Source organism: Aquila chrysaetos, chromosome 7 (genome assembly GCF_900496995.4).
Source record: "Aquila chrysaetos chrysaetos chromosome 7, bAquChr1.4, whole genome shotgun sequence".
In the NCBI taxonomy this organism is placed as follows: Eukaryota; Metazoa; Chordata; class Aves; order Accipitriformes; family Accipitridae; genus Aquila; species Aquila chrysaetos.
This window is the reverse complement of record NC_044010.1, coordinates 38,659,089-38,800,047: the sequence shown is the minus strand read 5'-3', so window position 1 is coordinate 38,800,047 and position 140,959 is coordinate 38,659,089. Positions and strand designations below refer to the sequence as shown.

The window sequence follows — 140,959 nt, the reverse complement described above, 5'->3', positions numbered from 1 at the left end:
ATAAAAGAGCTCTTCTTACTGAAATGTTATCCCAGGTAGTATTTACTGCTCTATGACTTCCTTTCTAGAGGATTTTTGTGTTACCTTGGGGAGGAAAATGCTGAAAGGTATCATAAGTCAAGGTGCCAAAGTGTGCAGTGTAAAATTAGCTGAGAAGAGAGGACGAAGCAGCCCAAGAAATGGTCAAGTTTAGCCAAGGGACAACCGCTGCAAAATCAGGAACCCAAAGCACTTAATGAATGGGGGTTTTGCATGCATCAGAAACCTTCTGCCAGGCTGGCTGATTTATGTGACTGAGAAGGCACAGATGAACCCTCCCTCCTGAGCTTGCTCATAACATTATGGGGTAGGCTAAGAGGGTTACTCAACGTTATTACTGCTGTTGCTGTTGTTTATTTATTAATGCATCTGTATCAGAGACGGTGGCTGATCCTGGGAGTCTCGCTGTGCTACGTGCACAGGATGCAGAGCAAGAAAGAGCAGCCCCTGCCCAAGAGCACTCCGGGTGCTCCCTTTCCCCAGAACCGGAGCAAGCTCCCAAAGCTGCCCCCAGGGACACAGATCCCCCTTTGCACTGCCATGTTAGCCACTTATTATTTCCCAGCATAAATATGTTTTATAGAGAAATAAAGTCTGCAATTCTGAAAAGGGAGTGCTTTCACACACCCGCTTCTCATCTATAAAGGCCCATGATTTGGCATCTCAGGTTAGAGTATGAAATTATGACACCAGAATTGACTTTAGGAGTTTCTGATGCTTCCTTGGATGATTGCTTCTATAACTTATAGAGACAGGGGAGCGTTTGTATTCTACTGAACACATAAATTAATATCCATACATGAAAACGATGTGGAGAGAGCAGGACTGGGCCAGGGATGAGTTTTCTATAGTGTGTAACACCAAAGGAGGGCTTGTCAGCAGTGGTTTCTGTTGTATTTAGAATGTTGTGGTGAGAGTCTGCAAGTGTAATGAAGTAAAATAAAAACATTTTATACTTGACTTTTTAAAGCAGCTGAGAAATTTATGGTCTTCTCCATCATCACGCCATTTTGCAGGGGGGGAAGCACTACTAAAAATAAATATACATTTTGATTCTTGCTGGTAGATACAAACCAGATTTTCATATTTTCACATGTGCTCTGTATACTTTACACCATGAGCAGGGCAGGTTATTTTGCAGACTAAAGAACAGGTGTCAAGGTATCAGACTCTGGCCTTATAATGCATAAGAGATAAGGTTCTACTGTTCATGCTTGCTAAAAGATTTATTTTAGTCTGTCATGACAGAGACAAAATTATTTGGTTTTGCTTCTTCCCTACATTTCTAACAGCAGCAATATTATATCTGTTGAAAAGAAATTAGAGCAAAATAGGCAACAGAATACCCCATCCCCTGGACCCCAAAGCTTGTTAAATCCATGTCAGCAAAGCTTTAAAAGCAGAGGGGATGAAAACCCTAGCCCCACTGATGTCAATGGGAAGCTCTCAGTGAGGCACAGGAAACAGGGGAGCTAGATTTCACCACGTCCCCTGATACTGTCTTACATTAGAAACAGCAACTAGGATGTTTCTGTTTCACTTGCCTCTCACTCAAATCTTTTTAAAATTTAAAATAAAATGCTATAGATGCAACATCAAAGAGTTGGAGACACAAAGGAAACCTTGGGCTGCTCCTGGCCCTACACACTGGCGAAACTGTAATGCTGCGTGAGCAGAGACAGCAGGTAAGACGCTCCCATCGGCGCGGCACGCTGCCTGTCGGATGCCACTGCCATCAGGAGCAAGAGAAGAGCTGCGTGACACGCACCAGTGGCTGGACCAGATGGAGGCTTTGGACACCACTGCAATATTCGAGTTCTCCCCAGATCTGATGGCAAAGTCATATGCCAGTTTGTTAGTCTGGAGAGCTCAAAGCGATCCTGAGAGAAACCCTTATTCCACATAAATCCACTGGAGCTGATGGATGGCAGGAGCCTCAACTATAAAAATCTCAGCCAGAAACATGATAAATAGTTGCATCCTGTTAAAAATAGGCAGCAGAGCAGCAGTCACATACATTGGCTGAGTAGGAAAGCCAGTCAATGACTGAACTGCCAAGGCATTTTGGCGTTCAGCTTCAAAACAGGATTTCAGTCTATTCTTGAAAGTGAACAACCTCTGTAGTAACCTGCTTTTCAGTTCACATTGAATTTCCTCTGGATACCTTAGGAGCTGGCAGAAGCAAGCCCAGAGGAATGTTTTGGTTGACTCTGGTTTTTATATATAGCAGGTACTGAAGCCAGCTTCTCCTGGCCAAAACCAAGTCTTTCCCTGGGGGCATCATTTAAATTTGTTTGCTTTACCACCAAATCCTTATTTTGTATAAAGTACTCAAGGGAAAAAGTTGCCTCCCTACCTCCTCCACCAGTGTTTCTGCGTTTACTGTAACAGTAGCATATTTGCATGGCGCCTGCTGCATTGGAGGCTCAGACTCCCATAGTGCAGGTAATAAACAAATATTACTGTGAGCTTTCTGGAGCAATTCTCTCCCTCATAAGAACTTGTATAAAACAACAGTCACTAGATTACAGACAGAACAGCAAACCTTTTAAAAAGATTCTCTCAACACTTAAAACTGCAATCTAGGTACATCGGTCGCATGTGGTTTGCTCTATATGCAGAGGAACTAATGAAACCTTGCAAATTTGGGTCATACACCCCAAAACTTCCTCCCTATGACACTTAAAACTTTATCTTACTATGGAATTTCCACTATAGCACCCCAAATCCTTCCCAAGACCATAGTCTCCCGCCTGTTATAGCTTCAGATCTCTTCCATGTTCCTTCAACACTCAAACTAGGTCATCTTTTCATCTCCACAGTACCTTCCTCCTGTCCTGTGTGACTCCTACTATGCCCACATATGCCCTCACACCATTTTTCCAGCCTTTCAGCTTGGCAAGAGACAGCACATGCTGTGACTCAACCAGAAATATGTAGATTTGGACCAGGGAGCTGTCAGATGCCAAACAGCATGGGTAACATCTTCTCTCCAGCTTTTCTTTGGTGGGAGTACTAATTGGTGTCTTTCTGCTCTAAGTACTGCCATTGCCACTGCCCTCTGCCAAATTTGATTCCATGCTGACCAGTGGAGCTCAAAAGCTCATAGCTGGGCACTAACAGATAAACAGTGTGTTTGTGTAACTTTTGTGTCCCTAGGAAATGAGGCTGAAAACAGGAATATGAACTATGTCCTGTTAGCATGTTTACAGTATCTTTCTTGCTAATATTTCTGTTGAACTTGCCCCTGAGACTCTGAGCAACTCAATGCTAAGCACTGTATAAACAGATAGTAAGGTACGGTCTCTACTCCAATTAAAGAAGACAAGTAAAGTATGAAAAGCTATACTGTTCAGCTATCAAAAATAATGGCTCTTGTAAATATGCAGTGAGGAATAAATTGCACACAAGCGTGGCACACAAACACAGTCACAGCTTCAGGCTGAGGTTATCCATATCTGATTAGCTGAAACCAAAGATAGATCCAAAATTGTCTTATCTGAACCCAACTTTGAAAACATACATGGCTTGAAAAAGGCATTCACAGCAGCTCAAATGCTAAATACAAAGCCCCATCCACGAGACAGGAGGAAATGCTAACGAAAGGGGTAAGACTTAAACCACATCCCTTGTACGGCATCAACCTCTCAACTTCAGACTGGCGACAGAAGCTTATCCTCTCTAGAGACTCACCACTCTGCTCCACTGCCTCATCATTAACCATCCATCATGTTTTTTCTGAATAGCCATGGGTTCAGGATACTCATTGGCAGGGAGGACACTTGTCTCAAAACTCCACTTGGCCCAGACTTGAACCTCTATAGGTGCAGCCTCCCCTCATGCTGCTGTTTCACTTCACGTTTCCTTGGAGCAGAGACTGGCATCTTTCTCAGCTATAGCTCAGGGAGATGCCCTAGCCACAAGATCACAGAGGCTCTAATATTTCATCAGTCTATATTGTCGTGATGGGCTCTGATTGGGATAGTCAATAGCTTGATGGTCAGGCCACTTTGCTGGGAGAAGCGCTTAGATCTGCCCAAATTAGGCAGGGTGAGGCTCTGAAAACAGGTTTTCCATCTGTTAAGAAATTGCTCTAACCAATGGATGATGGGTGGAACTTGCCCACAAGCTCAGGAAGTAGCTAAGTGGGGAACATGGGCCTCTCAGCATACCTAACTAGATGCCTGAATGCCTTAGCTGATTTGGGCCTTATTTTAAAACTTTGCTATACACGTGAACCAAATCAGACCAGAGTTTCCTCCCTCAAGGCTCTGCAGATAAGCAGGACACTCAACCATCATGTTTCTTTCTCTTTGCTGCATCAAGAAGGGGTTATGCAACTTTAAATTTTGCTTATCAGGGCGTACAAAACAGACTGAGCCCTTCCCACAGAGTGTCCCTTGGCCATCCCAGGAAGCTCTAGCATGTGTGCTTGGCTCAGCGTCAAGCCCCTAAAAGAGCTCGTGTTGGTTACCAACATCAGCAGAACATGACTTGAGAACTAGGATTCCTGGTTTGCAAAATACTGCCATGATGCCATCCAGCAAGTAGCTAGAAGTTAACTACACACATTGCAATGAAAATGGACGTGTAAATGTTCTCCTCACTGGTTAATATGGTTTGGGTTTTGGTTTTGGTTTTGGTTTTTTTTGAAATGGAAGAGGTTTGGGGTGGGTGTAGAAGACTTGGCAGTGAAGTATCAGGAAAGCAAATCAAATAGAGAAGCGGTAAGGACTTAGTTTTTACATCTCGTCTTGAATCCCGGCTTTCCTACAACTAAATTTATGGGGAGGGATGTGGGAAGGGAAATCTGCACTTATTTATTTCTGGAAGTTAAGATGAAGTCATTATGGCTTGCACGGTATGTTTGCTATTATGAAGCTGCAAACAGAGCTACAGAAAGGGCGTTTAGTGGGAAATATTGTCAGCTGGCAGTCTCGGGCACTTGAGTACCCTCCATAACATGCATAACGGAATCAATTTAAACCTAGTGAAAGGGACATTGTCTGATAAAGTAATTCCTCTTTGAACACAAGATGGCAGCCTTAAATAAATGCAACCCCGCACAGCTTTTAATCTTACACATCATTAAATTCCTAATTTACACATTATGTTTTCATGGGCCAACCCATAACTCATTAGTGTTGAACTCATGAGTTGTAAAGACCAACACACTAGACAAATGCTGGTTTCTTTATCCGCTTTTCTTTGGGTGGCAGTTCTCTTTTAATTTACCACAGAGCCAAACTTCAAACTCAACATTAAGAAAGCTTTCTGATCTTGTGCGCTTTGTGCACCCTCTACCCCAAAGAAAAACCTCTCTGATTACTGCACTGTACCCACAGATTTCACTGACAGAGGGTGGAGTGAGGAATGGGGAAAACCAAGGTTTTTCTCCTTGTTCAAGATACTGGGGTTCCTTGGAAGATATATCTTTCTGCGGGAGGATTTCAAACAGGCCTTGAAGTCAAAAACAAAACAGACTACAAAAAGCGTAGGGTTTGGAGCTGGTCTTCCCACTTTTCCACAAAACTTAACACACCACATAATGTTTTGATCTCCTGTCTTTCCATTCTCTTGCCAGGGTGTTGCCTGAAAGAAGGCAAATCACAAATGCCATCTGAAGAGGAAGGGCTCCATAGTGCTCCAGTACCATGACACTAGAAATAACTGTACCAGGATGGGTGGCGATGGCAAGAGAAAGGTTACAATCACTTTCTCTGCCTTGGAAACTATGTGTCAAAAAATGTCAAGCGTAGAAGAAGTCTTTGCAAGAGACCTGGTACCACTGCTTTAATATTGCATGTAAGAACATAAATGGCTATTGGAGCAGGTCAGGCCAAGTGCCCTTTCAAGCCAGCCCCTAGTCTCCATTGCACCATGCAGGCAGTGGCAGTGGGGAAGTATGAGTCACCATGTGGGGCCATGGAAAGCAGAGCAGCAAGGTAAGGCTTGAGGCTAAGTTTGTTCTTCCTGGGCTGGGCTGCAGTTTATCATGGCCACAGGGTCACTGGTCTGCAAGAGCAGCTACTTTGAGCAAGCCAAGGTCCAGCAGCCCAGGGCCCTGTGTGCCCTGCTGGAACAGGGCTGAGGTTCACAGATGGCCGGGAATGGTGCTCATGACAAGGAGAAGTTCAGGATCATCCCTTTCCACCACAGTTAAGCAAGCTGCTGGGGAAAGTCAGTACTCCTCAGGGGAATATTCTGCTGTGCTACTGCCCAAGAAAAGCCACAAACCTAAGAGCAAGTAACATTGTTAAGGAGAGAGGAGGAATATTCCCACCTCATCGTAAACAGTTGCAGGAGCTCCTCCCCATCCTCCACTAAGCTAAATGGAGGCCACCCACAACACCAGCAGAAGAAATCTAAGTGAAAGTCCCCATCTATTCCCTTGCTAGTCCTGCCTCTATCAGCTTGCAGTGCTTGCACCACTGGGCACCTTACAGACCCTTCAACCCTTTTAGAGAATGACAGTGCTGACACAAGTCATCTGCTCAGCATGCCCCTGTAGCTTAGTTCTTATTCTTATAGGATGGACATCTTCACCCTCACCCAGTCCCTTTTTCTATTTGTTTTATTACATAAGCATTCATTTTTCTCCAGTTTTCTTTATCCCTCCTTTCTCTTTTCTTTTGGTGGATGAGCACATACAATTCTGTTCATGATGAGTTAACGTCCACCTAAAGGGGGAAAGTCAGCAAAGAAAGACATAACAACCAGGCAAAGTATCTTTCTACTGACACACCACTTTCCCAGTGGAACCTCCCAATGAGTTTGTAGATGGTGAGGGACAGTCAGTGTGTAGCAGTGGGGGACGTTCTTGTGTGGCAGATAAAGGGACTGTGTCTCTTTACAGAGAGTAAACTACCTGGGGAAGAAGACAGGCTTGTGATGTACAACTGAACATCAGCATCAGTAGGTTTTGCTTTAATCTCTGGCACAGATTTTCAGTATGACTTAAAATCATACTGGGCTTCTCTATGCCTTAGTTTACCCCTAGGGGAAAAGGGTCGGAGCATTTATACTTTTACTCGGAGCATTTATGTGATGATTCCACTTCACACTCCTGCAAACACATTGAGACTTGGAGACCCAAGTTGCATTCTGTCCTTCCTCCACGTCTTCCCCATTAGTGATCACTCTAGAGGTCTAATGCAACCCCCAGCAACAACTGTGCAACCTCATAAGGACATAATTTTAAAACAATGGATTGCACAAGCATACCGGGAAGGGATGGATTCCTTTCGTGGTTAAAGCACAGCAGGAGGCCTTCGAAGATTTAGGTTCCATTCTCAGCTCTGCCCAATAGTTTGAACAAATCATTCAATCTTTCCAAGCTTCCTGTTCCCCTTTGTGAAAGGGGAACAGCATTTAATGGCGATGGCTATGAGGATTAATGCACGCGACATGAAGGAGGTGAGGGCTGTATTCCTAGATGCATAACAGCGAGTACTCTCCTTGGCTTGCCAAGTCTCCTATACTCCTGCCAGAGATGGGACACAGCCTCCAGAGGTGGCAATTACAGCACCGCCAAGTATTGCAGCGATGTGTGGCACAGGGCACGGCCACCCCTCCTTGGCAGGGTGCCTCTCCATACAGGGTTGAGCCTCACAACCGCTCCCGGGTAGGGCAGTGCCCCTGCAGGCAGCCCAACCCTGCCCACGCAGCTCCGGGCGGCTGCAGAGCCAGGGCGGCCGGCAGCCTCAGTGCCCGCTGCCGTGCTGCCGCCTCTGCTGCCGTAAGCACGGTGGTGGGCCTCAGTGCAGCCTGGACCGGCCAGCACCCTGCCTGCACTGCTCCAGTGCCTGGCCTGCCTGCAACCTGCCTCTGCTGCCCACAACCTGCCTGCCTTGCCCGTGCCACCCTGCTGCCTGTGCTGCCCCGCTGCCTGCCCTGCCCAAGCTGCCCACACCCTGCTCACACTGCCTTGCTCCCCATGCCCTGCCTGTGGCACTGCTTACCCTGGCAGTGCTGCTCCTCTGCCTCCCCAGAGACTCACCCAGAGCCCCCCACAGCCTTCTGTTCCCCCACACCCCCAAGTTCTGCACAGCCCCTCTCCAGCCAGCCCCCACCAACTCCTCCAGAGTCAGCACTTCCCAAGCGCCTGCCCCTGCTGCTGATATCCACGCACACACAGTCAGGGTTATACACCTTTCCATGCACCGCATCACGGCTCACTCCCATGGGCACAACCCTCCTGGCCATACGTCCCGGTGGCCCCCACCTCCGCACACCTTTTCCCTCACCCACAGCCCCTCTGCAGCCTCCCGTGTCCCCTCTTTCCTTCGCACGCAGCCTCTCTCCCACTCAGGGCTCAGGCAATCCTTTACACGTGGGCCAGCCTCTGCAAGCCTCACGAGAATATAAACGAGACATACCCTTCAGCTACACACTGCCAAAGACAGCACCTCACACAGTGCAAAGGGTTCCCTCTCTTTTGGCCTCCTTTGCATACCAGACTTACTCCACACCCTACATATACCCCTTCGCTCCTGAATATAGCCACACACAGCTGAAGCGTGCACACACCTATAGATCCAGAAGCACAAATGATAGAGGTACATGTAATCCATCTCTTACAGGCAGGAGACTGAATGGAAAGACAGCAAGGCTGTGTGATCAGACCATTAGTGGAGGGAAGCCTAAAATCCCAGTCACGAGCCAGCGTGCTACTTTTTAGGAAATGTTGTTACGACTCTTGCAACTGCATTCACCTCAGTCACACGCCAGCTCCATTACACACTGTGTCACAAGGTCTTCATCTGTACTCACCACTTGCCCATACCCCACTGACATTTACCATCCAGGCTGTTCTCAAACACTGCTATAATGGACAAACCCTATGGCAGAAACAAATGCTCTGCATCAAATATGTCTCTCCACCGGTTTGCTCCATATGTGCAAACACAAAAGTCCTGGCTCCAGGGCTGTGCTGCATATATCCCAAGCACTCCCTACCTAGCTCTATGCCCGTATACTTTACAGACAGTACCTACTTCTATAAGTATCCCAAATAAAGCCCCTACATTTCCACAGGAGTGACTTCCCAAACTCTCTGTGCAGCTCAGGCACCATGAGTACGTCCACGCATCCCATATGGATTTTCATCCTATCCAAGCCAATAGTGCTCTACTGGCAGGGCAAGTTACATTGTGGTTGCCAAATCAAGAAACAGATCCCTTAGATCTTCATTAGAGGTAGATGCAGTCTGCCCAGAACGGGGACTCAGATTGCTTAGGGCTTTATCCAGCTTGTTCATTTGTCCACCTGTATTTAACAAATTAGCAAAAAAAATTGTAATATTTATTTCTATTTTTGCAGCGAAACACACATCACGATCCCATTGTGTCTGATGCTGTATGAAAATAGATCAAGAGCTGACCTTTGCACCAAACAAAAGCAAGAAGACACAACAACCAGTAAGTACTAGAGATGATGGCATTATGCAGAGCCGTTCTGTTCTCTCCTCCTGCCTTACCACTTGAATTTACTTTCAAAATCTCTTATCATTCTTAACACTGCAGTGAGCTGCTTTATGCCTTCCTGCACTTTGGACACTAGAAAAAAACGGGGTTTTTCTCTCTGTCACACTGGTGGTGTAATCAGCTCTGCCTTGGTTTTCCCTGGCTTCCATCTCCAGTTTCTGGCCATGGGTAGTGCCTTTGGTGAGATTTCACCCCACTTTATGCCCTTTCAGTTGTCACAAGGTCAGGTCACTTCCTTACAAGTGACCTGCTGTGGTCAAGGTTGTTTTCCTTGACCTGGTTTATTGCCTTTTAAATGTTTTAGTGTTTTGACTGTTTCTCAGGTTGAGCACAGGATGTTTGTTGCACTGGTAAGAGGTTAGCACTGTGAAGCCTAGGGAGTGATATATGGATGGTTCATGCTTTCTTTTGGATTTAATTTTTCATCCTCTAGTGCTCTGTGGTGAAAGGAGTGTTTGCTGCTAGCCTAGGGAGACATCTGACATTTAGACTTTATCTTCTGTAAAGGCTTGGGCCAAAATTCTCTTCTCTGACTTTGGGAGTGGCAGAAAAGGACGCACAGTTGAAGTGAAGGAGGGGACAAGGAGGGGTTTGCTCCCTTCTGATCCCAGGCTGCAGTAAGGAACTGCACAGCCCTCTGACGAAAATCAGTTGTTCCAATATAAAGAAGGCTTTCATTCCCCAGGCACCTTCCAGTTTGCCCTGCAGAAACTCCTCCATCCCATAGTATTCCTGGGCCTTGTGGTGGAAGAGAAGAAAAGAAGAGCAACTTGGGCGATAGCATCCTCCTATAATGTCCTAACCAGGGGAGTGCCCAACATCTGGTTTTGGAGCTTTCACAGCCCCTGTAGACCCAAGCAGAATACAAGGGCTGAAGAAAAGGGAAAGAATCTTTCCCTTGAATGCTTTGTGCTCAAAGCACTGAAATGCACAGGGTTTCCTTTTTTCTTCTCCCTCTCTCTCCCTCTCTTTTTTTTTTTTTTTTTGGCTGAGACCTAATTTTGCATTGTCCTAACCTGATTTGGCTGCCCCTGCCTCTGGCTGTAGCTCATGTCCTGAGCCAGTAATGTTGATTTAACAGAGACAGATCTGACAGGAGCAGAAAGAACAGGGAAAGGAGACCTTTCTAGAGATAACCCTCCAGTGTAAAATAGATAGGTGTGTGAATCTTCTCATCTCCAGGGGCACTGGGGAACAACGATGTCTCCCTCCAGAGCACTCACTTTCCAAGAACTAAGCACACTGGCTTTCGGAAATTCTCTCCTTAGCTGCTTACAGCTGGTTTTCTAGGTGGGACTAACACCAAGAGATGCTATGGGTATAGCTGGTCTTCCCATAGCTCTTCATTCCTGACTTTCTCTACCCCGACCAGCCACAGTAGCAGAGGACGGTTCTGAAGGGGAGGGCAGAATGGTTGATCATGGGTCAAAGATGCCAGGAGAGGTTTCTTCTGCGAATGAGAGGCTGAAGGTTTGTGTTCCCCACTCCTAAGACACAACCATCCTGTGAGGTTAGTTTGAACTGCCTGTGCCCACACCTGCACCTTCCCAATCATTCAGATAATCTGAGCTGCAATGACTGATGGTCCATTAATAGCTAAAAAGCCCCCTTGGCACAGTTGCTAAAAGAGGTATGAACTTTCTGTAAATGGCACTGTTTTATAGTTGTTGGAATAAATGCTACTTAGCTGGTTTCCCAATTTTAGATAAGGATTTTTTGTCTTCCTTGATGTGCTCAGTGTGAGAAAGGATCAGTATGGTTGCGTTTTGCGGTTGCCGCTGCTGGCCTCCCTGTGGATAAGTAGTAACTGCTTGCAGAACTGTAGGTGAAGATCTTCTGCATAAATCTTTTATTTCATCAAGTATCATCAAGGCTGTAAAAGTTAGACCTGCAGCTTTTACTCCAATGCAAGAAGGACAGAGTTATGCTCTGTCCAATTCTTTTTTATCAGAAATCTCACTGGCGGGTTGTGTCTATCAGGTGGATTGTTCATAGTATGGAAATGCTGGCAAGCACTCCTTGTCATGCTTTGAAAGGAGGCCTGAACGTCCTTGGTCTGATAGAATTTAGAGTGTGTTTAATTTCCATGCCGCTGAAATAAAATAGTATTTGTTTTAGAGATTTTGTGAAATACTGTTGTTGTTTTCTAGGCTGACCTTTAGAGGCTCTGTATTGCCGTGGCAGTATGTTGCTATGGGGATCACCTCACATGGGTGAGAGCACGAACCAGTACATAAAGATATACTGGGTGCTTTATGCTGCACCTATTCAGTGGTGCTGTACAATTGGAAAGTGCTCCCAGAAATCTGGTAGGCTGACTCATAAACGCATAGGGAGATCTTGTTTCAACTTACATCCCTTTTTTTCTATATTTTCCTGTATTGTTTGGTGAGGGTAACTTTTTCATAAGTTAGTTACTTATTTTCAGTGGTGCCATACATTTTGCTTTCTTCTAGCAAATACGACTTGCCGCAAATTCAGGATCAGTCCTGGAGGAGTCAGTTTAAGTCAAGGATTTAAGCTATACATATCTATGATGTAATTAAGTACTTTCTTCTTTTTTTGTTGTTTTTTATATTTTTACATCACCTGTAAGGTAGAAGTATGCCAGTGGTTAATTCCTCCTGGAGAAATCCAATACAAATTCAGAAATACTTTCCTGTTGGACAGATGGCTGAAAGGAAATGATCAATCTACTAACCTTGGATTTAGGAGATATGGATTCGAGTCCCTGCTTGCTGCAGATTTTCCGTGTGACACTGATGCATAAATATCCTAGAATATGGCCACTAGCCTCTGTGCTTGAGTTCATAGACTGTAAAATAGCATCACCCTGTCTCTCAGGGCAAGGTGAGAAGAATGAAGGCACGTGGCCTCAGCTGGGTAATCCCAGCTTCTTTATGAGGGAGGCTGCAGGCCCATGGAAGCAGGGTAAGCAGAAGATGACTGGGACAGTACCTGAAGTGTACGTGGGAGGGAAGGTGATGGCAAAATATTTTGTTACAGTTCTGGGGTGGTGTAAACATATATTACAAACTGAGGTTGTTGGATGCTGTGGGGATGGGTACCGTACAAGCACCTGGCAAAAGCAAGGCTATTTTCAAGAAGCTAGACCATAATTTGCAACTGCTTATGCTGACACAGATTTTTCTATAGTTTCATGTCTTGAGGACACTTCTGTTCTGTATGGGCATAATTAGTGCCAATGACCATCTCCCAAGGGAGTGTCTGAACTGGAATGCAGCCATTCTGAAGACACAGTATCATGTGAAGGTTACCTGAAAAAAACAGGCACGTCTTCCTAAACCGCCCTACCTGTTCTCTTTCTCCATCCCCATATCCCATATGCAACCTCCTTTATACAGACCCAAGTAGTTATTAGTTCCTCAACTGTTCTGAAGGACAGACCTGATATTTGCCAAAAAGCTCTCTCCTTCTTTGGCACCCCACATGCAACACGAGACACACTATGAGGCTGGCTATAGGTACCCCATACACTCTTCCAACACCACCATACAACTCAAATGCATATGTCCCATAAAAGGGGTCTTTGCATGTGGAGCGTACTTGTTAAACGTGTGTGATGACCCCTCTAGTGACTAATCTACAGGGGAAAACAGTTCATGTTTGTTGCTACACATGCTATCTTCAGACCATCCTAAAAAGCAGAGATGAAGGCACAAAAACCCAGTGTTCCACATAGTCCCTCGCACATCTTCCACAAAAGTACTCTCCCCCCCAAAACAGGGCTTCTCTCTGCCTTTTTGATGAAAAATCCGTCATCAAAAGTATTTCTTTGTTTTAAGTGAATCCAGAAACCAAGTCTCTGAGCTGCTGTCTTTTGCAATTTCCTGAGCCGACCCCACTTCTCTACACAATTCATCATTGCTTTCTTTGTGCTCTGCCTGCTCTACCCCCAAGAAACATTCAAAGACATTGAGTACAGGCCTTAAAAGTACACATACCTGCACATGGATGTCTCTACACAACCTGAGGCTGTATAGGCTGAATTCTCTAGGATTTGGAGCTTGGGGGAGGAATGCATCCAGCAGACAGGTCATGGGCCCGGGCTGGGAGAGGTATTGCAAGGGTTGAATGTAAAGGTAGATATGTTGGAGAGAAAAATCACAAACATTCCCCAGCAACTGGGATCATGGTCCATCTCCAAGAAGGGCTTCACATCTGGGAAGAAACTGCCTGCGGGTAATTGGGTTAGCTAGATTTGCCTCTCTAATTAATAAGTGATTTGACTTGGAGATTGGAAATAATAGTTGAAATGATGGCATAAGCACAGGGGCATTGAGGCTGCTGCTGCTGTACTATTAAGAAAGGACTTTCCTGCAGAGTCTAATGACACTATATGGCAGTTTGAGGAATGTGAAGTTGTTTGCCCAGGAGACCAACAATGTGATAATATTGGCATATAACCTTCTAGTATTTGAGTAATTAGTTGCTTAGCTACTTTGGATAGGTCATTATTTTGCAAACTGGAAACATTTGCAAGTGGTGATATTTTCCTCGGTATGGTGAAAGAGCTAAACCTATTCTGGCAGTGTTCAACTCCTAGAAATATATATGCATAAATTGTTTCTAATGAGACCATCTGCCTTTTATAGCCCCTTTGGAACTAAATAGTACCCAAAGACCACTCTGTCTTTTAGATATCTGTGGTCAGAAAGGCTGCTCCTGGCAATAACAGTACATGGTTTTTTGCAGATAGAGAAGCTTTTTGATTCCTACATTTCAAGACGTGTGTTTGTGTGTGTATACGTATGTGCGCGCACATTATACTGCTTATATTTGTTAAAATTATTAGAAATCACCGGCCCAAATCTCTTAAGAGATAGCATCTGGTAACTCATCTGCCAAATTAGTATTTTCAAAGATAACAGTAAGTCCAATCTCTCACTTACAGGGCTGAGGGGAGCTCTGCAAATCTTCACCATGTCACTATCTTCCTGTATTTGCAAATGAATAGCATTATTTTAAAGGAATACCCTCAATTTAAAATCACAGCTGAGTTTCTCAGGCTCAGCCTCTCACGCTGAAGTGCTCACATTTTGACTCTGGTATAAAAATTGCGCGACGTGCAGGTCGCCGCGTACTCACAGCTCCTGCTGAGCTCGGCCTGTCGCCCTGCAGGTGGGGGATGCACAGGGGCTCGGCACCTCTCAGTCTCCAAGCAGCTGTCGTCCTGGTGCCCGCATCAGGCCGAGGGAACAAGTTTCTTCTTTTACTTGTGTTTATAACCATACACCAATTACTACAAAAATAATACGGTTACCTGTAATTCAGCGCTTGCCTCCTCCTTGCCTTCTCTTGGCTGGCAGTTAGAGCCGACCAAAAGAGTATAGAGGAGTCAGGTGCTTTCTTCACTGCTAGTTTTCAGTCGAATCTCCTTTCAAGCCCTTCTGCGGCAACACAGACCTTTAAAAAGCCTCCACTGAATGTTTGTTTGTTGTTTTACTCTGCAACCACGTGGATGTATTGGCATTAGTCTGAGGCTTCGTAAAGTCATACTCCGTGCGGTTTCTCTTTAAATACTCCCTGCGGTTTCTGTCTGAGGAGATGGCCTTAGGTATGCGCTGGCTCTGTCTTGGAGGGATGATCCGTGCAGGGGAGAGCAAACCCGTCCCACAGCGTTACAGGCAGCACCGAGGAGCGCTAACGTCAGTGCGACGGGGCCGCACGCAGCACGGTCACCTGGGTACGCAAAACCACGCGTTTTTGTCCTGGTGACTTGAACGTGTACAGCGCCGGCGCCGCTCGCCCCGGAGAAGTGTCTCCCTCCTCCCGCACAGCCCCGTGCCCGCAGCCTGCCGCCCGTGCCGCCATCCCTCGCCCTGCTCCCAACATGGCGGCCAGGCCCCGCCACACGCGCAGTCACCTGGCGGCACCACCACCCAATCGCGGCGCCTGCGCCGCCCCACCAGCCAATCGCAACGCCGCGCGTGCCTCGGGGGGGGCCAATCAGGAGGAGGGTGGGGCGGGCGGGGGAGGCAGAGGGTGGCGGGCGGGTCGTCATGGCATCTGCCCCAGGATGGCAGGGCCCGTGCCCGGCGTCGTGTCTCCTGGCAGCTCGCGAGGGCAGATGGAGGCCTGGCCTCTGGCCCCGAGCTGACCACGGCTGGGCACGCTGGGTATACCGGGCACGCTGGGTATAGAGCAAGCAGTGTTCGCTCAGGGAAGCGGCTGGTGAAGGAGGAGGCGTTGCTGGGCCTGCGCGAGGGAGGAGGCCGGGGGCACGGGCTGTTGAACGGGGAGGTCCCCCGGGGACTGACTGTCTTGAGGCAGCTCTGCAAACCTCTCCTGCCTGAGGAGGCCCTTCCCCTCGGCGTGGGGCTCCAGCCCCTCCAGAGCCCTCAGACAAGCCCACAGCCAGACCCGCCTGGCTTGGAGGGGCCGGGGAGCGGCAGCAGCAGGCGAAGCCAGGCAGCTAACCCGCACCCCACCCCGGGGAGAGCAGCGGCGAGGGCAAAAGGAGCCAAAAAACAGTGTAGGAACAGCCTTGAGCCTGTTTCAGGATTAGCTCAACTAAAAGCCGTCGGTGCCCCCAGGACGGCACACCGGAGGGGTTTTTCAGGGCGTACCTGGTAGGTGACCAGCCCTGAGGCAGTCAGATGTTTCCGTAATACTCTGTCTCTTGAATTAAATATTATCTGCCAGGTCATGTTAATTAACATTCCATCTGTCATAACACAGCAGGGTAGTGAGCTGAGGGGGGGGAGGATAAACACTTTCCTATTCACTACCTGCTGTTAATTAGTGGAGGAATTAAATAATAAAAAATAAAAAAAGACTGCACTCTTTTTAGGGGTTGGTGAATCAGTGCTTTGTGGTAACTCAGCTGCTTTGGGTGAATCTAGGGTCTCAACCATACCCAAGATTAATCCAGAACTTCAGTCAGTGAACCTAGTGCATATTCTCGTCTTAATTACAGCCTGACAGTAGCCATGCTACATACAGCTCAGGACAAATGCACATTCAGGAGGCTTAGGGTTGGAGTTTTTCAGTCATCATCTCTGCACCCCAGGAAAAAAACCCTCTCCCTTTGAAATCTCACTTGCCCTATTTCCTCTCAGAGGAAAGTTTTTCTGGGAAGTCTGATAAAACTCTTTTGGTGTTTTTAGAGCTGTAGTGCTTTGAAATGTATCTGAACTTTCCCTTAGAGAACTTTTTCTCTTTTTTTTGCCCATTCTCCTTTCTTGACTCAAACACACTCCACAATTGCTTGGCCTTGTTGTGTACCTGTCTGAGGTAGGTTAACTAGCATAGTAAGAGTATCAAGGAGTTAGTGGCTTGTCCTATTTTTTTTTTAATGCCGTGAAATCCCATTGTCTCCTCTCACGTCAAGTGTGCAGTAGTCACCACAGAATTTGTTATTTTAAATTACTTTACAGCTAAGTATTTGTATGCACCATTGCAAGGGATAATATAACACATGGGAGTTCTTACAAGGTAGATGATAGCTCTGCACTGACTGTGTCCACCACCACAGCCATGGAGTTGTGAGAGAGTGTTAGTGTGATCCTGCCTCATGCAGGTGCAGTCACATCAAGCTAACCAGTCACAGTTAGCTTGATGGCTGCTGAAGCTGCTTGTTTTGCTCTTTGGCAGGGCTCTTTTTGTAGTTTTATCTAGCCAGCTTTACTGCTACATCTGCATTCACAGTAGAAGTGCTTTGCCAGTACAGAACAGCAGTATTCCCTTACCTACAAAGCACCCTGATGCAGATACCGTGTGACTTAGCACTAAGAGGACAGCTCTGACAAAGAGCTTGGTCCCTGTTAGTCTTTGTTCCTGAGATAATGGGATTTTCAAGATATGGGGAGTGGGGAGACAGTTTACTTGTTTTTTGAATATAATGGCTGGACTTGGTTTTGGTATTGTTTCCAGTGAAACACGCTTTAAAGTGGAACTTTGTTTCTTTCTTCAGGAGCTTGTTTGTTTGCAAATACGGAGTCTCTATCAGCAGGCCAGGTCTTCTGCAAATATGTGTCTTAGTGTGGTTAAAGGCCATCCGTACACAAAAGTTACCGTCATCTGGCTTGTAAACCACAGCCCCCAGGATCAGAAGGGGACTTCCCTTGCAGCTTTTTTCAGAGCTCCAAGACTCCTTCCTCTGGACTGGGTCACAGCTCTGAGCTGTTGTAACGTCATTACGCGTCTTTGTGCATTTCAGTAAAAATGACCAAAAGTTCACATCTTGGTCAAGAAAAGAAAGCAGCCATTACAGTATATCAACATGAGCAGATTGCTTCTGTTGCATTGAGAGTGGTGTGACCAGCATCGATGTTATGTACATGAATGAAATGTTATACACGTGAAAGGACGTTCAACCACAGGCAGGAAAAATAAAAGTTCAAAAGAAATGCAAGACATAGGCAGAGCAGGGTCCACAGAAGTGGACGATCAGAGATGGACAGCAGGTGAGGAGCAGGGATGAATCTGTGGGAAGTCCAATAATGTGCCGGGTTCTGTCCCTTTCATTGTAATTGTAATTTGCTCGTGTGACAGATCCCCTGGAGGAGGGGAAGTGACAAGAAAAATGGCTACATTCATTTTCACGGGTTTGGGCACTGAAAGGCGGAATCCAAATTTACAGAATAGTTGCTGTCTTGTGGTATTTCACAGCGTAGGGCCGTCAGTAGGAATTTTTACTCCTTACCATCTTCAACATGAGGTGGGCTCACCAGAAAATACCAGAGCGTTACTAATACCAGAGGTGGACAAAGTGGTTACATTTTAGAAAACATGTCTTATTTGTGCCGCCGTGTACCTTGTCTGTCATCAGTCTGAGAGTTTGAGAGAGAGAGATGTACACAAATGGTCTTGACTGGCGGGTTGGTTCTGGACATACGTTTCTGGCCGTGCTTGTGACACAGGCACACCGCTCCACGCTGCGTGTTGTTGCCTGGTCAGTCTCACACTGGGCAACTGAACACTGACAGGTGAATTTTGGTCATTGGACAGGGCAAGATCCTAAACCACTGGTCTGTCTTCAGCGCCTCTCTTAGCAAGACCTACATTTCAAGAAGCAAGAGAAGCAAAATGTTTTTACACGGAGTGCACGTACAGAGTTCAGCTTTGCTTGTCAAGCGATTGTGGCTATCTTAAACAATGCAATCACAGTCCCACTAGCAGCATTAATGGGAAAACGCTCCTGCAATCAGCTTTCTGAAGGTTACACTGGTAATCTTCCATCTTCTACCCAGCTATAGGTAAGCTGTGAGAGGGTGGGGGTCTATGTGTGCTGTGTGTATTTGCACCTGGGGACAGGGCTTTCCTTTAGCTTTTTCTTCCTCAAGTACTCCCTTTTGGACATGAAGAATGTAATCAGAATCTTTTCCAGAGAAAAATTTTATTTATTTCTGGCGTCATAATGAAGTCATAATGAGGGAAAGTGTCTTCACCCCCACCTGCCAGTGCAGACAACACTCACAGATTGCTAGAAATAGCAATCCCTCCAATAAGCCCTGGTGTTAAAATGTTACATAAAGCGCAATGATTGGCAGGATCCTCTCTTTGTGTTCCCCTTCTGCCTTTTCTTCCTGGTCTTCAGCTTCAGCTCTATCTCCATAGCGCTGCTCCAGCCCTTTGTGATTTTATTTTATCCTCTTTGCACAAAGACTGTTTTCTTTTAGGACTTGTCCCTGTTCCCTGAACTATTTTTACCAGTTCCACCTCAGTCTCTTCCCCCTCTGACTCACTGCTGGGAATCCTCTCTTGGATCATTCCTCCTTCCCTTGTCCCCACAGCGTCACTCCTCCTCTGCTAGAGGTCAGAGCACACTTCTCGATTCCTGGCTGTAGAAAAAGGGACATCTTGGAAATCCAATGCCTGGGGGCGGATCAGTAGTTGCTCCTTCCAAAAGCAGAGCAAACAGGCTTCCCTGGCTTTCGCAGGGCTTAGCCAAAGTTCCCATCACTCATGAGGTTTCTACACTGCGAGGGGAAGTGTCCTTAGTGTTTCTGCTTGGTCCCTCTGCACTGTCCTTCAGATGCTAGGCATCTGCCAAAAGGGACTGGGCACAGAGTGGAAGCTGGCATTCTGTTGACCCCTGCATGGTCAGAGATGGATTCTCCCTGGAGTCGACCATGTTGAGAGGCAAAACTCTGTTTCTTGCCCCTGCCTCCTGGCATTGCTCATGCAGAAAGTTGTTCTCCTTGTCCTGTTAATAAATTTTTTAAAGGCAATAAATCTCCACTTCTTTTAATAATTCATTTTCATCTGACCAGATTCCAGGTGGGTGTTTAGGCTCACACTTTCTCCTGGGACTTGGTGGATGACAAGGAGCCTGTAAACTGCACCAGTTAAAAATACCCGTGCTTGCACACCTGCCCTCAGCATCCCTTGCTGCCCGGGAATTGCTCCTTTGGCTGGCTGGCTCCGGCTGCCTGTCAGCAGAGGCGCTCGGTGAAGCTATGTCTTTAAGAGCTGCATCCTTTCCCAATGCCATGCCTTTGGGGTTGTGCTCTCCCTCCCCCAGACCTTAGATTCCCTCTCTGCAGGATGTCAGCTGTCCTCCTTGTCTCCTCCCTTCAGTGGGATGGCTTCCTCCGCTCTTACTGTGATAAGAGTTTTTCTTCTCCAACATACCCTGGGCTACTGCCGCTCTCTGCATTTTTCTGCTTTGATACCTGCATTTATGTTCTGATTTCTCTCTCTCTCCTGGGGCCATACTGCTTTTCTTTTCTCACCCAAAGCACCTCTGCCATAAAGACAGGTATAACTAATAGCACTGGGCTTCATCAATGAAGCAGAGTTCAATTTACCCTTTGCAGAGATCGTACGGAATTGGGCACAGGCAAGACACATTGGGCTAAGATTTATATGGGACCGTTTGTCTAAATGGGTTCCCTACTTCCTTATTTCCATGGAGCGAGGAAGCCGCCGACATCTGCTCTGTGCCTGATACCGCCTCCGATTCCACTGGTAGAAAATTCTCCCAAGAGACAGGAGCTGGTAATTTCCCAGGCTGGCAGGGTTTTTTGTATCAAGGGCTCCATTTCCACCATGGAGATAGATAGGTGCAGGGTGTGGGTTTGCTCTGCAGCTCCTGGCCGTGTGCAGCCTACATGAGCGGTGGAAATCCCTTGCTCCGGGCAGCTTATACACCACTTGCTCTCCGAAGGAAAGGGGAGACACACAGCCTGAAGTCACCCCTCTTAGAGGCTGCCTGCCCTGGGCATGAGGGCAGAGGAACTCTTGCTTTGCTCAGGCACAGTGCATTTCAGCGTGCCCCGTCCTCTCCAGAGAGAAACCCCACTGTTGTTTCCATTGCTGCTGTTGCGCAGGTCTGATGTGAGTTCTGATGCTTGTCCTGCCCGAGCTGCGGCAGCCCCGTCTGCTGCGGGACGGTGTACAGATACTGGAGAACAAGCAGCAGGTCCAGGGCAGGCTGCCTGCCACTGGGCACTCCCTGGGTTTTGGGGCTGAAGGAAGACTCCAGTGAGCCACAGACCCACAGAGACTCTTCTACACCCAGGCTTAAACCAGAGAGAAATTTGGTTTTATGCCTAAAAGTTACATGTTTTATGGCTTTTGAAATGTGTGCTAAAGCTCTTATGTGTCACATGTGGCCCCCTGCACAGCTGTGCAAGCGTCCCGGGATTTTACTGTGCAGATCCTCCTGCCTTCAGATGGAAGGGGATGTTGAAACTAATGAAAAATAGGCTGACTTTATACTAGCCCTGTAACAAAATAAATTGAGGGGAATGTGTTAACTTTTGTTTTATTTAACTTTGCCAACTTTCAAGTCAGCTCTCAAGCACCCAGAAGGTTTTAGAAAATGTTTAATCTAGCTCAGACAATTTCCTGAACTCCCTAACTGGACCACCCCATTTTCTGAAACGCTGCCAAAAGGCCTTAGTTACTCGCGGGCTCCGGCGTGCTGCTCTTTCACAACTTCTCGCTGTCCTCTCACCCCCACCCTCAAGCCGTTGTGCGCGCCTTAATATAGTCCGGAAAAGAGGAACCTCCTAGACCTCGCTGTCAGTGCCTGATGAAGCAAGCCCTGCCGATAGCCACCGACGTGCCTGGCAAACGACCGCCCCAGCGCGCTTCGAGGCGTGAGCATGAGCATGCAGCCTGCCTGCACTAGCCTGCCTGCTCCAGGTGTGCCTTGCCCACCCTCCCGGCTCCCCCTGCCCGTGGCGTGAGCCTCTGAGCTCGGCGCCTGTCCCTAGAGAGCCCGGGAACACTCCCTGTTGTGGATGTACTGGAGAGTGGTGTAGTCTTTCTTCAACCCGGCTCGTATGACCGGTTTGCTGTCCTGATGCCCCTGATGCCCTGTTGAGCAGCCACTGCCTGCGTTTAGCAAAAAGCGGCAGGGGCTGTATCTCAGGGTCAGGGGACAGCGAGTGTCACCTCTCTTCTCTCACCTCCCTCCCCACTGCGTGCTGTCTGTGCAGCTGTCCCAGGGCAGGGAGCAAGGAGGGGCACGCATGGCACACAAGGATGCCGTGCTGATGCCAGAGCCCTCAAAGATGCAGCTTTCAGACCTTAAAAATTATTTATTTTTCCAGCAGAGCTGGAGCATAGCACAGTTTTAACAGAGCTGCAGCTTGCTGGGGTTTTTGTCACTCTCCCGCTGGGCGATGCTTGCTGTTCGGGGGCTTATCACCATGTGATAAAAGTTTCCTCCTGAAACTTCGTTTCCTGCTCTTCTCCTGTGCTTCTCTCTGTTGTCCACCCACGGTGCTGGCTCCTAATAAGGGCAGCGAGCTCCCTAGAGCTCTCCACCACCTACTCATCACCCTGCTGTCCTTCCTCCCCTGCCCGCTTGCCCTGTCCCCTCTTGGTCACAGAGGAGGCGGGAGGAGAGGAAAAACCAGCTGGGCTTTTCCAGGGATTTCTGGAGGGATTTGGTGTCTTTCTCTCCCTGGACCTGGACCTGACTGGCCCATTTTTAGGATTTTTACTGGAAGAGATGTCATTCAGCCACAAACCCAAATGAAATAAGTTGGGGGGGAAGAGGATAAAGACAGCAGTAAGAAAAGTGATTAATTAAAGTGCTAGTGTCACGCATCTGTCTGCAGCGTCCTGCTGGCTAAAACTGGCAGAGCTCATCAGAAGCCATCCGAAGCCCGTGGGGTCAGAGCTAGCCCTGCAGCACAGCCCTGCCGTGGGATGCTCGGTCCCAGCATGTGGAGGAAAGGGGGTGGCGTTCCCGTCTCCCCAGGCAGGGCTGGGGGGAGCGATGAAACCTCCAGGGTGCAGGGCTTTCCTCTCCTCTCCCCCAGAAAGCAGCTTTGCTGCAGGGGAGATACTGCCGGTAGGGAACAGCAGTTTTCTCAAGGCAAACTTTTGCCAGGGGCAAGGGCTTTCCTGGGGGGAGAGCCATCCAGGATTGGCAGGGCTGGGTTTCATGTCCTCAAGACAGCTGGCTTTCCTTGGGTCTTGTAGGTGTCATGCTGCTCTTAGGAGGTTAAACCTCCTGCTTCCACTTGCTGGAAGTCTCTGCCTTGAGCATGATGGCACGCAGGGTCTTCCACAGCTTCAGAGTCAAGGAATTATTGCTCAGATATAATTTCCCTATCCTTCACAGAATTATTGCAGGAGGGAGAGGATTAACAGGTATGCAAATCACAGTGGGTGGGGGAGGGAGGGAGGGCTATGCTAAAAAATTAATAAATGCCACGGTGGTATTGCTGTTCAAGCTCTCCGGTGCCTTTTTAGGAAAACTAATGTGTTTGCAGGGTGACTGCAGGCCTGATGGGAAGAGGGAGCCAACCTTCCCCCTCCTGGCTCCTGCGCTGGGTCAGGTAACAGGATCTCCTGCACAGCTGGGGCTAGGGACAAGCAGCCAGAACCCCCCCTGCACACGCACACACTGTGCAGAACTGCGGCGTCTCCCCGCATCGGATGCGTGGGGCTGCTGCACGCTGAAGAGAGGAGAAGGCAGGAGCGCAGCAAATGCTCCCTGTTAAGCCGGCGTCCGAGGGAGCGAGCGAAGGTACTCCCCAGCATGTCCATCGCTGCTGGGACTGACTGTGATCCCTGATACGCTGGGCTGCGCTGAGACCTCATGTCATGCTGCAGCCACGCTGCACGCCTGCTCCTGCCGGCTGGCTGTCATCTGTCAGCGGCCAGCGCCAGGCAGCAACGCCGGGTGAGCGGGCAGCTGAGTCCCTCCTTCACCCTGGGGACCTCCCCAGTGGCCCCGTCCCAGCTCCCAGCCCCCTGCCCAGGTCTGATTTAAACGTGAAGCAGCACATGTGCACCCCCACCTCCCCTAGCCCAAGAGAGTACGCACTGTTAAGGGGGGGCCGGTAATGGCAAGCTAGAGCGATTTGAATAAGTCCCTTAGTGCCTGATCTCACCTTCTAAATAAATCTGCTTTAAATTACATCGATTTTTGATTCACGTATTTTTATTTGATCAGTCAGCAGTGCTCCAAAACCTTCAGGCACTTAAGTTGTTTCTAATCTCCCCATCCTGTCGATGGAGGCACCACTTGCAAAAGGCTTGGTTTTAACCCCTGAATCCACCAGCCACTCAGCCAGGACCCGCCAGAAGCCTGTCCCCTGTCCTCTTACTGAGGCCATCCCTTTCCCTGGCTCTTGTATATCATGGTGGCCCAGTATAATCACCGTGTAGATTACCCAGCATCTCCGGGGCCCCCAGCTGTCATGCCGGGACACTTAACGTGAATCCAGGTTGAGGATATTTTGGACACTGGCTGTGACAGTACACATCTCTGCGAGTTTACATTTTAACATTTGTACCAGGAAATCAGCTCTCTCAGTGTCACAGGGTTAGACAAATACCTGATAAAGAAATAAACCTGTCAAATAAATTTACTTTACAAAAAGACCGAGCCCTGCAGAAGTCTCCGTTGTGTATTTTAAAAAATGCCTTACGCCTTCACAAACAGACTGCCTGGGATACGGCATTCCTCCGCGCTTGGGAGCCGCTGGCAGCAGAAGAGGGGTGCACGTACGTACGGGAACGTCCTTGGGGCTGTTCTGCTGCGATTTGGCACCAGCTGCCGAGCAGACTTGCTCTCCTCCTCCTTCTTCTCCGGGGCTGGCTCACCTTGCTCTGCCTCCAAAGCAATGCCGAGGGCCCCGCTGAGCACCGAGAGTTACCACAGGTGAAGTTAAGGCAAACACTGAGCGGGAAAGACTGTAACATTGTCAGAAACTTAGCTGGATGTTTGAAGCCCTGGCAGGTCAAGCATGGGCTGAGCACAAGGCTGCGTTTTCGAGATGATCTGTAGCTGTAGAAATAAACCTGGGAAGGGGCTTTCTGGATTTCTCCAGCCTGCGCTGCCCCTGCCACGGCTCCTGCTGTGCTCACAAAACAGCCCAAGCCCGAGTGCTTGGGCAGCAGTGGGTTGCTTTCCTCCTGACAGCACTTGTTTACTATTAAATAACCTTGAAGATAGAGACGCTGCTTTGTGTCCACAGAGCCATGAGCTGGTCTGAGCCACTGGTTTCTCCAGAATAACACACCCTCCCTTCTCTAATGTTTCCCAACAGCAAGAGCTGTTGCTTGCTACCCGGGGCATTGACTCCCAGACTAACAAGGCACCTTTTTGCTGCAGCGTATTTGCATCTCTTTGTTGACTTTGCTAATCAAGTTCACTCCTGAGCCTTTGAAAACAGTAGTAGTCAAAGGCACACTGGCTCTTCGGGCATGGCAGCCATTTCAGGAGAGGTAACCCCCTGAGGACCAGGCACTTTTGGTCACTAGACTGTTAACGGCTGCTTCAGGAGCTGGTGGATGTGCTGAGCATCCAGGCTCCGGAGCCACAAGCTCACCCATCTTTCTGAGCCAAGGTAATGCCACACTGCCACCAAAAGGGCAACGCTTCGTTGCCCATCCCTGACCCCTTGCCCTGCTCCCCCGGCCAGGCAGCACAGCCTCCTCCCTTTGCAGGGGGCTGGGGTGCTCTCCCACCCTGTATCCCCCCACCCCGAGGGTCTTCTGGGTCAGGCTTCTGCTGGTTTAGTGAGTGCAACCAGCCCATGGGAGGAGCAGGGGACGTTCCCAGAGGGGACCACGCCATCCAGCAGCAGGGATCCCTGAGATGGACCCCGCTCCATCACGTAGCTGTCGCAATCGCTGCCCTGCTGAGCTGGCCCTGCAGCAAGAGGTCCCAAATCCCCGGGTGCTGGCAGCAGCCGGTGGGTAGCACAGGTAGGGAGGGTCCCTGGGCTGGGGAAGCCGAGTTGGCCAGGGCAGCCAGGCAGCTACAAAGTCACCGTCGTGACATGGAGCTGGGGGCAGAAGGGTGAAAACCACTCTGCACCCAGCTCCCAGCCTGTGCTTAACTCTGCCCATGGGCTGGCCCAATTCAGAAAGGAGATTATTTTTTTTTTTTTTTTGTAGGCTGGCGTAGCACAAAGATACTTAAAAATGCTATTTCCCCTAAGATGCCACGGGGGGGGAGGTAAGATATCCAGCTTCAAACTATTTGTTTCAGTTCCCTCGGTGCTTTATGCCACCAGTTTCAGCATCTCGGCAAGGGAGCCCAAGCCTGGCCCCACCGAGCGGTCAGGCACCAAACGCCCATTAGATTCCTGTGGTGGTGGAAGAACTTCTCCTAAATGATCACCCACAGACCACTGACCTAACACGTGGCAGTCGCAGCCCAGGTCTCCCCGCTCCCAGCACTGGGCTCTGTGATTAACAGCGGCGGTTTGAGAGCAGCCAGGCCAGGCTGTTAGAGAAGAGTCCCTTCGGCACATGTTGGCTCCAGTGCTAAATTTGCATACTGTATTTGCCAAGGGTTATTAGTGTTGATCAGCTGTTAAATAATCTGCCCTTTTCATTTCAGGAGACCTGTCAGGACTTGCCTTCTCATAGGCTTTACTTAAACAGGAGTTTTATGCCATATCAGAAAAGGATTTTCTTTACAGAGCCTTTTCCTTGAAATTTCGACAGCTACAAATACTAAACACTGTCTCTGACATCATGAGCGTCTGGCACGTGTTGCCTAACCTTCTACATCCTCAGCACGTGGAAATGACTGCAGCCACGGAGCAATGGAAATCAGGCTACAGCCCCGCTGGCACCCCTCATTGTGCCAGGCAAGGACCCGAGAGAGGAGACGAAGGTAAGGACAGATCCCACATCAGAAAACGAAATTATTCCCTGTTGGAGAAGGGCACTGGGAGGTTGCTGTATACAGGTTTTAAAACCAGCCTCACCCTGCTCTGCACCCGGAGGGATATAGTCTTTGGGGTGACTTACGGCTGTGTTGCACCATCCTCAGTTTTACCTGTGACTCTTCAGGGCCATACACTCTTTGCAATTAGACAGCAACAGAAGCTCCTGAGCCTGGGGAGGCTGGGAGCACGGGCCAGCGGTTCAAAGGAGGTGGCTTGTGACTCATAAGGAAACAGCAGGATGGGGTAAGAACCGCATTTGGCCTCATGGTTAGGCAACACCGTCAAAGGCCTCTGGAAAGTCAAGCCAGGAAAAAAATAACTTGAGGACTGAGGGGAACTTTGCAATAACCAGCCGGTTCCCACACGTGTAATTATGCCCAGTACCCCACAAATTGTTAAAAGAGCCAGAAAGGAATGAAAAATATGGATGCAGCAGGGAGCCAAAGAGGGTTTTGATATGCATGCCAGCTAAGCTTGAATAGCCTGATAGAAAAAAGTTATTCTACTTTGTGGGCAAAGGACCTCACCGTTACCAGCAAGTGAACTAAAATACCTGCCTGCAGGACAGCCCCGTGCTCTGCATCTCCCGTTCCTCCTACCTGCAGCTTTTGAGTGGCTGTTGAACCCCAAGGGCTTTTCCCCCCAGTTTCTTCGGCACAGGGATCCACCTTCCCCACCGTGCCGGGTGGGAGCGCGCTGCCCACCTCCTGCCTGCCATGCCGGAGGCCATCCTCCTCCTCCTCCTCCTCCTCCTCCTCCTCCTCGGGGCTGAGCCGTAGCTGGTATCAAGGTGGTACCCGCGGGGATCACCCGCCAGCGGAGATAAGGGGGAGCAGTGGGGGGCCCTGCGGAGCCGCGACGGCCACGTTTCCCTCAGCCATGCCGGAGAGGTGCGAGTAAGACAGGAGAGCAGCAGCTGGTACCGCACCGGGCACCGTCTTCGCTTTCTCTCCCACCACTCCTCTGGAGGCAGGGGAGAGAAAGAAAACCAAACAATTTGACTGTAACGAACCATAAAACACGGAATCAGCTGTCTGCGCCTTGCTCACCTCGCCGGTACAGCAACTCAGTTGTGCCTTGCTGGTACTGCCTGCGTTACGGTCATCAGGCGACAAAGCCAGCAGTTAGAATTGATTAATTGATTTGTACATTAAATAGGTATTCCTGCTCAATTATTGGCAGGTTTGCTAATGGATTACTATTTAAACGATTCTGATATTTTAAATTACATGTTATTTTATAGATGCACATTTACTTAAAAAAAGAGCACCCCTCGCATCTATTAACATATTAAAGAGAAAATAAAACATCCAGGCTGATATAATGCACAATGTGGCATTACTCTGGGTGCTTCCTAAGGTAGGGAAATCTTATTTGTTTAATAATAAGTTGGTCATGAATATGCAAATCTGCATCAGTGCAGTACCTCACTGCTGTCACTATTAATGAGTTGCAAATTAATGTGACAACAAAAGGAAAATCTATTTAGTGGCAGATTTGTGGTTCATACCTGGCTCAAGAGAGCAACCATCTACAGTCACATCGGTCTGCTGGAGCAAAATGTGCACATGGTGTGGACATGGTTTGCTTCGGGGCTGGCAAGCCAGAAACAAGCAATGTGCTGCCTTCACCCCCAAGGGTAGAAGGCAGCGTTGCTCCTAATGATCCATCACGCTTAACTTGCAGGAAAACACAATCTCTTCACTCTGCAATCACAGTGAACCCATACAAAGCACACTAACAGGTAAAATGCAGAACTAGCAAGAGCGTCGTAGGTGGGAAGACGGTGTGGACATCTAGACATGGTAGTCAAAGAGAACTTCATCTTCTTCAGATCTGTTTGGGCATTTTTTTTTTCCCCTGACAATGCTACAAGCTCACAAAGCGAAACTTGTTGGATTCCAGTCGCTTTCTTCTCCTCCCCCTCCTTCTAGCAGAAATGCGATGGTGAATAAGCACATTGAGAAAAGACCTAATACATGTCTTCACGACTGTGGCATTCAACTCTTCTGTCTTGTGTAGTGGTGCCAAGCCCTCTCCTACCAACACTGGACCCATACTGAAATGAAAATATGATGTTCTGCAAACAATTTTTTTTTCAGTTAGCTTGCATCTGTACAAGTTTAAAGTAGCAATGTGTGCCTTTTTCCTGTATGAACTGAAGAAATGATGCTGACTATTTACCAGCAGCTCCACAAAGCATGGGAATGGCAGCTGCCTGCATTTACCACTCCCTGACACCTTGTTCATATTAATGCACAAATGATGGGTCTCATCTATAGTTTTGTTATTTAGCACAGAAATTGAGGGAGGAGTCAGCTTCTAACTAACTCTTTGATTCATGGAGTGAGCTTGGCCCCTGGGAGCAGTTTTTAAGACAATTTCCATTCTGCTCCTGTGATCCTGCAAACTAGAAGCCGGGTCGGCCTTCCAGTGGGCATCTGGGCTCTCCCTTTAGCAGATTGCTCCCCAAAGAGCACAAACAAGGACCAAACGCCTCTGGTTCTTGCTTGCCACTCACTGTATCGGTGTCTTTGGCGCAAGTCTCCAGCTAGGCCACCAGAGCAAAAGGGGGAGACAACAACAAAGCAGAGGAAATGAGAAGAACATCTGGAGGGAGAAATCACCCAAATGGGAAACTCTCAGGGCTGACCCCACTGTGCAGAACACAGTCCTCTTGGATAAGGCAAGAAGGCAAAGGAGTTGTTCAGTATTTTGCAGACATTAGCAGCATCACTTATCTCAGGGCAAACCTCCCAGCACTCCCAGCAGCCAGCCTGGAGCCTGGGATTTCCCGGGATTTCCCAGCCAAGCACCAAGTAAAAGTTTGACAAAGGAAACTCCCTTCAGTGAGGCTCATCTGCCTGCTCTAGCTAGAGAAGGGGTTTTTCCCTATTGCACCAGTGGTTCTCCAACACCTCCACGGGGCAGCACAACCTCCCAGCCAGGCAAAGCCAAGTGATAAGCAGGGGAAATGCAAGGAAACACCTTGGCTTGGGCCCCAACAGCATCAGCGCTGCACTTTCACCTTGCAAAAGGCAGGACACGGGACCAGCAGGGTTTTACCATCCCCAAAGGCTGCGTTTCTGTTTCCTTATTTTTTATTAACCTGGAGCAATGCCAGCAGTGTGAAGCGAGTCTCTTTTGGCCCACGGAGGACGCACAGGAAAGTGCTTTAAAGGAGAGCAGCGCGAGTCCAGAAGCTGAAATGCTGAACATCACGCCTGCCCTTCCGTGCTGGTTGGAGCTAGCTCAGTCCCCGGCTCTGCACCGTGCAGGATCCAGCCAGTCCCGATGCTGGCAAGGCAGCCAGCGTTTCGACTCCCCTGCCTACACTCGCTGTCACCGAGTTTGCTCCCTGCCGGCACGCTGCCATCTCTCCTCTCCCCAAGGTAACTATCCCCAGGGCTTGCCTACTGCAAAACTACGCGTGCAGCCAGCCTCTCCCGTGACAGTCTCTGCCAAACTGCCCAGAATAGGGTCAGCCAAGCCAGCCTCGCGCACCCAGCAGCACGGGATGCTGCCCTCCTCCTTCGCTGAACCCTCCGTGCTCTCTCAAGCGCCCTCGCACAGCAAAGTCCCTTTAAAAGAGCACATCCTAGAAGATAAAATGGTTGCGTTATGTCAAGAGACAGCACTGCTACCAGGTGTTCCCCGCCACGGCCCTATTTTTAGAGCGCAGACGGGCCCCAGGACAGGCACGCGCTTGCATTACCACAGCATGAGGCTGTTGCTGTATTTGAGCCCAGATGCAAGCGCCAGCATGGAGAAGGCCCAACTGTACTCGGTGGAGATAGTGGAAAGCTGACTAAGCGGAGATGTTTGGGGAGCACGTGCTCAAGACCATTTGAGGAGGAGCTGGCCAAAAGAGGAATCCGCGTCAATCTTCTGTTTGCCTGCAGGGCACCCCTGGAAGTGGTACGAAGCTGATTTATGCTCAGCTCAAACCATCCAAGCATTACGCAGCTGATCAGATAAAGGTGTCTGTAACAACTGCTTTTAACGTTCTCCCTTGCCTTAGTTTTTCTGGCCCACCTCTGCTTTCCGGGAAAATCGGGGGGTAAAAGCAGCCAGCACTGGAGAGATGTCTCCGTTTAGGTTCCTTGCAAAGCTGGAGGCTGGCTTAAAAGGAAACCCAGGGTGTGCATTTAAGCCATACAGGAGAGACCATCATCGTCCTTATCCAAAGTCTGGAGAAAGATGGTGGTGGTTGTACTAGGACTAAAAATTTCCTGTCCTGTGCAGAAACGGGACTTCAGCTGCCAGCAGCGGATGGCTGTCGGGCTCCTCTCTCACCTCGTGGCTCAGCTACAAAACCACCTTACCCCCAGAAGCAGTCCCACTGTAAGCCACACAATACAAACATCTGGCGAAAGACTAGATGGCAACACACCACGAGAGGCATCAGCTCTGCGTCTTTCCCTCTGGGACACCTTCAGGAACGAGGCATCATTCTCCCTTACCTTCAGGGCGAGGGTAATTCACTTCACACCCTTTCTTAAGAGCAAAGATTTAACCTGCGGCACACTGTCCATTGATCAAAGCCTCTGAGCCTCACTGCTCCAGACAGAGAAACTTTTTCCCAGATGCTTTTCTCAGACGGACCAGGTGCTCTGCTCGAGACCCTTTTGGTGGGTGCCCTGGCCCTCCTCAGAAGAGCAGCGCGATTTAAACCTGTCAGCTGAAGCATTTGGCTATCGCAGGACATCCTACTGTAAAGAACAGCCCCAAAGCAAAACTCAAGAGTTTGGGTTCACAGCAAGAACTTCTTTCCCGAAGGGGAAGAGCAGACCCAGACCCTTAAGAGAGGGCCTGCCCAAGCCCAGGGAGCCTAGCCTCTTAGATGCAAGTTCCCAAGCTATGTAAAAGTGACATTCTGGTCACTGTCCCTTTAGATCCCCCCCAAAGTGTGCTCATAGCTTTAATGCTCCACATTAAAACTAAAGCATTTACCATGGTACTATTTTCCTCCCCTCTGCAGACACCACTGAAAAGAGAATTCAGTCAATTCAACTTAAAACGACGACAAAGGAGGGAAAATAATTGAACCTATTCACAATTCTTTAACTAAAAGGCGATGCAGAAAGTATTGTGAATACCGCTTTGAAACCTCTGTCCTACAAAAGGCGCCCGCCCGATGTTTTCTTGTAACTTTGAATTTAGAAAGCCAATGCAGATTCTACCTCAGACTTCATCAGCTGCTCGCCGGCACCTGTGCCAGCTCTGCTCTGCTTCAGGAACCGCACGCGGAGCCTCCTTTCATAAACGTTAATGAGTCGGAGCTCATTTCGCAACCAGGCACGGAATTAATGGGAGTCACTTTAGGCCCTTCATTTCTCAACAGTTTTATTGCCTTTAAGAAAATTTTTGTAAAATATAAATACAAAGGCAGGAGATTTACTTACAAAGTTAAAACACAGATCTCAAACATAAACACACAATTCAGAAAATTTAGTTTATGTACAGTTTCAAGCAACTTCAACATATGTTAGTTTTTCAATATTTTACAAGGTACAGAAAAAATAGTTCAAAGTCTTCTTTAAATAAAGAGCATAAAATGTTTAAACATATATAAACAATCCGGTTTGATGTGTGAAAACTAAATTTCACAGCTTTTAAATTAGGATATAAAAGTTCTTACAATTAGTTGATGCGTATGGATATGGTTTAATTTATATTACAAACTATTGAATTATATTCAATAGTGCTTACCTGGCCAAAGCAGGTAATTCTGTAAACAAAAAAACAAAAATAATATCACCAAGTGCCTTACCGAATTCTATCTCCCAAACAAGCCACACGACTTTGATCACATCACCTAGAAAAAGTATGTTCTGTGTAATCAGTGCTTTGTATGAAACAAAGTCAATGTGTGGGTGTGTTCTTTAAAAAAAAAATGTGTTCCGAGTAATAACAAACTTATCCCAAAGCCTGTGTGCATTTAAAGAAACATTATATAACAATTTTGTAAAAACTGATTGAAGTTAAAAAAAAATTCTTCCAAAATCCATCCAACTGGAATTCAGATCTCTTATATAAAGGAAAGATATTTTCATATTTAATAGTGTCCTTTCTTTACAGAAACAATTGCATTTGAACACATATACATAAAGAAGTAACTGTATAGAGCACTGTACATTAAATGGCCTGATGGTTCACCAGAGGATGTCGAAGGGAGGATCCTCGTGCGGATGCAACCAGTGAAACGAGGAGCCGAGCAAAGTCTTGAGTTCACTTGTAAACTCTACCAAGTCCAACAGCTCTTTGCTCTCCGGGTTAAAAGCTTCAAGGTCCGTAGCGCAAGAGAACAACTGGCTGAGGGAAGTCTGTTTGTAAAACTCTGCCTCCGTGATGGTGACAACTTCCAGATTGGGGAAGTTGCAGCGGAAGATGCGAGATGACATTTTTAGCCTCTTCACCACGTCTGAGAGCAAAAGCCAGTTTCGTGGTCTGTGGAAGCGAAGAAGAAAGAGGCTCCAATAACCGACATTAAGTCACGGGCTTCTTGCCTCTCCGCTGTATCGCCGTGTGACAAACCCTCCCCGACCGTACCCGCACAAACAACCCCCCTGAAATCAAGCCCATACCCAGGGGGTCAAATATAGCAGATGTGCAGGCGCGTACGTATTTACTCATAGTACCGCTGCCCGCAGCTTTGGGGAAGGAGGGGGACCAGGCATGGAGGGGCACTGGAGCCTACAAACCCGGGGCTCGCGAGCGCACTACGGGTCAGCGGCCATCCCGACGGCTGCTCACACGGTTAAAGGTTTGCCTGGCTGAGCACAACTCCCATTCAGCAAGTTAGGAAATGGCCTAGAGTTATAATCAGAAATTTCAGCACCTCTGACTTCCAGAGATGCCAATACTAAATACAAGTCAACAGAGGGGTTTTTCTCAGATTAAGAATACAATTTTTTAATTCAATCTCTGTACTTGTCCACTTCAGAGAACTTAAGTTATATCCATCGCCCAAATAATAAAAAACATGCTAAAACCCACACTCCCGCATAATTAATATTTAAAACTATTTTTCCCATGGCTGTCATCAAAACTGGTGCAAATGACGAACGGTAGCTCTTTATGAAGCTAATTTATATCTTGAATATAAGAGATGATAAAATTTTCAAGGTCTTTGTTTATTATTAAGTATCATAGTACCTTCTGCAAGGTGTTTATTTGTTTGATACGATTCAGGGCTTTAAACCAGTTTTGCTGCAAAGTCTAGAACAGTAGTAACGGTGTCATTTCATCATTCACAAGAGCCCGCCCACTCAGCAAAACAGAAAAGCCCATTAAATAAAATCAAGAACGCCTTACAAACATGATATCCAAATTTAAGTGCTAGAAGCACTTGTGTTTTGGGATGTTATACCAAGATGCCTGGGATGAGGGAAGGAATCTGTGTTCAAATGTCACTCATTCAGCTCACGAGTACGGCACTCAAAACACAGCCCCGACAAGTCAGCCTTTCCCCCTCTCACCTCCTATTAGCTTATTTCTAAAAAGCCTGGCAGTTAACGGTATTGCTCTTTCATTTACGTTAGATAAATGCAAATGTGTTTCCCCACAGACACAAACTGCTGCCATCCCAAGCAGATCGTCTCAGCTATTTTTACCCCAAGCCCTGTATTTGTTCTTACCCCTGAGAGAGACACACTTGAATGTTGTAACACGGCAAGGGAGGCTCATCCGAAAATTCAAATTCAAGCACATCGCTAAAGCCATCTTCATCTTCATCACCTGGGCCAGGAGGATTTGCCAAGATGTCAAATCCAGATTCATCTTTTGGATCTAAATAAAATTGAATAAAGGTGCCAAGTCAGCATTGAAGAGACTGTTGCAGGTCTTGCTTTTTCTTCCAATAACGTGATCTGTAAATAAAATCAGTTTGCTTCCTTCCTAGCTTCCTCTACCACAAAAACAAAACAGCCCCCACCCCCACGTGCCGCATGTTTTGAAAGTCTCCACATACAAAGAAATAAAGGGTAACATTTGCTCACCGCACACAGAGCTGCCATAGAAATCCCAGTACAAACCAGGGTCATCAACACTTCGACCTTGCAGGTCAGTTAAATACTCTGGAGAGGAAAAACAACAACAAAAACATACTGATGAGAATAAAAAGCTGGCAAGTTTAGCAGACCATGTGTCATACAGTCTCACTATGCATCCTCCATACCTTCCATCAAAAAAACTCCACACCGTATTCCTGATGCACATGCTACAAACAACAGCATATACACACCATTCTCGCAAGTATTCCTGGAATTCGCTTTTCTCCTGCATCCTTTCTCCCATCAACTCAAGTAATGACCCACCGCATCAAATAATCACCCAAGGTCTAACAGGGACAGACCCCACCTTAAGCTTCAGAAACTGAGAGCGGCATTTTATTTTTGTGAAAGATAGGGATGTACCACACTTTTTAGCCTGCACAGTTATTCTGGACACCAACTGGAGGGTGAAACAGTGGCCCCAAAGAAACTGATAGAAAAGGTTTTTCCACACAGGTACGTTCAGAAGATGGAATTCTTTTCTACAGACATCATTTGGGAGATCTGCTAGTTGAGTTGATGAAAAGATACTGGGATTCAAGATGTTAAGAAGTCCAAGATACTGGACTTTACTGGAATCCCGATACACCTATGCACTTTCTACACTGCACCATTTAAACAGGTAAGTGGATGAGTACATAAACTCATTGACTATGAACACTGCAAACATTTTCAGAGGTTAAGTTATTAGGGAATGCAAGTGTCTTTACCCAAAACTAACAGGAAAAAATCTAAAACCATGTTAGAACATGGATGTGTTTAAAGACAAGAGCCTTTAATACAGTTTTAGAGCATTTCAGATATAAAATGAGGCAGAACTTGCAAAAAGACAAGTACTAGAAGGACAAAAAGCAAGACCATGGGAAAACATGATTATGTTTAACGGCTATTCGCTTTGGCAAGTTTCTTATTTTCATTTCAAGCAGAAAACTGAAGGCACCGCAACAGCCCACTGACCTCCCACCTACCTATCAAATCCGATAGTGGCATAATCTTTATGACTTATTAAGAGTTTCAATTAGAAGGAGCCCCCATGCATGGCTATGCTTCCCACCTGCAGCCGCTGGGTTTTTGCAGGCAGAGAGGGAGCTACTGCAGCCTACCCTAAGGCTCCTTGGCGTGGAGCCATCCCTGCCGGTCAGCAGGGACTTTGGGGGGCCAGGGAACGTCCCCCCCATTCGCCACGACCGGCAAAGCCCCACACAACGTGGCCACAGACCTGTGAGGAAGGTCTCCATGAGCTCGCTGTGGGTCATTTTCACAATGGTCCTCCCAGAGTAGGTCGCAAGCGTTGGATCAGCACCGTAAGACAGTAACAGGCGGACAATTTCCAAGTGATCGTTTTCAACCGCATCGTGGATTGGTCTAGGGAGAAATAAAAAAGATCACGGTGTTAAGTTTTGACTCAATCGTATTAAACAAATGTGTTTGAAAAGAAACTTCTGACTTCAGATCAAAGTTATTTATAGCAAGTAACACTATTAATACAGCTGCCAATCATCTCATTGTCAGTTTTACTTGCACATCATCCCCTCCCCTCTTGTCTTTTCACAGTCAGACTGCTCAGGGCAGATATTTCTGTTACGTCTATTCATTGCTGTACATATTTCGAGGGCCAGTAAAATAATTACACCGCCGTAACAGAAAGCAGGAGTTTGCATGTAGCCTCACAAACATCATTTTGCTGCAAGTCACTCTACCATTCCAAATCTCTGCCAATTTAACAGCGTGTTGTGGAGTAAGGGCTCATTCAGCCTGCCTCTGGGCAAGCACGGAAATCAGTTACCCAAAGCTCCTAAATTACGTACACAGAAATAAGTTATGAAAATTTGCTGGGAATTAAACTTCTGCACCGTATCCTCTTTAAATAGTGCTTGCGAATATATTTGCAGCACAATTCAACCCTTCTACTCGGAGAATAGAACGACGTGTTATTTTAAGTTTAGTCCACCCAGAAGTTAACGCATTTTACGCGGCATGAGCAATCTATACAACCTCAGACATAGATTTTGTGAGCCTACAGAAGGATTATTCATTAATACACATGCCTGCAATTCCAGGTCTAGAATTCCTTATCGCTAATTATAAATTGCATTAACTTTTGCCTTTAAAATTGATTATACGTAACGGGGAGTTGTCTGGAAGTAGAACATATTACCCCTCAGACTAATGAAGATGTGTTAAAATCGCATCTTTTCCTTAGACGGCGATGAGCAGATGAACTGCCAGTGATCACGGCAGTTCAACTCAACTCTACACACCTCCTCCTTTAGGCTGTCAACACCGCTGCCCCCCAACAACACTTCCAAGCTCTCCAACAGATGTATTAAAAGGCAAGAGAAGTAAGGAAGGACTTTAACTAGGATCACGTACTGCCTTCCCGGAAAGCTTTCAGAATGACGTTCCAAGGAGAAGTCACCTGGAAGCACAGACGAGCAATCAACTCCGTCTACCGATCTCCCCAGCGACGCTCGGCTAACAACCACGGCCGAAACTCCGTCTGCAAGGAGGCCACGTCCCACCACTCCTTCTGGCGCACGCGGCAACGTCCCCTCTATGTCACCACCGCTTTGGGACGGGCTGGCGCCCACGTGAGCTCAGGGCAGAGGACAGGCAGATCAAACCAGTCAGAAGAGGAAGGCACACCACCGTTTCCCCATCTATCACATAGCGCTGCTGGCAAGAGCAGGACTCTGACCCATCTCAAAAAGAAGTATGTTCCAGGTGTGTTTACTCCAAGTACTTTCCAGCAGGCTGTGATTCAGGGCGATTAACATCCGCCACACGTGAAGCCCTCTCGCTTGCCCCCATCTTGCTGGAAAGCTGTACGCAGTTTTGGTTTTGGCATACGCGTGCTCTACTGACACGAGGAGGTGCACTTGGGAGCGTTTGCGGCTCGTTCCCTACGGAGAGAGGGCTTACCCGGCGCTGCCCGCCTCCCGCACACCCCAAGCCACCAACACAGCAAACAAGCAGGTGATCCTCGAGCTGCTGAGCACAGTCCTCAGCCCAGCTCGTGCCACCCCTCAGACCCCCGGCACCAGAGAGAGCAAGACGCGCACACCTCCAAAGCCTGACGCGCCGCTCTATGGGAAAGCCACTTTCAACTTTTAAGACCAGAGAGCTCCACGAGGATCACTTGCAAAGGGTCAGGATATCCCTTCTCAATTTCTCAGGGAAGTCTCTAACATAACACTGAAACCATCCGATGCCCTTGAGACGGACGGTGCTGCAGAAGCCAGCATTCCCAGGGTCCCCCGCGAGCCTCAGCCTCCCACCTCCACCTACCAGCGCAGTTCTGCACAGCACCACGTGCCTACGCAGCACCCAGCGCATCCAGGATCTGGCCAGTGCTAAACATCCCAGGCGATACAACACAGGAGGTAACAAATAATAGGGGTGCTGACACGGAGGCTGAAGAAGTATCGGGTGTTTCTGGCTGTCAGCAAGCATCTGAGGCCTGAGCTGTCGGGTCACGACACTCTGAGCATCTACAGCGGGAAAGGTCAGCCTTGCTGCAAACCCTCCCGTCCCCCATCGGGCATGAAGCATCCTTGGCTGAAAGTCTGGCAACAGGCACCGGGAACAGATGAGAGTTACGGCTGCCACCAAATGCTGGGGACGCTTTTTCTCCCCCACTGCCTCATTTTACCGGAGTCTTTAATTTGAACTGTTTTCCATTTTCTTTTAAAATTAGGATTTTCTGATTTTGGAGGGGGGTGGAGAGTGTTGTGGGTTTATTGGTTTGTGGGTTTTCTTGTTTGTTTTTTTTTTTAAACCGACTTACCTAAGTGGCTTTTGAAGCAGTAATGAATTCAAGATGATCCCTTAACTTATTAAAAACAGCATCTAAATCACCACCCAGTGTTTCAATCAATTTAACAACACACAGACGAGTTTATTAAAGGGCGCCTGGGTATTCCCCAGGAAGGAAAAATAGCAGCGCATGGGCTGTAACCCCGGGATGGGACCCCTCTCCTTTTCTACGGGTCACCCACCCCGGCGTAGTGGTGCAGAGAGGGGCAGAGGCAGCGGAGCAGGCAGGGGAGCAGGCAGGGGAGCAGGCAGCGGGGCAGGCAGACCCATCTCTGATGCCTGCCAGAGCACACAGAGGCCGCCCAGAGCACGAGAGGGGATTTTATAGAGGCAAGGGGAAGGAAAGGCGCAGTAAAGCCGCGCGGAAGAACAATAAATAGAAGGAAGGAAAGAAAACACTGGTGGGGAGGGGGAAAAAAGGAGATTCCCCATAGATAAGGCAGGGGGAAAAAGGCAGTAACGGAGCGCTGACAGACTTTTACTGGCTAGCACAGCTTCTTGGCAAGCTCACGAGCAGGACCATGCAAAGGCACAGCTACTCGTTTGCTTCTCCCACCAGGGCCGGCAGAAGAGGGAGTATTTTTCAGTCTTGGCAGAGTTTAGCCATCCTCTTTGTAGGATGTAAAAGTGACTACTGGAGTCGGCAACTTTTTCATATGTGAAAATAAGATTCTTGGGAGTCCTCTCCTGGGCTGCTTTGCCCATATAATCTTTTCCGCCCTGAGCATCATGGAAATAAACACTCTCTATCCCTAATGGTACAGTTAATGGTAGTACAGCTTGTTTCTAAAACAAACTCTTCGAAATGCCCCAGAAGGATCTGGGGACATTTGAGAGCTGCAATATCCTACAGAAGACACATATCTCAACCCTCTCTTGTGTACTGTTGAATTCTTCCTACTATTTTTACTGCTACTAGAGTTAGGAAAACATTTCACTGGGGGTTTATCATTCCACCACCAAAATTATAAACTATTTAGACCAGTCAGGGTTTGCTCTCAGCCTTTCAGGCACCATCAGAACTTTCCTCGCTGCAATAAGAGGTCTCATAACTCACCAAGCAATACCGTATCTTGGCATTTTATTTATACTTCCATCTACTCTATTATGCAATGCTGCCCCACGGAAGAGGCAAAGCACAAGTTGCAGGAGGGCAGCTACGCTGGCTGCCTCTTCTTTAACGCAATTAGCTGCTGGAGGGTATCGCTCTGCCAAGACCAGCTGAAAGGACACAGGAAGAGAGCCATCTTGGCATGGTCCTCCCAGGGAAAAAATAAAAAAGGCTGAGCTCATCAGCTGCCAGCGAGAAGCATAAAGCAAAACTGGCTGTGGAGAGCGAATCTAGCGAGCGAACTCTGAAGCAACGCAGAGGTCTCGCTAACAGGCGGGAGATGCCTGTATTTTTGGCATGCGGCTTTGTTTTTAAAGCGATGCCGGTTCAGCTAGGTCGTGCTGCGGAGGTAAGAGAAGAAAAAGGAGATAAGGCCAAATACACCGGCAACTATCCTTGCTCATGTCAGGCACTGGTCGTGGAATGCCCCTTGTTCAGCTACTGCACTTACTGGGGTCCTGTCAGGGAAGGAAAGCGCTCACCTCTTAAGCACGGTCTATTATTATTTATAGGTAAGACGATTAAGAGCCCTTAGTGACTGTGGCACCTCTGAGACAGGTCTTAAAAGATCTCGCCCCGTTCTACAATAATCTTTGATTAGCCACTAATTCAGCAGCGGAGTGCTTGTGTATTCAGGGTCTGCAGGGGCTGCATTTGGAGAGCCACGATCAGCATAGAGTTTAAGGGGAAAAACATAGAAGACCACCATAGTTAGCCCGGCCAGATGTGCTGTAAATAGGGCAGACAGAGGGACATGGTGTGCCGCAGGCAGCAGTAGGCCACTACAGTCCGGCGGCACTTCGTTTGTTTTTGGCTTCACCGAGATTTCTGATAGCATCGGGAACCAGAGGCTGAAAGCCTACCTTTATCTACTGAACTCACGACAGACTGGCTGCGTAGGTACATAAAAGGCAACACCAAAGCAAGAGGCTCAGGTTTTTGCTTCGCTTTGAAAATTAAACACACGCATGCAAAACCACCACACTGATCGGAGCACCTGCAGCACTTCGGACAGGACTGAGAGGACAGATGCACGGACTTTGCAGAACTTTCCTACATCCTTCAGGTTCATACGGACGTTTTGTTCAGACTGAAGCCGTATCGACTTTTCAGAATATCCTCCAAAAAGCTGACCACCGAGGCAGCAGGCAGCGAGTAACGCAGACCGAAGCTTCAGGCAGCTGGGATCCAAGCGACACGCCAGGCTGCCACACGAACAAACGCAGCGTTCGCGGTTACATCACAGCTCATGCGGTTACATCACTCCTCTATGCAGATTTACGTTAACTGGCTGAACAGAACTAAACACATCCACTGTTACTGCCTGGAGACTTGAGAGCTTCCTGCATGACCAAAAATATCTTTGGCTAGTGGGCTTGTGAGGTGGCGGAGGGGGCAATAAGGCATATTCAGTGTAGTTAAAAAAGCAGAGGAGAGGACAAGTCTCTGATGGTGGGTTTGGAGTTTTTTGGGTTTAATATTTTATTATCTTTCCAAGCAACACAGTTGAGGAAGACTGACGCTTCTTTCCTCGTAAAAGTTAAAGGAGAAAAACTCACTGAGGCTTCAAGAGAGAAATGGGATTTGTCCTATGAATACCTGGCCCTACTAAAAGGCGGTGGATAACACTGATCAGAAGTTCCCTGCAGAAGCTTCTGCTCTCTGCCCTGCCCAACTCAGGGCAGGTAGACCACGTTTCATCTGTATATTAGATGTGGTTTGGATTCACACTGTCTGTTGGACAGCTTTTCAAACAAAACGTAAGTCTGTCATCAGGAAAGAAAGGGAACCGCAAGCTGAGTTCTGACATTACCATCTATGATCAGATTATTATTATGTTCATTTCTAAAATGTTCATTCCCCAAAACAACTTTTCAGGGTACACAAGCCAAGTTTTTTTCTTGAAAATCAGCTCCATTTGTGAACCAAAATCAAAGGTGGACTCTGAAGTGGCGGGTGATTAAGACTGGTCAGAAACTTGCTGGGGTTAATTTTCTATATAGGTTATTCCAGCAAGTGAGACAAAAATAATTTAGGATTCTTTTTATGGCAACTCCCCACTGTTGCATAGGTCATGTACTAAAGCTGGAGACAGCAGAAAATGCGGGGCTGTTTGTCAGCCTAGAGAGCTGAGACTTCTTACAAAGAAGTGGAAGACGGAGAAGGAATACGACAATCCAGCCAGCATTTCAATCTTTCTCCAGAAACATTTCCTTTGGGCCGTGATGGGCCAATAACGACTCACCATCATTAACTTCTAATGGACCATCCTAACCAGACCTCTTGGGACTTTTGTTTTCCTGACTCCTCCCTTCCCAAGTTAATAAATAAAGGGCTTAAAAACAAAAGAAGCAGACTCTTAGTTATGCTAATTTTACCTCCCTGGCTATTTGGAAGGTGATAGTGAATTCGATAAACCATTTAAGATAAGAAGCTGCAGGAGCTTCAAAGAATACAAAGCAACCTGTCGCCAAAATGCATAGACTGGATAGTGCTCTGCATATGCTGAGAAGTTACCCCAAGGTCAGCCCTGCAGAGGTGGTCAAAGAGGTACTTTAGGAGATGCACAAGAAGCTTAAAAAAGGTGCAGAGCAGCATTTCTATCTCCATAAAGCAAAAAAGAAAAGCTCACTATCTATTCTGCGAGCACAGGAACTAAGCATCCCTACTATTCTGTGAAGGAAACTAAAAAAGGCTAATTCGGGATAAAAAAAATAAATCCAAAATATCAAATGAGCAGATAGTTTCAACAGTTCAGCAAAACAACATTTTGATATAGCATATATAGGACTCGCACACCCCATCACCGCAAAAGCCTGAAGTGCTCTTAAAAGTAACCCTGCAAACAAGGCAAAGCCCACTCTTGGCACAACTCAAAGGACCCGGAGCGCATATGAACAAGGCTGCAGCTCAAGTATCACTCCTTCCTGCCCTGCAGCTGGCAATTTCACAAACTCTTTAAAAAAAAACAAAAAAAAAAACCCACAAAGCACAACTTATTAAAATTCCCAGAAGGAAAAGGAAAAAAAAAATTACACTGAACTCGAGTCACACCAAAAGCGTGCCCCCACCGATTTATTAACCGGAGAGCGGAGGAGGTCACCGAGTCCTGCACGTTCCTGCCTAAGGACCAGCAAAATAAGGAGGACGCCGTGCAGCAGGACCTCGGCAGCAGCGTTGCCGGCTTTGGGGGTTTCATGCAGGATGAGGAGGGGGAACAAGGGGAGGGTAAAGGAGAGGCATAAAGACGGAGGGAAGGGGTGCTTCCTCCCACCATCGTGGCCAAAGAAACCACCGCCCGGTCGGCGGCGGCGACCGGCCGATGCCGCTAACCTGGTTCCATCCTGCGCGCTGCAGTTGACGTCAGCCCCGTACTCGAGGAGATGCCGCACGATGCTCAGCCAGCCTCTGGCACAGGCCTCGTGCAGGGCACAGTAACCCGCGTTGTCACGATGATTCACATCACACACTTTGTTTTCCAGACAATACAGAACCACTTCCTGGAAATAGGAGGAAAAACAGATACATCGAGTTATTTCTTGCTGCGGAGATACACAGATTTCTCTTCCCGAAGGAAAACTTGGGGGGGGGGGGGGGGGGGGGGGGAAGGGCTAAACGCAAAATCCCTACGATATGTCTAAGTTACCCTCTTTGAGATGGGTCACTCAAAAGGAAAAGAAAAGGGAGAGCCGTTGCAACTTGGGTTTATTCAGGAGAGACAGCAGAGACCACGACTTCCCACGAGCAGACTAGCTTGGGCAAAGCGGCACCGAGAGCTCTGCGCCCCGCGGCGACCTTCCCGCAGCCCCCAAAATCAGGAATCGTCGCAGAGGGGGAATGTGCAAGTTTCGCAGACAAAAGTCACAGCTTTCCACTTCTCAAAACTTCCATGCATAAAGCTAGCAGGAAGGTTTTTACTCTTACATCTGCATTTTTTAGCAGAAAAATCTGCAAGCACAACAGCAGCACAGCCGACGTCAGTTTGATTTTAAAAAGAAAAAGCGCATGACCCGAAACAAAACACATTTAAGACACACAAAGGACGGTTTGCTATCGGCAAACAAAAAAAAAAAAGCCCAGCTCTATCAAGATCGGGGAAATCCCATTTTCACCCACCCTGGTTTTCTGCACGCAGAACTAAAGCCAGGCGCCAGGTTCCAATAACGAGCCCAGCGCCGTGGGAAGCCATGTGAATTTAACACAATTCATCTTGCAGTCAAATATACCACGGTCGAGAGCCTAGGCCAGACTCGGCTCTACGCTGTTGTGAGGCCCTGAAACAATGACTGCTCCATCACTCAACCAAAAATTTAGGATGGTGCGAGTCTTCCTCGATTTGTGTCAGATGCGAAAGAAAAAAACCCACACATTTCTAAGTGATGCTGTATGTATAAAATAGCCCCCACATTCCCAGATTAGGGGCAAGCCATTAATTTTGCATTTGCTCCTCTCGAAGGCTGAGTGACGTCCTTCGCAAAGCCCAATAACGGCGTGGAGGGGGCACGTGTTTGCTTTGCCAAAGCAAGAAAATAAAACAACCGCCAGGTGCGATGCATTTATTCTTCCCGTTTCAAAATCTACCGGAAAGCCTGCAATAATCTGTGTTCTGGGTATACCTGACCCGAGAGCTGGTATCCAGGATACAGCATGAAGCTGCTCTTTTAGCAGGCCCTCACTAACCAGGCTAAAGCGGGGAGCTAATGAGCTGCCCGTCCCAGGCACCAGAGCATCCCCATCATCTGCCGCCGGGACGGAGCGGTCCACCACCTACACCTGATGCAACCACCGGTTTAACCTGGGATCCCCACAGTCCCACCTCTCACCGAACAGGGGCTCTTAATGTTCCTGCTAATCAGCCCAAAGGCCAGAAACCGGTCCAGAACGGATGCTCTTTTTACCCTGCACTCGCTCAAGCCCGTAAGAAAGGGCTGTGCAAAATTATACCCTGGAGGTATGAATTTTCCTTCAAAACCAGACCACCCCGCCAGGCAAATTAGCAGATGGATATAGGTAGGAGAAGCAGCTGCTGTATTCGGCTCCACTTTTAGCATGCAGTTACCATTTAAAATAGATTCTGCAACTCAAAATAAAAGACCTTTCATCTATTTTTGTAAAAAGGAAAGGCTCGTCCTAGGGCGGAATACCTACTACTGGACGAAAAGGCTAATTTTGTCGGGCAATTCTGTGTTAAGAGGCTATAAGAAGAATGTCATTAACCACAAAATGTAACCATAAAGACCATAAAACTCTACATTGTTAATTAATTAAATGCCTCATTAACTTTTTTTAACATGATTTATTCAATTTACAAAAAAATTAGCCATCACTGCCGAACACAGGAACATGTGGTGCCACAAACACACTTTTGGTTTCATAAGCATCTCTCGCAAACGTTAGAGAAAGGCTGTGAAAGTGCCACGGGGCAATTTAATGTCTGTTCAGGCGCTCTATTTAAACCAGCAATCTGAAAATCACTCGCAGTTAATCCAAAGAGTCAAGCTAGCATGTCACCGGCAAGATCCGTGCCGCTGCCGCTCCTGCTGCCTGCAGTTTCGTTAGCCAAATTGCAAACAGCAACGTTAAAAGGTGCATGCAAACATGCACGCTCCATCCTCGCCTTCAAAAAGGTGCCCTTCGCTCTAGTCTCTCCCACCTTCTGCTCCTCTGCAGCAGCTCCTGCCCCTTTTCCAAGGGAAGGGGTCAGCATCCCCCCGTGCATCCCCCCATGCCCTGGGCACGCATGCTGCCACCAAGAAGCATTATTCCCCTCCACCCAACCTCGAAACAGGGCCCTTGGGCGAGGTGTTATCAGCTGTAACGCTTCCCCGCAGCACCGTGCCAAACCCCAGAAGCGATGCTCGTCCCCGGTGGGGTGCGGGAACCCTGGGGGAGCTGTGCCAGGGACCCTCGTGTGAGGCATCCCCAGGGCAAACCCCCTCCCCTCGGCTGGATGAGCCCTGTCTGCATGAGTGTTTAAACCCCCTGGAAACAAAAACCATCTTTCCCCCAGCCCTATCACACGCCACACATTCCTCTAATTTCAGTGCCTTCCCAGGCAGGATTTAATCCCAAATTCACCAGAGAACTTTCCAAGTCCAGACACACAGCAAAAAGCAACAAGCAGCACAAAGACAACCCGTGTTTCCTCTCCCATCAAATTCATTACGCAAGCCTTTTGTAATTTTTTTCCCAAAAAGACTTTACGCTCCCTATAATTCCCCCTTCACAAAAAGTAAATTACAGTTTTAAGACTACTATTATCTCAAGTCATTTGTTTCAAATGGGGAAAACAGCATGGATTCGAGAGCATCCATACACTGGGATGGGTTGCTAACATCCTGATGAAGCGAGGCCGGGTGCAGAAGCCTAGCAAAGAAAAGGCAAAGCTTCCCACCAGCTTCGGCAGGGTTTTGCTTAGGATTTCGCTATGGATTTCCAGAGCCAAAGACCATTTGCCACACTGTCTTTAAGTAGCCTTGCTGGCTGCGGCCCTGCAATTTATCTGACCAGACATAAGCCGCATTTGTCCTCCGACGTTTCACTCTCACGTCAGCTTTCACACCCAAAATCATAACCGCCTGTACGTCCCCCTCCCCGCAACCATCCGGGGCACATCCATACTGTGCAATCGAGCGTGGGGCAGAGGCACCCGAGCTAGCAGCGTTCGGGTTCCCTGTGGGTCCAGGAGCGATATATACAGCTCCCCAGCATCTCTGCGCGCCAAAGGTGCCAGCGCTGCCTCTGGGTTTGGGGTGGGATCTCCGCACGGCCGCGGGGCATCCCTGCTGCAAAGGCAGGCAGGCAGGCTGCCAAGGGCAGGCAGGAGCTCGCTTGGGTCTCAGGGCAGAGCTGTTGGTGCTGCTTCTACCCCCATACAGCATCCCTGCCGGTGCCCTGCGGTGCCGGCCGCTTCCCAGCTCCAAGTCCCGCGCCGGCACTTGGCGTCCCTTCGCAAGCCCCGGCCCCGGCGGCGCAGACTCATTCGCCTCCGCTGCCGTCGGGCTGGCGAGGGGCCACGGGGCTGCCCGCTGCCACCGCAGCAGCTCTGAGAAGCCCCCACGTGCCCTGAGAGCTTCCAGCGCTTCCACTTCGGCATCAGCCCCCGGCCATCGCGCGGCAGCCACCAAAAGCTGCTGCCCCGCTAATGGGGACGGCAGAAAACAGACTGTGTGCAGCTGCCACAGGTCACAGACCAGCAAATTACCTTGACCTGTCGAGATTTTTTTTTTTTTCTTTTTTTTTTTTTTTTTGGTAGTAAATAGAGGGATTTGTAACTTCTTGACCACTCTAATTTTTCTGGAGGCAGAGGAAATTCAGCTCACTACTAACTGCAGTAGTCTGGTCGCTAGCAAGAAAAACACCACAGCTACAGAGCTTCCACGGCTGACCAAACTATCACAGCTCACCACAGGCCAAACGAAGCCCCGACACGGCGGCGCAGCCACCCACCGCTCCGAGCCTTGAAAGACACAGACGATGCCGGATCCTGCGCTCCGCCGACAACAGGACCCTGCGCTGTCAACGCCGGCCGAACAACCAAGTCAAACGATCGGAATATCTGAGCCTATTAAAAACGTGGTGTTCACTTGAACTTTTGGGTGAATTCAAGTCAGGAAATCAAATCCCCAATCAGCTGATGATGGGAAGGCACGGTGAGCACACAAGGTTGCCCCAGGACCCCCACCTTGGCGAGCCCGAGCATCCCCACTTTCTGCAGCCAGCCCGCTAAGGACCAACGCTGCAGAGAGCTCCCACTATCAGCAAAGCAAACAGAGAGTCCTCGGTCCCTGCTTGAGCAAGACCTCAGCCCATCCGTAAGTTTCGGAGCTGCTCTCATTGAGCTGCGCTCCGCGGAGCGCACCGGGCACAGAAAGCAAAGTGCCCAAGCGTTCTCACCCAGACAGACACCGCACAGGAAGAGAAGACACAGGGATAGCCTGGAGCACACGCTGCAACACATTTTGATACTGGTTCCATAGGAAATTTTAAGTCCGTAGGAAATTAAATCATTTAAATGATGGGGATTACCATAGCAACGTTGTAACAACCACTTCTCCTCCTCCTAGCTAGAGCTGAAGTGCCCTGGGTTAGAAGAAGCCTTTGTCTAGGGTAAACAAAACCTTTCCAACAAACCCTGCTGTAGAAGGCCTCTCTCCACACAAAGCTCTCCAGCTATACAAAGAGCATTTCGAGGTTTCGACAAACCCCTGAAGCCGGGCAGGCTCCTCCTGGGCCCGGGCTGATGCCACCTTCTTCCATCGCTCTGAGGTCCAAGCAGTGCTCTCGCCGCCAAGGCGAACCCCGCAGCCGCGCCGAAGGCAGCAATCGCTCCCTGCCATGGAACACCTCTCCGCGAGATCCGAGGCTGAGCAACGACGACGCTCGTGCCTACGCGCCCGTATTTCCCCAATAAAAGCGTGCTTCAAAACGGCAGAGCTAGGGGATTCATCGGTTTCTGATTTTTGTAGCAACGGGGGGCTGTTTCATTAGACAACATTGTTCCAGCTACGCCGAGCAGCTCCAGACTCCGAGCATAAAGCGTGCAAAGTGCTCCTACGATGCATCTGATCATGCAAGAGGACACTCCAAGCGCTACATCCTGTGTCACATACCAGATACTCCTTGGAGAAAAGAACAAAAAAAAAAAACCCCTTCTCCTAAACTACCCACTCTTCACAAATAACAAAAGCAAAAATCGTACAGCTCATTAAAGATCACCATAAAGACTACTTTAAAAAAAAAAAAAAAAGACATTCATTCTGTTTGCAGATGGTTTATATTTAAACGGAAGCAAGGGTTACCAATAAAACTTTACCCTTTGCTCGTTCACGCAGGATGCTGCCTACCCTGCGTCCTCGCCAGCCGACCCAGCAGCGGTGGGGACTCGTTCCCGCAGCGACCTGCCCCCAGACCCACGCACCGGGGAAGGGAATGCAGCAGCAGGGGAAGGGGGGGGGGGCCTGCAAATTTCAATGACCAAACTCAAAGCTGCTGCTTCGCAAAATTTCCATCTATAGAACTGGAAAGAGGGTTTTAACTTCTGAAATAAAAAACAAAAATAAAATAAAAAAGAAAAAGCATCGTGGGGCTTTGAGGGACCCCTTACCTCGTAGCCCAGGCGTGCCGCCCGCTGCAGCAGCGTTTCCCCGGCGTTCTTATTGACAATAAGCCTCCGCGCTTCGGGCGGCATGGGCCGGCTCGGGGTGGTCTCCTGAGGGGGGCTCGCGATCGGCAGCTGCGAGGGCTGTGAGACGGGTAGTAATGAGGGAGTCTGCTGCAGGCGATCGTACAGCTTCTGCTCATACGACTTGGCTGGCGAGGAGTCGCAGTCTGAAGTGGGTTCTGGTCGCTTCCTGACTTTCCTCGTTACCGTGACCTGTCAAAACCATTGTTGTGGGGCTTTTTAATCCTCGTTTTCACAATACAGCGATGGGATTATATTTTGCCAGCGAAGAATGACACTTTTCTACTCATATTTAGTTTTTTAAGAAAGACCCGCTACAGCTTTTAAACGCGAGATGCCTCGCCCCCCGCAATAGTGCCTTTAACTCAGGTTAAGAAAAGCAAATACAGAACGTGCAAAGCATCCACAGACGAATGTGAATGCAATCCCCGCTACCCTGCATGCGTGACAGCGCATTAGTTTTAAGCAGGCTGGCTCTGCCTTCTGAGAGGCTGGTGGACAATTAAGTCTAAATAAAGATACCTTATCTTCAGCATTTTCGATATCTGTGGTGTCATCCCCTGTCAGAGATGACCTCCTTCTCCTCTCCTGCAGTGCCAAGTGTTTTGTTTTACACTGACGTTTCCCTGATGGCTTCTCACACTCGCTGTATTTCTGCAGCAGAGATGCATGTTGGAAATCCTCCTCTTCGTCTGTGTACAGCCCATCTGTCTTCCGGCTTTCTTTAATTTTCTGCTGTTTGGCAGCCAACCTCGAGGCTGGAGTACAGCTTGGCTGAGCCTGCCTTTTGCTGTTTGCATTGGTGGATGAAAGGCTCTTCATGTGCGGAGACACTGGGAATACGGGCAAGCCTAAATGGGAAGGAAAGGCATTACACGTTGCATGGTGTGTTAAAAGGAAAACACGTTGCTAGCACTTAACACAAGCTCCGCGACTGCTTAAGAGATCTACCAATTACATTTCCAAACCATTAATATTTTAAGCGTTCCACGTTCAAATTGTAAATAGCGTCTTGCCAGTTAACGTTACATTCACAGTTATAACGCCCTGATAAAAAATCGCTAAACCAAACGCCCCGCGCCGGCTGCCGGGGCACGGCGAAGGCCGTACGGTGCCGTGCCGTGCCGTGCCGTGCCGTGCTGTGCCGTGCCATGCCGGCTCGGCGCTGCCGCAGGCAGAGGGGAAAGCCGCCGCTGCGCTGCCTCGCTGCGGGGTGGGGGGGGAAAAAGCTCTCCTCCTTACCTGGAACTGCTTTATCTGAAGGGGAACCAACTCCTCCGGCAGCCTGGGCCCCGCCGGGCTTGTCCGCCTTCGGCTAGATGTGGTCGCGGGGCAGACGGAGGGATGGCGGGGGAGGAGGGAAAAGGCAAGAGAGGAGGGGGCATGGATGAGGTCCTAACGGGACAGCACGAGGGGAACGCCGAGCTTAGCCCCAGGACGGCAATAAGATGGGGAACAGCTCCTTGGCAGCATTTTTACTTAGAAAACAAACCAAGAGAAGAAAGGCTACTCAAGGAGCCGTCCCTACAGAAGCCCTGTGCGAAGTCTCTTTATCAAAAAGCGCGGGGAAAGCCGTCAGCTGTGATTTCCCGAGGACTCCGTCCAGAAGCGAGTCTTTCTGCCAGACCAGAAAGCCCTGGGACATTGGGGAACTAAGGCCAGTGCTCTGCCGCCCGTGGCAGGATACCGGCAGGGCCGGGTTTTCTCCGGGGATTAGCTCTAACAAGCTGGATACCACAATCTGGGCCACATGCAAAACGCATGGTTACTTTTTTTTTTTTTTTTCCAGAGCGCAAGCAAGTTTACAACAAAACAAGGACAGGAAAGTTGACTTTTTATAGTCTGAATTTCCCTTGGGAAGAGAATTGAGGTGACCTCAGAACCAACTCCTCTGCAGAAAAATTAAAGGTTGCTGGAAAGGAAGGGACACTTCAGCCAAACAATACCACACCGCTGAGGGAAGGTGCGGAAAAAACCCTGAGCACTTCAAAGAGGCTCCTTTGCTCCAAGAAGTCTCTGAAGTGATGCTACTTTCAGAACAGAAGAGATGGCAGGAGCAAATAAGGCAGCTGCTCAGAGAAGAGAGACATTTATTTAAAGAGACTCGATCCAGAGCCAGTCGGTAAAAAAGAAAATAAAATCTAGAATCCTCTTGGTGGGCAGCGTCACACTTTTGTCTTCCTTTAAATAGATCCGTGAAAGCAACTTGCAGAAGGCTTTCTAGATTAAAGATGAAAACAGAAATCCCTCAGTTCTTTCGAGCCACTTTCTAGAAAAAGATGCATACCGCGGCTTGCCAAGCAGATGTCAGGGAATTTACGGGACACACGATGTGCAGATTGTTCAGCAAAAATCCAGTAAGTTTTTTAGGCTCTGCAATCCTGAAGGAAGGCGCCTAGTTGTAGGCTGAGCCTACGGGTGCAAGGCTGTCTTTCCAGCTCTGCAGACAGCATGAAGTAAGGAGTGTTTAATTCTCCTGTTCCCAACTAACCTAATTGGAGTAGCACGTGAAAAGCCCAATTCCAATACAGAAGTATCACCATTATCTACTTAATCACTTACTAAAAAAATTGCGAAGATGGAAAGCAGCAGCGATGAGGTCTGGTGAGTGCAAAGTAAGAAACTGCTGCATGTAGAAAAACCGGAATAGAAAGAAGAAAAACTCACAGGTCTGGAGAAGGACAGAAATACCAAAAGGATGGAGGAAAAAAACACAGGAAGAGAAGCCTATCTCAAAGAACTGCAGGCTTTCCCATGCAGGCATGCTGAGGCATTAAAAGCAGAAGTTCAATCAGCACAAAAAATGTACACTCCAGCCTGCAAGCTCCACGTAAACTCTGCGCTCCGCTCCGACCCTCCACAGCGGTGACAGCAGGCACCAGGCTAAACGCGCGCCGCAGCTAAGAGATGCAGAGTAGCAACGCTATGCCCAGGAGCTTCGGGATCAATAACGTTGCGAGAGGCCAGCGCTATCCAGAAAAAGCCAAGCGTCGGCCTGCGAAATGCAAGACACACGGGCAGAAAAAAAGGCAAGCGATTAATCCTGGAATCCCACCCCATCTTTCTGACCACTGCACACGTGAAGGGAGAAATAAAGCAAGAGCGAGCAGGAACATCCCCAAATATCCATGAAGAAAAACAAACAAACAAAAAAACTAAACCGAAAACCCAAAAAAACCCCAGGCCTCCGACTGATGTGGGTTGTGGCAAGCCTGACTCAGAGCAGGACCTGCCTCCCTTCCCGCAGGAGCGGGCTGCAGAGAGGTCCACGCGGAAAAGCAGCTGCTGCCGCGTCACCTGAAAGCTCGCTTGCTCGGCTCCCACCCCGGCAGCTGCCTCCCCCGCCTGCCAAACCAGCGGCCGCCGCGCTGCCTGCAACGCCGGGCTGCTCCTCGGGGCCGGCAGCGGCTTTCCCGGTGGGAGAGATCCTCCCGCTCCTTCTCCTCGGGGCTTTTGCTTCCGCGCCGCCCGGGTTTTCTCTCCTCGCGCCGGGCGAGCGGCCGCGGCTCCCTGGGGGACTGTCGGAATCGCTGGCTACCGCGCCGCCGGCAGCGCCGGGAGGCGATTCCTCGGCTGGGACCCCGGCAGAGAGCGTGGCTCCCGCCTCGGCCGCGGGTCCGGGCGAGCGGCACGATGCCCTGAGGTTGCAGGCATCCCCACGGTCACGGACCTGCTGCGCCCCGGAGAGCCAGCACCGCTAACGTCACCTCACGAGCAGGATGAGGCAGGGCCCTGAAATTATTTCGGGCAAGCCGCATCCTGGCTCTCACAGTTCCGACCCGCAGGTCAGGCTGCAAGGAGGTGACAGCCAGAATAGTCACCGGGGGGGGGGGGGGGGAACATTTCCAGTGGCCACCGCTCGGTCACCCGGCCAGCAGGCACTGACCGGGGGACAGAGGGGTGACAGCCCGGTGGTGGCTTGCAACGCAACGCAACTCCTCCCACACTAAAATCCCGGGTTGAACACGACTGGAGCAACAAGGCCAGAAGTCAGCACCCTCCGTCTTCCCGGAGATTTGCAGGCACAGGCGGCAAATCATCCCGCTGTTAGACTAAGGCTTCGTGGGCGCAGGGGCAGACCTCGATGCCCCCGTTACAGCCCCCTTCTTGGGATACAACCAGCTTCCCAGCAGCAGAGGCTGCCACGTTCGCAGGCAGTGCTTGGGCACCAGGAACGGCTGCTCCCAGCCCCAGAGGAAAAAAAAAGCTGCAAGCGACACAGTATAGTCTCATATTCACAGTATCTGCTTGTTTAAGAAAAGTTTGAGGACTAGTCCCGGGCAAGAAAGACAAGCTGGAAGTCTCCACCCCATGCAACTGTCACGCAGAGGATGCTCTGTCGCACAATGGGGAAAAATGTCCTCGTCCTAGGGAACTAAGAAGAAGGAGATTCGAAGGTTTACACTTCAGCGGGGCTGAAGGAGCGTCAGCAAAGTGATCTGAACAATCTCCAGTGCCTCTGCACAATGAATGGCGAGGCATAAGCTAGTCAGGTTTATGGTTTTATAGTAGCTTCCAAAACCAAGAGGTTTTTCATAGCCATGGGGCGACTGAATCTGAATGCCTTTGGGAACGGTGCATAAATCGGGAGCCACCTCTTTTTCTTTCCCAAGGTCATGCGTTAGACAAGCCTGTCGCTGCCACGGGAGGCATTGCAGGGGAAAGCTAGAGCATCCTTATACAATGCGGCTTCTTGTTAGTGACCCTCGTTTAATCTCTACAAGGTATCTCTTTCTGAAAGTACAAAGGGGAGCAGGTGATGGGCAGGGACGTTTGAGACGATACCATGCTCGCCAAGGCAGCACATAAAGCAAGGGAGTAGGAGTCAAAGCTCCTTTTAAACTAAGTTTTGATCTCCTGCTCCACGAATCCTTTTGGAGAACCTTCCCCATCAATAAGCATCAAAGTTTGGGGTTTTCTGCCCTCAGATAATCCTACCAAGGTGAAAGATGGGTGAGGAGCTTGAGGACAGAAGGGAAGCCGCTACTTTTGCCTGTGACCGTTTCGGAGATGCTACCCAGGAAAACTCTCACTGGTGCGCAGGATGACCTGGACTTGGTCCTTTCCATGGCATGGGACAAGAGGATCCACTCTCCTCGTGTTTCTCTCTTTTGAGGGGATCTCAGCTAAACTACAGGTCAGGCCAGCTGGAGAGTGAATGTCAACCAGCCTGATGAAGCTCCCAGGCCTGTCAAGGAGGAAGGAGCCCAAAGGTCCAACTCGGAGCTCCCTCTCCCAGAAAGAGCCTTTCCTCAAAAGCAGGCAGAGGACTTGAAGGGGTAAGAGGAGAAGAGGAAGGAAGAAAAGTATTTGCAACCTTCTACCTGAAAAGCCGAAAGAGGAGACAAGGGCTCCCTGCTGTGCCCAGAGGAGATGGGGATTCACGACGAGGTGCAGGGGACGCGCAAGGGCGATCGGCCACGCGGGCTGCGTGCTGCCGTTCCCCACCAGTCCTCCAACCAAGCTACGGCAGCAAACGCCGCAGAGAAGGGGAAAAGCAACAGAGCGGACAATGTGCCCGGGGGCTGAAGACAGCAGGGACAGGAGAGTGACCTGTCCGTCTGAAGGAAAATTTAGCAGATTGCCTCCACGGGCTCTCCCCCAGGATCGGCAATGGGCACAAAAGAGGGAGAGGATGGGGAAAAGGAGGAAGGGGAGCGAGGGGAGAAGAAGCAGCCAGAAACAAGTCAAGGAAAAGCTGATGCGCTTTGAGGAGGCGAGCCCTTAGGAGAGAGCCGCTGGGAAGATCTCTGCCAAGGGGCCGGGGAGTGGGGCCACAGGGGTTTACAGGACATGCCTGGGACAAACCCGCAAGGCATCCTCTTTGGGAGGAGGATGAGCTTTGCTCTTGAGCGTCTGCCCTGGGAAAGGCAGGGAAACCCAGCAGTGCTGAGGGTGCTGGAGGCGTTGGGTTCCCGAGATTAAGAGCTGCTAGCTGTGCTGACACTGTTCCAGAGGGTCACAGCCCCTCAAATCCTGCGTGTGGTTAAATGCTCTCACACCAACTAGCAGCCTGTTTGCTCCCTCCCTCGCCCAGAAGCATGCCCGCGCTGTATGCCCCCCCAGCTCTCCTCTAGAGACATAAACTTCATCTTCACATTATCTATGAAAGAGTATTTAAAGCCAAAACACACACACACACACATGCACAAACACATAGTTACACACACATACACAAACACGTTTTCTTGTCTGCCAAGTATCAGCTACAGTGCCATTCTTAAAGAGGAGGTGTCAGTCCTTAGACAAATGGACATCTACAGAAATATATATAATTTAAAAAAAAAAAAAAAAAAAGCTCTTGACAATTCCTTAACATCGGTGGCAGCATGCGTCACTGTAAATGCTAAAGCCGGCTGGTTTCCCTAGTAGTCTCTGCATACCTTGTTCATTGTCACTTGTTTTGAGGGACTCTTCAGACCAACTTCTATTGCTTTTGGCCTCTGACCTTTTCTTGGTGTGCCTTTCTTCTGTGAAGTCTTTGACCTTTGCAGTGGCCTCTGGCTGAACAGCCTCAGCTAAATCTTTCCTGCTTTGCCGGCCCAACTTGCCGGACGGGGATCTCTCTGGTGACACCTGCTGCTCCCAAAGTTCCCTAAGATGCTGCAGGTGACGCTGCTTTTTGGGATGGAGCCCTGTTAATTCAATGCACACCTTCAGGTTGGTCACCTCATTACAATTGGGCTCTTCTAAGTGGTTAGAGGAATTGTTTGTCATTTCCCTCTCAGGCCAGTCATCTAATGGAAAAATAACTAAAAATTAATCAAAAAGCCCCCTCAACTTAAAACAAAAGCTACATTTCACTTTCGGGGCATATAGTCTCAGCTTTACCACCACACTATGCATTTTAAAGGTTCGCTCATTAAGGGTTACATGCACTACAGTAACTTGCACTGCTGTGGCTACAGCGTCCAACAACTAGTGCTTTACCCTTATATACCAAGCTTTTTTATATATACATATATATATATACACATATATATACATACATATATATACATATATGTAATTTTAAGTGAAATGACAGTGCTCACATTAGTAACTATCAAGTTCAAAAATGGAAACACATTAAGCCAAAGGGACGTTCCTTTCACAAGACATTCCTTGAGAGAGACCAAAGCAAAATGCTGTCTTACCTTTGGAGTTCTTCTTCTTTTTTGCTTTTGATATAAGTTCATCCTGCAGTTCATCCACAAAGTTTTCATTTTGGCTGCCATCATTTTGCACTCTCTCACCAGAGTGTTTACGCTTCCTGTCCAGACGTGGACATGGATGTTGGCCAATATCTTCTGTTGGCTGGTCTTCTGCTTTTTCATATATAGAATGTCTCTCTAAATAACATTTCTCATTTGAGAGATCTTTTTCCTCTGGAGTTTCAAGAAAGTGACCTTGATTGGTTTCTGTACTAGTAAAGTTACCTAAAAATTAAAAAAAAAACAACAACACAAGACCTAATAAATACAAAACAATTCATTGTGAGAAAGCTGTGCTTTCTGATCTCTTCAGTGTCATCTCCATCATGACTTATGGCGCATGAAGCATGCAAATAAACACCAAACTGTACTTCAGAACAAGTCTCCTCTGGTCAGCCTAAGGCTGACCAGTTTTCTCAACAGTTAAGTACAAAACCCCCGAAAGCGCGATACTTTGTGTTGTTTTTACATCAATTTAAGAAGTACAATATTCACAATACTTGTATCCATAGAAACATCACAATACGCTTTTTTAAATAAAGAAACGTCTTTAGATATCGGAAGCACAGACCCTTTTCAGAAAGCAACCTCCCCCCCCCCAAACCGCGGTAAGGAATAATCCAAGCTCCACTTTGCAATTCCTTTGTTTTCAAAAGTATCTTCTGATGATAATAAAGTATTAGTCTTTTACTAATTCCTAATCCTTCCCTAACTTCTCACATCAAATTGCAGAGTCTGACTTAAAAGCATTTGTCCCTTCTTCTGGAGATATAAATGGGATATGGAGCACGCACACACGTACACGGGAATAACACTAAGAATAGCTGTGATATTTTGCAAAAAGCACTACTTGAATCCAAGGTTATAAAAAGGCTTCCTCACTTCAAGTAACCAGCCAGTCACTGTGCATCACATGATCTTTGTCACCTGCTTTTAAAAAAGGCTTCACTTTTTTCAGGGAATATTTCCAGCAGCAGCGAGCAGGTGAGGTTTGAAAAGCTCACCAGAAACTAGTCTGACAAATTAGCCACAAAAACACCCATGTTGCAATGCTTGCCCTAACTTCAGCTTCCCCTCTCCAATACTGTTCCCCCAAATATAGAGACAGCTTAAGCAATCTTAAATGGATGCTTGACTTAAAATGACACTTAATCATCAACTTGAATAGGCTTTTTTTCTGGGGTTTAACCAAACTAGCTGAGGCACCATTAGGCAGACATGTGGTACAGACTGCAACACGGTTAATCGGCTTCCTATTTACAATTCTCACAAACAAACAAGTTGGTTTTCCCACACGTTTTAGCCCTCCTGGCTGACCAATACTCTTTCTGCAGATCTGCTGCTGTTTGGCAAACTGTCCGTATGCTCCGTCCTACTTCCCCATGGCTCACCGTCCCTTTTCCTCTTCCTCCTCCTTGCCCTTCCTCCTTCTCCCACTTCCCTTCCTGCAAACACATCTGCTGGTTTCCTACCTGGGCTCCGGACAGCTCCACTTCCCTTCCCTCCCCCTGATCCTCCCCATCCTCACTCAGCCTTCTCCCCAGGAGAGCCTGGCCTTCAAATTCTGCTCTCCCCCCTCGCCAGGGCAGACAATTGCTCCCTTGCAGCCCCCCCTCCCCGCCTGTCCCCTCCGAGACCCACCACACCAGCATCCAGGCACCGGCAGCCCCTGGATGCAGCCCAGCTCCATCCCACCTTATCTTGAGAGCACCTTCCTACAGCTCTGCCGACACCTCGTTTCACCACTGTCCTTGAAATACCTGTTGTCAGCAATGCAAGGCTGAGGGGGAAAAATAACCAAACTTCTCTGATGAGATTTTTCTTCACCGCGACTTGGAAATGGCTCCAAGTAGCCCCTAGGGTTCTGCAGATGTTTGCGGGCACCAGAAGACACCCCAGCATCATTTTTACGCGGCTTGGGAAGCTGCCTGCAGGGCTGCTTTATAAAACAGCAGAAGATATTTGGCCAAGAAAAATCAAAACAAAAGTTGACTTTTTCCAGGCAAGCGGTACGCTCGGGCCATTCTGCTATTTGGCGATGCTCCTCTCCGCAAGGCCGTCTGGCCAACACCTGCTCCCTTCAAGACTTTAAAACACAGTTTGTCACACTTCTTCCAGCCAGCAATGCTGACGTGTTCCAGAAAACAGGTATCTCGGCTTACTGTGACTGTGCCTCTAAATCGCCAGTGTCCCCCCGAACCAGAATGAATCTGGCAACACCCCACGCTTGCACATCTGGTATGAAGATGCTGCCCAACAGCTGTACCCTATAACCACACCGACAGCACCGGCAGTCCTGTTTCACACAGAATAAAAGCTGGACCAGCCACGTTTTAAGTATCACTTTAGAAATGCTTCTCTCGGGTTTCATTTTACATTTTTAATGCAATCTGCTATTTTTCCCCCTTTCATAAGGAAACATTATACTTATATGCTCAGTTTCCCCGAACAGATCGGCTAAGGGCACTCTCCGCCAGGCTCCCGCTGTTTATAGCCTTCCCGTCTCCAGCAGTACCAGCAGCTACATGCCACGGTTCACACCGAGAGTCGCTCCATCGGGACAGCTTTCCTGCTCCTAACACTGTCTGGCCTGAGAAAAGGCAGGCACATCCTGACCAATTCCCAGAGAAGCTTTCGCAGGGTCAGAGGAAGTAGCAGGCTGTAGAGGGGGGGGTTTCATCGTCTTAATCTTTGGGGCTTGCAGGAAACAGCAAGCTAATTCCAGCCTGCCACCACCGAAAGCGACCTGCTGCAGATTAATTCCTTCTCTATCTGCAAGAGGACTCGGCACAGGGATGCCGAGCACCGCTCGCTCAGACCGTCCGTGCTAAAAAATAAAAAGGAGGGGAGAGACGTTTGCTGTAACCTCGCTAATAGCTCGTCACTGTCAGCATTTCTCCAGGGCTCCACGTGCCAAGGAGAACAGCACACACCTATTGAAGTTCATCCAAAAAGTCCTCGCTGCCAGAGGCTCTGTGACACCTTCGCCTCTGCTCTCCGGTCACATCCAAGGAAGACCCCTCAGGCGACCAGAGCTACATCTCCTCGGCCACCGAGCCAGAAATCCCTCTCGAGGACTGCCCGCTGCACACGCGTCCCTGAAATCCGTCCCGCTAGATGCGGTTGAGACCATTAGAGGAGCCACCTCTCCGCACATTAATCCGGGTTGCGTAAGCATCCTGCATCGACACAGGAGGACAGCGACGGCAAAGCCGGGGAGCCGTGCGGGACACATCCTTGCCTATCTGCTCCGTCGCCGATGCTCCCCGCCTCTTCTACAGGCGGATTTTCGCCGCGAAAGAACAAAGGTCAGTTGTTGTTCGGGACACTGCATAACCCACAGGCTGTCAGGCTCTCTACACAGCTTGCACGGACGTGTCGCACACCCAGAGGTTTTTCCCCTTGGCACAGCGGCGACTGCCTCATGGAGCGCAGGCTCTATTAATATTTTACCACCGGATTCCACTCTGTCCTCAAACTGTTTTGCAAGCAACCCGGATCAGACGCAATGTCTCCCCAAATTAAGATATAAATGTCAACATGAGGCACAGCAACATAAGCATATCGTGCATGCCCAACAAGGACAAGAATTTATTTGCTTTTGTCCCCGTCATCTGTTGTCCCCCCCGCCATCATGTATCTACAACATCCTTTTCTCCGCCTGAGGAAGAAAACAACAACAAAATACTTGGGAGTTTTCATATCATCATTATTCAAACAGTGACGAGGTAGCCAGAAACACAGGATAAATGCTGAGTTCTCATAGCAACACACCTCTATGAGTAAGGAGATTAAACTCTTAAACATGTTCTTTCCTCAAGCCTCCAGCATTTATTTGCCAGTCTCACACCGGCTGTGAGAACCAGCACCAAGAACTCAAGCCATTTCTCACTGTCCTACCAAACTAGAAACAAGGAAGAATTAAGAAGATGCTTCGTCACATATGGTTTCTGCCTGAAGCAGTATCTCCTTAGTGCATGGGTTACAATCTCACGAGAAACAGTTACACGCACGCATGCACAAACACGCTACCCAGAAGAACTTTCCTTCATTTTTCCATCTTCCTGTTGCGATCAGCTGCTTGAGACCAGGCCCTCCCATGCGATGCAAACAAGGAAACACATCTCAGTGTTTAAGCTGCGATTCTTTTGTTCAAATAACATGGCAGCTAAAAACAGCCTTTCCTCTTCCCTGGAGCAACCTCTCATTGCGCTCACTTATGCAAGGCACCCTTTATTCATCTGAGGACGGTAATGACTATCCAAACGCTAAAACCCAGTATTCAGCACGGAGATCACAACAACAGTAAGAAATTCCGTAAGTCACCTTCAGCATCCAATTCTGAGTATCCCATGGGGCAGAGGGAACCCAGCTGATTTCATTTTTCCCTCCAAGTACCTCTGCTTGAGAACTTTCCACATTTTCTTTCCTTCTGCCCAAGCCTATCGCACTGCACAAACAAGCAGCCACCACTCTCCCTGCACAGACTTTTGTTTTTTCCCCCCTTTTTTTTTGCACTATGTCCCATGGCACGAAGGTAATAACTGACCAGGACAAAGGACATGTTTACTGTCTCCATCTTTCATTTATTCAGGTATACACACAGCCCAGCAAGAAAAGCAAAGCAGGGGATTACCATGCAAAGAGACACCGGCACCTCGCTCCGATGCTGAAGATCAGCTCTAAAGGCTTTGGCACATTACACCGTTTACTTCCACACATAGAAACTGCTTTAACTTTTTGCCCATGACCTCATGCCCTAAGATCAGGCTTTTAACATATCAAGTTTTATTTTTCCCAGCTAAGGCTTAAATGGGCAGAGTCCTCCTCCTACAAAATTAGATAAATGGGTAAAATCACACTCCCTGATCAAGAAATTCACAGCTTGTAGAATTTACTCAATCTTTCACACCCGGGTATGATTTTCAATACCGCTAGAAGAGCTTTGTTATGAACTGACATGCGATCATCACATGCCCGTATTGATGCGCGTGTCCGTGCCAATAGCTTAAATCACTTGATCTCTGAACAATCCTATGACTCATGACATATGCATCCCATAATTTATCATGTTTGTGCTATGGAAATGCACCGGAGCAGCATCGCCTCAGCAACATTTACAAGTCACCTTGGCAACAAAGCAGCTTCGCGGCTGCTTTCAGAATGCCCGGCAAAACCTAAACGAGATGGGAGAGAATTAAAGCACTTCTACTTTACTCCTTGGCTTAAATAGCTCATTAATTAGCTAACACAGCTACCTCCCTTACATCGGGCCTTTTTTTTTTTAAAAAAAAAACACCCACCTTTTATTACTCTTCTCCAGAAGGCATAATGAAGCTTAAGAAGACCCTCGGTAGGGTAAAGCCATGCACCGCCAAGTCAGAGGAAAAGTTTAAGGAATCAGATATTGTGCCTTCATTTGCTTCCCAAAAAAAGTCCGTACACGTGCTATACAGCTAGGAAAATGAGCAAGTCCCAGAGCAAGCTAAAAAAAGGAGTTTCCATCCCATCAGATGCCTCTGTAAGCATCACCTGCCTGCGTTATTTAGCCTTTTGCTGTCGTTGCTGCCGTCGCACCGGTAGATTTAGAGGAGCCGAGGGGGTGAGCAGCTGCGAGGGCCCCGATGGGCTCCCCGCGCTCCACGCCAGGCACGGCCGCAGCCACGCCGGGGCGGCAGCGGAGGAGCCCTGTGAGCCGGCTCCGTGCCGCGATCACCGTTTCGGTTGCGGTTTTCTTCTTCCCCGCCAACACCGGGCAGGTGAAGTGCTCGCCGCGGGGGTCGCACCGAACAGCTTGCCGGCTTTGCTCCTAAATTCCCCGCTCACACACGTAAAGGCACGCCGCTTTGCTTTTAGCCAGCGCTGGACGAACACTACGTAAAACGAGGTGAAACATCTTTTCAGCAGCAAGATCGCTTGCAGGAGGCAGAAAGGAAAACGGAAGAGGTTGCAAACCGTCAACTAGTTCCCGTTCGAGAGCTTTAAAGCCGAACGCACCAACAGCGTGGTTAGAAATTGGATGGAAAGGGAAGGCGAGAGATGAGTAGCTCTCGCTCTCGCTGGTGATAAACGAAGGCGAAGAGCAGGCAGATTGCCCCTTTGCCAGTCGCTCGGCAAGAGACGCGTCAAGACTGCTGGCGGCTCAAGCCGCACCAGAGCCCAAGCCACTACACTAGAGGCATTCAAGAAGTGTGAAAATCGGCTTTCTGATTTATCAGCTGCTATCCCGAGGGGCAGGAGGTGAACCACCACGATAAAAAACTTTTACTGAGACTTGAATCTGTACCGGTAAGTATTTGCTGCTGTACAGACGGGCATACAGAAGAGGAGCTTCCTCAGCAGAACAGATCTGCGCTTTTAGGAGTTTAGACATTGGGCCAAACTCTGAAATAGTCTGTTAAGTCGGAGCTAATTAGCAGAGGAGAGGAACGAACTAACGTAAGACTGAACATACTTTCCCTGCTTTGAACAGTTATTTAATAGCCTCAAACACACTTTAGCCAGCAGACACAAGTGCCGGAGACCTCACCAAATGATGAATTTAAGGACGCACTGTATCATCAGCCTTTTGCAAGGATGGGAGGGGAGGTGTTCCAGCAAGCAGCGATGCTCTAACGCTCTTTCTCCCCGCAGCCCTCCCCCGTCCCCCCCCCAGCAGCACGCCCCACGCCCCCGAGCAAGCTCTCCCTCCCTCCCCTGCGCCCCACCCCTGACCCCGCAGCCCACCGTCCCCCTCTCCCCAGCTGGACCCCTCTTGCCCTGCAGCCAGAACAAACAGGCAGGACCCCGCTGCCGCAGCTCTTCATGCTTTCCGGCACACCCAGGGTGGGATTTAACAGAGGACATCACCAGGGCACCCTGAGCCCTCCGAGGCTGCAAGGGGGAGAGCCGGTGCGGCAGCCTGCCGAGCTCTCGGCTTTGGCACGGGGACCGCAAAAGGCAGCAGTGCTTTCCTCCCCGAAGCTGCCTCGGTATAGCGTGGAGAAGGGAGAGCCCGCTCAGCTTCCAGGGGCTCAGCCTGCCTCTCCCCACCCTGGTACCTTCTGCACTTCCACAATTAAAACTTTCCCTTGCTGTTCTGCCAGGCTGATTGTTGTTGAGGCTGTTATTTCAGTGACAGCAATACCACAGTAACTTGATTTAGGTGAGTAACCGAGCAAGTACGATTGACCGGCATGCTCTCTGCCAAAACCATTAACCAAAGACCAGAACAATAATTCAAAGTTATTAAATTGCCTGAACAAAATTTTCTACTAGCCCTAGTCATGAATCTCCACCTACAGAAGTGCACACTTAAGCACCGAGTTACACAGTGCACGCGCGCGCACACACGCACGATGCAGTCTGCAGTGTGTTTCCTCTTGTTTTGCAATGTTTTCAGCATAGATTGTTTTTTCTGAGTTGTTCAAAACAAAGTAGCAGCAGAAGGAACTGATCCATTCCTTAATTATATAGGTAAAAGAAAAAAACTTGGGAAACTGATGGAAGCCACATGCTTACCAAGAGTTACAAAAGAAAAGTGATTTTTCTCACATACAGTAAAAAAATCCCCCAATACCATTTATTTACTTATTTTTACATTTTTCTCATGTTTAGGACAATGTTGCTAGCACACATTTCCCATAGTCCTCTGACACCTTGCCACAGCCTAGAGGGAGCAGCCAGCCCCATGGGGAATTTCACAGCCCCCCGCCTGCCCCCGAGGACCTGTGCTGCCCAGCCACACACGCACCCACCCTCCAGCCACTGCAGCAAGAAGTCGCCCAGGCAAAACTAGCTTCTCATTGTTTGGAGTTTTACAGCCAGCTTTTATGGATAAGCCAGCCTGGCAGATCATGTCCCTTCCCGTTCCCCATCACCCTTCTGTCCTCCATCCTTGCTTTGCCCGAAAGCTGCAGTGTTGGCATCTCCCAACACTACGACAAGTTCAGGAAGCTGAACAGACTCCTTCTTGCCTCTCCCTCTTCCCCCACCTCCTTTCTGCATTTAAAAAATAACCTTGGACCTGCGCTTTCACTGGTTGATGTGGTACCCCATCAATTAAAAGGACGACCTCTTTACGACAGTAACTTCGGTGACACTAAACTATCTCCTGAAAAGCAGGTCCAACTGTTAACCAGCAACTTGCAGACCCCAAAACAAGCACAGAGAGCACCAGCCGCGGCAGCTCTGCACACGCAGAGGCCGAGGTCAGTGACTTCAACCAGCAACACCGCGAGAACACGAAGATTACGCTGCCTGCGCAGCTTTGCTGCAAGCCGCCGCGGCATAGAGACACGTACGCGCTTCGGAAAGCCATCTAAATTCGCTTACATCTGTCATTGTCATTTTGGTCAGCAATGGCATCTTCCAGAGCGACAGACTTTGGCTTCTTTTCACTGTTTCCTTTCAAGTTTTCCCAGTCTGCCTGGCTGAATCTGCAGACCTCTGAGTCTTTGGTAGCTGTTTGGCCTTCTCTCTCTTTCATCTCCAACTCTGAGAAGCGCATCATTGCACGCTAGAAAGAGAATTGATATGAAAAAAAAAGTCTTGCGATAAAAGCTACTTCATTTACCTTACCTTATATGAAAGCATTTCCAAAGAAACATCGGCTCAAAACCAAGGTTTCAGATGGATAGCTAGGGTAGGAGTTTAACACACCTGACTTGTAAAACAGTGTTCTAGCATCTATATGCAAATAGCCACAGAATTCTTTCATATATAAGAGTGTATGTATATATATATAAAAGATATATATAAATGTATACTGTATATAAAACAAAAACATTCCATTTTGGAGGTAAAAAGAGACAAAAACAAAAAGAAAAAAAAACAACACAAAACCGTACAATGAATAAAGACGACCATGGCCCACAAACTTCCCTTTGTGTATTTGGAAATGAAATTTAACTCAAAGGTTTATGTAAGAGTCTAGTAATAAAAATTTGAAGAACTGACCTCACAGTAAGCAGCAGGTAGACATAAAATACTGTCCTCTTGTAATCCTTCCATCTATGTAATTAAAATGGGCACTCAATGGATCATTTAGATAATTTCATCCATTTTTATAAGCATAAACCAATTCTTTTCTTAACAATGCAAAACAATTTGGCTTAACTCATCCCTTCATTAAAAGTAAAATACCTTAAGGATATTCCTATACAATATCTGTCCGTCATCCCTCAGCATCAACCTCAACACCGCTCCTACTCTTTCCTACGCATTCGCCTGGCGCAAACGTTGCCTGAGACCCGCTAATACATGGCTGCGACTCCTCTCCATCAAATGGCACGTTTGGCATGCTAATCACAACTTCTGGGTACGCTTTGCTAGCTGGCACTACAGGCCAGCTGAGAAATTACAGCCATCGCTAGCGCCAAGGTAACATGCACGCCTGTCCGACTCCCCTCCGTAACTGCGCAAACATTTCATACGTACATTAACATATTTATCCGATCTTAGTAAAAGCCCTTTAAAGCTTACTAGCGCGTACATATGTAAAAGCCATACATACTATTCTTTACATCGCCTCGCTCTCATTAACGAACTTACTTGGCTATTTAAAACCGTTTCTGGCGAGTACGCCCTAACAAAAAAAATTTCTGATTTCCCCACCTGCGTTGCTTCTCTCAACTTTAATACTCGACTGTGACTTGCAACAGAGAAATAACAACAAAAAGCGCGGCGGTCGTTGGACCGCGCGGACTCACCTGCAACGCCCGCTGCTCCCGGCTGAGCTGGCTGGAGTCTGCGTACAGTTCGGTCGTCACACACTTGAATCGATCACCTACGTAACCGGCAGAGTTTGCGATCCTCTTGGCCAACTTAGACGGCTTCGGCTTCAGTATTTTGCCATCGCCAGATTCTGCGTCCTCGGCTCCGTCTTTGGTATAGGTCTGGCTGGCGTCGATGCTTGGCGGCGCGGTCCCCATGCAGAACGGCTTCGCGTCCTCCTGCACTTTGCCAAAAGCCAGAGCCGGAGCATCGCTCTCGTGAGCGCTTTCCAAGAAAGCGGGCGAAGGCTGGACCGTCACTCTCTCTTTCGGCTGGCTCACAGATAAATCTTCTTTCCTTAAGCCGAAAACCGACGAACTCTGGGCTTGCTTGAAATTATAGGTTTCGTGAAGATCATTATTTCTTCCAAACTCCTCTCTCATTACAATAAAATCTCTGTGCTGCGACGCCTGCTCTACCTTGTGCTTTGTGGGGTCATTAGCCTGATTACTGCTTTCCGTAGCAAAGCTGGCTTTCGTTACGTTTGCTTCGCTTTTAGCCTCTTGCTCATCTCGCAGAAGATCCGGGAAGAGGTGTTTGTCGCTTTTGGCCGCGTTTTTACTGTGGCCAGAGCTCTGGTGCAATTTCACGCTCTTGTCACCGGGTACTTCGAAATGCATCTTCCCGCTGCTCTCCAGGAGCTCCGGCAACCGGCCCCGCAGAGCCGGGTCCTCGTAGCGGACCCTCTCGTGAGACCGCGACCTCCTTTCTGCCTTCTCCTCCTTATTGATCTCCAAAGCCGAATGCTGCAGCAGCATGGGGTGCACCATCCCCATCCCCAGCGCGTCCTGGTAGGTCATGAATTCCCCCCGCCCCGCCGGCAGGCTGTAGGGGAGGCCGGGTTTGGGAGCCAGGTGGCCGGGGTAGAGGCTGCCGTTGGGCAGCAAGACGGGGTGCGGATACACGTGTCCTTTCCCATGGAGGGAGAGAGGGCTGATGGCTATCCCCTCCGGCACCGGGTACGGGAGGTAACTCCGGGGGTAGGGCAGAGGCGGGGAGCGAAACGCCTCGTTGGGCGGCAGGAAGATGGGGCTGGAGGCCAGGGCGGTCTCGCTCGCCTTGAAGTTGGCTTCCTGGCCGCAGGATTTGGCCACCTTATTGCTGTGTTTCGCAGGGGCGGCGACGGGCTGCCCGACGTGCTGTATGACCGAGGCGGTGGTCTCCGCAGAGCTCCTGGCCGTCTTGGCGCAATCCACGTTGGCGTTGGGAGCCGGCGACGCCGACGCCGGTCGCCCCCCCGCCGACACCGTCCCCGAAACGCTGCCGACGACCGCCTCCGTGCCACCCATCCTGGGGCAGGAGGAGCTCCGCTGCTGCGGGATCACCCAGTCCAGCGCCTTGTTTTTCAGCTGGACGCTCTTCCCGCTCTCCTCACTGGGGCTGGGACCGGGAACGATCCAGGAGGACGGTGCCGTGCTGATAATGTCAGGCCTGTAGATGGGGCAGCCGTTCCCGGGAGAAATGGTTTCTTTCTGAACGACATCGCTGCCGGGCAAGTGCGTCCCCCCTCCCGCCCTGCCGTGCACCAGCACCGTCGGCGTCATTTTCTTACCGTGGTCCGACTTGCCGGCGGTTTCCGCGTCGACGACTTTCGCCGACAAGTCCAGCGGTTTGTCGGTGACGTCTTTGGTCGGGGTCTGCTTTTCCAGGAGCGGGGGGGATCTGCCGTCTTTCCGCTCGTGGCCAGCTTTCCGCGCGTGGGGGGCGGCCGGCGGGGGAGCCTCCCCGGCGTCGCTGCCTTTGGGAAGCTTCCCGTTGGAGAGGCGGGAGGGTGGAAATTCGCCGCCAACGTTCACGTAGGGCTTTGGGAGGGTAACGGCGGAGGAGGGAGAGGTGGTGATCCTGGGGAAGTGTTTGTGGAAATCGGCGTAGGCGTCCCCCACCTGGGCGGGCAGGGGGAGGCGGGGGGACGGCCGGGGCGAGTGCGGCAGCAGGAGCGCGGGGTCCGCCGGCATGTTGGCGGGGGCCGGCTTGGCGGCGGGAACCCGGGGCTGCTTGCTGCTCTGGATGTGGGGGTAGGCGTGCGCGTCGACGGGGTTGCCGGGGCTGACGCCCATCTTCCACGACAAGCTCTTATCCGGACAATGCACCAAAGGCGGGATCGCCGGCGAAGCCGAAGCAGTCGAGAGCCTCATGGGCGATGCCAGCGACGAAGGGATGTGGGGGGCAACGTAGTGGGAGGGAGGCAGGTATAAAAAACGTTCACCGTTCGTACATACAGGCGAGTAAGCCAGGTGCTGCGGTAAGCTGTAGGTGGACTGCTGAGGTAGCAATGCCTTGTACATGTTCAACGAATACTTATTTGGTGAGTCAAGGAAAGGGTATATGGTGGGCGTCGCGCCCTCCATATAGGGGTTTACCCAGGGGAGCCTTAGGTAACTAGCACCATTGACACCGAGGGGACTCTGCTTGTCACCCGCAGCTCGGTCCAAACCCAGCGTCTCCCCCGTCGGGACAGAGTTTTTTTGTATTCCAGGTGGTGTTTTGTATATAGCGCTGAAGCCGTTTGGGGCTTTTCCAGAGACAGCTGCGTTTTCTACCGCTTCGGGGGGATTAGACTTAAACTGCATCTCTGGATTTCTTTCAGGAGTAAATCCGAGCCCAGCTATCGAACTCGTAGCATCCCGTGATTTTTCCGAGCCGAGTCCACACAAGCTGGAATAGACAATACTACTGGGGACTCTGAGTCCTTCTCGCATGAGTCCAGACCTGTCCATACTCAGAGCTGCGAGACTGTCAATGCGATGTGCTGTAGTCGCATCCACCTTTACAGAACAAGAAGTATGTTACTTTCACATTTCACTAACATGACTACCGCTCAAGCTACAGATACATCAGCATTTTGAAAGAGAAACAATACTAATGCAAACACACTGTTCGCCATGAAAACATACAGAGGCTGATCTTGCTGGAAAACGGGAGGAAGAACAGGAACCTATGGAGCAATATAGATCACCGCAAACGTCAACACACATCTCTCCGCATCCAAAATTTCACGGGCTAGAAACAAAGGCGTGAGGACCCACAGCCCAAGCGGCCAGAAGTGGCCCGGAGACGATGCTCAGTGGCACCGCTCCCGTGCGGCAACCGGCTCCTCAGCCCCAGCCCTGCCAGAGCAAGAGGATGTGGGCTGTGACATGGAGAATGGGAAGAGAAGGATGGAGAGCCTCTCCTCCTCCTCCTCCAGGACCTCTCCCCCTCCGCCGCAGCTCTGCTCCTGGGCTCGCCACACGATTCATGGGGCGAGGCGTCTGAGGACACAGCACGAAGAAAGGTCCGTCGTCAAATTTCTTCCCCGCTCACCACTCCCCACGTACACTCGAAGAAGGAGAAAACCACCAACTTTGCTAAAACATTGATGTACTTAACCCTTACATGAACTGCATGACATTATTCGTAACAGAGCTAAAGGAAGAACATGACATCATACAACAACACACACCACAAAGTCAGCATCAAGAGATTAACGAGATAAATAAACAAAGCCCCATTTTCACTGTTTCAAGAAACAACTCGCACGTGCCCAAGCCCGGGTAGAGCTGCAACAGAAAGGCGTTTTACTCATTTCCCCAAATGGATCACGGAACAACACCCAGGGGTAGGAGTCAAGGTGGGGAGGACAGGCACAGATTCAGCTGCAGCATGAAGCTGTTAACTTCTTACCACACTGTGATTCAGGTGATTTTCTTCCCTCAACTCCAGTCTGCTTTTCGGTGCATCGCCATCATTAACGGGAATTTTCCTATTAAAAAACAGAAGCTTACTGGTTGAAAACATCCTGCGCATCTCAGATCAGTACAAGATTATATCACCTCCATATTTTGATTCCCCTAGAGAAGTCCCATATGATACTGTATTTATCCTTCTGCGTACCCATGCACAGCCACTACTTTAGAAAGCAAGGACCGTTCGAAAATAAGCATAAAGGGTTTCGACACCAAGAACACACCAAGCACATCTCAGAGCAGCCTCTTTCAACACAAGTGATTTTTGCCAAGCTCTTCTCTTCTGCCCCTTGCCCTTTTCTTTTTCCAAGGAGAGAATATCCCATTTTAAACATACGCTGTTCAGGTACCATCCATAAATGCTGCCGAGGAGAAAATGAACACACACACACACACGCTAATATCATACGAACGTCAGCTGTTCCATGCTAAAGAGGGAGCTGCACATCTGTGCCATACCAGTGCTGCAGCGCTGGGACTTGTTACCACAGAAAGCACCGATAAAGAATATACCTTAGTGCCAAATTTCAAATCCCAGGGATAAAAATCATTGACATGCAGCAGAAGGAAATTTTCAGCATTACCCAAAAGAACTCCTTTCAAAGTGCTTAAAGGCACATGATCACCCTAAAGCTGAAATGCGATTTTAATTTATTTGTTTTTAAGCGATTCACCTTCCCTGCAAGTAGCACGTAAAATTATTATCCTTAAATAACTGGGAGGAAAGTGAGGAGGGAGGGCGCAAAAGCAAAATGAGACGTTTGGCTGTTTTCCTTCAGCTTATGTCTGCAAATAGTATTCCCTGCAAGGACCAAAAACTTTCCCCAGCTTCTCAGAGGCTTTTCACACAACAGTAAGAACATGGGCTCAAAGAGAAGACAGAAAAACACTAAAACCACACAAAATTGGCACAGAGAAGTGCAGGCATACCCGCAGCTTCTGTTCAGTGTTGTTTCGCTTTTTAAAAAGCTGGGGTTTAAGGGGAGAGGACACCAGCCAGTGCCTGCATCACCCCACTGAAAATTATTAAAGACTGTAATTTTAATCATCGAATGAATGATATTCAGCAGGACAAAAGGTGGGGAGGAAGAGAAATTCACTTGGGGAGACAGAAAAGCCGCTGTTCCTATTTCACAGGACAAGTTGTTGGGTCCGAAGGCAGGGAATGCCAAATCGCAGGCAGGAGCCCCTCTGCCATAGAGTCACCGCAAGAACACGTGCGCTATTTGGTTTAATTCCCCTTCACAAATACGAAATAATAAAGTAATTGTAAAAGCGCGTTTAAAGGCTGCTTTTGGGGAGTAATCTCTTTAAAGGGCGTCCCCGCTTCACTGACCCAGGTTGCCTGTTAAATAGTAAATCAGCGGCTGCTCTACCGCTCTCAGGCACGTCTTGTTTCTCCCCCCCTGCCCTCCCTCCAAGCTGGGCTGATCTCGATGCAAGGCAGCAGCTATCTGCTCCAGTATTAGGGAAGCGAGCAAACTCCGAGACCTCACGCTGCAGAATTACAGTGTGGTTTAACTTGCCAGAAGCTTAAATATTTACCTGTCTTCATTAATTCCACACATGCGGACCCTTTCATTGCTCATCCAGCTATGAACGTTGCCATACAGGGGAGTTGCAGAAAGCATGACGTCTTCTTAAAAATCGCCGCTTTTCTTCACGGTTTTATATTCTATTAAAAAAAAAAAGAAAAGGAAAAGAAAAAAAAAGTTGAGCAGATTTGTCTAGGAGGAAGTGCAAACATCACGGCGGAGCAGCCAGCCTCCCTCCGGGTAATTAATAATGAATGCAGGATTGGTGCGGGGAGTGAGCTGCCTACGTTAACCGCTAAGGGAGATACCCTGCAATAAAGGAGCAAATTGAGGGCATTTATAGGTCAGAGGAGATGGATCTTTTCCCCAGCGCACATCCAGAAAATTAAGAATCATTCCAGGCTATCGACAAATAAAAGTTTCTCCACTGCATTTCATTTCCACAAGAAATGACTCAGCCGGCCAAGTACACACCAGTCCCCAAACCTTCATCTCACGTAGGCTGAACCAAGCAGGGAGACCCCACGGGCTGGGGGAACATGCGAAACTACCCACAGGCGCTCACAAAAGCCCTGCATTAGGAACGCGCAGGAGTGCATCGCAAGAACAGCCACATACCGTGTGTATTAGCGACGCTGATTGCTGATAGAGCTTTCACGCGAGGACCTAAAACTGAAGAGACGCTGCTACAGAAGGGATCTAAATAAAAACCTTCCCTTTAGCGTCTGCACATGACTAACTTGGAGAAAGGGGTTAAAAATAGTAAGTGGGTTGGCGAGCTCCCCACCCCTTGATTTGATTAAGCACCAAGCCCTGGTGGCTTCTGCATTGGAGCTGCTGCTGCTTCTGCTGCTGCTGCTGCTGCTGCTGCTGCTGCTGCGAGTGCTTTCAGTAATTCAATGATGCCTGCTCACTCCAGGGAAAGAAATCATTAGCGGGCTCGCTGGAGAAGTATTAGCAGTCCAAGAGGATCGGCGCTGTGTGCAGCCAGAGAGGCAGGTGAAAGGTAACCGCATTTTCGCGTCCAGCAGCGGAGAGGGAACGGCTTTTCCTCCCCTCTACCTTGCCTAACGCCACCTCCGCTCGCATTAAATTCTAGTTTGCTGCATGAGCGAAGTGTCAGGACAAGCTGCGTTTTATTAACAGGATTATCGCGGCGCATGATTTATTCCAGTGCAAGATTTTAATTGCTCTTTGGAGGTTGAGTCGTTTCTTTTGACTGAGCTTCAGCCTGCATCCTGCTGCTAAATGCTGGGTTAATAAGTAGGGGGAGCCTTTAATGCACAGGATATCCCTCAGCTCTTCCTCTCTCACAAAAATAGAAGCCTTTAAGCGGGAGGCATGATACTCCTTTTACACACACACACACAAGCCAGTAACGGGCGATTGACCACTGGGAGTTTAATGCCTAACGTCTCCCAAAGCATCCATGCTTCCCCAGCAAACTCATTTCCTTTGTCAGGCTACAAAATATGCAAATGATCACTTTGGCATTTAATGGGGAAGAAGCCCAGATCGGGCCTTTAACACAATACTTCACACAGGTTCAGAGAGGTTTAAGAACTGAAACGGCAGGAAAGCCTTGTTCCCCAACACTTTTTTCTCCCCTCAGAGAGGCCTTTTGTGCAAAACTCCACGTCTGGAACAAATGTATATTAATGAAACGGCGTGTTGACCCTCCTCTCTCCAGAACGGTTAGCCTTCCCTAATGAAGTCCGCAAAAATCGCTGTGAGGAAACAAAAATCCGCGGAGATTAGATACCGCGCTATCATTCAAAAGGAGTTATTTCACTGGAAAGACGGTTTCTGGACAGATTTACTGGTTTCCAGATGCGCCGCTCGTAATGTTTTCAATAGAGGCAGCAGCAGCATGGAGAGAGTGATTTAGGGTTTTACATAAGGTTAGTAGCCGCCCCGTGCGCTGCCTCATCCGTGAGGGATGGACGCCGGCTCGGGGGAGACGGGCCTCGGCGGCGCACGGCCCCGCTCCCCGCTCTCCTTTGGGGGTACACGAGGCCAACCCACGCCGCTCCTCGGAGGGCTCGCCTGCGCCCGCCTGGTTTCCTCGGTGGAAGTGTATCATTAAGATAAGGCGCAGGGCCCGAATTAGAACCCGTCAATCCCCTGACCCGTGCAGATAGCGAAACGCTGAAGTTGCACGGGTGGCCGAGAGCTTCCCCAGCCGCGTCCCACCACCACCGCCGCCGCCGCCCCCCGGAGCAGGGCAAAGCCCGCCAGGGCGCAGGATGAGGGGAGGCGGTGGGATGTCCCAGGGCCCACCCGGGTGGGTCAGAGCCCGCGCCCCGACGGCTGCCAGCCCCTTGGCGCTCGCCGCCCCGGGGGCACGGGTGTGTGCCGTTATAATCGCCGCCCTGATGAACTTCTTGTGAACTGTTTAAAAGTGGAGGTCTGCTGAACGAGCAGCGGCGCCACTGCCAGCCATAATTTCATTGCAACGAGCAGCAGACTTTTAACTCTTCGCACGCCCCTTCCCTCCTCCTCCTCCTCCTCCTCTCTCTCCCGCCGTCGGGGCCAGCGGCTCGCAGGGGACTCCAGCCGCTCGGTCAAACGCCAGCAGCTCCGCAAGCCCTCAGCGCTGCGGGGACGGGGGAGGGCTCGGGGGTGTGGGGGGGCACCGCTCCTATTTATACCCAGCTTCTGCGGGGGCGGGCGCAGCCGGCCCCGTTATGCAACCCCGACGGCCGGCTGAGCGTCCCAGCGCACGGTGGAAACCCAGGACATGTCTCTCCCTCCCTCCTCCTCCTCCTCCTCGCCGGGCCACCGCAGGCTCCCCGCCGCTGTCAGCGCGCCCCAGGGCGCCGCAGCCCCCCCCCCCCCCCGCCCGCCCCCGCTGCGCGGCAGGGCGCGGAGCGGGGCTCGGCCGCCGGAGAGCGCACGGCATTTCCTCCGGGAGGTGTCTGGCCGATAAAGCCATTTGCGGCTAAATATAGACGGTGAGGCACGGAGGAGGGAGGGAGGGAGGGAAGGAAGGCGGGGGGGGGGGGGCGAGACGCGCAACGCACACGCGGTTCCGCAGCGATGCCGCCGTGTGAAACCAGTTGTGAAAAGCGCCTGCAAGCACTAACCTGCTTCCCGGCGTGCTGCCGAGCGGGGCCCCGGCGTGCCGAGCCGTGCCGTGCCGTGCCGAGCCGAGCCGTGCCGAGCCGAGCCGCACCGGGAACACCCACCGCCCGGCGCTGCCCGCGCCCCGCCGGCCCCGCGCCGCAGAGGCAGGCAGAGACACACACCGCGCTGTTCGGGCAGCTGATTAAAAAGGGAAACGTTTGGGTCTCCCTCGCAACGTCAACAGACTTTTGGCAGCCATTGACGCCAGCAGCAGCAAAGTTTTGTTAACACGCTCCTGGCGTGGAAACGAGAAAAACCCGATGCCCGCGGGGGGGGGGGGGGGGGGGGGGAGGAGGAGGAGGAGGAGGAGGAAGACGCCGCTTCTCCGTGCCTCCAGGGGAAAAGAGGAGAGCAGGGCAGGGCAGCCCGGGCCGGGGCAGCCTCCTCTCGCCCCCCAACCCCGCGGCGTGCCGAGTGTGCGAGGTGAAAGTCTCGGCGCTGGTGGGGGGGGGAGCGGAATGGAGGAAGCCCGGCGGTGCCGGCGGCTGCAGCGAGCCAGGAAGCGGGGCGGGAGGAGAATTGCAGCGGCGCACGAGTTCCCTTTTGGCGCCTTTACTCTTTTCCACCTCCGAGCTCCGCCTGGCAGCCCGCCAGTTTCCACTGCACAAGCCACAAGAGCCAGCAGCAGCAGCAGCAGCAGCGCAAACGGCAGCCGGCGGGGAGGGCTGCGCGGGGTATTAAAAAAAAAAAAAAAAAAAGTCTGCGAGCGCCGGTGGCACCGACGGAGCGGCAGGCGCTTCGGCAAACAACCCGGCCTTTCGGAAATTAAAAGCGAGGCAATAAATTATCCGGCTCTGATCCCCCTCCAGCATCCCCCCACCCCCCTCGCCGCCCGGTTCCAGGCCACTGAAAGGATCATTTCTAGATTTGTGAAAATCCCTGCGAGAGGAGTGAAAAGCAATCGGGGACTCGTAGCGATCTACTTCGATTAGCCCTCAACCCGCTCATCTGGAGCTTGATTTAAAGGGCAGCGCTCGTACGGTATTTATAAGCTTAAATACGGGCAGCTGCTTATGAATGTGTTTAGGTACCTCGTTTATCTTGTATCTCCGACGTACATATTTACGAGTTATAAAAAACAACGACCTGTGCCATGGGTAGAAAGGAGACTTTAAAGACACTGTATTGCTGCACCGTTTACAATGCGCCGTATAAAGCTCTGGCAGCAGCCAGCGATCTAATATTAGACAAGTGTTTAAAGAACAGGGGTGGCTGCGCTTTTAAAAAAAAAAAAAATACCGTGGGTTATTTTTTGCAATCTCCACACGGCATCACCGCTAGTGACACGTTTTGTAAACCAGAGGAGGAAGCTGCAGACTAAGTAGCCGCCGCACGGATCCGCGGATTAGAGAAGAAGTTTGACCTTTACCCGGGACGTGTGGCATTTCATTTAACCATAAAGCTAAGCACAATGCGCCAGCGAGATCGCTAAACCGATTTAAAATACATATTGAGTCATGCACGACAGTAGTGCATTTCGATTTAGGCAACGTGCAGGCACCGCAAGGGGGTCGGCGTCTATTTTAAGGCTCCTGCCGCAGCCGTCGTCCCCGTCCCCCCCCGCCCCGTCGTGTCCCCGTCCGTCGTCCGTCCGTCCCCGTCCCCCCCCCATCGCGGCTCCCACACCGTCACGTGTCGGACGGCGACCGGGACTTTCTGCCGTGTAAACACGGCACGGCGGAGCCGTCCCGAGGACAACCGGGGCCGCCGAGCCAGCGCCGGCACCGGCGGGGCATCGTCCCCGCCGCCCCGGGCTGGCCGCCGCGCTGCGCCTGGCTCCGGCCCGGCGGGGAGACACCCCGTCCTCCGTCCTCCGTCCTCCTCCTCCGCCCGCAGCGGGGGCGGCCCCCCCCCACCCCCTCCCGGCACAGGCGGCCCGAGGGAGAGGCGGCCCCGGCCCCCGCGCCCCCCCCCCCCGCGCCGTCTGTCACGCCTTGGACCCTGCACAGACAGTCGCTGCGCCGGAGCGGCAGCGGCGCTTTCCCCCTTTCCCATATGCTGCGAGGCGAATCATTGCATCGCGCTCAGCGCCGGCGGCAGCCAAAAAAAAAAAGGGGGGGGGGGGGGGGAGAGAGGAAAAAAAAAAAAGTTTTCAATTAATAATAAGCCTAGGAACTGGGGAAGGGGGCGGGGGAGGAGGCCAATAAGGGAAAGTTAAAATGGCTGGCGATCCTTCAAATAACCCTGGCCGCCTTCCCCCGGAGCCCACACGGCACTGCCTGCCGCGGAGCCCCGGGGGAAACCCCGGACCCCCAGACACACGCCGCCTCGGGGCGGCCCCGGGGGGGGGGGGGGCGGCAAGGCTGCCCCCGCCACACGGCGATGCCCACACCTGAAGGTTACGGGACATTTGCAGGGCGGGGGCTCTCGCTCCCATTCCCCCCCGCCCCGGTAAAAACGTATCGAGGGGGTGCGATAGTGAGGCTGCCAAGGCTCACACACACACACCGGCGGGGGGAGGCGAGGCGGCTGGTACCCAACTTTGAGGCATCGCTGCATGAAGGATTTCCCGGGGATCCGCGGGAAACACCGACCCCGTCCGCCGCACCGGCAGCCCCGCACCGCCGCTACGGCGGCCGCCCCTCCCCCGGCCCCCCCCCCCGGCCCCCCGGCGCGGACGATGCCTCCGCAGCGGCGGCGGGCGGGCAGGCTGCTCTCTTCGGAGCTGGCGGGGGGGGGACACGACGGGGACCGGGGGTTTCCTCCCCTTGCAAACCGAGCCGGGCAGCCCGGCGGTTCAGCCCGCCGCCGCCTCCGGCCGTGCCGTGAAGGAGGCTACCGGAGGAGGCGGTGGAGGAGGAGGAGAGAGCCGCAAACCGGCTCTGCCGCAGAAAGCCCCGGGCCCCCGCGCAGACGGGGCCCCCCCGGCGAGAGCCCGGCCTCCCTCCCTCGCCCACCCGCCGCGGCATCTCCCTACCCAGGCCGTCCGCGCCATTTTAGAGACACACACACTCGCGCACACACACACACACACACACACGCACGGGAGCGAGGTTTCCGCTGCTGCTGCCAGAGACAACAGGCAGCAGCCGAGCCCGGGCTGCGAAGGAGGAGCAGCAGCGGCAGCAGCGGGAGAGGGATACACACACACGCACACACACACACACACACACGCACGCACACCCACGCACCGCGGGCCGGGCAGAAATGTGCATTTCAGGTAATTTAAGGCCGCATTCCCGGCGCGGGGAAGGGAGAGCAGAGCGCAGGCCTGCGCGCTCCCACCCCATTAACCCGCCGCGCACTCGGCATCCCGGGAGCCCTTCATTGTTGCCTTTATTCCGTATGGCTTTTGCTTTTCAGGAGGGGGATAGAAAGAAAAGGGGGGGGGGGGGGAGAAAAAAAAAAAAAAAAAAAAATACCACCAAGCCAGCCCCTTCCCCCCGCCCGTCCCCCATTGTTCGGCCGCGGGAGGCTGGGCGAGCCCAGCGCCGCGGGCTCGCCATTCACCGGGCTCCGCCGTGCCCCCCTCCTCCTCTGATAGCTCGGGAAACTTATGGGGCTTGGGGGGGACACACACATACACACACACACACACACCCCCATTGAATACAAAAGTCCCAGCGCTCCTGCGAGAGAGAGAGTTGGGCGAAAGCCTGCGCTCACTTCCGCAACGTTATCCTTGCAGAAATACCGGAGCACGGCCCCCGTTTCCTTCCCCCAGCCCCCGCCGCACCCCCGGGGGGGGGGGGGCGGAGTGATTAATGGGACGTACGCCCTTGGTTTCCCTCCGGCCACCCCGGCGCACCGCTCCCCAGCGCGGAGCCGCCGCGGCACGCCGGGCGGGGGCGGCCCCCCCCACGCATCCGTCGGGGACGTTGGGAGATATTGATCACGGACGACTTCATTTTGCATAATTGCGGCTGACAGGGCCTGTGGTTCCCTCATTTACGGAGCAACAGCTTCGAGGGGCTGATGGATGGGGAGCGGCTCCCTCCGCTCCCCCCCAACTCCCTCCCCCCCGCTCCCCGCGTCGTCCGTCCCCCCCCACAGCAGCCCCGCCGGGCGCCGGCGGCTCCGCGTCTCATGCAGCAAATGGCCGGCGCACAACGGCGAAATATTAAACTTAGGTGCCTCCGTCTCTCGTTTTACCTAGCGCGGGGCCGGCCTGAAAGCCTCCCGCTCCCCGCAGGGCTTTGTCTGCACAGCCGCGCCGGGGCCGGCCCCCGGTGCACGGGGGACCTTCGGTGGCCGCACGTAAGAAAAAGTGCTTGGGAAGTTGGGGCTTTTTCCTCCTTCCCCCTCCTCCTCCTCCCAACAACAAACAAACAAACAGCTCGGTTTCTGCTACACAATGCATAAAAAATTAGCCTCGCCCCAAAGTTTATGTCGGGTTTTACACGGCGCTAACGTTTCTCCTTGATGGGAAACGCTTTCCCGAGCACTTCTGGAAAGCGCTGGCCAGCCCTCGGTTACGAAAGCACCATTGCAAGCACCTCGACAAACGTCTCCGCAACTCCGTGTCCCAACCTCACATCACCTTCTCCAGACCTTCAAAAGAAACGCACGTCCAGGGCGAGCACAGCCAGCGCCGCACACCACCCGTCTCGGCGTGCGGAAAACACGGGGGGGGGAAAAAAGGAAACCCAACAACAACGCTCGCTTTTTCCGGGAAAAAAAAACAAGGGAAAAAGAAGAGGAAGAAAAAGGAAATAAAGTTGCCGGTGGCAGCGATGCCCCGACGGAGAGGAGGGCAGCGCGGAGGCCGCCGCCGGCCCTGCCTTCCCATCCCGGCGCTCCGCACCGAAACAAAGCAGCGAATCAACTGCGATGCAGATGGGCGGCTATGAATTTTTTGCTGCTGCTTAGAGCTTTAATTACTCGTTCTTGATCCGTGGGACTACGACACGACACCGCCAAGGTTAAAATGCCCTGAACAGCTCTGAGCAGATGTGAACGAGTTGGCAGACGCGCAAATGAGGTCTGCCTCTAAGCATGATAACAAGTGACTAATACATTGCATATCGCTGAAAGAAAATTATTTTTCTCTAATTTGCATTAGCTTTTCTTTTTTCTTTTTTTTTTCTTTTTTTTTTTTAACGCCAGCGACATTCGCTCCTCAGAGGCAGCAGCATAATCCTGAAAATATTACTCCGTGACTTTAAAAGATTTGGAAGGAGGCAGAGATTGCCAGTGTTTTGGCTATGCAGGCTTGTTTATCTTTCCGCCTTTGCTCCAAGGCGAAACTAGTTTCGCAAGCAGTATTCTTGCAGAAAAATGGCACATGTCATATAAAACACCAGTTTATAGGAACTGATGCTAAAATTGTTGAATGACTACTGGCGCACTTTCGCCACTAATAGCACAGCGTAATCCATAAAGGACCAAGGGGACAGTCAAGGCCAAAAGAGAAAAAAAAAAAAAAATAGATTGACTGGAGAGAAATAGATAAAGGCAACCCATCGACCAAAATTACAAAAGGGGTGGTGGGGGAGGAAATAAGCATCTCCCCTTCCTACCTGCTTTCCACCCCAGAGCCGCCTCGTCAAAAAGACGATAGTACGTGGAGGTCACTTACTATATAAAACACAGCGATTCTCGTAGGTAGCAAAACTATGTCAGGTACAAATATAGGCCAGAACCCAGTTCTCCAAGTTCCCTCGACTTTCCAGAGGCTCTTCTGAAAGGGCCGGGAGATCACTTTGGGTACTGGAGCAAACTTCAAGAACAAGCAGCATTTTATATCCTATGCTCAAAAGGCAAACCGAGGGGCTTAGGCGCAGAGGCTTTGAGGAGAAAATAGCCGCTCGGGCTATTTACGCAGGAGGAGTTTTTCACCGCGGACCTACTCCAGGGCTGCCTGCACGTCCAGGTTATCGGGGCTTGCGCGCTGCCATCTCAAGAGATAACAACTTCTCCTCCGCCAACACGTGCTCGGGAGGCGAACACGCACCGCCACCGCACCGTGCCCTGCCCCACGCCAGCTCCGGCTCCGAGCGGGGCTGCCCTCTCCTCCCGCGGGGTTCCCGGGACGCCTGGCCCGCCGCTCCCGCAAAGTCCCCGGGGGCCGGCTCAAACCCGTCGCCGGGAAAGGATTTCCCAGCGCCGAAGCCTGCTGGGGTCGGGCGCGGAGGGGGCCGCTCCTCCCGCAGCCTCCCTGCGCTTGTAAATCAAGCCGGAGGAGGAGAGAAGCGGGGGGGGGGGGGGGGGCGGCTTCTCCCCGCCTACCGCCGTTCGCTTAAGCGACGCCGGCGGCGGCGGGGGAGCGAGGCTCGGCGCCCCGCCGCCGCCCGGGATGCCCGCCGGGCCCCGTAGCGGCGGGCGGTGTCTCCGGCAGCGACGGGGCGGCCCCGGGGGCTGCTCCGGCCGCAGCGAGAGCTTTTGTGTGCGAGTGCCGGCGAGGCGCGGGCTCTTCGCGCTCCAACAGCTGTCACATTATTTGCACTGGCTGTAAACAGCCTTCGCCTTCCCCCCCCCCCCCCCCCCCCCCCCCGCCACCGAGTTAAATCCAGACTAACAATCCCCAGTTAGAGATCAAACCAACAACAGCAGCATTGTGTCTGCCTTCATTGCTTTACCATCAACTACTGCAGCTGGTTTACTCGAAACAAGGAACACCCTCTACCCACCTCCCCCGCCCCGGGGCCAGAAACGTGCTTGTTCCCGGCGGCTGGTCAGGCGGAGCCGCGCTGCCCCGGGGGGCTTCTGCGGGCCGGGGCCGGGCCCGGGCCCGGGCCGGGGGCGGGGGGGGAAAGGCTGCCTCCACCAGCTCGATGCCGGCGGGGTCCCGAGCGCTGCTGGGCTCTCCCCCACAGCGGAGAGGGGTTTCCAACCCTCACTCCCGCCCGCCGAAAAGCGTTATGAGAAGTTGAGCACCGCTCTCGGTTTGGCTTTCGGGAAGGGCGAGGGGAAGCCCCGCAGCCGCGGGGAAAGCCGCGCCTGCAGCTGCGCGGCGGCACCCGGCGAGCTCGCCCCCGCGGCGCGGCGCGCCCCCGAGCAGCCCTTCCCCGGCAAGGCCGGGCTCCACGCCCCCGCACCCCGCACCCCCTGCCCCGCCGCCTCGCACCGGGCCGGCGGCAGCGGCGCCCGACCCGTGGTGGCACCAAACCTCGGGCCGAGGGGCCCCTCCGTCCCCGCCGGCCTTGCCCCGGGCGGTGACCCCGGCCCCGGAGACGCGTTTCCACCTTCGGCCCTTCTCGTAAGGAAAGAAAAAAAAGAACTAAAAACCCCAATAACCTAAAACGCGAGTGCAACTTCGCTCACGGTACAACCACCTGGCAGCAAAGGAGTGGTGCTGCGCGCTCTCAGCGGGCCTTTTGTTGGGCACAGCTGGAATTTGAGTGTAAATCCCCGTACCTCCCTCCCTGGCCATGCTTATTTTTGCATCAGCGGCAAAGTTAGAGGAGAGGTGGAATTTACTGAACGGAAGCGAGGGAGAAATAAATCCACTCACGGAAACCTTTCCTCGCCCAGCTTGACTGCTAGCATTGCCCAAATTGTGCATCTCTAAGGGAAAACCACGACACGGCCACTGTCTCTGAAATTTGTGTACCGCACGAACTCTTGAAGAGGCCGCGGGAGCTGGAAGCGCACTTTCTAGGCGCTTATATGCAGTTTGGGAGCAGGCACCAGCAAGGGAAAAGAGCTGGTTTTATTGGAAGCACATCTCCATCTTGGCCTGACTCCTGCCAAAGGGCAGCGCTCCCCAGGCAGGTAAGGTGCTTCGCACCAACATGATACGTCTCCAATTGACTTCCGAATCGGATTCACCGACAAATGATGCCGGTGCGTACTCGCAGGTCAGTATCATCGACTATTCATTGCCTATACGTAGCTAGAAATCTGCTGGCCTGGTAAAAATCACTGCTAACAAAACAATGTCAGCAAAGGCTGCAACACACTCTTGTGAGAGACCGGCGATTCGTGCCTACTGAGGCTCTTTCAGCACAAAGGCTTTTAGAGGAAGAAGAGAGAGAAGGGGGAAAAAAAGGAGGGAGGGCTCTCGTGTTTCAGGGCTGCTGTCCCCTGGGAACCAAGAACCAAGTGTAGCTTCAATCAAATGCTGACTTCTCCTCCGGGAGCTCAGTAGGAAACCTGATCTCACTAGCTCATGCCTGCCTCCATGCATATAGGCTGGGTTTTCTTTCATACCAGCAATTTGTATAAAGAGGAGAGCCAATACAGTTTATTGCAAACGAGATCTCGCAGTAACGGATCTAGAGAGATATTTCTGTAGCTAAAATAAGACAACCTTCAGCCGCCTGCTCAGGGCAGGCCGCGTCGCAGCCGCCCCCGGCTCCGCACGCACGGCTCCGCCGTGGGCGCCCCTGGCACGGCACGGCACGGCACGGCCTCCCACGCATCTCCGCGAGCCCTGCATCCTCCCCAGCTGGCAGCAGCCGCCCTGGGTTGGGTTTTTGTGCAATGCCAGGTTACACTTCCATTAAAACGTTTACCCCGGGAGATCACTTCCTGCTTGGAAGTATTGTTCCGGCTTCCCCTGCTGCTCGCAACTTTAGCCGGAGCTATTTTTCTCCTCGCCCACTGTGGCATGGAGAGCCCGGGAAGCATCCACCCCTGCCCGCTGGCCCTGGGCTGCCCTGGCACGGCAAAGCACGGCACGGCACGGGAGGTCTGCGGGGGGAAGGCAGGCGAGTCCTCCAGGCGGAGCTCGGCATAACTTCGCACCGGGCTGCTTAATTCTGCACGGGGCTTTGCTAATCCACTTTGTGCTTGACTACTGAAACGGGAGGAAAGGAAAACACCGCGCGGGGAGCAGGACCAGGCCGCAGCAAGGTAAGCCAGGGGGACCGCAGCCTGTGGGAAGGGCTTCCCCCAACGCCCAGCTCAGCCTCCTACTGCTGTGGGCAAGCCAGAGAGGCTTAGAGCACAACCCAGCACGCCGGGGCGTGGGAGCAAAGGGGATTGCTCAGGGATCAGGGATCCCTGTAGGATCTCTCCATAGCCAGGGGCTTTCACACGGAGAAAGTTTGGCTCAGGGAGGGAATTTACACTTAGAAAGAAGAGGAGCTCAGCCCATCCCTTCTCGTGCCATTAGCAAGTTCTCTCTGAATTTCAAGGAGAGCCGAGAATACGCCCCTCCAGCTTTGATTTCACTTCTCTGTCCCTACCTGCCACCGTGCACAAATGCCATACTCCAGCCGTGGCTAAATGAGCCCCATAAAGCAATCCCTCCCTCTCCAAGAGACCCCCGGCTGCAATGCCGCCCCGCTCCGGGGGAGCACGGGGGGAAACACAGCAGTGGGTGAGGGACAGGCAGCCCCACAGCACCTGGTCCACATAAGCACAGGGACAGCCATCGGGCTGCCCCAGGCGTGGGGTCTGCTGCCCGTGGAAGTACGGGCGTACTTCTCTCTGCTATCGACCGTGCCAGGCGCAAGCCACTCCGATACTCCCGTGGAGGAGGAGATCTGACTTTTGTAACTGAGGATACGGGCCCAAATGTTTTGTAATATGCAAATACTGAAAGACGCACAAGGCCCCTAGGTGAGGTATTCCCGAGCTTTAAATGAACACCTGGGGTAAGAGCAAGAGCTACTCCAGCTGAAAAGGAAAAGCAAAACACGCTCTGAGAAAGAACGGGCAGGCTGGCAGCGCTGGCGTACTGCAACCCACCACGGGCCGTACGGAGGTGCACGGGGAACGGCCCCGCCGCAGGGCTGCGCCGCTGCAGCTCCCGGCCATGGGAGATTGCTTCGAGGGCAGCGGGAGCCGCGGAAAGGAGAGCGTGTTTGGCTGGGAGCACTCTCGCCCCTCCTGGCCGAGGAGCAGGCAGAGGAAGCACAATGCCAGGCTTTCCCGGTGCAGGCTCGGCCGCGGAGCGCAGCCCCGAGCCTCCCCCTTTCCCCAGCGCTCTATTGAACACACTCAGCTCTTTATACGAGCCATTCCCAGTGTGGCTGGTGGATTCTGCGCTTTCCACTTTAATTGTCTTATCCAAATAAAGCTTTGTTTTCCTTAGCACGACAATCCCAACATTCAGGCCGAGATTTTCATTGGACAGAGGAGATATTTTATTCTCCGATTGTTTAGAGAGTCGGGGCTTACACGGAACAGCCCCGGCTTGTGTGCCTCCGCTCACAATGGGGTCTTTGCAGCCCCGGTCTCCACCATGTAGATTCGTTTTCTGGAGCGATCGGGACGAGAATCATTTTTCTCTGAATTTCGTAGCTTTCCAAGTCTACCGTAGACTTTAACAAGTCTTTTAGTTTGCACCTAGACAATAAATTTAGTTTAATTTAGCTTCCGGTCTTTAATTTTAGCAGGTCGTCTTTTTGCATGCAAATCAATATGGCAATTACCATCTAAAAGCTCGCCCAGCCCCAGGTCAATGTAAATTGATCATTGTCCGCCTTCTACAAAATAACACCGGGAGTCTGTGGTGCATAATGAGATTATACTGGAAACTGTCTTTCAGATCACAAATTATATTTCATGCTGTCAGGATCTTCTCCAAGCGGACTTCCTTGCATGTCTAATCACACGGCACCGAATCCATTAGCTCACGAGGTAGGTTTGGGGTGCGAGGAGCGCTTGCGTGCGGAGGGAGAGTCCCAAATAATTCAGAAAACAGTTTAGAAGAACAGGCGGGCAGGTACTGAAGCGTGCTCTCACTCGCTAACTTTTCCAGCAGTGGAAGAGAGGAGGGGAAAAAAAAATCTCTGCTCGGCCAAGAACTGCTGTCCAGCAAACAAGGAAAAATGAATTCCCTGCTGGAAAGCAGCAGAACTTTCCTAAATCCACATTTGCAACGAGTTCTCGGCCTCCTCCTTTCCGTCCCCACCTCGTCTGCCCGGCCATTCAAAGGAGCGCTGGCCGCCCGCTCCGGAAAATCCCCCCACGAGAGACGCGCTCCCCCGGGGGGAGGACGGGGGACACGAGACGCCCCTGCCCACCGCAGCCTCGGGACCCGAGCGGGTCGGATCGGAGGGAAAGGTCTCTCCGGAGCAGCGAGTGCCGTAAGCCGGTTCCCCGAAAGGACACGAGGATTAACGGGAGCTGCTCACGGCCAGGGGAACTCCCCCTGCCTGCAGCCCGGGCCTCCGCGCTGCCTCCCGCACGCACGCAGGCAGCCAGAGCTGCTCGGCGTACGGAGCAGGGGTTAGCCCGGCTCCACTCCGCCGCTCAGCTCCTCGCAAAACCAAGGAAGAAGGGAGCAGGCCCGCTCCGGCCATCAATTCTTCCTGAAGCGACGCCAGCCTAAGGAGGAAGTACTCGACTCGGCTTCGCGCCGCTCTTTCTAAGCCCGCGCTAAAACGGGATCTATTGCGGCGTTCGGGGGGAAGATAGCGTATCGCGTATCACCTGTGCAACCCAACTACGCTGCAGAGTCCCGGCGAGAGCCCGCGCCTTTGTCGAGACGCGCAGAAATCGGAGCCCCCGCTTCCCCTCCGTGCCGAGCACGAATTTACTCCGAGCCACGTTTACTCCCGGGGCAATGTGGCTGCCAGAGCTATGACCTGAGCTGGAGCAGGCCTTTCGCTCGTCTTTGCAGGGGCCACTCACCGGTCAAAGTTGAGAGACCTTTTAAACGACAGCCACAGATTGCTAAGACTACTTTGGTATGCGCAGCACTCATTATTTTGGGCTGTGGTGGCCCGGGTCCATTTTCTCCGCAAACGGAGACCCGAAAGCATGTCAACAACTTTGTGCGGTCTCGCAGCTGCACAGATCCACAAAGTTCCCTTGCGCGGACTGTACAGGAGCCCCTGGAGCTCAGTCGCCTTGCCGCTGGCATCCCTGTTAGGGGACCCTGGCTTCTTTATCAGCCTTAAAAAAAGTGAATTATCATGGGGTGGGGGAAGAAGAGGGCACAGGGACAACAGTTTCGAACGGCCTCAGAAGCTGCAGCTCTCGGCACAGCCTGGTAAAGGCAGATACAGTGCGTGACACGGAGCCTGGATTGTCCACCAGCGCAGGAATAAAGCCAAGGCACCAGTATTGTTTCAAGACCCAGTCCATATTTGGGCATTCAGTTCACACATCCTAAGTATTGCTTTAAATATTAGAATAGAGACATTCGCCAATGTGGTTCATAATGCACTCAAATGGGAGAAGTCATTGCTGTTCGGTCTCAGATTACTCGCTTGGTCTTGCTGGTCTTTTGGGGGGGGGGGAGAAGAGAAGGAAACCCTGCTGAGTCTGTTTGCACTGGTCTCTATTAGATATGCAACAAATCTGCCATTTCCGGCGTTGCTTCTATCTAATTAGAGATGTATTTAGATGTGACGTGTAAATAAGCGCTGAGCTGCCTGCTGCCCTGGCTGCGCGGACTGCTCGGGAGCATTTCCAATAAGGCTGTAGCGCCCGGAACCAGGGCTCAGACAAAGAGGAATGGGAATGGTCTGCGCTGCAGGCGAATCCAACAAAACCAGCTTTTATCTATCGCTCTAAAGCCTTAACTGCTTTTAATCTGTACCGCCCGGGCTTGCACGCCACGATCGCATCTCATCCACCGAGGATGTCTCCGTACAAAAGGAAGCACACACACGCGCGCAGGAGCTGCAAATAACCCCCGACCCACCCAAGCCCCAACGCAGACCCTGCTCTCCGCCTGCCCCTTGCGCTCCAAGAGGCGTGCGAGCCCCCGTGGGCTTCCCAACACCCCGAGGCAGGTACGCCCGGCTTCTGCCTGCACAGACACGTGCCGAGGGCTGCCCCGCGCTGTGAGCGCACACGCAGCCCCGTGGGGCGAAGGGCGTCGAGCTGCCGCCGGGGGAGAAGTTGACGGGACCCGAAGGCGGCCACGGAAACTCGCTCCCCCCACGGGGCTGGGAACCTCCACCGCGGGGTTTCCATCACAACCCACGGGAATGGGGCGGGGGGGGGGGGCACGGTGGGGCCGGGGGAGGCAGAGAGCTGCCGGGGACACCCTGCTGCCGGGGCTTGCCCGCCCGGCCACTCCCGGGGTCCTGCCACCCCCGAGCCCAAGGGGCTGCGGTGGCTTCCCCGGCCCCACGGCCGCCCGACCCCGGCTCCAAGCACTCCTCGGAGTTTCCAGAGAGAGGAGACTCCTGGGAACAAAATAATCTGGCGCTCGCCTCATGAACTCTTTTCCTGTTGTGGGAAACAGCTCTTATAAAACCATTAAACGGACGGGGCAGCGCCGGGGGCCTGAGGCACGCTGCCCTGTCCCCCCCCGCTCCGGCAGCATCCCTGCGACCGCTGCTGCTCCCGCATCCTTCCAGGCCGGAGCAGCCGGCCCCGATCCCCTCTCGGCTTTAAGGGTTAACAACCATTGCCACCAAAAAAAAAAAAAAAAAAAAAAAAAAGAAAAGAAAGAAAAAAGAGGAAAAAAAAAAAGAAAAAAATATCGCGGTGACCTTTTCCTCTCCGACTCCCCCACTCTCCCTTTCAGGCTCCGGTTCCTGAGCTCGCAGGGAGCCTGAGCGGCTGTCTAGACCGATCTATCACAGACGGACAAACAATACCAGGAGAAGCCCCTGCCCGGTCCCTCAGCCTCCGCCACTCACCTTAGAAATGGCGAAGAACAGAAAAGTGACCGCGATACAATCCTCCCCGGTATATTTATAGCCTGCCACACAGCCCACCTTCATGCCTGACAAATGAGATTTTGTCTGCTCTCTCAGCGTACGCTCCAATAAACACACACACACACTTTTTTTTTTTTTTTTTTTTTTTGGTGCCTGTTTGTTTTTGGTAACATTCCGGGCTCGTCCCTCCGACCTCGGGGCGGGTGAGAGCCCACCACGCCCGTGCGGGGAGGCAGGTTTGATAGCCGGGGCGGGAGGGGTTGGGGACGGGGCGGGGGGGGACACACTAAGAGGGGACCCGGCCGCTCGTCTACACGCAACCTCCCAACCTGGAAACTTCAATGTCCGTATTCATCACGCCCCTTCGCACCCAGCCCCCCTCACCCGAAGTGCTCCCTGGTCCCTGCCAGCCCTCCGGGTTGCGTATTAAAGAGGTATACGAGGCGAGGAGCCGGAGGTCCAACGCTGCAAAAGGCTGGGGAATAACTAATGAGCTGTGCAGCCCATTGATCCGGTGCATACTTCCTAATTAACTCTGAGTCACCTATTTGTGACAGCAATTCAAAGAACTGCACCAGGGATAAACTGCAACCCCGGCGCGCGAAGGCAACCCGGGGAGGGGGGAGGAGGCGGCGGGGGAGGCGGGGGGGGGGAGAGGAATTTGCTCCTAATCCTCCTAAAAGCAATTAGGGTGAGCGCTGCGCTGGCTACCTCTCGGGAAGAAAAAAAAGAAGAAAAAAAAAAAAAAGGAAAAAAAAAACCACCCAGCGGCTCCGACAGCAGAACCGAAAGGAAACGCATCGGTGTGTCGCAAGCGCGACGGCACCGGGCTCCAGACCGACAGGCAAGCACCGGCGTCTGGGGGACGAAAGTAGGCGAGAGCAGCGGCAGGAGGAAGCGGTACAGCGGGACCGGCGGGGAGGGGGCGGCGGAACCACCGGCGGGGGGTGCGGGAGCTGCCCCGGGGGCCGAGACCCCCGCACCGCCCGCCCTCGCCCTCAGCTTTGTTCCCAAGCGGCCCTGGCGGGGTACGGCTCTCCCCGGCCGCCCCCCGCGGCAGGGCCACGGGGAGGAAGCGGGAAAGGGGGGGGGGGGGGGGGGAAGTTAATAGAAACCTTTGGAAAATCCGGGCTTTGCTACGGGGCTACGTGGTGCGGGCTGGGCTCCCCCCGCCCCCCCCCCCTTTTTTAATACAAACAGGAATACAAAAGCTGCAGGCTCCAAAGAGCAGATGAAAGCAATGAACGGAGTTTCTGGAAAAGATTCATTAGTGGGAATTAATGCTGCGAGGAGCTCCGAGGCGATACCATTAAAGCCAGTCCCACACTTTGTCAGTTTTTACATCGCTCACCACGGTCGGGCCGCTTTTTTTTTTTTTTTTTTTTTTTTTTCGGGGGAGAGGGGGAGGTGCTCTTCGCCTTCCCCCCTCGCCCCCTCCGCGATCACCAAACCCGGGATCCGACAGACATCGCGGAAACGAGGGAGAGGGAGGAAAGGGGAAGGAAAAAAAAAAAAAAACCACACACAACACACACACATCGAGAAAGAAAGAGGAACGTGAACGCTCCGCAGCCCTCGCCCCCGGACTCGCTCCGCGAACATCAAATGCATGCCTCATATGCTGCGCAGAGCCGCCCCACTTGGCCCCGGCTTCACAAAGCAGCCTCCGCTGCCTCCCTGCCTGGCCGTCCCCCTCCGGCCGGCCCTTTGATGGCAAGCCCCGAGCCTCCCTCCGGCTCGTTCTCCCAACTCCAAACTACATTTTAGGGCTGACTAAACTTCCGTGTCACGCCGGACCTCACGCCAGCACAGCTCCGCGCACGGGAAAGCCCCGGGCCGCCCTGCCCCACGTGCGCGGCGGCGCCCGCCCCGCCGGGGCGGAGGGAACCGGGGGGGGGGGGGGGGGTGTTGGGGTTGAGAAACGGGGGGGGGGCGCAGAGCGGCTCCCCGGGTTCTCCCGGCGAGGAGAAGGCAGCCCGCAGCGGGCTCTCCCCGCCGCTCACCTGGCCGCTGCCCCCGCACCGCCCGCTGCTCTGGGCGAGGAGCGCGGAGCCCGGCTCGGCCGCCGCGGGAGCCGTTCCCTCCCCGCGGGTGGGTAGCGCCGCTCCTCGCTCGCCCCGTCCACCGGGAGCCCCGCACCGCCGCTGCCCCGCAGCTTTCCCGATCGCAAAGTGCGAGACGACGGGAACACCACCACCACCACCACCCCCCCCACACAGGCGCACCGGAGCCGACAGAGCGACCGGCACCTTCCACCCGCCGTCGTCCCCCCCCCCCCCTCCGCCGCCCCAAACGGGCATCTTCCCAAGCAACTGCCTCCAAACTTCCCCTCCGCCACCTCAGCCCCGGAGGCGCACCGGGAGAACCCCCTCTTTCCCCCCCCGCCGCCGCCCCCCCCCTCCCCGCTGCCCCGCGCCCTAACTTTCGGCCGCGGCGCCGCCGCTGCGCTGCCGTCCCCGCGGCGGGGCGAGGGGAGCCCCGCGGCCGCCCCGTCACCGCGGGACCCGGCGGCGGCGGCGGCAGCGCTTCCGTACGGGAGCTGTTCGCGGAGCGGAGCACTGACCTTCCTGCCGCGCCGCGGGGCTGCGGCGTGCGCGGTCCGCGTCCGCGGGTCCCCACACCGTCGCCTCGCCCTGCTGCTCTCCCGGGAAGGGCAGCCCCGTCGGGGGTCGGAGGGGTGGGCGGGAAGAGGTGAAAAAAGTTTCCCGATTTCCTCCCCCTCCTCCCCCTCTCCGTGGGTGCGTGTGCCGCGGCTTGCCCCGGCGCGGGCGGGCCGGGGAAGGGGTGCGGGAAGGCAGGGAGCTGCGGGGGGGGGGGGGTGCAGGAGCGCGGCCGCCGCCTGCGCCGACGGGGCAGGTGCCCGCGGGAAGGGCTTTGCTTCTCGGCTCGGCTGGGCTCAGCGGCGGGAGCGGGAGCGGCAGCCCGCGATGCTCATTCCGGCTGCCGGCTCTGGTTTGGCAGCGCCATGTTGCTGGCTTGCTCCGGGCGAAGTTCCTGCGCTGGCGAGCGCGGCGCTCCCCACATCTCGCCCGCGCCGCCGTCTCCCGTGCCCTGGCCGCCGCGGCTTTGTGTGTGTGTGGCTGGGGATTTAATTCTCCTCCTCCTCTTCTCCTCCTCTCTCTCTCTCTTTTTCTTCCTCTCCCCCCCCCCCCCCCTCCCCTCTTTAGTCCGCCGGGAAAGCCGCTCTTCCTCACCTTGCCGCTGGGAGACCGGGCTCCGTCTGCTGCACGCTGCGCTCCCCTCGCATCCCCCCTCCCTCTCTCCCTCCTCCTCCTCCTCCTCCTCCTCCTCCAGCCGCCGCCTCCCCTCCCTTCCCCTCCCCCCGGGCAGGCGCTGCACCGAGGGAGCCGCCGCCAGCAGCAGCGGCGGCAGCAGCAGCAGCAGCAGCAGCGCCGCCACCGCTTTTTTCCCTCTGCAAGTTTCCCCCTCCCCTGGCTGCGTTTCCCTGCCCAGGCAGGGCTCGCCCGGCCGCTCGCCCGCTTCCACCCCCCCCCACCTTGCCCTGACTAATTGATTTACCCCCCCCCCCCGCCGCGCCGCCGGCCCCTCGCCTCGCCTCGCCCGCTCCCCCCCCCCCCCCGGCTGGCACAGGTCGCTGCCAAGCTGCGGCGCCCCGGGGGGGGGACTCCGCGTTCCCCGGCCGGCAGGGAGAGGAAAACCCCCCCCCCCAACCCCCCCCCCCCCCGCCCCGCCGATACTCCCCTCGCTCGCTACCCAGAAGGCCAGTGGAGAACCGCAATTACCATAAAGCTCCGCTCACTCCGCTCCGCCAAGCTGTCAAAAACCCCGGCGGCGGCGGCGCTGCCAGACATCGCTGCGAGGCTCCGCGGCGGGTCGCGCCGCGCTGCCACCCCCCCCCCCCCCGCCGCCCCCGGCCCCTCCGACGGACGCCCCCGGCCCTCCCGCCACGCTTTCCCCAGCGCGCTCCGCCGCACCGGGGCGGACGGGGTCCGGGTATCGTGTGTCGTCCCCCTCCCACCCCGGGCGGTGCAGCCCGCGCCCCCACCCAGACCCGCTGGCTCCGGGTTCCCCCCCTTCGCGCAAGGGCATCCCCGCCGCCCCGGGACCCGCCGAGGGCTCACAGCCGTCCTGACCCCCCGCAGGGGTCACAGCGCGCACGGACCCTTTCGCCCGCAGCTTCCCACTCGTGGAAGGGTTCCTCCCCCCCCCCCCCCCCGGCCCCGGGGCCCCGCTCTGGTCCCACCCGCCGCCCCCAACTTCGCGTGGTCCGCGGCTCGGCCGCGCTGATTTCCGCGCTTCCCCCCGGTCCGCTTCTCCGAGCTCTGAATATCGGGATGGAAAAAAAAGCCACTCGTTTGTCAACGTCTGCATTGCGCGGGGCGGGGGGGGGAGGGTGGCGGGGGGGGAACCTTATTAAAGCGCGTTTTCGCCTGATCCGGCTTTGGCAGCCCTTAACGCGTTTTTTTCCGCGTGTAAGCGGTGTGGCAACCCGGGGTGGGGTGGCGACTGAAGCGTCGTTTCCCTCGCTGGCATTTCTACGGCTGCTTTAAGATTTCTGCCCGGGTTGTGGAGCCCTTTAATCTCCGGGTTGGTAGTTATCGGCTGCATCTATTTACTTTGGCAAGGCAACTTTTGGCTCGGCGAGCTCGACTCGTAAATTTCACGTTCATAACGCCCATCCCCGCCGATACTTCCAGGTTCGGTCCCGCGGAGCCCGCGGCGCGGAGGCACCCGGGGCAGCCCCGGGGCGGCCCCGGCTTCAGGGCCAGGCGGGCCCTCGGTCCCGCAGCTCCCCCGCACCTCCCGGCGCCTTCCCGGGGAAGCGGGAGTTTTGCCACCTCAGCGCAGCCGGCGCCGCATCGAGCCCTTCTCGCCGCCGCTCCGTGTGGGAGCGACTGCCAGCCAAACGCCAGGCGATTAACGCGGACAGTTCGCCCCGGGGGAGGCGGGGGGGGGGGGGGGGGGGGGGGGGGATTTTTAATCGCCACGTCCAAGACCCTGCGCGAAAAGGCTGCGGAGACGCTGCGAGCTGTAAAAGCTTTTCCTCGCTGAGAGCGCACAAGCAGCGAGCAGGGCGGTGAGTATTCAGCGGCAGAGCAGGACTGCCGGGGCTGCCTGCCTGCTTTCCGCCGCTGCTGCTTATCTCCGAAGATGGAAAAGCAGGAGTTCCCGAAAGTGGTCCCTACCAAAGCGCCCCCCCTCCAAAAAAAAAATTTTAAAAAATCCAGAAGTTTTTAATCGAGAATCTAAGCCACGTCTGGCAAAAACGCGGGGGTTGCCAGAGGCTCGGGAGGGGGACGCAGAGTGCGCGCACACACACACACAGACACACGCAGCAGGGTCACGGTCAGAGGCTTGGCATTTTATGAAACTGCCATCACGGAGCTTTGGGTTTTCGCTACGTCTCTCTTAAAAAAAACACTCGCCTGCCTCAAAGCAGAAGTGAAATATCCACCGTCTGAAACCCGAAACTCCAGCCGCACCGCTCGGCTTCCTCGCAGGGGAGCCCGGGGAGCCGCCGAGCGCGGCGGCCGGGGCTGCGGTCCCCCCGTCCCGGCCGGCGGGGCACACAGCCCCGGGCAGCGGCCGGGTTTGATCCCGGCGCGGCGGGCCACGCATCTGAAAAGGCTCCCACACGTTTTTTTAATCTCCGATAACAAGCAGAAGGACACCTGGCCTATTACGCTGTAAAGCTATTTTTTATAAAGATGTTTTAGGGCTAGACATTAAAAGTTATTAGACTGAACACACGTGAGTTACAGGCACACAGCTGGAGGAAAGGCCTCTTGTTTTTTTCTTTTCCCCTTTCCTAGGGAAAACCTCGTTAAAATTGCTTCTTTCGGTAGGAAAGCAGAACTAGCGCGTCTCCGGGCGAGGTGGCCGCAGCCGCGGCTTCCCGGCTGCATTGACCTGGGCTTTCTCTCTCCCCGCAGGTCTGGATGCACGGTGCCATCGGCCCGCACTCGCATCACAAAACTCGCCTGCTTCCCTTCCCCCGGGCTGCAAACTCCGGATCACATGTGTGAGCCTACAGCGTGGGGCTGGGTGGTTGGGGCTGGGTTGTTTTTTTTTTTCTCTTTTAACTAATGACTTCAAGTTATCTCGGGGCAAACTCGCTCCACTTTTATTTTTAACCGTAGTTAAACTTTCTTTCTTTGTGAACGCAGTTTCCTCCGTGGCGGGGAGGAACAGACCAGCGCTTGTTCGCCTCTGTGCCTTTTTTGTTCCCCCGGTCCCCGAGCTTTGCAGCGGGAGGCTGGCGGCTCCCGGCGAAGACATTGGGGCTTCAGTTCGCTCCTCCCGCGGCCTGGCTCGGCCCGGCTGCGCGCCGCGCCGCCTTCCCCTGCCGCGGGTACGGCGGGCACCGCCGAGCTAACCCCGGAAAATTCAGAGCATGCTCTCGCCTGGCGGATTACCGGGCCGCCTCTCCCCACCACCACCACCACCAAGCCCCGGAGGGAGCTGACCCCCGGGTCAGGCCGCTGCACACTGCTTTCTCCCCGGGAGCGGAGCGCGGGGGGGTCTCCGCGCACAGATGCTCGGGGCTCCGCGCTGCTGCTGCTGCTGCTGCTGCTGCGGCTGCTGCCGCCGCGGAGCCCGGCGAGGATGCGCTCGCAAAAACGGCTGCTCCGATAATGCTAAGTACTTAACCTCCTCGTAAAGACAAATCCATTGTTAATGGCAGAATGGGCTTCTCGCAGGAGGCTTCCAAGTGGGATGGCTTTACGCCGGCTCTCATTTACCTCCAGCGCCGCCTCTAATTGGAAACCTCCCCCCACCCCCCCGGGCCCGCGCACCTCCGAAAGTTGGGGGGGTAAACCGGAGGAGCGGGGAGGCCGGGCCCCCGGCCCCCTCCACGCCCCGCTCCCCTGCCCACCGACCGGCAACCGGAGCAGGCGGGTCTCCCGGGCACGGGAAATGAGCGAGAGGGGAGACGGGCGCTGCGAAGGTAAAATGAATTAATGCGAGCGAGGTGCTCAGACAGCCTGGTGATGAGTGCTAGGAAAAGCCTATAAATAACAGATCACTGTCCTAAGCTCTGAATTGCCCTGCTTGAGTGTGTCTTAAATCAGACCTTTATCATTGCTTATTGTAAGGCTGTTTTTAATGGAAGTGTAGAAATCTGAATAACAAAACAAGACAAGCCTCAATTGGCGTTATACAGGGTCTGCAGCGCTTTCAGACCTGACACGGTGCCAGCATATTGTTACACCACCACGCAAACTCCCCGTGCAATCAAGGGGGTTTTGCATAGCAGAAGTACTATAATTTTACTTCATAGTTCAGGGCTACTCTGTTGACAGGAGATCCATTATTTTCTCTCCCTCTCCCCAGAAGAGCCCGAGACGCGCTCGGTTCACGGACTAAGCGCCGCTATCTTTCTTATAAAGGCGAATGACAAATCTCTCCGGTTGTGTTTGCTTTGCTCCGCAAAAGAGCGGAGATGCCCGCGGTCCTCCGGGCCCCGTTTGCCGCTCGGAGCGGACAGCAAGACAGCGGGAGGGACAGGCAGACAAACACACGCTCCTCCCGGCCAGCCTCCAGCGGAGAAGCTCGGCCTGCCGCCCGCCGCCCGGGGCCGGCTGCCGCCGCGGCCGGGCAGAGCTCGGTGGGGCAGGCGCAGCGCCGAGCCCACCGGGGCGGCCGCGGGGGGGACGGGCTGGAGGCACGGTCCCTGCCCCGGGCTGGGGAAGTGGGGAAGGGGGGCGGCAGCCCCGCTGCAGGAGGAGGGCAGGCTGGCTGCGAGCTGCCCCTTCCACCTCTCCCACTTGCATACCTCGGCCATTTTGTCTGCTTGCGGCGCGCCTGTGTCCCGTGTCGTCCGTTCCCCCCCCCCCCCCCCCCCGCCGCCCCGGCCCCGTCCCCTCGGGCAGAGGGCTGCTGCGGGGCGCTGCCCCGGGCGCAGGGGCCGGGACCTGCCGGTGGTGGTGGGGCGGGCAGGCGGGCCGGCCGGGCAGGAGGAGGTGAAAAGAGGGCCGCCGGCAGCCCCGGCCGCTCCTGGCAGCGGGGAGATGCAGCCGCTAGGCAAGGCCCTGCAGGGGAGGGGGCGTGCGCCGCACAAGTCTGGAGAGGAGTAAAAATAGCGGCGGCGAGGTTGTCGCTCTCCTCGCCTCCCCCCCCAGCCCGGCGGGGGGCTCGGCGGGGAGGGCGCCGGGGGAGGACAGGAGCCGAAGCCAGACGAAACCCCGTCCCCGGCCGGAGAGCGGTGCGGGCGAGGTTGAGGCTTCGCCCTTGCAGGCGATGCGCGGGAGCCGGGGGCTGCACCCCCCTTTTCCCGGTGGGGTCCCTCAGGGCCGAGGGCCGCGGGCTGCGCCCCCCGGCCCCGGTCCCGGCCCTGGGCGGCCCGGGAGGAGCGGCAGCGAGCGGCGGCTCGGCGGAGGCACGGCAGCCACCACGCTCCCGAGTTTAAATATAATACGGCGGCCGGGGGAACCGCCATGGTTTGAAGGTGTGTTTGTGCAGACTACAGCTTGTATGTTAATAATTGGATACAGTCGATGAATCACCTCCGTCCTCCTTCTGGTTTTGTTTTTGTGTTGTGTTTTGTTTCGGAGGGGGTGGGGAGAGAAAGCGAGGAGACGATGCCGTGCCTCGGCGCTGAATACCAATTCCGCGCCCGGGTTCATAAACACTGGGGTTATTCACTCCGCCCCAGAGGTGACAGCGGAGGCCTCCGCCGCCCTCCGCGCCCGCGCCCCGCGGCGCGGCCCCCGGGCTCGCCGGCGTGCGGAGCGGGATTTGCGCCCCGGCTGGAAGCCCGGCAGCGGCGGGTGGCTCGCCGGGGTGCATACATATGAAATGAGAGCCTGCAACATCAAAGCGGCAGCGGAGCGGGGGCAGGGAGGGGCTCTCGGTGCGTACACGTGTGTACTTTTCCAGAGAAAAGCCCCTAATTTTTCAAATCGGATCTTTTTTTTTTTTTTCTCTCCCCTTCGCTCGCATGGCAGACACGCGGAGAGATTCTTTAGTCCTGTACTTAACACTTCACAGTGTTTTTAGCAATTAAGGCGAGAGGGGGGTGGGTATAAAGATAAGCCACTTTTTCGCCCTGCAAGTGTGAAAGATAAGATAACAGTAAGCTGGGGCAAAACGTCTGCTTACAACCTCCCCCCAGCGATTCTGATCGGTCACCTCTTATCGCAGAAAATGTTCATTTCGAAAGCAGCTTCAAAAAGCCAAGGGAAAATAAAAGTATTTTCCGTTCAGAAATGCCATTTAAAAACCCCGTCCTCACTTCAGCTCCCTACGTCGTCGTCGTCGTCGTCGTCGTCGTCGTCCCCGCCGGCGCGGTACCCAAAGCAGGGCAGCAGCCGCTTCCCATCGCGCCTCTCGGAAGCCAAATCACGCAGGTAATCGGAGGACTGAAACCTGCCAGGCGCCGAGATTAGCAGCGCGCCCCGTTCCCCAGCGATCTCAGGCCCTGCCCGCCCACCGCCCCCGTCGCAGGCGGGGGTCGCGGCCCGCCTTACCGGCCCCTCGCTGCCCGTAAAAACGGGCAGGGAGCTGCGCTGGGGAGAACCCCACGCCGGCACCGGGTGAGGCAGAACGAGAGCAAGGCTGCCCTTTCCAGGCCGTTTCGCTGCAGCACCTCCGACGGCATCGGGGCGGTGGGGAAGGGGACGGGGGGGGCGGCGATGCCCGGCCCCCCCCCCCCCCCCTGCCCCCAGCCAAGCTGCAGGATCCGCGGTCGGCGGCCGCGTTCGGTGTCGAGTCGCTTCTGCTTCCCCCCCCGCTCCCCCCCCCCCCCCCCGAGCCTCCCCGGCCGCTTCCTACCCCGCGGCCGCCCCCGCGCCCCGCCGCCCGGCAGGCACACGCGGAGGCCGCGGGTGGGCACGGCTCCCGGCGCACACACGGCGGTGGCCCTGCTCTCCGTGACACCGGGCAAGGCCCCGCCGCGCCCGCCCCGGGGCCCGCGGGCAGGATGCGGGCGCAGGTCCTCCCCGGCCGCCGGGCAGCGGGGCTCGGCGCGCCCACGGCCACGGCCGAGGGCTACGCGCTGCTTCCCCGTCCCCGGGGGGACCTCTCCCCGGGCCCGGAGTTTCCCCCTCCCGGCCTTGAGCCGTCGCCACCTGCGATAAGGCGAGATGCCGAGTAGAAAAGGCTTCCCGACACCTCCCCGAGGGCGAGGAGCGGCCGCGCCGTGTCCTCGCTGCCCCGGGAAACCTCCCCACGGGCCTCCACGCGAGGCAGCGGAGTGTGTGTGGCGTGGGCGGGCGGGCGTCCCCTTCTCCCCTGGCAAAACCACATCCGGGGCCCCGCACGGGAGCCGGGATAGCGGGGACCCCGCGCAGCCCCGACGTGCTCGGGGCCGGTGCGGAGCCGGGATGGCTCGGCGCGGAGCCGAGGCGGGGGGGGGGCTTCCCGGGGCTCGCCGCATCCCCCGTCTCCTCCCGCCGCCCTTCTCAGAAACCCATCGGTGCCGTGCTCTCGAAGTGAGTGGGTCAGCAGCTGATGACAAGGGGGAAAAAAAGAGAGCGAGCGAGCGAAAAAAAAACAACACACACACACACAAAAAAAACCACCCTCCCAAACCCTAGCCTGGCGCGATTACTCATCCCCAGAGTTCCCCTAAGTCAGAGAAACTTGGCGGAGTCCCAAGGCCGAGCCGTTAGCACGGTCTGAGGCTCCCCGGGCACCTTCCGCCGCGGGGCCGAGGGCGCGGGGCACGGCGGGGGCGGAGGGCCGGGGCCGGGGCCGGGGGCCGGGGCCGGCGGGGACTGCGCGTCCCCATCCCCGGCGCTCTTTCGCGCTCGAGTTATTGTGGAGCGTTTTATCTTCACAGTCACATCGGCAGCTAACGAAGCTCGGCGGCTGCAGCCCACACGACTTTGGTTCCCTGCATTTATCCTTCAATAAAAGCCGATTCCTTTATTAGAAACAGGAGACGTGTCTCCTACCGCCCCTATCAAATCCCAACTGGCAAGGCGCAGCCGACACCTCCCCCTCAGCCCCCCCAGCCCGAGAGGGGGCAGGCGGCACCACCCCACGGCCTACGCCCCCCCCCCCTCCGGACCCCCCACCGCGAGCATCCCGCTCTCGCCCTCTCCAGCCCCCCCACGAACAGGGGCAGCCGTCGCCCCCTTCCACCGGGGCGGCCAACGCCCCCTCCCCGCGCTCCCCCCTGGGCAGAAGCAGCCGAGGCCAGCCGGCCCCTCGCCGCTGCGCGCCCCCCCCCCCTCCGCCAAATCAATCGCCCCCACCAGGCGCACCCACACGACTTTCGTTCCCCTGCATTTATCGTTCAATAAAAGTCGTTTCCTTTATTAGAAACAGAGGAGACGCTTCTCCCACCGCCCTCACCTCATGCCCCCTCCGCGGGCACAGCCGGCGGCCCCCCCCCTTCCACATCGCCCCTCGCCGAGCGCGGCCCACCCCACCGCCCCCCCTCGCTCCCACCACCGCCGCCCCCTAAAAATAACAATAACAGTAATAACAATAATAACAGCCGCCGTCCCCAGCAGTCGCGGCAGCCGGCCCCCCCTCCACCGAGCCCAGCTACCCCCTCCCCTTCCCTCTCAAATCCCCCATCGCTAGGCGCAGCCAACCCCCCCCCCCCCCCCGCCCGCCTTTCCCCAGGCGCAGCCAACGACCCAGCAAATCCCCTCGCCAGGCACGGCTCGGCCCCCGCCCGCCTCGCAGCCGCCCCCGGGCACCGAGCAGGTCTGCGCGGCGGCTGCTTGTGCGACTCCGATCGGAGCTGCCGCCGTCGCCGCCGCTGCTGCTACCGGGGCGGGGAAGGTTTCCCCGGGCGCCGCCGGGAGAGCCGGTGCTCGCTCGGAGGATGCCAGCCCGCCTCGCCGTGCCGCTCCGTGCCGTTCCGTGCCGTGCCCCTCCTCCGCGCCGCGGCTGCGGGGAGAGAGCCCGGCGGAGATCTCCCCACCGAGGAGGGGCCGGGACGGAACCCGCTCTGTATCGCATTAAATTAATCGCCCGGCTCCGGAGGAGGCAGGTGATTCTGCCAAACACAATGAGGGGTTTGAGCGCTGCGGAATAAAGCGCCGTTCATGGGGGCCGTGGGCGGCCGTGCCCGGCTCCGCCGCGGGATCACCGGCTCCCGGGGTATCCCGGTGCGGGGAGCTCCGGCTCGGCGCACCCCACCCTCGCCCTCGGGATGGATAAAAGCAGGGCGCGGGGGGGGGGGGGGGGGGGGGGAAGGCGAGCAGCCGCCCCGGCAGCGGGGGAGCAACAGCCCCCCAGGGACGGGAGACGGGGACGGGGGCCGGGAGAGCCGCAGCCAGCCCCGGCCCCCTGGGATACGGGGGGGTGAGCACCAGCCTCCCGCGGGGAGGCAGGGGCCGAGCGGCGGGGAGCGCAGGGCCCCCCGGGCGGCCCCCGGGCGGGCGGTGCGGGGCGGGCGGCGGTGCCCGGGTTCAGGCGGTGGCAGGCGTTGTTTTCCTCGGAGAGCGGAGGAGGAGGAGGAAATCTCCGGGTTTTTAATGAGGGGGTGCAGCAGGGCTGAGCGCTGGGATTACACGGCGCGGAGACAGAGCTGCGGGCTGTGTGTGCGCGCAGGGCTGGTAGTCTCCGCCCGTCTGCCTGCTAATCGCACGTTTTCCGCTGTTAAAAAGAAACCGAGACGCTGTGGCCGAGCCCAGCGCTGTCTCTGTGACTGTGACATGAAAAGATGGCGCTCTCTCCCCTCCCCCAGCCTCCCTCTCGGCTTACACTTCCTCCCCAACAGCTTTTGCCTTCCAGTTTTTTAAAGCCCTCTTTTCTCCCTTCCTTCCCCCCCCGCCTCTTCCCCCGGCCGGATACCACCAGCTTCCCAGCCGATCGGTGGGTCCCTCGCTTGCGACGTTGTTTTTTGGTTGTTTTTTTTTTTTTATCTCTACCTCGCTATTTTCGCCTCTCCCTTTTCTCGGAAACCTCGATCTCCCTCTCTTTATGTCTCGCTCTTTTGTGAACTTCTGCGGCTAATGGGAGGCAGTTTGCAGGAGGCGGGGGGGGGGGGGGGGATGTGAGGAAAAGCGGGGAGGGGGTTACCCAGCCGCTTCTCCCCCCCCTTCCATCTATTTCCTCCCTCACCCCCCGAGGCAGCGGGGGCAGGAAAACGAACCCGATCGAGGTGTGTGCGTGGCGGGGGGGGGGCAGGAAAGAGGCACCGGCGACCTGGTCGCGCTGCGGCTGCCCCCGCCGCCGCGGGAGCGACCGCCGGGGCGGGGGGGGGGGGGGTAGGCCGGGGGGGAGCCGCGCTGGGGCGGTGCAGCGGGAGGCATTCCCGTCGGAGGAGTTTACCTGTCTAGAAATGTTTTACGATGCTGAGCGCACTGAGGGGGTCCCGGCTCCCGGGACTGGCCGCGGCCCCTCTCCGAGGCAGGCGGGATGCTCCACCGCCTTCCACCTCGCTCCCCACGTTCATCACCAGACCGTTCCGAGTGCTAAGCGGTTGGGGTTTTTTTTTTCCTTTTTTTTTTTTTTTTTTTAAGCCTGCAAATTAAATTCAGCGCCGCTCTCTCCTATTTTAGTGTCTGTTATGTTAATTGCACTTAGCGCTGGGGCGCTGCTCGCCAGGGATGCATGAAGGCCTCGGAGATTAACCGCAGGCTCCTGCTCGGACTTTTCTCAGCCAGCAGCGAGTTGGCGAGGGGCTGCCGAGGAGTTTGCACGATCCCATGTGTTTTCAGGGCGTGCTGTGGCCGGCTGGCCGCTCTGAATCCGGGGCCAGCGACTCTTGGCTGGCAGGTCAGGGTGGCAGCGGCTCCCTGTGCGCCCGCAGATCTATTTGCGTAAGGATTTGCATTGCGGGAGGACAGGTATTTTTTCCTCCCCGTGGATGGTAAAAATGCAAAATTAGCGCGACTGTTTCTAGGCAGAGACGCCACGATTACGTGATCTCGCTGAACCTGTCGGTTGTGCTTTCTGGAGCAGCAGGGAAACCGGACACCTTTATCAATGACTCCTGGAGCCGTTCTCCCGGCCGCTCGCTGTATTTATCACCATCTAACCCCAGGCAGGCCGCGAGTGCCGTGTCGCAGCCCCCTGCCCTGCCCGGGGCACGTCTGGCCGGCCGGCTGTGCCCCGCAGAATTACCCGGCCTCGCCGCGAAGGAGTGGGCATGTGTGGCCTTCCCAGACGCGTCCTTTCTCCAGCGCCTACTTCATCTATTCGTTATCAGGGGACGGCGTGTGGAGTGACTGAGCCTAATAAGTTGTCCACTTGTTCATTTCAGGAGCATTGATTTCTGGTTCCAAGGCACTCTGTTCTAGCACTGGCTACAGCTGCGGGGCATTTCGCAGCTGGTCCTTCGCCTAGACAAATATCAGCGAGAATGTGAGCGTTATTAGCCACATAAATAAATCATTAACGTCCACACAAATGTTATTTTAGCGTAACTTCCAAGGAGAAAATAGCCCGGCGGGGCAAGACAGAGAGGCGGGTTGCGCTGGACCGGGCTCCATGCAGCCTGGCCGGCAGCGGCGGGTGGGGGTCCGCGCCCCCCCCAGCCCCGGCTCCGGCGCGGGATCCGGGAAGAGAGGCAGGGCGCTCCCCCGCTCCCGATTGAACATTAACAGGGCCGGCCCGCCGTGGCACGGCCGCGGGGCCTTGCCTCGCAGACCTTTGTCTGCTCTCCTGAGGCCGGGCGGGGACGGCGGGCGCTTTTTCTCCCCAAACGCGACGGCACTAATGAGATTACCGGCCGGCTGGCCGCAGCTGATGCTGCGAAGCGCCGAACCCGCGGGCAGAGCCCGGCTCAGCCCAGCCGCTGCGCCTCGTTAACGCGGAGCCCACGGCAGAAACGACGTTTGCTTTTGGCCTCCCGCGAAGGGCTGCCGGCTCCCCCCCGTGCCCGGGGAGCGGGGAGCGGCAGCCGCCGCCGCCGCCGCCCGGGCCGCGCTCGCCCTGCCCCGCGGAATCCCGCGGGTGCCAGTAAAGCCCTGCCTGGGAGCCCTGCCAAGGCGGTCTCGCTTTGATAATTCCGCGCCACGGCCGCTCCTCCGCTTGCTCCTAATCACGCAAATGGGAGCTTGCTCCGGCACTCGCCGTAATAAACAGGGAGCGCGTTTCGCTGGGCACCCAAAGTAAATAGTGTATCGGGGAAGCGCTGGAAAGCTGAAATCTTCCACTTTTTCGCACGTAGCAACCGACCGGAGCATTGGGCGCTCCCTCCCCGAGCCAGGCTCGGTGTGATTTACTTTCTGGTTGCGATGCAGATATTCACTTGTCAGTTCAAGGGCAGGACAGAAACTGTGCAAGCGGAGTCTTGTGAACGGAAATCTCCCATTTACGAGGTTCTGCTCTACCACCAAAAGCCACCCTCCAGCACCTTTGTTCTGCATGCAGCTGCTTTTACCCCCCCCCCCCCCCCGCCACATCTCCATCCGACCCTTCTTCCCACGTCTCACTCCTCAGATGGATTCCCAGTCTTTTCCCGACTGACCCTGGGGGAGGCGGCGGGGAGAGAGCGGGCGGGGGGGGGGGACGGACGACAAGGGGGAGGGAGACCGGGAGAGGTTGATGATGAATGACAAGGCAAATGATAAGAGCCGAAGCGACAGCAAAAGCAAACAGAAGTGGTCTCTGCTCTCTCGCAGGGCCCAGCCCCGGCCGCAGCCCCGGGAGTTGTGCCTGTGCCATGAAAGCAAGGTTGGCCTCCGCAGGCAGCCCGGCTTCTCCGGGGCGAGATAAACACATTTCGGTCACGTGGCGAGCCTATACGGTGCCATGCTCCTATTTGCCTTCCCCGCTCGCTTTTCACAATAACATGCCATCCGCCAGCCAGCTCCGAGGCTAACCTCACCTCCCTGGCGCCCGGCCAGCCCGCCCGGGCCCGGCCATACGGGGAGAAGCCGCGGCTTCCCCGGGGAGCTTGCACCCCGGCCTGGGGCTGGCTGCGACCCCGAACGGGGGCTGGGGCCGGCCGCATCCCCGGTTTGGGGCTGGGGAGGAGGAGGGGGAGCTCCTCGGGGAGAACCCGAGGGGGAGCAGGGGCCGGGGTTGGCCGCATCCCCGCGACGGGGCGTGGGGGAGAGCGCGGTGTGTGTCCCCCCGAGGGTCGCGGGTGGGGTTTCACCCGGGGACCGCAGGTGCGGGGCGTGTGCGGGTGGTGTCGGCTTCGGGGGGGGGGGGGGGGGGGGGCCCCGTATCTCCGGGGACGACGGCCGGGCGCGGGGTGGGCTCCGCGGTGAGGAGGGGATTGGGGGGGGGCCGCCAGCTTTGCCGCTTTAAAATGGCTGAAAAGGGTGTCCCCGGGCATCCCGTCCCCGGTAGCAGCAGCGGCGAGCCCCGTCGCCCCGAGCACGGCGGCCGCCTGCGGCAGCCCCGGCTGGTGACGGGAACAATGAGGCACCGCGGGCGCGCCCGGTGCCCTCCCCGCTGCCGGGGCCGGCCGGGGGCAGCGCCGCGGGGCCGGGGGTGCGGGGGGAGCGGGAGGCTGGAGCCGGCCAAGTCCCGTCCCACACACAACCCCCCCCCCCCCGCCCGGCGGAGCGAGCGTGCCGTTTAATCCCTTTATCCCCGCTCGCTGGTGGCGGTGCGAGCCGCCGGGCCGGGAGCCACCCGCCTGGGGAGGCGACGTGGTGGCTCCGCGGCGCAGATGTCGCCGGGTGGGAGCAGGGAGCCGATCCCCACCGGCACCATCTTCGCAACGGTAGCAACGGGGGGGGGGGGGGGGGCGGCCCCCGGGGATCCGGGCACCGCTTAGCCGCGCACCGGGGGGGTTCTCGCCCTTCGGAGCCCCCGAGGGCTCCGTGCCGTCGGGCACCGGAGCCGTGGCCCAGCACCCCCCACCCGGGGCCCCGCGGCCTTCGTATCCCCGCTCCCGGGGCAGGCCTCGCCGTCTCCCCGCGGGGACACGGTCCGCAGCCTCCCCTCTCTCCGGGCCTCCCCCGGGCGAGGCGAGGAGCAGCCCCCGGTGCGGTGCCCAGGTTGGGCAGCCACCGCTCGGCTGCCCGTGCTCCGAAATCCGGCAATTATGCAAATGCCCGGGATGCTCTCCCCTTTGATCTGAACTTCCTCGGAATGATCCCTTCTCATTACGGAGCATGAAAATGCCTCTCGGACGCGTAAAGTGAACTACAGAGCTCCTTTCATCCCCTTTTGTTACCCGCACCGGGCTCGTCTCTCCAACCCCGCATTCCCCAAACGCCGGCAAAGGGGACGGAAAGGGGCGCCCGGGGGAGGCGGCGGGACGTGGGAGCAGCCCGGGCCGCCGGTTGTCATGGCGAGGCCGAGCGTCTTCCCAAGTTATGTGCGACTAATGGGTTTGTGCCCCGCTCGCCTCCGGGTTCACCTTCCCCCCCCCCCCCCCCCCCCCCCCGCTGCTCGGCTCCCCGCCGACCTCCCCGCCCGCGCCCCGGGAGGCACCGGCGCCCCCCGCCCGGCCCCGCCGAGCCCCGGTGCCTCGTCCCTCCGAGGCACTGCCCGCAGATCAAACGCCGCGGGGTTGAGAAGCGGAGCCGGAGGCGGGGGGGGGGGGGGGGGGGGGGGGGGGGGGCTCCCGCCGACGGGAGCGCGGTCCCCGGGCGGCTTTCAACTCCATCTTTTGCTGCGCTCCCCGCCACCTCTCGCTTCGGTTTTGATAACTGAGACTAACGAGGCACTGAATGTATCATAGGTTTAGTATGTCCACGCAACCGTGGATATGATTTTCAAGGCTCCCGAGAGCCACGGCTGGGATTTTTTCTTAGCTTCTTTTTTTTTTCTTCCCCTTCGAGGAGATATTAGGAAAGTTTGTGCTGTCTTGAAAACTATTCCTCCCGTGTAAGAAAAACATTCTGACCATTTGCTGGAGGCCATTTTATGCAACCTCAAGGAGGTTAATAGCTTGCATAATTTCAGGAATACCAGGTGTCTCCTTAATACCTTTTTTCCCTTTCCCTGCCATTCATTCAGGCAAGCCAGGAGCTCTGTAGGCCAAGCGCTCCTGTGCCAGACAATGAATTCCCACCTGAGGGGCCTGCACTAGAACATGGATGGACTTCTTCCCTGCTCTGCTCACGCACGGTGCGGAGAGAAAGCCTGCGACATATCTGTGAGATGAAGGGATGCATGTGAAGAAGGGCATGGACTAAGGGGGGCTACCCTAAGTACGTAGGTTGCTTTTTTTATTTTGCTGAAATTTGCAATTTCGTCTAGAGAAGCAGTGGTAGATACGGCACTAATGAAATTGTGCCGCTGCAGAACAAAGCTGAGCAAATGGGAGAAGGAGAATTATTTGAACTGTTTTTAAAATGTTGTCATGTTTGTTAACAGCTGCTTAACTCTGGTGCCTAACAAGCTTTTGGAAAAGAAGTTTTATTAATTAAAAAAAAAAAAAAGGCAATCCCCCTGCTTGCTTACAATTAAATGATGACAGCTTATAAAGCAGTCCTTCAAGACCTCCAGTAGTATCGGGGCTCAGGGGACTTGAAATACCTAATTCATAGGTTTTTTAAACCAAGAACGGACCGTTATGATCAGCTGGTCTGACCTGCTACATATCATGGGCCAGTGAATTTCAGCCAGACGTTCTTGTATCAGACTCATAAATTCTGGCTGAGCTTTTAGCCTGGCATCCAATCTTGCTCTGAAGACTTTTAAGTAACAGAAAACCCACTGCTTGCCTCAGTTGTTCCAGTGGTTATGTCCCCTCACTGGTTTAAAAAAAAAAAAGCACCTATTTCTGCTCAGAATTCATAGAGCTTCATTTTCCAACATAGGATCTCATTATGCCTTTGTCTGCCACATTAAAGAGATCTCTACTATCAGAAATCTCCCCATAGAGACACTTAGGGCACTTAAAGACTATGATCAAACCAAGTCATAGCCTCCTCTTGGATAAATTAATAGATGGGATTTCTTTAGTCTTTTGCAATAAGATGCGATTCCCAGACCTTGAATCACTCTTGTAGTTCTTTTCTGATCCCATATTAATTTGCCAATGCACTTTTAACATGCAAACCCCACAACAGAGCCGGACACAGTATTCCAGCAACGGTCTCATTCATGTCGGAAGCATTAATGGCATCATTAAGTTTACTTGTTTAAAACCCTATGCAGATTACCTTTATAGATAGCCTTGGCAATACTGACTTTATTAAAACCCCATTTAAAAAGTCTCCTGTCTTCATGCAGACTGGTGTTGTTCATCAAATTCACAACGCTGAGCATCGCTTGACCAAACTGCAGAGCTAGCTTAGTTTTTCTAGCTGGGGCTTTTTCAGTGCTCCATCAGCCCTAGCCTTCAGTAGGGCTTCATAATTTTTTTTCTTTTGTCTGTAAGAAGCAACTGCTGCATATTCTCACAATGGCACTAGCCCTGGCTGTGCACTAACAGCGGAGTGCGTAGACAGGGCTCCACTACACCATTCCCTCTTTTCCCTCTTCCTCTCTTGCAGTGCCGAAGCCCCAGTTAAGTTCCAGCAAGACTCAGGGTAGTTCAGTCCTTTCAGTGGCCGTGGTGGAGCTCAGTTTTGAGACACTCCTCCCCAGATACTTCACTGACAGCTTCTTCAACCACAGCAAACGGTCTGCTTTCACACCCGAGCCCATTCCCCATCCACCTTCACATGAACGTCTGCTCCAAAAGACAGACATGAAGCAGGTTGGGACTCTCCCACTAGATACCAGATGAGACATGTCCTCTGATAAAGAAATAGGAGATGCCCTTCCTCTGCCCATCCTGGTGGTGCCCATCCATTTTTCAGTCTATCTCAGCTTCTGAGATAGCCTTGCTGTGCAATAGCAGCGTGGAATGGCAGGATCTCGGAGGACCAAGGTCCATGTGTTACACAAGCATTAACTGCACCGCTCCAGTAGCTTCGCAATCTCTGATCTTCTCGAGCTACACCAGGAAACACTGCATGCAGCGAGTGCCATTGCACCGGGGGCTGCCTGGACTCTGTTCCGCGTGAGAGATGGCCTGAGCTGTAGCTGGATTATCTGGGTGAGACTGGCTCCCAAAAGCCTCAACTGTAGCTCGGGCTGCATTGTGCTGGGCCTCATATAACAAGGGTGGAACAGTCTGTGCCCCAAAGATCTCCTTCCATATCATTTGTACCCTCAAAAGCAGAAAATCATATAGGACAGACACGGTCTTGGAAATGGCTGAGCCTCAGCTTCAGACACGATCCCTGTGCTTCCTAGCAGGACTCATACTTGAGCAACGCTCCTTTATTTATTTTCCTCCCAAATGATAGGTCTTCTTCCATAGTCCCAGTTGGAGATTCACGTTAATCATGATGTCGCGGTCGTGTATCAGACCAAAGGCGCTTTTCCCACCAAAGGCAATCAGACTGGCCCGCGGCGTCTTCTAGTTCGCGCAGCTCCCCAGGCTGTTCCCACTGACATCTCTGCCCTAACAGAGGTCGCGGCACATGCTGGAGACGGGGTGAGCATAGTGGGCCTGCACCGTGGGCACCTTCTGGTGGGAAAGCAGCTACGACCTGCCCAGGAAAGCTGGTCCCCATGTAGGAGTGATTCTCCATCTGCACAGAGCTGATTAAGGGACTCATACACCACTTATTCTGCTACTGCCTCCAGGGACATGGTGCCAATACAGCGTAAAGCCTGTGTAGCTATGCTTTTTACCCTGGGGTGAACTATGATGAAGTTCACATTATGTTAGAGGACCTTGAAGCTGCTGCTGCAACACCCAGAGAGGGCCAGCCTGCATAAACCAACACCAAGATGAGGGCAGCACAGGATTAAGGGTTAAATTGCTTTTGTGTATATGCCCCACCTCATGTTCTGTGCCACACAGTTGCACCACAACTCCCCCTTTAAGCTTAAATTATCCACAATAAAATTATTTTTCCCATGACACATGGCAGAGCCTTCATGTCCTACTAGTAGCAGCCCTCCCCTCGTTTATACTTTCCACGTGCCCTCATTTTACTATGAGTCAGACACACTTGCCCTCTCTTCCTATGACTTACACTTTCCTACCTCAGAGGACACGTATATGAGAAGATAAATCTGATGGCCCAGTTTATGGGTATCTTCTCATACAATTAGCATCACTCCTTTCCAAAACCACTGCTAGATAGGCATTGGGTTCAAATTAAATTCTCCATTAGCCCCGACCATGAAAATGCGAGCACAGAGAAGTCACCTTTGTTACAACAAAACACCCCTGAGTTGCACTTAATTCTAGCAAGCAGCACATTACCCTCACTTGCTGTACCAAAATGCAATTTATAATTTTAAAAAGCAATAATCATTCAAACCATCAGACCTGCAGCTTTGAAGCACGGCGTATCGCCGGATGGGATTGCTTCTCTTCTTTCTAATTTACCTGCAAGCGCACATCGCCCAGCCGCTCGTGACAACCTGCTCTTTCTTCCTTCCAGGCTGCTGCACCCAACAGTATTTGGGTCTGAGCGGCTGTTTTGGGGTCTGCTCTCCTCTCACCCTCCAAGGGGTTTGTCATTAGTTTTCATGGAGAGCAGAACTAGGCTGTATGTGGAAAACCAATATTGACATTTCCTTGTTTAAATATCATACATCAGAGGGGGGTCACGGGAGCCAAGGCCACCAGAAAGGGTTCCCCCACAAGCTATTATTTCCTTTTAAAAAGCACCAGGGACCCAGCAGTCTCCCCTGGGCCTCACACCCTCATGTCTGCTCTCCTCAGCGAGCTGGCTGACTGCTGCCAGTGCCACTTAGCAAATACAGATGTTCAGGTCTTTTTCTTTCACCACGGGTCTCGCTCATCCCCGCGCCGAGGCCGGGTACTAAATGAATGCCTCGTTTAAGCCCTCTTTTCAAGGCTGTGCGAAATACACACCCCATCTGCGCTTCACCTTGGTCTTTGCTTGCAAAAATCTACAGCGCTTTCCTATCAAATTTGAAACAAATGGCATTCAAACTTATTTTAAAAATTAATTGAACCAATACATCAACAACTTCCATGTTTTCAGAGCCTGCACAGCCCTCGCCTGGGAAATTAGAACTGCGGGAGGGTAATTTTGCATTTAAATCAATGGAGCTCTCTTTCCCGACAAGATTGCCTTCACACTTTGTAAAGCCAAGCAGTCCTACCACGGTTCAGAAGAAAGCCTGTTAGGTGTCCTGCACTCAATCTCCCTGCCGGGGGGGCTTCTTGGGGGGGCTGTGGGGGTGTAACCCCCCCATTAGCACCACCCAGTGCAACGCTGTTGGGGGGTACTTCTACACCCTACACCCCGGTTCCCTTCTCCTCCCGTTCATCCGAGCACCTCGCCTGCTGTGCCTTATTCCTTGCGTTTTCCCCTACTCCCCGTGTGAGAGCGTTTCACCCTGAGAGCGGGCAGGCTCTCAAGGTGAGATCGGATGCTGAGGTAGGAAAAAAGGTGTTTGGGGAGCGCTCGGAAAAAGGAGCAGAGAAAGCGACAGGAGACAAGCCCTTTCCCAGGGAGGGAACGGCTGGAGGATTTCTCTTTTTATCTAAACCCCTGAACGGATTTGCTGCTAAAAAAAAGGTAATCCACATTATGTAGAAACAAAATTACATTCACATGAACACACGCATACAAACGCACACTGTTCTCTTCTAACTGCAGGACACAGGCTTTGGGAGCGGTGGCCTCGGAGAGCCGTGGCAAAGGAGCCCGCGGCTGAAGCCGGGAGCTCGCCTGCCTCCCTGTACCATTGACATCGCCGTCCTGGTCATCTGCCGTTGTAGTTTTTACAGTTTTGCTTCCATTTTTTGGGCAGACAGGAACAATCTGCCTTCTGTGCCTACCAAGTGCCCAGCACACTAAAGCTGCTGTCAGGTAACACAATACTTGTGAACCTGGAAAGATAAAATAGCACTGAAATTTAGTGCATGTCGATCCCCCTATTTATCCCTCCGCATCCTGAACCTTACCCTAGTCCAAAACTTCTCCCTGCTGTTTTGTGTTTAGATGATAGCCACAGTCCATTAGGCGATGCAAGGCAGAGTCATACCCCGAAGAGCTTACAAATCTAAACAGAGCCCAGACAGGCAGCATAAACAGAGTTTATAAGAATATGAAGACATCCTTTAGGTGGTCACGTAGAGGTCTTTAAGAGTTTTTGGTGACAGGACTTGTGAAATCGTTTTTCTCCTTCTCGGGAGCATTCCGGAGGCAGCGAGTTGTTAGGAAGTGGTGAAAAAGAGAGACGTTGCGACTTGATAACTGTTACTGGGCAAACGTCAAAGGTGTAAGCCCGGTTGCAAGAAGGCCTGCAGGCTGGTGAGGACGGGGTGCCCGCAGCCTGCTACTGCTGGCCGGGAAGGGCCGGGGCTATGCGAGGAGCCTGGGGTGCGCCTGTGCTCCAAACTGAAGCAGCTTTCATACTTTTCGGTGTCCCTGCCAACTGCACCAAGCCATCGGGGTTTGCTCGTTCTGCTTTAGTAGTGTTCTCCACTGCTTTGTTTCTGAGGCTTAGCCATCGCCACATAAGAGCACTTCCAAGGAGATTTTAAAATGCCTTCGGGGCAGCGAGGGACAGCAGCAGGAGGACTATCCGAACCACTTTGGTCTGAGACATTTGGACTTAGATCCATCCAGGCGTTAATTCAGTGAAAGCCAGACAGGATCAGGCTGAAACTGGCATTATGCACTGTTGGAAGCAAATCCAATTCACATAGTTTTAAGCACACGCAAACCGTTTTCTATGGGGACCTGGAGTGCTTTACAAGAGCGCTCGAGGGACCAGGTGACTTTTAGCATGGTGAATTTCAGCAGTGTAACCAAGGCTTAACATTGTGGCCATAGCCCTCCCTGAGGTAGGGATGACTGCCAAGGCCAAGCCAACAAGTTGGAAACGGTTTTTTTCCTTTTTCCATTGCCACTGTCTTTTTTCCAGCTTCTTGTTATGTATACTGCTTGGAGAGAAAAGCGCTGTATCTTACCATCACGACACAAGCCTGTGTTTTTCTCTCCCTGCTAAAATGCTGGGGGTACCTAGCGAGAGAACAGCTCTGTGCAGAACCTACAGGGAGGTGCAGAGACCCTGGGGCCATTTTTGCCTACTGCTCTTCAGGTTGCTCAAAACTTTCAGTCCTACTTTCAGTCAGTGAACGAGGCCCAGGGCTAGAAACAGCAGTGGCGTATAATACCTATGCAATACCTCTCCTGTCACAAGGCAGGGACCCGTCAACTACACCCAAACCCCATCAGGCCCCTGGGAAATGGGTTCCAGCACTGGTTTGCCACAAATCTTGCCCCAAATACGGAAGAAGGACCTCGTCTCAAGCCAACCTGAAACGGTTGCGTAGACACACAAACACATATCCGCTGTTGTCTCGTTCTTGCACTCTTCCTTCAGGTGCTTCCTTGCCATGGGAGGGGGTGTCCCCAAGCCCTCACTCGCATGTACCTACAGGACTGCTTCCCAGCCACAGCTTATATTCAGCTTTCCCCAGACAAGAGTTGCTCTGACATCTTCACACACGTACACACACAGGGATCTTCCTGAATTCCGTGTTCACTGTCTTTTGCTCTCCCGCTCCCCGGCAGACCGGGGCTCAGCCTGCCCAGACATGTGCCACCCCACCCCTCGTCCCCACGCTCTGCCCAGAGTCTGTCCCCATCTCCCGCTCCTTCCGCAGCTCCGACACCGGCCGCGTCTCCAGCACTAGAGCAACCGCTTGAGGTGCAACAAGGGCACATGAGTCATTTACCTCCTAGCCAGCCCTGCCTGCTGTGCTCCAGCGGGAGTGACACAGTGCTCTTGCTCCCGGTTCTTAACCGGCGCTCCGAGGTACAGGGCAGGTTACAGATTTTTGCCTCTCTCTGGCTTTCGGGCTTAGCAGCAGTGCTTTGTACCTAGCAGGCCTCGCGGTCTGCTCGGCTGCACAGGCTGCTGGCTTGCCGCTTTCCCCCTTCGCTTCCTCTGCCGTCCCCGATGCATTAAAAACTCCTCCAAGGGCCAAGTTGGGGGACGGGGGACGGGGTGCGGGGTGAAGGGAGAAGGCAGGTTCCGTGGGGCACTGGGGCTGGGAATTGCTCCAGGGTGCTGGTGACAAGCATGAAAGTAGCTGGCCTGCTCTGCAAACGCAGGAGCAGGGGGGTCGCAGGCAGGGAGGTGTCACTTGCGTGACCCGGGGCCGGGGCCATCACGGGGTTGGGGGGGACACAAACCACTTTGGCTGGCTCCTGTCGGGCTCCCGCGGTGCTGGGACACCGCTCCCAGCCCCACACCGTGCTTCACGGCCTCCTTGGGGACCCGGGCACATCTCTACCGGCCCCGCAGTCCTCCCAGCGAGCTGGTCCCATGGGACACCGGGCGCAGGCCTGCCCCGCTGCTGCTGCCCCTGGTCCCGGTCCCGGTCCCGGCCCCGGCCCCGACGGTGCAGCCTGGCCTTCCTCCCGTAGGGCTGGCACCAGGCAGCGGGACATGGCCTAAATCGTCCCGAGCCACAACCCTGACGGTGCAGTCACCGTGTCGTGGGGGGACCCTGCGATGTCCCGCCTGGCTGAGGATACGGGGCAGGGGGGGGGCTCCAGAAAATCCTGAGTGCGTGCTTGGACTGCATCAAAGGTATTTATTTGGATTGTCCCTTGGCTATAACTTCCATCGTTCCCCTTTGTTTTATAGCTGCTCAAGTTTACTTGCAGAATTAAGACAGATTTTGGGGGGAGGGGGAGGAAGGGGGGAGGAAGCCTTTGTTCTCCGGAGTGTGCTTGTCTTACTTTTGCATCATGTGGCCTGAGCGGCACCCCCCCGCCCCCGCCCCGACCGTATTTACTCTATCTCGAGTGAGTCCTTTGAAGGAGAGGGCAGAGTCGTCGTTAACCCTCTGCGTGCCTGCTGGGCCCTCCGCCGGCAGAGCCCGCCTTCGGCGGGGATGCAGCCGCTCCTGAAGCCCAGCGCCGGCGGGTGTCGGTTTGACGGACGGCATCGGTGTGTCGTGTGTGTCGTGTGTCGTCCCCCCCAGAAAAAAAAAAAAAACAACTCACAGAGCCCATCCCGCGGCTGGTCTCCGCGGCAGCCGTGCGCACGGGGAGCCGGCGGCGGTGGGCCTCTCGGAGAGAGCCCGGGGATACCCCCTTGATCACTAGCAGGCTAGCCTGCTTAACACGAGGTTGGAGGTGCCTACAAACTCGAAACAGCTGCCGGGCTTTGCTCTGGCCTGCCTGCTAAAATACGCCGATCTCCTTTTAATCTGTTTCATATTCACAAATTAAGCACTTAGCCTAGGTAATAAATCATGAAGCAGTTTACGAGGCTAGCAGGAGACAAACAAGTGGAAAGGGAAAACAATCGCCTAAAAGTGCTGCATTCAATGGAACTGGAAAGACGCGCTCGGATAACCCAGCCCGCGCTCCCCGGGGCAGCGGCAGCACCCCGCGGCCCCGGCCCAGCCCCGCCGCCGCCGGTCCGGGGAGGAGGGGGGGGTCCGAGCCGAACCGAGCCCGGCCGAGCCGGCAGCCCCCGCACTTGTCCACGCCGCGGGGCTCCGGACGCAGCCCGGGCTCCCGCCTTTGTCTCCCCGGGTACCGGCCGCCCGCACCGGCTCCACCTGGGAGAGACTCCCGCGGCAGCCGGCCTGGAAAGAATGACTCGGGTTGGCGATAACCTCGTCTCGCACACACACACACACGCACACACACACACGCCGGCTCGGCCTCAGCCGGGGCGGGGGGGGGTGAGGAAAAGGATGCTGGAAAAAATAAAGTGCCCCCTCGCAAGGGGCCCGCGGGGGACGTGGCGCTCCCCGGTGTCCCGGGGGAAGGGAGCGCACACGTCTGCTCGCTTCGCCCCGGTGCTGCCGGGCGCGGGGGGGGGGGGGGGGGGCAGCTGCAAAGTAGCGCTTTGGTTGCCGGAGTTGCCCCCCGGCCCACTTTCCGGGATGGCCGGTGGAGTGACTGGCGAGGGACCCCCCCCCCCCACCTTGGGCCACTGTCACGCTGACCACGCGAAGGGGCGGCGCGGGCAGGACGGGGCTCCGGAGGGCCGGGCTCACAGCCCGAGCCCCTCGGCTCCTGCGGCCGGAGAGGGGAACCGGCAGGCGGGCGAGCCTGCAGAAGTGCCGGCCGGGCGCTGGTAGCGGGGGGCCGGGGCTCTGGTGCCCGCGGCGGCAGCCCGGGACGCCCCGGTGCTTTCCCCGCAGGCTCTTCCCGGGAGAGCCGCCAAGCCACCCCGGGGGACGCAGGCGAAGGCCCCAAGACAAAAGACCCGGCGCTAAGACCCCTCCTGGCAAAGGCGCAGCCTGCCGAAAGTATTTCAGCAGAGACTTTTCTCTCTCCCCCCACCCCGCCTCCCCCCCCCCCCGGCGGGGCTCCGCGCCGGGCCGGTGGCTCCGCGCCGTGCCGAGCCGTGGCAGCGGGGCCGCGGCCGGCTGCGGGAGGGGGAACGAGGAAGGGACGGTGTGCGGGGCCGGAGCCGGGGGGGGGGGGGGGAAGGTCGGCAGCATCCCCCGGGAGAAGGCGGGGGGGGGGGGGGCAGCGGTGATTTAAAGGGACTCCCGCGAAAGGGAGCGACACAGACCTGAGGCCGTCCGCCGAGTGCAATCTGCCGAGCTGTGGGTGCGAAGAGACGCTGTCAGGGGCTATTTAGGTCTCGCCGGAGCGGCGGCTCCGGTCCCCGCATCGCCCGGCGGTAACAATGGCAGCGGCCGGCGGCTCTCCACGCGCCTGGGCGGCGGAATGGATGGCGGAAGATGCCGCCGCGCTCCGCTCAGACGGGCTCGCTCATGCATCCCTCTTGGGCCAGAGCCTCTCGCTACTGCCGCTCCGCCGAGAGCTCCGGCCCGCTCACCCACCCCCCCCCCCCCCCCATCCCACACACCACCCCCCCCCCCCCCCACACACACACACTCCCCTCACCGCCCGCCCTTCCCCAATTTTCCATTTTCAGGACTTTGGCGCGGAGCCAGAAATGTCAGGAGGGGATGAAACTTGACACAGAGATCTCAACCCAGAGCGATTTCCTCCTCCCCCCCCCCCCCCCCCCCCCCACCCCAACCTCCCCCGCCTCCGTCCCCAGCCCCTAAGTTAACTTGAAGATAGTTTGGCCATATTTCAGTTTGAAAAGAAGGGGAAATTGCAGGTCACTGGTGCACGGTCGGGCCGGGTGCATTTTTTTAATTTAAAACGGTAGACACCGAGGCCTGAAAAGCATCTGCAGCCCGTGCACTTTAACTGCTCCTCCCGGCCGCGGCGCGGTTAACCCCTGTGTGCCTCGGCCGCCCGCCCAGCGCCGGCGGCATCCCCTGCCCGGGGGGGGCTTCGGGGCTTCCCCCCCCCCCCCTCGCTTCGCCACCAAACTTCGGGGCTGGGTCGTAACCGCCGGCAGGATGAGGCCCCCGGTGCGGAAGGGCGACCGAACGACAAGCGGCTCGTTGAGGGGAGACACCCCCCACCACCACCCCCGGCGTTCCCCGCGGAGCCCCCGCAGCGCCGGCGGGGCAGCGCCGGGGACCTGGGCACCGGGAGGGATGCTCGGTTACTCTCTCCGCCCCCATCCCGACCTCCTACCTCGGTCCGGGACCCCCCCCCCCGGAGCTCTCCCCTCGCCCCTCGCCAGCTGGGCGTGCTGATAAGGGGGGGGGGAGAGCCGGGGTGCGGGAGGGAAAGCTCCCGAAACGAGGAGCGCAGGGAGCGGAGCCCGAGCTAACTCCGGGGAGGATGCCTCAGCACTTTCTCTATTATGCATTTCCAGCACAAGGAAAGCTAATTCCTCCGCTGAGGGCCTCAATCAGGCATTTATTTGACACTCATGATGCATGAACGGCTAAACACTAGTCTAAGCGGAGGATCAGCCGCTAGTTTATAGCTCGCGAGGTTTTTTTGATGCAGGTGAATTATGCTGATCTCTGAATGCCTCGTATTCCTGGGGGGGGGGGGGGGGGGGAGGAGAAAGAAAACAAGAAGGGAGGGGAGCGTGGGGGAGATTAACTTCTTCAAGCTCTTCTCCCGCACACCCGGGAAACTCTCTGGCCGGGAGTTTTGGCGGGCACCCCTCCCCACGGCCCTCTCCTGACCCCCAGTCTTCCCCTGCTGTCCCCCGTGTCCCCCCCCCCTCGCCCCTCCGCGCTGCCTGCTGGCCCGGCTGAGCCCGGCAAGCATCCCGCCCGGGTAACCGGCCGCGCTGCGGGGGCCCCTCCACGTCCGCGGCGGGGAAACGCTCCCCCCGGGGCCGGAGGCGTAACATGGAGCGGGGAGAGTCACGGATACAACATGGAAAGGGGGGGGAGAAGAGGAGGAGGGGAGAAACCATATGGAGGGAGAGAGGCGACGCGGAGGGAGCCAGCCGGGAGAGCAAGGGAAAGAGAGGGGAGCCGGGCGGCCGCCGCGGCCTACGGGGGGCATGGGGGGGGGGACGGGGACGGGGAGGGCAGCCGGGCCTTGCTGCCCGGGCTGCCGAAGGGCTGCGCTTTCTCCCCATCTCCCTCGGGCTTTCCCGGGCACTGCCCTTTATTCCTCCCGTGGAGAATTTATTTTTAATTTTTTTTTTTTCCTTCCCAGTCCAGCTGGCCTCTTTCCAACTGTTGTTCCAGGGCCGAAAAAAAATAACAATTAAGTAGGAGTCATGTCTTGTGACTTGCACAATCTCTTCTAACGCCTGAGTTCAATTTTACACAACATTTAATACAAATATTAAAAATCAATATATCAAGGGGGTTGTTAATGAAATGTTACAGTGAGTGTGTGTCACCAGATAGAATTTCGGTGGGAAACGTGTCTGATTTAGCAAAAGCTGAATGCGGTTGTATTCTTTATCCCCCTGCTAAAAAACAAAAGATAAAGGTGTTCATTAAATCATATCAAATCGAATTAAGCTCTATTGGCGGGTCCCTCCAGCAGAACAGAAGTCTGAAAAGCAGGGGATGGCAAATGAATCTCAATGCATCTCTTGATAACGGAACAGGAATCGGAACGCATTAAAAATAAATCAGAGCGCTGCTGTAGGTCACAACACAAGGATTAGACTGTACTGAAATAATGGGACGGGAGACAGAAAGGCAGAGACTACCCTGCAGGTACACCCTGGCACTAGAAGGCGAAGCCAGATTTTTTAAGCGATAGGTCACGCCAGGTCTGTAAGAGACAGTCTTTGCCCCATTCAGGCTGCTTCTTCATCGCCCCTTCCCTGGCTCTCGGGACTGCAGTACTCCCCAGCTTCTCGGCATGCTGCCAACTCAGCATTTCGCAGGCTGGTGGCTTTGCCTGCCCCTTCTCCCCCTCCCCTGGCTCTTTGCACCTCTCCCTTTCCTCCACCCCGGCCGGTCCCCGCTCTCCCTGGCTCGGCTGAACCGCTCTCCCGTTAGCCCGGCCTCTCGCACTATTCAGCTATTCCCCGTGACCCCTCTCAGCCCTTGCAGGAGTCCTTGGGAGACGTTTGCAGAGCGATCTGCCAAAGAGCTGGCAGCTGCCCGGGCGGCGAGGAGCGGGAGCACCGCTGACAGCCGCCGCCGCCCTGCCCGGCGCCCGGCCCGGTCGCAGCCCCCGTTGTCTCCGCGCCCAGCTGCGAGCCCTGCGCTGGGGGGAGCGGCGGGGGACGGAGGGGGGGGGGGGAATGGGACCGGAGGCGGGGGTGGCTCTGCCCTCTGCCGCGGTATGGCCGGGAGATGATGGTGACGGTGGAGCGGCGCTGGGAGCCGAGGCCCCGTGGGAACTTGGGGTGCGCGGCTCGCCCCCGTGCCTTCTCCCGGCGTACCGGGGCCCCAGCCCGGGCCGTGCTCCGGGGGCGGGGGGGAGCCGAGGGCAGCGGCAAAAGGTGCTCCCCTGCCACCGCCGCGCCGGGAAAGGGCTTTGACCGCCGGGGCGGGGGCCGCCGGCCTCTCCCCGAGCTCTCGTCCAGCTTCCCCAGGCTTGGACTTCGCTCTCGGCTCCCTTCGCCCTCCTCTCCTGAGGGCACGCCGGGCCAGTCTCTCCCTTCCCCCTGGGGACGGCGGGGCTTCTGCGGCCCGGTTTGTCGGTGGGTGCTAAAAAGACGGCTGTGCCCGCCGAGTCCTCCTCGGGCAGAGGGGCTACGCAGCCCCCTGCTCAGGTGGGGGCCGCCTCTCGCCCCGCGTGGGCCTGCAGGGACGGCGCTGCAGAGGGGTCAATCCGCAGCTCTGGAAGGGAACTGGGATGCTGGCGAGAGGAGGAACGGAGCCCCCCCCCGGCCCCCCTCACACCCCACTCCCCCCCCGAGGACGCACGGCGGGCAGTGCCGCTGGGGAGACCGCGGGATCCGCGCTGCCCTGCCGCCCGCAGAGCCGGGAGTGAGCGAGGCGGCGGCGGGAGGCAGCGGGGAGGCTGATGAGCGGCAGCCGGGAGTGCTCGGCACCGAGCCCGGAACGCGCGGCGAGAGCGGGAGCGCGGTGCCCCCGCGGTGCGGCCAGCGGGGCCGGCACCGCCGAGCCCCGCCGAACCCGGCGGTGGAGCGGGGAGCCCCGCGGGCAACGCTGGAAACCCTCCGGCAGACGCCGTCCCGCCGCTTCGCGATCGGGCGGCTCCGCTTCCCCCTCTCTCCATCTCTCCCTCCCCGCCTCCCCGGGGCCGGCCGTGCCTCACGGCCGCGGTTACAACGCGTGCGGCACCGCCGGAGCGCGATAAAGAAGGGCGGCCAGCTGCCCTCCCCGCCCGCTGCCAGCCCGGCGGCACCGCGCCCGGTAGCGAAGGGCGGCAGCTTCCCCCCCCCCCCCCCCCCGGCCCGCTCCTGTCCCGGGTCCGCGGGGAGCCGGCGAGCCTCCGCCGGAGCCGCGGAGCGGGGCGAGGTGGGGGGACCGGGGGGAGGTGGGGGGGGGGGGTCTGGAGATGCTCGCCGCGGCGGCTCCGTGCTCGCCCCGCGGACCGTGCCGCGGGCTCCTCTCGCCGGGAGCGCAACTTCTGCTCCGACCTGAAGTCGCAGCTCCTCTGTTTGTTTATTTCCCCGGCCGCGGTGGCCGGCTGCCAAGCACGCCGACCTTGCCTATTAAAAACCCATTTTTCTTGCCCTGCGCGGAGCAGCAGTTTGCTCGCCGCGCTCCGTTGTTCCGTTGAAATAAAGCGCAGCAAAGTCTGCTCGGGGGTGCCGGGGGGGGGGGGGGTGTGTGTGTGTGTGTGTGTGTGTGTGCGCGCGGTGATGGGGGCGGCGGTGGAGCGGTGCCCGCCTCACGCGTCCCACCCGGGACCGGCGCGGTCTCCCGGGTCCCCTCCCGGCGCAGTCCGCTCCCGTCCCGGCCGCCACCGTGCCCCTGGCTCCCCCGCCAAGCCATTTCCTGCCCTCCGGAGCCGCGGCCCCTCGCCGGCGGCCAAGCGGTAGCTGGGTCTGGCTGGGGGGGGGGGACGGGGACGGGGGACGGCGGGCAGCGGGGCCGGGCGGAGAGGCGGCGGCGGCGGCGGCGGGCTGGAAATATCAACACGAGGCGGCGGCGGCGGCGGAGGGCAGCGGCTGATCCCATTAGCCGCGCCGAGCCGGAGCCGGGCTGAGCCGGAACAGCGGGGTCACCGCTGCCCGGGGCGGCGGGCGGGCGATGCTCTCTCCCCCCCCCCCCCCCCCCCCCTCCTCGGCCCCCGGTGTCCGCCCCGGGGCCCCCTCTCCCTTATCGGCCGCGTCAGCCGAGGAGGGCGGCGGAGGCGACGTCGCTGCCCACCCCCGGGGGCGGGAGCCCGACGGCTTTGTGCCGCTGGGCGAGGGGGGCCGTTTCGCCTCGCCGCTTTGTTCGGCGGCGGCGGCGGCGGCGGCGGCGGCGGCGGTGCCCGCCGGGACGCGCTCCGGTCAGGCCGCCCCGGCCGGGCCCCGGCTCGCAGCTCCCTCACCCTTGGCACTGCCCCTCCGCTCCGAGCCTCCTCCGACACCCGAGGGCGGCCTCTTTCCCCGTCTCCTCTAGGACGATCTAGAAGTCGTCCGAAGCAAGCTGCTTTTAGTGCAGATACAACAATAAAGTATATTGAAATAAGTCTGCGGTTGGTGAGTTTCCAGCGATACTTAATGGCACTCGCGGTAAACAGTCCCTCTCTGTGCTAGCGGGGAAAATCATCCAGACACAAGCACATTCCACCCTCTTTAGGGCTCCCTGGCTGTTATTATAGTTATTGCATTACTCTGGTGTAAGCCTTTTGTAACTAAGCTTCTATAAAGCCCCGCTTACAAGCACCCTGATTAGAATTTTCCTTGCCAGTAACCAAAGGCCACCCGCTTTCCAGTGCTATACAGAGGGAGCCGTCAACAGCCACCCCTCTGAATGTACGCTTTGTTCCTGGCAACAAGGAAACGAGTGGGCTTCTATTGGGGAGAATGCAACCCTTCTTTTAAATATCACACAGCGAGAGCTGATGGGGCACCGGGCTCCGGAGGGGCCGCGATGGAGGGAGAGGGACGCGGCGGGGTCACGGGAGCGCGGAGTGGCCGAGCCCTAATGCTACCCACGAAGCGGCTGCCACTCAGCCGACGGCCGGAGGATCATCTGGCTGATCCCGGCTCAGGGGCGGGCGGGGACGGAGCCGAGGCCCTGGATGGAGAAGAAAAGGAGGACGCCGGATCATGGTTTCCCAGCGGCGGACACCTCTCCGGCACCCTGGCTTCCAGCTCCCCGGGAGCGGGGCGGGCAGCGGTTCGCAGGCCCGAGGGGGGGGGGGGGGGGGGGGCCGGGTGCAGGGGACGGACGCGACCCTCCTCGGGGGACCCGCCCGGCCCACCAGCATCCCCTCTCCCCCCGTCCCGCCGCCCCTAGGTGCCCTAGGAAAGCAAACGCCGGGCGGGCTAGGACATGGCCGTTTCTGCAAACGCGGCTTGACTGCCGGGCACCCCCGTCTCCAGGGACGAGGAATCCCTCCGGGCGGCGGGGAAGGAGCTCGGCTCCCCCGGGGCGCTCCCCCCGGGCAGCTGCAGCCCGGCCGGACTCGCCCCCGGCGGGCTCCGGCTATTGTGAGCACCCCAGAGCCCTTCTCGCCGGGTGTAAGTAATTACTGAGATACGTCCAACGGGTATGTTAGTGACATTAGTAAGGAGGTGAGAGCTTGGCGCTCAGAGGGCCGAAATGCTGGGCTTTCGCTTTCATTCAGGATGTGTGTAACGCAGAGTCTTTTCTCAGCTCGCCTGATTTTTAACTTCCTCTAAACCTCTCTCTCTCTCTTTTTTCCTTTGCTCGGAGAGCAGCAACGAGAGACCGAGAGGAAACACGCTGCTGCTGTGCAAAATGTGGACCATGTGTGGGAACTATTTACTCAGAGTGCAACTGCAGGCACCAGGCGAGGGGCTGGCAGAGCCGGGGGGCGGTGGAGAGAGAGGCTACGTCTCTCTCTCGCTTTTTTTTCCCCCTCGTCTTCCCTAAAGCCAAACCACGTCGCTGTGTGTGTAACGGTGCGTTTTACTGACTTCTCGCTGGGCGCGTGTTGGGTTGTTGTTTTTTTTTTTTTTTTCCAGTTCAAGGCTTTCGCGATCTGCTTTTGTGCTTACCCACCTCAAGCCTCCGCGGGCAAAGGGTTAAATCTTCGGAGCCCTGCAAGGAAGCAGCTGAGTTTCAACAAAAAAAAAAAAAAGAAGAAAAAAAGAAAGAAAAAAGGGGGGGGAGAAAGGAGTGGGAGCGTGAAGAAGCGGGCAGAGAGCGCTGCACGGTCCCCTGATCGTCCCTTTGGCTGCTGTAGAATAATAAAAATAATTAATAACAATAATAATCCCAGCTTTTCTTTTATATTTGGCTGTATCAGGAAGTGCCTCTGGCCTTGAAGCTCCCTATTACCTCTCTTCCCCCCCCCCCCCGTCCTTTCCCTGGGAAGTGAGAAGAAAAAGGTCTGCAGCTGACAAATATTATCCATCCTTTTCATCGATCGGAGCATATACAGATGTGATAGCTTGATGTACACTGCAAACCGGCTGATCCATCGCTTTCTCCCTCTCTCGCTGGCTCTGGTTCGGCCCCCTCCTCCTCCTCCCCCTTTGTTCTCCCCCCCCCCCGCCTTTCCCTCTCTTTAAATAGATTTCAAGGCGCTGCCTGTTGGAGAGCAGCTCTCTAGAGAGAGCGAGCTATTGCTTCCCTGCCGATAGCCTCCCCCCTTCTCCGGTTTCCAAACAGAAAACAATCCCCGGCCCGAAGAACCTGTGCTGGGGCTGCAGGAAGGAGTTAAACCAGCAGCGAAGAGCGAGATAAGGAGGCAGCTCCCAGCACCATCTCTTTCGAGTCCTGTGGAAAAAAAAGAAAAGAAAAGAAAAAAATAAAAAGAAAAATAAATAAAAATGCAAACCGGGGCTCCCCGTCGTGCACCATCACGTGGGGAAAGGGCAGTTTGTCCCGGGCCAGCGCCCGACCTGGCTCCTGGCCCCGGCAGGAGCTGCCCCGAGCCCCGGGGCCGGCTCGGCTCGGCTCGGAGCGGGCGGGCGGCTGGGAGGCGGCTGGCAGCGCGGAGCGAAAGGGTTAAACCTCCCCTCCACCGCCCTCCTCTCTCGCCAGAGAATAAGCGCTCGCACGAAGCGTTTCTGGGGAGGCAGGCTGCGAGCAGGCCTGTCGCCGTGGATCCATGGCTACCTCGCTGTCCGTCAGTGAAACGATGACCCCCCCACACTCCCCGGTGCCCCGTGCGGTCAGCACGGGCTGTTAAGAGGCACTTGCGATCAGTTTTTCGAAAGGTTAGCCAAGGTCCCCGGTTCTTGCAGAGGGGAGGCATTACGAAACCGCCTTTGTAGCTGCATGCACTTACATTAAAAAAAAAAAAAAAGGCGAGGAGGAGGCGAGGGGGAGAGAGCAGCCCTCCCCGGGCGGGGAACGTGCCGGGGCGGTGGGCTGGGGGCTCTCCCTGGGCGGGCGTGGGGGACCCCCACGGGCATCTCCCTCCACGGAGGCACCGCGCCGCCCGGCAGGCAGCTCGCCCGCGGAAGAGCTGGGCTGGCCCTCGCCGCCAGCCCCCCCCAGCCCTGCCCGGTGCCCGCCCGGTGCTGGAGAGAGCCAGCCGGCGGCGGGGCTGCCGAGGCGAAAACGGAGTGGGAGGAGGGAAAAGTGCTACCCGGAGAGCTGTTGTGACAGATGCTAAGCTTTGCCCTACGCGTGCTGGTGAGAGAAGGAGTTAAAAGCAAGCTGCTTTTTCGATCGAGCTGCTTCCCCGAGCGTCGGAAGGAGCGGCTTGCTAGAAAGCCGTCCATCAGCAACCAGTCCAACCTGCCCGTGATAATATGCGATCAACACCAAATCACCCCCGCTAGGCACGATCCATCATCGCTACGATGCAATGGGCCCTTGTATGGATGTGTCTACACGGGGGGCGGGCGGGGAGAGAAGGGGAGGGAGCGGAAAAGAGAGAAGGGAGAGCGTGTGTGGATGTGTGTGCGAGGAGGGGGCCGCATCATCCACCGGAATGGGAATCGCCGCCTCCCCCGGCTCTCGGCGAGCGGAGCTGGCCGAGCCAGCGGAGCCGAAACTTGCTGGGCCGGGGCTGAGCGGGGAGCCTGGCACACGGCCCCGCCGCCGCCTCCGACTGACATCAGCCTCCCCTCCCCCGCTCCTCGCTCCTCCTGGGCAAGCTCGACTGGCGTAAAATTAATAATTAATAGGGTGAAATTGATTAAAGGGCTGGGCGCGCGATGGGGGCGCTCGGAGAGCCCTTCCCCTTCCCGGCCGCTCCGCATCCGCCTCCCCGCCGGCAGCGGCCCGGGAGCGGGGACCGGCCGCCGTCGTCGCCGCCGCCGCCGCCGCACCGGGGGAGCTCCGGGGCAGCCCAGCCCGAGCAGGAAGGAAAAGGGCGGCGGGGACCGGGGAGGGGGGAGGAAGGCGGCGGCTGCAGCAGCAAACCCCGCTGGGTGGCTGACTGTAACCGAGAGCGGCCGCGCTAGCGGCGGCGGCAGGCGGGGGCTGGCCCCGGGGCTGGCTCGGCTCGGCGCAGCTGGGTGTGTGTGCGTGTGTGTGTGTGTGTGTGTGTGTGTATGTGTGTGTGTACAAAGCCGGGTCCCGGGAGCTGCCCGAGGGCGGTGCTCGGCACCACAAGGCCAGCCTTTCCCCCCCCGCCCCCCCCCCGCTCTTCCCCTACCGCGATCAGCCTCTGCCACGGAGGGAGTGGGGAACCGCAGGGGACGCGGCCGGGCCAGCGCACGCCTCAGCCTCCAGCCCCGTGGAGGTGGGAAAGGGTTAAACGTTGGAGGGGGGGGGGGGACGGACGGGGGGGGGACGGGGGATGGGGAGCGAGGGGAGGGGGGCTGCCGAGCGCAGCGCTGAGCGCAGGGAAACCACAGCGCACCTGGGCTCGGCTCGGGAGCCGGAACGAGCCGCCGCCTCCTCCTCCCTCTTTCCCTCCCTCCCTCCCGCCCTTCCTCCAGCTCGGTGCCTGCCTGGCCCGTATCGCGGCTCTATCTCTGCAGCAGCGGGAGCTCAGCTCCTCTGTTCCTATCAGCTGCTCCCTCTAACCCCAGTGACCCAGATAAGCGCGGCAGCCTCCCCCCCCCCCCCCCCCCCCCCCCCCGCCAGCACGCCGGGGGCCCCGGCCCGGCTTCCCACCAACCCTCCCTGCCCGCCGCGCCGCCTCCCCCTGCCTCCCCGCGGGGCTGCGGGGCCGCCTCCCGGTCGCCCCCGGCCCGGCCCGCCGCCTGCAGCCCCAGCGGGCTCCTCCCGGCCCCGACCTCCGGCGGGAGCAGTAAACCTGGCCCCGCGCCCGCCCCCTCGCTGGGCTCTTCCCCCCCCCCCACCCGGTGCCCCCCCCTCGGACGGCTTGGGGTCATTGTTTGCCTGCGCTGCGCCAGCCCGCCGTCAAAATAATAATTAAAAGCAAAACAAACACGCCGATCCGGTCTTTCCTGGACACGCGGGTCGAAGCCACCGCAGCCCAAGTGTTGTTATTCCCGGGCTGGAAATAGCCCTGGCTCCGCCCTGGACAATCGCCTGTCAGAGGCCTCTTCTCTCCCCTCCCTGGAGGCCCTTCCCTGCCCTGCTTTATTTACTTTTGAAGTGTCTGGATTGATGGAGAACTGCGGACGGCACTTTCTTCCCCTGGCTCCCTCCTGCACCAGGGCTCCGCCGGAGCCTCTTTACCGCACCCGCCGCTCCGCGCCAGCTCCGCATGACCCAAGATAACCCGGCCCCGGGGAGGCCGGGGCGAGCGGGGGAGGGCGCTTAACCAAACCAAACAGATCGATCCGTCCTCGGCCGGGGCCGCGGGAGCCCTGGGGGGGGGGTCGGGGGCGCCCCTCGCAGTGGCGTCCGGGCGGGCGGGGGGGGGACGACGGGGACGGAGGGAGCCGCCGTTCCCGCAGCCCCGGAGCGGCTCTCCCCCCCCCCCCCCGGGGGGAAGGGAGATCGCGGCCGGGCCCGTAACGACACAAGGGATAAACACCAAAGTTATCACCAGCCGTGACCAAAATAAATGCCTGTGATAAAAAAGCACTGACAGGATGATCCATTACGCGGGTGTCACTGCCTACAACGAGGTTCAATCAGATACGCCGGTTGCCGTGGACAACGGGGGAAGCGGCGGTACCGGGCTGACGACTTTTCTGGAGAGGCGGGTGGTGGTTGCCATCAGGGAGGTGACACGGCGCGATCTGCACAAGGGTGGCCCGCCGTCGCGGGAAGGGACAGACCGCGGCCCCTCCGACCGGCTGCCCGCCCGGGAGGCGGCCCCGAGCTACCGGCACGTCTTCGGGGAGGGGAGCGACCTCCCCACAGGCGGCCCCCGGGAGGGGACGTGCGCTGTGCGCCCGGGGGAGCACACCCTCCCGTTTGGGATGCCGTCGGGTACCTCCCCGGTTCGTGCCCCCCGTCCCCGTCCCCCCGAGCTCGGCTTCCCCGCGGCGCTGCCCGCTCCCCGGGCGCCCCGCGTCCCTCCGCAGCCCGGCGGTGGAAATCAATGAGCGTTTGTTCCGTGCGGCGCGACCGTCTTTCTGAGCGATGCCCTGTTATTAGCGGGGAAAGGGGAAGGGGGAGGGAAGAAAGGCTCTCTGCGGGCTCGGTGCTGCACGTCCTCGCCTCCGGCGGAGCCGCCTGCAGGTGCCGGAGCGGGGGCAGCGGGGGCCGGGGCTGGCTGGCAGCCCCGCCGGGGAGAGCCGTACCCCGGGGCGTCGGGCTAATCGCATGGCAGGTCAGCTCGGCGGGACGCCCGGGCCCCGGGCGGTGCGATTAATGAAGGCTCCGAGGCAGCGGGGACGGGCTGCGGGCCGGTCCCCCTTGTGCCACATTCCTCCGGATCGGGCCGGGCCGGGCCGGGACTCGCCCCTCATCGGGGGGGGCGGCGGGGACAAGGTCCCCGAGCCGGACGGGGTACCGGCCTCTCTTCCCCGCCCCCCCCCCCCCTCCCGGGAGCAAGCAGCCCTTGGGAAAGGCCGTGCCCGAGGTGGGGGGCGGCGGGGCACAAGGGACGGTCCCCCCTCCGCCCGCGGGAGGAGCGATGCCGGGGCCGTCCCCGCCGGTGCCCCGGTGCGTGACACGCCAGCCCCGTGCCTCTTCGGGGTGAGAAACTTCCCGGCTGCTAGCGACGGGTGGCTGCGCCGCCGCAACGCATCCCCCGGTCCCGAGCCTTCCTCCCCCCCCGAGCGTAAACGCATCCCGCCGCCGCCGCCCCCTTCCCGTCACGATTTAATGCTTTTCATGTTCTTCGGCAACTGCGTTTCCGCAGAGAAACCCCGGCGCGCTCCCAGCTCGGCTGCTCAGCTGTATTGTGGCGAGCTCAGGCACAGCCGGAGTGAATCCATTACGCCTCGATCCTACAATACAGGTTTATGCGGATACCCTCTGATTTACATTTAAAACAGTGCACGGGCATTGTCTGCTAGCCTGGAAAGAAAACACAGCCCCGTAACTTCAAATGACCTTCAAAGCAATGCAATTAACTCTCGTAATTATCAGTACACGCCTTTTTAAAAAAGACACAGGTGCTCGCCTCGGTGCTGTTCCACCTGGTTAAGCAGCCTCGTCCTACCAGGGAATGAACTCCTTCCCTCCCCCCCCCCCCCCCGCCCTTTGCAGTCCCCAAATCTGGGACTCGCTCCGCCGTTCCTACATTTCGAAATCTCCCTTCATCCTCCCCTTCCCCCGCCCGGGCTGAGGGACAGCTTGCTCAGCGCGGCGAGGCTTTGTCACACCGCCACACACACCACCACGTCGCTGGCTGGTGCCGGCGGCGGGCGGCGTGTTTGCTTTCCCGGCTCCCACAAAGCCCTCCCCTCCCGCCGGCCCCCGGACCGCAGGCCACGCAGAGCCGAAATTTAGGTTAATAGGATGGGCTTTGATCCGTGGTCCCCTTCGCCCTCCCCTCACCCCGAACGACATCGATCCGCTGCATTTACTCCCGCGCCGATCGGCCCTCGGCGCTCCCGCAGTCACGCTCTGCGCGACCGGAGAGAATAAAATAAATATCCCCGAAATACCCAGCCGGTGGCGGCCCCCGGCCCTGCCCTCCCCCGGCCCCGCGGCCGCGGAGGTGCGGACGAGTGGCCCGGTCGCCGGCGGCTGAATGTGCAGTGTCATGATGGCTCCCACGGCCCGCGGGCAGCACCGGGGGCGGCATCGGGGGGGGGCGGCGGCGGGGCCGCGGGCAGCTCGGGGAGGGCTGCCGGCCCCGCAGGAACCGCTGCCCCCCCCCCCCCCCTTTTGCACACACACACGCACGCACACACAAAATAAATAAATAACGAGGCGGCTGGAGCCATCTGGGGTTGGATGGCTTCTCATCTCATTACAGAGCATTAGGAGAAACAGGCAAATATACAGCTATTAAAATTAATCGCCTCGCGCTGTCAGCTGAACATAATGGAAATTATTTATAGGCTGCCTACGATGCCTTTCTCGTCACGGAGGCTTGGTGCGGAGAGGCGCACTCGCGGCTCCCAGCACGGAGAGGCGTGCGGGGCCGTGCGGGGGCCGCCGGGCACGGCTCGGCCCGGCCCCGGCCAGCGAAGTTTGGGAGCTCGGCACGGCGAGGGAGGGGGAAAGGGAGAGGAAAAGCAAGCGGCAGTGGCCGATTTTCAGGTGACTGGAGGGGAAGAGCAAACAGGGCGAACCGCGGTGCTGGGGGGTCTCCCCGGGCTGCTCTGGCGGAGTCTCCCCGGGGCGGTGCGAGGCAGAGGGTCGGGCTCCTCCAGAAAGCAAGCCCCTCGGCAAACGGCGCTGCGTGTTTAGCAGCCACCGTGCGATGCGGCGAGGGCACGCCGCGGGGGGGGCGGGGAGGGGGGGCGATGCGCTTCCCGAGCGATCTGCCTGCAGATCTCCGCTACCAGATGAAATGTTAATTGTCAGCCCTTCCGCTTCTGCCTTTGGAGCGGGCTTTCGGAGCTGTTTGCTTCTGCTCCGGGGGAGACGGGGGTCTCTTCCGCTTGGGGGGGGGGGGGGAACCAAAAACAAACCCCAAACTAAACCTGATCGGCTATACCAAGCAGAGCTGGCCTGTTTTTCCGGCCGAGAAAGAGAGCGCGTTTGGGAAGCAAGGAAACGCTGCCCGTCCATTTCCTCGCTCCGTCCGGGGCTGTTTCGGCCAAGAGAGCCGCTCCCGGCTCGGCCGGGGCGAGCCGCCTTCCTTCCCCCCGCAGCTGTGGGGCTCACCGCCGTGCTCTGATGGCGTGAGGACCGAAAGGCTCCTCCGCAGGGGCCGGAGGAGGCAAAGTACGGCTGCCACGGGCAGCGGCAGCCGCCGAGCAGCCCGGGTGGCACCGGCTGGGATCGGGGGGAAGGTGCGAGAAAGCCCGAGCTCGAGAGGCTGGAAGCGCAGCTCCGCCAGGCTTGAGAGGTTAATAAATACACCCGTCCCCTCTCCCCAGCCCGCCTGAGGCTAAGAGTCGCAGCTCAGCGGGTAATTGACAGTCTCAATCCAAAATTGAAACATGTGTTAACAACAACGCCACGCATCCTAGGAGCTACCCGGGAGATCGCCACCTCACGGTCTTTATATATTATTTGAATCCACCGGAGGAAAGTGTCACGAGGTTTTCCGAGCACGTTTCACCCCTACCTGTAAATCAGCTCTTATCACTGCTGGCTGCTCAGACAGCGCCAGCCCCTGTTTTATAGCGCAGGAGGAGGAGAGCCATTGCTCCCTCGCAGCACCGTTTCCGTGCCGCCTCCAGCCGAAGCCCGCCGGCACCCCACGCCCGACCCGGCCGCTTCCCGAGGGATCCCCGTCCCCCCCCCCCCCCCCCGCCGTCCCCTCCAGGGGTGAGCCTCACGGCGGGGCAGCGCCGGCTCTCCCGTGTCCGGGAGCGGGCGAGGACGGGCGGATCCGAGACCCGGACGCCGCCGGGGCTGCGCGGCTCCTCGGCGCTGCTGCACGGGGCTGGGGGGCTCTGGGGGGAGCGCGGCCGCACCACGGCCCGGCCCGCATCCCGCATCATCTCGCATCCCGCATCATCTCGCATCCCGCATCTCGCGTCCGCCCCCCCCCCCCCCGGCAGCCCTCCTTCTTGCGAGGGCGAGCAGGACCAGTGTCCCTGTCCTACCCCCCCCTCGGGGGGAACCGGGGACGAGCCGAGGGCCTTTCTCCCGGCAGTGCTCCAACAGCAGCAGCGGGGTCGCCTACTCCCTGCGGAGCAAGGAAGCTGGGGATCCCCCCCCCCCCCCCCCCGAAACCCCTTTAACCGAAACTCCTTTAAGGGCCTACGCTGTCCCCGGCAGGAGGGATCGGGCCGGGGCAGGGAAAGAGCAAACTTGTGCCGAAGTAGTTGGACGTGCAGAGGCAGGACAACACTGGCAGGGTTCCCCGGGAAGGGCAGGTCTCCAGGGCCTCCCACCGCCAGCTCCATCCCTTCCCCCCCGCCGTTGCCATCGTCCCCGTTTCACACCGGCACCCTGTGCGAGCAGCAGCCTCCTCCGCCGGGGAGGGGGCGGCAGCTCCCGCTGCCCCTGCAGCCCGACCCCGCTCAGGAGGGCCGCTGCCTGCGAGCCCTGCGCGGAGGTCACGACCAGCGGAGCAGGCAGATGGAAAATCCCAGTTCCTGCCGCACATAAACAAGGTGGGGACGGGCAGAGCGGCCCTCGGCGCTGCGCGGGAGGGGAAGGGCGTGGGGTCCCTCCTCCATGGCCCGCTGCCCGCCCGCCCAGCCACGGCTCTTGCCCCGGGAGCTCCCTCCCCCGGCGGGCGCCGGCCGCGCTGCACTGCGCGGAGGCGGATGGGGCCGGGAGTTGCGGCCGGCGAAGGGAAGCGGCCTCCGCGGGCGCTCCCGGGAGCGGGGGCCGCCCGGGCAGGACGCCGGCACGGCAGCGGGGCAGAGTTTCTGCCCGGCGCCCTCGGCCCCGCGGCGCTCCCGCCCCCCGCGCCGCTCGGCAGCTCTCGCCCACGCGTGCACTCACACGCACGCACGCTGAGTCACACGGGCACGCCGCCTCTCGCACACCGTGTCACGCATACGCTCCGTGTGGCACACACACACACACACACACGCGCTGCCTCTTCTCGCTCGCGCCGTGTCACGCACACGTTCCGTGTCACACGCACATTGATTCCCACGCACTCTCGCACGGGCACTGCCTCCCCCGGGGGAAGCACGCCAGCTCTCGCACACTCGCCGCCTCTCTCACCCGGGACACACGCCGAGGAGCTCGCACCCAGCCGCATGTTCCCTTTCTCGCACCCGGGCTCTTGCCACACACGCTCACGCTGACCCCCACACGCCATCGCACACGCTCAGGGTTTCCCACGCAGGCACTCGCAGCACGCTCCCGGTCCCCCACGCCCATCGTCTCGCAGGCACTCGCCGCCGCAGACTTCCACACACGGAGCCGCACGCCGTCCCCGGCTGCTCCCCGGGCACGTCGCCACCCGCACACGCCCACACACACACACACACACACACACACACACAACCTCCGCCGCTCACGCCGGGGCGGCGGACGGACCCCCCCCCCCCCCCCCCGGGGACGGCCCCCAGCGCCGTGCCCGAGCGGCCGCGTGTGTGTGCGCTTGCGGGAAACCCGAGGACCTTCCCCGCGGCCCCTTTGGCAGCGCTCCGCAGCCACCGCCGGGCCAGCTGCGCGGCCCCGGTCCGGAACAGCTTGTGTTTGTTCCCACCAGACGGCCGGGCGGGGGGGGGGGGGGGGGGAGGAGAGGAAGGGTCAGCCGGCCCCGCGCCGCGCAGCCCGGGGCAAGGGGGCACCGCGGGGCGCGGAGCCCGAGGGGCGGCGGGGGGGCCCACCTGCCGCCGGGCATCCCCGCCCCGGGGACACCCCCGCCCAGCTCCTCCTTTATCCCATCTCCCCCCCCCCCCCCCCGCCCTCCGTCCCAGGCTGATGCTGCGGCAGCGCTCGGGGCCCCGGGCGGGTGGCCCCGGCGGAGGCAGCGCCGTGCGCTCGGCGGCTGCGATGTGCGCGCTGCCAGAGCCGGCCGGGGAAAGGCCAACAGCGCCCGAGGCGCGGGCAGAGGTAGCGGCTGATCTCTTGGCAGATCTGAGAGCGATTTGGCCGCCAGAGCCGGGAGGCCGGCCCGGATTATTCATCACGGGCGGACGAACACAATCCCCCCCCCCCCCCCCTCCGCCAGCCCTGGATATTTTGTCCCGGCCGTGCAAACAATATTCAACTTGTATCCTCTTCCGTGAAGGCACCGGGAAGCCGGCGGCTGCCAGGAACAGGCTCCCGTGCAGCGCACGGCAGCGGGATCCTGTTTCCCTCGCAGCCGGCGGAGAGCGGCAGCTCCGCGGGAAGCGGGCGCTTTCCGCCCCCGCCCGGCGCACGGCGGCGGCCCCCGGGGCCCCTGCCAGGCGTTCCCCGGGCGGGGGTTGGCCGCCGCCCGGCTCCCGGCTCCTCCCGCCCGCAGGCGAGGGCCCCCGGCGTGCAGCCGCTGCTTTGCCAACCGCACGATCGCGGCTCTCGGAGGGCGGCGCGGAGCTGGCAGCCGGCGCTGCCTGCCCGTGCCAAGCCGCGGGCGCAGCGGGGCCCGGCGGCCCCGGGCGCAGCAGCGCTCCGCTCGCCAGCCAAAGCCGAAATAAAAGCCAAACGCCCCCGGGGTTTGCCGGGCGCCGGTTTCCCCTTTTCCTCCCCGCAGCCGCCGTGGAAGGAGGGCGGGCCGCTCCCCAGCGGGAGCCGCCGGCGGCGCGGGGCGGGGGGGGGGGCGAGCTCCCCCCGGCCCCCCCCCCCTCGCCAACCCCGCTCCCGCGGGGGCTCCCAGCGCGGCCGCGGAGGCGAGCGGCAGCCGGGCTTCCCTCGCCCCCTGTTGGAAACGGCCGCGCAGTGCGGGGTCGCGGCGACGGGGGGGGGGGTCCCCTACACCCTCCCCCCTCCGACCGGGCCGCCGCCTCCGGGCGCAGGAAACGTCCCCGCCGCGCTCAGCGGCGAGCAGCGGGGGCGGCAGAACCCGAGCGGGGCCCGGCGGCCGCGGGCGTCCTTCCCTTTCCCTTCCTCTTCCTTCCCCCTTTCCATCCCATCCCTTCCCTTTCCCCTTCCTTCCCCCCCCCACCGGGGGCCACTCCGAGAGCGCACTCAGCCGAGTGCATCTCGCTCTTAAATCAAGCCTGGATATTTAAAGCTTAACTCCCAGTTTATTTTCGTCCTAGACCAGAGGCGCTCGCTACTTACTCGGGAAGCTATTTAAATGCCTCCCCCGACCTCCCCTCGAGGTTACAAACGTTTTGCTGCTAGAGAATTTCACCAGGGTATTTGGTACCGTCGCCCCTGCTGACCGGTACACGCCGCTGGAGCCGGGGAGCATTGCCGAGGGCGGGGGACACCCTCCCCAACCCCGCCACACGTGTTTTGAGGCGCCGAAGGGAAAAGACCTCTTTTCAGCCAGGGAATCGCAGTGCTTCACACTCACTTCGTGGTTTATTACTACAGGAGGAATCTGTTTATAGTCAAACCGTATTACATTGGGCCGTATCGATTTTCCAGCAGTACTCCCCACCGATTTAATTGTTTTTAGGAATGTCAATTGCTGCTCTCATGTTCCCTGAATTCATCAGTGTTCAAATGATAAACCTCATCATCGCTCTAAATCATACGGGAATCTGCTCGTTACTTGCTGCGTGTGTCGTGTCCCGTCCCCCCCCAGCCCCCCACAGCGACCGGACTGTACGTGGCTCAGGGTGTATTAAACTTCATTAAACCCCAGCAGTGTGCTCCCACCTCTCTCCGATTCATAGCCCCTCCACTCCATCTTTTAAGTTTTACTGTCCTAAAATGAACGCACTGAAGAAATACACCCCTAAATTAGTCACGGTTCCTGGTTTCGGGTTCTACAGCTCAAAATCCCCATTGCAGCGCAGAGCAGACAAAAACAGAAAAAAAAAAAAAACCAAACCCAACCAACCAACAAGAAAAAAAACCACCACCCAAAAAAACCAACCCACAGAGAGAAGTCATCGACTCTTTAAAAAATAATTAGGAAGAAAAACAAGCTGAAACTGCGGACAAGGCGCTGGAAGCTCCACGCTGCTGCTGCAGCTCGTGGCTGCGCTAATCCCTGCAGGCGAGAGCAAATAAATGCCTAAATGCCTTGCCCACCGCCCTGCCCTCTGACTCCGCACCCGGCCGCCACGCCTGACGGGGCGTACACGCGTGGGCAGCCGCGGGGGATCCCGCCAGTCCCCGGTCAAGGTCACCGGGCTCTAAGCGGCGCTGCGGTTACCCCCAAGGGACACCGGAGGGTGTGTGTGGGGGACGGACACGGACACCCGCGGCAGGGATGGGCTGCCGAGGGCCAGCGTGGGGACCGTCCCGGGGAGGGCGAGCGCTGCCCGCGGAAGGCGAGGGTCGCGGCCAGTCCCCGCGGGAGGGTACGGGTGTCGCCGAGCGTCGCTTAGCGCAATTATTTCGGCAGCTTTTCCTCCCGCTGCTGTTCGGGATCCACTTCTCCCCGTCGCGGCTCAGCCCCCACGGCGGTTTCCCTCCGCGACCACCTTTAAGCGGGCTCCTTCCCTAATGCCCTCGGCGCGTTAGTTCCCAGAAATAGAGTGAGGAGCCTTAATGGAGAGCAGTTTAATTCGTGCTACAAAGTTAGCTGCTATCGCTTGGGGCGGCGGGTGGGGGTGGTGGTGGGGGGGGGTTGTTGCGTGGGTGGGAAGCGAGGTGGGAGATGCGAGGCCGGCTGGGAGCCCCACGGCGCCCGTGTTTAGAGGGATCGGGGCCGAGCGGGCGACCCGGCGGGCGGGAGGCAGCTTGTCCCCGCGGTGTTTGGGATCCTCCAGGACGTTTAAGGCGACGGCAGCGACCGCCCTGAAGGCAAGAGTTACCCTGCAAACTCAGGTAAGACCCCCCCCCTCGACTAATAAGATGTGTAGGCAGCGCTGCCCGTTATCCCCCCCCCCCCCCCCCCCAAAATTTCCGCGCAGCGAGGGGACCTAAGCACCCTAAACCATCACCCGCGCGTAGCTCCGGGGGAAAGCCCAGGGTCTGACCCTTCCCTCCGCTCAGGAGCCCCAGGACTTGATCCCGCTTTTGCTTTCAGCCATCCCCTTTGCACGGCATCCCCCCCTCTCCTCCTCCGGGGGAAGGGCAGGGAAAGCCTTGCTACCGGCGCAAGTTGCGCCCCCGCGGTGTGCCAGCCCGGGGAAGCGGGGTACCGGGGTGCACGGGGGGCATTTCGCACCTCGCTTCCCCCCCCCCTCCCCGGGCCGGAGCCGAGGAAAGTCGCGATGGGCTACACGACGGGCATCCATCACCTTGCTCTGTCGTCTCCCGCGGGCAGCCCTCGGCTGCTGTTTATTTTGTTATCAAATCAATTAAGCTGCCGCTCTCGTATAAAACGGGGGCGGGAGGGGAAGGAGGAGGAGGAGGGGGTTTGGAGGAAAATCGTGGCGACGCCTTTGACATCGTCTCACCAAAGCAAAGAGCTCCTCCTGTTGGAGAAATGTTTTCCTGCCGGATGGGAAACCCTCCCAGCGCGCAAACCATTTCATTTTATTTATTTTATTTTGCATTACGTAGCTTTATGTTATACCATGTTATTGTTTTATTTTCCTTTATTTTATTCTACTTTATCTGTCGGCGGTCCCTGCACCAGCAACCATGCCAGGCACCTGGTTCAAATGCTCTCGGGGTGGTCTACTTCTCTATCGCCGTCATGTCTGGCCACCAATGCAATTGGGAGGCCCGGTCAAACACTGACCCCAAAACGGTGGAGCCTTTCTGTGCCGTGCGTAGGGGCCCATCCCCGGTAACACCAACGGTGCCCCGCCAATACTTGGCACCTTGTAAGTAACACTTAGCAGATGCAGGATTTCTTGGCTTGATCCAAAGTCTCCCACAATCTGCAGAAATCAGCGTCCTGGTCACTGGAAAGATTTACATTGCCTCTTGGAGGCTATCAGGTCAGCTCTTACGCAGGGTAGTTCCTAACCTGTCCACTAAGTTCATGTCCAGGATTACCTTAAAGTTTTTTTAGACTTGCGGTTTCTGTTAAATGAGCTAAGCTGAACTGGGTAACCAGTGTAATCACAAGCGGTATCTTTTGGGGAAACCTTGGCAGAAGAGCCAAGTATTTGATGAGCAAAGAGATTCTCTTGGAGCCTTGTGATTTGCTGGGAAGCGCTCCTCTGAACGCGGTGTCTGGCTGGAAGCATTGATCTGGCTGCCAGAGGAGAGCTCCTGGCCAGCCCGCCCTGCAAAGAGCGGGGCCGCTGGATTTCAAGCAGGGGCTTTTGCTCCTTCTGTTTAAATGAGCTCTGCTCTTACCTCTCTAGTTGCTGCCAATGATTTAAGACTGTACCCTCCTAAATAGTGATATATCATCTTTGATTCTTTTATAGCAGTGCAAAGAGGATCACGATCTCCCACTCTCAGAATGCTATGGGCGGAAAAGGAGGTACTTACCCATTTTGCTCTCTCCTAGCTGATGTGGTCTCACCAGGGGGACCAAGCCCTGTAACTGGGCTACGTTAATCCCAGGGTATATTGCAAGAGGGACCGTGGCTTCTCTTCCTACCCTGCCTTTCCCCAAGGTATAGGACTGCTTACCCCAACAACCTCCCCCGCTTCTTTCACTCATTTGCTTCCTGGGAGCCACAGACACTGCGTCTCTTGGGGATCCCTTCTGCTTTGGCATGCCACTGGAGGAAAGAAGAGTTGTATGGAGGGTGCAGAGCTCCTGCAGCTCCCTGCTACTCCGGCGGGGAAGGTATCCTGCAGGTCCGAGGGAAAGAGTGGGATCGCGGTGGGGGGGAGTTTGGGGGAGGTGGAGGTGCAGCAGGGCTGGGCGTTGCAGAGCAAGGCGAGGCGACGGGGCAGCTCCCAGCGGGTGTAAGACAAGTATCGCTCATGCCTGTATCGCACCAAGTGGCACCTGGTGATCAGGGGTCGTGCACATTTTGAGCTGTGATACCACTGGGATAGCAATGCCCATTACAGATACTGACAACAGGAGAAAAATGGTGCTCTTGCTCCCTCCCCATGTTGTAAGTACTCTGAGGACAGAGTCCAGTGCACTGGATAGGTATCTTATGGGAGACGCTTTCTGAAGTAGCCACTGATGATGGAAGCCTTAATTTCTGGGCACACAGCTACACCCCGTATGCAAAAGCAGGTGCACTTGCAATCAGTGACTATTAAAAAAAAATATCCTAGCTTAATTCTTGTTGGCCAAAAATACATAAAAATGGTAAGACATGCAGGCTAGGTGCAGTAGTGTTGGAGGATGGTGAAAACTGTGAGCAGAGGGTGCACTTTAAGATATTTTCTGCTGCTTCTGCACAACGAGTTTACCCCTTTTTGAATAATTTACCTTGCTACCTTTGCTAAGTACGGTTGATTTCTGTTGTTTAACCAACAGCTGCACTCTCTCAGGCCATCTGCTCCTCCTACCCAATCCTGCAGCAGCCCAGAGCTTCGTGAGGTGCAAGGGCCATGTCCTAGCCAACACACAGTGTAATGGCAAAAAGCACTCTTGCATATTCACACCAACATGGGGAGAGAAGTGGGAGGGGGGAAAAACTTAGTGAAGTCAATAGTTGTGACCTTAAGGTGTCAATAAAACAAAACTTTGGAAAGAATGACAACAAAATATTATTTTGTTATGTTTTTGTGGTCACTCCTTACTGCCAACTCTTGTCTTCTCTCAAAATTTATTGAAAAGAGAAAAAAAAAGTCTCACTTATGCCAGGCACTATGAGAGCCATATAAATAATCAATGACTTTGCCAGTGTAGTCCTTAGCCAGCTCTCGCAAACTGCAAGCGTGATTTCACCTTCTCCACATTACGTCACCCACATCCACCACCCACAACCCGCACACCTCCTCCCTCCTTCCCCACACAAGCTGCGTAACCGTAAGCTCAAACCGTGCGGTGTGGTTTGCAAGAGGAGCAACTGTGTGGATCGGCAGTGTTCTGTGAAGCAGCTGGGGTTCAGAGTATATGGATTTAGCTGCGGGTGGAAGGGTGCTATGCAAGAGGACTGCGGATGATGCAAGTCATTCGTTTGCTTGTAAGTGGGAAATGATTGTAGGAGAGTTCATGGTTTTGAGAAGTTCTCACCTGCTCCCTGTGCTAATGTGCGAGTTAGGCGGTGCACCGAGGAAGTATGGTGTTGCATTTTGTTTTCTCGGCAGGAGAGGTTTGGGTGCAGGGTTCAGGTTAAAGGTTTCGAGTGGGGAGGGAGGGAGGAAGCCTGTGGGTTCTAGAAGTCGGTGGGGTGACGTGCGGAAGGTGATACTGTGGTTAAGGGCTTCAAAACCCGAGAGAAGGCTTGGCTAGGGACTTCATGGCTTTCTAATGTTTTTGTTGGTGGGATGTGCCATGAGCAACTTTAACGGATTTTTTAACAATATTTTTGGTTTGGTGGGATTTCTATGCAAACATTGACAGATGGCATGGGTAGCTCATGTATTTTCATCTCTGTTCCTCCCGTAGTGTCTTGGAAAGCCCTAAATCTTCACATATCACCTCACTTTTGGTATGACCTCTTTACTTGACTGCTCTTCTCTGTCTCCTTTTCCAGACCATGTCCTGGATTAATTCTACATTCTGTTGTTCCTAGAGCCCAGACTAACCCTTTTCTCCTGTTTTCTGACGGTCAGCTCTTTCACTGCTCATTTATACAGAATCAGTGCAGATAGCCATAAGAGTTGATACGTTATGGGCACCGAGAAAAAAATAAAGGTGGCAAGAGAGCAGGGAAGGAGAAAGGGGATACGTACGCAATAGTAAGGAGGGCAGCATGATGAGGGGTGGTAAAGACATTGAAGTGTAGGTGGGGGCTTGTCTGTAACGTGCTCTGTGGGTTTGCAGGACTGACAAGCTCCAAGGGGGAGGGAGGTGTGAGAAAACTGACTCTGTAGCGAATCTGGACCTGAGCAGGGAGAAACAGAGGAACTGCGTGTTGACAAAGCCTGGGCAGCCCCTCTACCATGAAGATCTCTCATGTAAGCTCTCCTTCCCCTTCCATGCTGCCCCACACAACCCTACTGCTGCAGCTGCGCTGTATCCCCTCTGCCCCTGCCAGCCCAGCTGACAGTGGTGTGGCTAACCAATATGCTGGGGGGAGAGACCAAGGGACCAGAAACAGGGCTGGATTCCTGGGGGGGAGCACGTAAAAACCCAGGAGCCTTTACGCCCATGAGGGCAGCCCTCAGAGGGAACCCCTCGCTCTTGCCTCAGCTTTGTGGTGCAGTCAGGGCTGGTGCGCACCGGCACAGAGATGCAGCTCCTTTGGCACGAGCTGAGCGCGGAGGAGTGGAAGGTGACACGGGCGAGATATCCGCAAGGAGAGCTGCTCAAGCGCTGCTGATCTGGTGCAGTACCTCAGGGCCCGGGGCCAGGCTTAGTCCTTTCCTCTCTACTGCAGAGACGCCGGAGCACTTGGGGCTTAGCAGGGCTTAACCACTTACATCCAGTGCTCAGCCACTTGCTTGTCACATCATGTGCGTACGCACACACGCGTATCCCACTCATCTCACTCCCCCGTTACCTTGAAAACCACCTCCGTAATTTCTGTTATCAGGTGAGCACTGCAAGAGGTGGAAGGCTTTTAACCCCACATTGCTGGCAAACCCAACCAATCCCGTTTGCTAAACTCGGCATAACTCGGATCTGCCGCCTGGAGCAGGAGGAATGATTTGTGGTGCCTGAGATTTCCAAGGGACAAAGCAACAGAAACCTTGAGGTGCCATCAGATCTTCCATCTGTGAAGTAGGGTATTTTACAATTTTTCAGAAAAAAATGTGAAAGAAAATGAGCAACATTTAGAAATTTGCAGATATGCCAGAAAACAATGTGTTAACCCCTCCCTGCCTTATGCAAGAGCTAGTGTATAAAACCTGGAGATTAGATTAAATCATGAAAGTTTGATACAGAGGGATTTGATTCCTGTTTTGGCTGCAAATACCAAACCAGCTTTAACTATGGCCTCAATACTGACATCCTCCCTTTTATTAGATTGAGCACAGTTTATTTTAGCTAGTATGCACACCAGCTTCCCCTGATATGAATCCCTGCCATAAGAAATCACTGACATCCCTTCGAAATGCCACGGAAAGCGTTTGGTCACCTCTTGAGAGCAGAGAAGGTATTTCAAATGGAGAACATGACTGAAAGCAGGACGTGGAAAAGGAAGGATTTAATGGTCAAACCAGGTTCTGAATTCCCCCAATTACAGAAGTGTCGGGACTGAGATTCGGCCCTTGCTTGGCACTGTCATACGCACCTCTGGAATTGCCGTGTCTTTTTTGTGGTGGAAGCCAGAAGAGGAACTGATCCAAGCTTTCGAGCAACAGGCTGCACCTTATCAGCATCACAGGGTGGCCGGTTTGTTTATACAGCTCCTAAGGGTGGTGATGTATTAGCACCTCTTTTTGCACCCTACTGATGCTAAAAATGTTTCTGGCCTCACCTTGAAGGAAGAAACTGTGTATTTGCCCCCATCTTCAGTGTTTTGAACAACATGGCCAGAGCTGGACAAAACACAGGTGTAAGCCGAATTACAAGAATGTAAACATTTATGACAAATCATTCCAGTAACCTTTTTTCCTCTCTCTTCACTGCTTAATGTTGCTATAGACCTTAGCCTGTACGGGACACGTAAGAAGACTGGCAGGGCTTAGTTAAGCATCATTTTAAATGCCAGATTAAAAAAAATGTGAATTTTCAGTAGGTTGTGGAAGACTGGGCTCCCCTTTGTCAGCGATTCTTACTGAAGACAAACTTTAATGGTATTCATGTCTAAAAATACTTAAAACCCTGCTTCTTGTGGAAGAAGATAGACTCCAGGTGGCTGACCACAACAGTAAATTGCTGTCAGTGACACAGCCTGTGCATATTTAGGGGACCGAGAGTTTCCTTCTCCTTGACAGGATAGTGGGTTGCCTTGGGGTTCATCTGCTTATATCACTGTCATCTGTCATGACATATTCATATGGGACCCAGCTGCTGAAGCTTACACTAAGAAAGAAAAAAATGTAAAAATAATTGGTTGATGTTTATGTCGTTCCTTAGGCTACACCTGCACAGTCCTTTTCAGGGCTCGCTATTTGAAGAATCATTAACCTTACATATATATACTGTCCTATATCTTAAGTAATATGCCCTTCTGCTGTTAACCTTTAAATAATGCAAGTGCAGAAAAAGCCTTGTCACTACCGAGCACCTCCCAGTAAAATTTGGCTGCAGTTTAATGTCAATACTAAAAGCATCATAACATTTTAGTAAACTCGTTTCTGGAGGTGAGATTGATTCTCTTAGATTTGCTGGGAGATTAGACATCTTTTCAACTCGAGAATTTTAGAAACGCTCGTTGGTGGAG

At 55.2% G+C, this 140,959-nt stretch overlaps 2 protein-coding genes across 9 annotated transcripts; both read right to left on the bottom strand.

Moving 5' to 3' along the window:
- Positions 1 to 31,973: 31,973 nt before the first annotated feature.
- BCOR (BCL6 corepressor) lies at positions 31,974 to 115,168 on the bottom strand. Of its 8 annotated transcripts, none has more exons than XM_030020859.2 (15): positions 114,917 to 115,168; positions 71,026 to 71,155; positions 69,419 to 69,497; positions 65,692 to 68,520; positions 64,940 to 64,993; positions 64,316 to 64,499; positions 55,946 to 56,227; positions 55,193 to 55,546; positions 49,332 to 49,660; positions 48,732 to 49,001; positions 42,959 to 43,125; positions 35,918 to 36,063; positions 34,645 to 34,722; positions 34,285 to 34,435; positions 31,974 to 33,094 (listed from the first exon to the last, which is right to left on the bottom strand). In XM_030020859.2, the coding sequence occupies exons 2-15, from the start codon at positions 71,109 to 71,111 to the stop codon at positions 32,800 to 32,802; spliced, it is 5,304 nt and encodes a 1,767-aa protein (XP_029876719.1). In that variant the 5' UTR covers positions 71,112 to 71,155; positions 114,917 to 115,168; the 3' UTR covers positions 31,974 to 32,799. The 8 variants fall into 8 exon arrangements, with proteins under 8 accessions (XP_029876719.1, XP_029876717.1, XP_029876718.1 ...); XM_030020857.2 differs by lacking the exon at positions 114,917 to 115,168 and adding an exon at positions 90,790 to 90,859; XM_030020858.2 differs by lacking the exon at positions 114,917 to 115,168 and adding an exon at positions 90,159 to 90,756.
- LOC115343555 (translation initiation factor IF-2-like) lies at positions 98,131 to 103,421 on the bottom strand. The gene is made up of 4 exons (XM_030019615.1): positions 103,296 to 103,421; positions 99,606 to 100,096; positions 99,120 to 99,512; positions 98,131 to 98,404 (listed from the first exon to the last, which is right to left on the bottom strand). Exons 1-4 carry the CDS (start codon positions 103,419 to 103,421, stop codon positions 98,131 to 98,133), a joined length of 1,284 nt encoding a protein of 427 aa, XP_029875475.1.
- Positions 115,169 to 140,959: the final 25,791 nt, after the last annotated feature.

Bases quoted from the DNA above. Each gene is read 5' to 3' on its own strand.
- BCOR (XM_030020859.2), bottom strand. From the start codon at position 71,111: ATGCTTTCTGCAACTCCCCTGTATGGCAACGTTCATAGCTGGATGAGC. The intron at 68,521-69,418 runs GTAAGAAGTTAA...TGTTCTGTAAAG, and splicing joins ATCACCTGAATCACAGTGTG to GTGGATGCGACTACAGCACA. The intron at 64,994-65,691 runs GTGAGTCCGCGC...TTAATTACATAG, and splicing joins GGGAGCAGCGGGCGTTGCAG to ATGGAAGGATTACAAGAGGA.
- LOC115343555 (XM_030019615.1), bottom strand. From the start codon at position 103,421: ATGCGGCCGGCCCCAGCCCCCGTTCGGGGTCGCAGCCAGCCCCAGGCC. The intron at 100,097-103,295 runs GTGAGGTTAGCC...ACGTGCGATTAG, and splicing joins GCTGGCCGGGCGCCAGGGAG to CAGGCAGACGGGCGGAGACT. The intron at 98,405-99,119 runs GCGGGGGGGGGG...CTTTTATTGAAG, and splicing joins CTGCGCCTGGGGAAAGGCGG to GATAAATGCAGGGAACCAAA.